Source organism: Telopea speciosissima, chromosome 7 (assembly GCF_018873765.1).
Source record: "Telopea speciosissima isolate NSW1024214 ecotype Mountain lineage chromosome 7, Tspe_v1, whole genome shotgun sequence".
Taxonomy (NCBI): domain Eukaryota; kingdom Viridiplantae; phylum Streptophyta; class Magnoliopsida; order Proteales; family Proteaceae; genus Telopea; species Telopea speciosissima.
Window position 1 is genome coordinate 57,310,779 of NC_057922.1, and position 121,896 is coordinate 57,432,674.

Consider the following 121,896-nt stretch of genomic DNA (forward strand, 5'->3'; position numbering starts at 1 on the left):
AATGGACTGGACATTTCCACAGGACTCAGATACAGACTCAGAGGCAGACTTAGATAGGATTATGCTAGAGCAGGTTACAACTTTAGACTCAACAATATGGAAATCTTCCATCATTCTTGCCCAATTCGCTATGGATCCTTGGAGAGGTTGTATAAGAAGATGTGGTGCCGATCTTTCTTCCTCTTCTTCAATGATCACCGTCACTTCGAATAGCTTGCCGATCCCTTGATCCCTTGTGACTTCCTTCTTGCTGGCTTGATCCAATTTCATGGCTATCCAGTCCACATCATCTCCGAAGAATATTTTGAGCCCTGGCAGACGTTTGCCCTGTTCTTGATCGAACCATGGTTCTTGATTTTCACAGTAAGGGAAGTCTTCTCCCTCTTTCACGAAGTACCCATTTAGAGTCTTGAAGTATGGCACACCATTTGCCGCACTATTCTTCTGTCCTGCGGCTTTCTTCCTTGGGTCCTTCAGGTTAAACCCTAATCCACATCGGTTGGCATTGTTTGGTATCTCTGGGAATGTTGGTATCCCCTGTTGGTTCTTTCCCAATCCCAGTCCAGAAAAATATTTCATCTTTTTCATGATCTTTACAGAGGCCTCGCTCCACATCGTCGGGAATTTCTCTAGACTCTGATGTTCTGTTGTAGAGGTAGTACAAATGTGGCCGATTTCAAACCCACCCAGCTGCACCTCCTGCGAGGATGAACCACCTACTTCAATGTTAGCTAAAGTGTGCACCATTTCTAGGTCTCCAAAGATGGTAATTACTTTCTGGTCATATATGAACTTCAGCTTTTGATGAAGACTTGATGCTAGGGCTCCTATTGAATGCAGCCATGGTCTTCCAAGCAACATATTGAAGGATGTTTGAATGTCGATGACTTAGAAGTCTATGGTAAAGCAGGTTGGTCCAATCTTGGCACTAATGGTAAGAATCCCAATTACCTCCCTCCTGAAATTATCGTATGCCCTGATGGTCTGACTCGATGACTTCATCTTGTCTAGAGATAAATCCATGCATCTGGCTGCTTTGAGGGGCATTACATTAAGGGTGGACCCATTGTCTATCAGAACCTGGGGGACCTGATTCTTGTTACATTCCACTGTAATGTAGAGTGCCTGGTTGTGATTCTTTCCTCCCGGGCCTCTTCTGAGAAAAAGAGTGATTGAATGGCATAAGTGGCCCCTACTATGTGAGATAATTCCTCAGGCCCCATTTCTATGGGCACTTGAAACTTGGTAAGAGCTTTCAAAATAGCTTCTCGGTGGGTTGGTGACGCCATTAATAATCCCCAGATTGAGATGTTAGCTTGGGCCTTCTTCAATTGGTCTAGTACTCGGTTTTTTAGCTCAACAACTGTCGTTGATTGGCTAGATCGATATTTTTCCACTGTCAACTCCTTATTCTTGAAGTTTCGGCCACTCCTGGTTTCCATAACCTCTGACTCTCTTGATGACCAACTAGACTGGGCAAAAGTCTCCATCTTCTTCGTCACTATCAGTGATGATAAGAGGACCCTTGGGACAAATTCGGATTTTACCTCCTTCATTAGAGAAGGCCACAATAGACTTCCGGGCCTGATTTAGGATTCCTGATAAGGTTTCTTGCTTTTCAGCAACCTGTTGGGTTGTATGAGATTCTTCTGGTATCAATTGGCTAATGGCATGAAAGGCTTCCGAAGCCGCTTGGTACATCTTTCTTGCTTCCGCCAATGACTTGTAGAAGTTGTGATCCTTCCTTTCCCCTTGAGAACCTGAGCTTTTGGAATTCTCTTCAGGGCTTGAGATGACTGGGTGGATGTTCCCTATTAGGTCATTAATTGTACCTTCCTTATTGACATGACACATATGGAAATCATCATGCGCTCTTGCCCACGCACTGTATTCTCTGTTGCCCTGATTTGGGGACAAAGGAGGAGTCCCACATAGGTCTTGTGCCAGAGCTAAAGTTAGCTTTAAAGAGTTCTCCAAATGATGGATTGCTTGAGGGAGTAACTACTGCTCTTTAACGGGTTCTAGATGTTAAAGCTCTTCTTGGTACTTATCATCCAAGACCACCATTCTCATAAGCATTTCATGGATCTTATCTACATCCCGATAGATCTTGTTTACCTAGAATGATAAAGCCCATGGTGCGGGTCCGCAGATGTTTTCATACTTTTCCAGATGCATCCTTGGTTGCCAAGGCTCCTCATCCTCTGTTTCTTCTTCCCCTTCGGACTCTTCATCATTGGATTCTTCTGATGCAGATTCTTGCTCACTTTCATCTTCTTCAGATGATTATTCTTCTTTTAACTGCTCTTCCCTTTCATCATCGTTGTCCATAGGAAAGATGCCTCTGGTGGGGTCACTCTGAAATTCCCCAAGACTGATATCACTGATTTATGCGTCCCATGTCTCACTTCTTTGAGGTGGGTCCGGATAGGAGAATGAATCAGAATACAGGGCCAGATCTTCAGGAGGGGTTCCAAACAGGTCCCGAGCCAAAGCATTGGCTAACCAAGTCATGTTTTTCAACTCATGGAGGGTCTGAGCAAGTACATCGCTCTGATTTGGCATCACCAAGCTCTCACAACATGCAGTGAAGTTACTACACACCAGATCTGGAAATAGAGAAGTAGCCTTATACAGGATCTCTTGAGTATTGGTGGAAACATCGAGTATATCTACGACCTGGTAGAAGGTACTCATGCTCCAAAGTTTGAAATCTTCTCTGGACACCGTCCAATTGCCTCTGGGGACCTCTGGAGTTGATATCTCCTCATCATCTTTGCTTTCATCCTCATCTAATGATATGGGTTGAATAAGGCTGGTAGGATCATTATTATCATCGCTTCCGATGTTATTTACCCAATCCATCGCTTCTACTCCTTCGTCCTCCCTCGTTGGACTTTGCTCGGCATACTCTATCCATCCTTCGTGGATTTCGTGGTCATCCACCTCATCTGAGCTATCGTCAGTATTCCCCCCTATATGGATAAGAGAGACTTCTTCTGTCAGAGCTTGACCAATAGCTAGTGCTGAGACTGCTTTAAGGGGCTAAGGTGTGACTTTGGTGATTTCATTCCCTTCTTCTTCTTCAGGAACCAGGTGACATATTTTGGATGAAGAGAAACCATACTTGCACAATGGTGTCATTGTCTCGAGACCTTCAAATCCATACTCCAAGAAATCTAACTTTTGAAGCAGGTTGATGGATGTTATACCTCTGCCTTGATCATATGGTTGCCCGCCTGTTTGGATATTCCCGTCACAATTGGTTCAGGCGCAGTAAATGCAAACCTGCATCCTTTCTGCCCGTGCTTATCGTGACTGCTTATCTCTTCCTAAATACCACGGGATGGGCTGGATCAATGTAGTGGGATCTTGGAATGGTGTCTCTTCCTCCAACACGTTTACTGACCCTGTAGATGACTCTGGAGAATAGATTCTCTTCACCGGTGGTTGCGAGATTTTCCATGCAGGTATCTGGTACTCTACCCAGGTGGCACCTTCTGACTTTGGATGATAGAAAGGGGAATTGGGCCGATCCACTTCCTGAGACATCTCTTGTTGAATCTGTGGTTCTTTTTCCTCCTTAAGTCTCTTGGTCAACATTACTATTCAGACGTGTGCCTTCATTAGTTTCCTCTTCCCGACTGGATGAATCAAAGTGGTAGGATCTGCTTGTTTGGCATCCTCTTGAAGCATGCTTACTCCATGGTTAGGCAAAGGATTTGTGGTGACATTTGGTGGCTGCTTCTTCTAAAGTTCAATTTTGCCCTCGTCAATCAAGTCCTGGATCGCATGCTTAAGAGATAGGCATCTATCCGTGTGATGGCCTTGTTGGTCGTGGTAATGACAGTATAGGTTGGGCTTATACCAGGTAGGTGGATTGTTCAAATCCACAAGCCTAGGAGGAACTAAATTGATCATTCCCTGCTTCTTGAGCTTAGTGAATAACAACAAGGGTGTCATTCCTTCAAAGTTAAAATTCCTCCTGGATGTTTCAGATTCATTTTGGATCACAAGAGGGGTGGATCCTGTGGCTACCACCTGAACTTCTGCCGCCTGGCTGCTTGTCCCTGCAGTATTTCCTCCTTTGGCTCTTGGGTTTTTCCTCGTCGAATAGCTTCCTGATGCTTCACGGGTCATACCCTGATTCTGCCTTTCTTTAAAGATCTTATCTTCGATCTTCTTCCCAATCGTCATAAGAGCATCAAATGTCTTGATATGTTGGTAGTATATCTTCTCACGGTACTCCCCATATAGATTTTCTAATAATATCTAGGTCTGCTCCTCCTCAATAGGGAGGTTCCACATTTTTGCGGCCTTCTCCCTGAACCGCATGATGTAGTTTGAGAAATCTTCACTTGGTTCTTGCCTCAAGGTTTCCAATTCTCTTCAAGTAATATCCATCTCAGTGTTGTATAAATATTGCTTAGTGAAGGCTTTAACCACAGAGGCCCATGACTGGGTTTGAGTGTGATCAAGCTGGGTTAACCACCTCAAAGCAGATCCGGCTAAAGAATACAAGAACGCCTATCCCATTTGGTTTTCAGAAAGTCCCCATGATCTAGCAATGGTGGCAAAAATCTTGAGATGAGCCCTAGGATCTGCCGATCCGTCGAACTTATCCAATTTCCATTTGAAATCTTCGGGGATTTTCCTTTCGAGAAAGAACACCAAGTCTTCTTCATCTTTTTCTTTGACTTTGCCCTTGACAACCACTTCCAACTCGGCTACTTTTTCTCCCATTTTCTTCTCCCTTTCAGTCTCAGGAGGGTCCATAGGGTGGTTATCTTTCCCTTCTTCTACTGGTATGATGATTGGAGTCTTGAGGGTTGCAAGGTTAGTTTTTCGGACTTCCTACTCTGTTAGTCCAGCTATGGATCCACCCTTAGATAGTTCATTGACCGACTGAACTAGTTATGCCATGAGTTACCGCATGTCGGCCATGTCTACTTGCAGCCTATCCACTCGATCTTCGACGTGACTTTTAGATAAGTGATCCTCCGGAGGATTCATGTTACTCACAAGTGATATCTCAGAAGATGAACTAGAAGAATGAGAAGGAATCAGGGATCTTGAGAAGAATGGTGGGCTGGCTCGAGTCAGCCTTCCACCGCGTCGGATCCAGATGGGCAAGGACGGAATTGTGCTTCTACGAAAAAGAGAAGAATAGTCTAGTTTAGGTCCTAAGAAGGAATAAATCTTATTCAACAATCCCCTTTTTTTTTTCTTATTTTAATTCCCCTTTTTTTTTGTTATTATTTTTTTGTATTTCATCATATTTTTTTTTATTTTTATGACATTTTTTTTTATTTGTTTGGCTCAAGTAATTGAAACCATCTTTAGAGTTCCGGTTGGGCTTCTCTGAATGCGGGCTTCAAATGCCGTCATTGCCCAAGCATGTTTGAACACAATAAAGAAAACAAACAAAAGAAAGATCCTAGTTACCGGGTTATTGACGATTATGTCTGGAGTCAAAATGAGATGCCCTTATTTTGAGGGACATGTAAGGTTCCATCATATGGAAGTGAGCTTCCATTCTTCTTCGAGGGACCATCACGGGACTATGGAATTCCTTACCTTCGGTGGCATCTCATGTCAAAGCCAGGTTAATCGTCAAATGACCCTAAAACTTGGTCTCTCTCTTACAGCTAACAAAGGTTAGTTTGTGTCGTACCCTAGTCATACATGGTCTATTTTCCTACATGATGCATGTAATGGGTAGGCTTTCATAAGACAGAACCAGGCCACCCTTAACAGAACCGATATACCTATCGCTCATGGTCGCGAATTGTAGGCACGTGGTTCTTTTGATATACCTGGAGAATAGGTCACACAAACTCAAAGTAATCGAGCTAGTGCCTTTTTTGAGTGGCAAAGCACTCCACAGCACTCTAGTGAATACCCTCGCTGGTGATTCTAAACTTGTATAGTAAATATCAAGGGTTGTAGCTTCGCCGCGAATTACCCATGACTACTCATGGGGTCCAACGACTAACTATGGGGGTAAGAGGGGTTCCCATGTAATGTATGTGTGCAAGAAAGTGGTATAGGAAGCGGCTATCATCCGATCTCAGAGTACTTAGTATGACGTGCCTCACCTCCCCGAGGGTAAAGGCACGACAGGGAGTACCCTCGCCGTTTGATTTCACTTCGAGCACTATGCATGATGTGGTTAGTACACACAGGGGTGAACCAAACAAACATATTATGGTATTTATTTTCGTATTTTGTTTTGAACATTTTTTCTTTTTTTTTTATTTTTTTTTTATTTTACATAAAAGTTTAGAGAGAACATTGTGTCATTTATTGATAGCACCTATTTAGAGAATTTGACCTCGAGTGGACATTTGTCAACCTACCTCTCCAGCGAAGTCGCCACTGTAAGTACCGTGGTCCTCCGGACGAGGGTTCCTCAGCCCTTATATATGGTGACATGAGTTTGAAATATAAATATATATATGGATATGGATAATATTGTCAATGTATTGTATTAATAAATAGGGGATTGGGATCATGCATTAAACTATGCTAATATAATGTGAAGTCGCCACCTAGGGTTAGGGCCTAGGACCCATTAAGTGTAGCCCTATCCGTTGTGAACGGGATCGGGCTACTTAACTCCATTTGATCTGACCAGAGGTTTGGGTAAGGGGTCAGGTTACGAGTGTGGGAAGGTGTTAGGCACCCACCACGCCCGGCCGAAGCCGGTCTCTCTGTATTAGATGCTACATAAGGACGAATGTTCTCTCTCTTTTATTACAGGGATGGGGGATATTATGAACTGCATTCAGATGCTATGAATCGAACTAAAAACATAATAAACTACATTACATATATGAAAAATACAGACTAAAACGATGGAATACAAAAGGACTACATCGTATCAACAAGAATACAGTTATTATACCTGTGAATATAGTTATTATACCTGTATGGTTGTATTCCCCTGGCTCAAGGGAGATAGATGAATGAACTGACGTCGATTCCTTTCTGGGCAGAGTAACGGCTCTTTCAAGTGATTTGGAGAGGAGTAAACAGACAGAATAATGTCTGTAATAAAAGGGTTTTGATTGTTAGCCGCACACTGACGGGATAACAATGCCTAAGAGCAAAAGCTCTCTATACTCAAAGGGATAATCGAAGGATATATCCGCAACCAAGAAAACTGCACTCACTCACACTTTTATGAGAGAAGGAGGAGAAATGAGGGTGAAAAGGGAGAAAAAGAGGGTAGGAATTACGTGGGGAGGGTCTCTCCACCCCAAAAATTCCTTGGAAAATGTGTGAGAGAACCCTCTTATTTATAGGGAGGGACCCCCTCTCTCTCCTGGCCAGATAAGTCCTCCACGGCGCCGTGGACAAAGATGGTAGGAATTACGTGGGGAGGGTCTCTCCACCCCAAAAATTTCTTGAAAAATGTGGGAGAGGACCCTCCTATTTATAGGGAGGGACCCCCTCTCTCTCCTGGCCAAATACGTCCTCCCGACGCCGACGCCGTGAGTGACGTCAGCAAGCTGATGTCACACCCCCTCATGGCACCATGAAAATCCGGTACACATCCCCACGGTGCCGTGGGAAGGCACCCACGGCGCCGTGGGGGCATAGTGCCATTTTTCCTTATTTTTTGGCCTAAAATGGGCCATTTTGTGTTCAGCATGGTTCTTGGTCTTATGGGTCAAGTATCTTGGGTCTAGAAAGAGGGAGAGTACGTCGTCCATCATCCATGTCCCGCTGTCATCATCGCCAATTAGGGGGTGATAAAAATCAGTGCCTACAGAGACCCTTTTGTAATCTTCCATTGGCCATTACCGAAATCAACATAATACCCTTCACCGTCCAACTTGCTTGTTGAGATGAGATTCTTCTTGAGTTCAAGAATGTGTTGTGTCTCTTGCAATCTCAAGTGGCCACCATTAGATAATTTTAATAAGATTGTTCTTTTACCTACAATCTTACACTCTTGTCCGTTTCCCACAATTGCATGTCCATAACCTTCAGGAACATAATCATGAAAATAATGTTTATGGAAAGTACAATGAGATGAAGTAGCATAATCTATTAACCAAACTTCAGATTTAACATCTACTGATACACACAAACACACATCACCATATACCTAATCAGTGGTAGACACCATGTTTGCTTCTTCATCAGTCACTTGCTTACCCTTTTCATCTTTGTTCTTCTCACCTCAACAGTCTTTCTTTATGTGTCTCATCTTCCCGCAATTCTAACATTTGCCTTTGATTTTTTCATCAGATTTTTCCTGCCTCTTCCTTTCGATTGTGATCTGCCTTTAGATTATGACTTTTTGCCATTGGAACCACTTCCTCTTTCTTTTGTATGCCCTTTGTTTCAACCGATAATATTGTCACACCCCTATTCTGAGCTTATGCCACTAGCATAGTCAAGAGGGTGATTGGGATGCACACGTCACCCCAAAACCTACCACGATCAACGACACAGTGTTCTGGTACATGATAATCACCCAAGGCCCACCCAATAATTCCATTGAGCAAAAAGGGAAAACAATTCCAATATTTGTCAGAGTCATAATAAGTGAAAGCATTGATTACATAAGCAGTTACAATATGTTCAGCCATCTAAGTGGTAATATAGTAGTAGTACTGACGTCAGCTGACCATGACATAACTACTCAAAACTATAATAAATTAATACAAAAAAGGTCTAGAACAGGCACAATGCCCTAAAAGAATCAAAAGTTAGGGAAGTATCCCTGAAAGTGTCAGTGCCCATAAGCACAGTCATCACAGGGGCAACCGTTGTCGTGTTCTTCTGACACGTACCCAGGTTCCTCTGTCCTGATACAATCATATTCTGTCAGCTGTACATCCATGCCGACTAAGTAACCGCCGCCTGCATCAAAATCTAAAAAGTTGTGTACACAGGGGGTTAACTCCACTGAGCAAGTGAGGGGAAAGGGAAGTGCATATACAATCACACACAGTCCATAATGCATGAAATGTTAAATTCATACTTTCCACCTAGCAAGCAATCTAAGTCATGGCATATGCTACTGTCATAACTTGGGAGACACTGAGGATTACTTATTCTATCACCCTAGTGAAACCTCAATTATCACATGGGACCTGCACCGATAGAAGCCATCATGACCACCCAGTGGCAGACCCCAGATAGCCATCACTACCCCTGTCCTGGCCTCTCCCACTTCCACAGACCACAGATGCTCAGACTATCCAACACCTAAACCCCTGTTGGCAAGGGTCGTAGCATAGGGAACAAACATCCTAACCGCAGTTACACTATATACAAGTCCTATCGTCCCGAGAGGTATTCCGAGTGCATTGACGTCCCATTTCATCTAGTACCCGGGTACCAGCACGGCACGACACATACAAACTAGGATGACAATCAAGAAATTATTATATTCATAAAAGTAACAGGGTTCTAGTACCAGCGTAACCGGCACTGTAACCCAATGTCACAACATAAAACATCATGCTCACATTTCATCAACTTATAATCTCAGGTTTCATATGCAAGATGCAACATGGCAAGGATAAATATAAACATGAAAATCAACATATAAATCTAGTTAATGCATTCCTATATATATATCAATCCCAAACATCACCCCAAAGCCCACTCACCGATTGCTTGTTTGTCCACCAGGGTTTTTGGAAAGGTTTGCTCTATGTCACGCACTTTCGTGTAGATTCCAAGGTCTGAGAATGTATGGAAATGGTTTTAGAAGTGTATAGGTGGATCCCATAAAAGATCCCAACAAATGAAGGTGACTTGGGCCAAGACAGCAGGAACGGAGCCAGATAGGTGAATCTGATCGTGGATCCGCCCTGTTCGGAAAATATATGGAACGGATTCACGGACGGATGCGGAACGTGAGTCCGCTCGTAGATCCATCCCAACCCTAAGACACGCCCGAGAATAACTTAAGGGTTCTGGGTTTCGAGCAGATTCATCTTAGGTGGGTCTGCTCGTAACTCCGCACAAGAGGGAAACCGTAATAGGCTAAACGGACTAACAAACAGATACATGATAGTGAGTCTGATCATTCGTCCGCTGCCCTTCCTTTAAACAGCTACAAAGAGCATCACTTCGAGCCCTTCATTCAAGGATCCATTAGGGTCTTGGGGTAGAGAAGATGAGCTCAGACCTTCGTTGGAGGTCCAATACACGAAGTCCAACAAAAATCACATAGGGTTTGATGGATTTGGATCTATCTCCAGGGTTCCTTCCAAACCTAAGCTAGGTTTTGAATGCTTGAACAACATAAGGTCCTTCAAAGGCCATAAATGCATTAAAGAGAGGAATAGAGGCTTCAAAGGGAGAAATTTATGAGGTTCCATGGATTCTCAAGAGAATCCCCAAGCTTGGAATCGATCACAAAGAAGTCTCCAAACTCGAAAATGGAAGAGAGGAAGAGGTAGGTGAGGCCATTACCTCAAGGTTGAACCAGTCGATGTCCTCCACTTGCACAGCCTCTCAAGCCCTTCTTCTCCAAGCCTTCAATGCTCCCTCAGTTCCACGATTTGGGTAGGTAGAGAAGTAATGAGGTTTGAGGGTTAAGTTTTGGTCGTAAAACTAATCTCCCTCCTAAGGTATGTTTGGCCTAGACCTTAATGAGCCAAAACTCATTAAAGGATTTACTTAGCCTATGGGTCCACCCAATGGCAACCTATAACCCAAGGAAAGACAACGATGAGGCCAACCTCGTCCAACAGACTAAACTAGGGTGCCCGAGGCATGGGGTGTAGGTCCCACACAAGAAAAATACACAAACCCAAAGACAACACGGACGGACTAAAGGACGGATGCAATGTCGATGAGTCTGCTCGTGCGTCCGCTGCTATTGTAAGGGCAGAAACACAAGGGAAAAGGACCGGGCTTTGGCCCACATTTCAAGGTCGACTAGAGTAAGGTACAGTATCATTTCAAAATTAAAATCTTACCCCTCGACCGTCACGACGTGTCCCTCGTGATCTCGAATAGCTTCCCGATCGCGTTACTAAGCTCGTCTCCAAAGGAGGTATCTAACTGCGGGGATACAAGGTAAGCCTTTCGGTACTCCTCACTTTGCAGACTCGTGCTAGGAGGATGATCGACGAAATCACCATCAACAAATCTTCCCCACTACTGATTAAGGAACCTCTCTTCTACAGGCAGGCCAGTGATGTGGTCAACGATCTTGTGGCTAGGTTTAACCACAAGCGAATACAGCTCACCAGCATACACGGTGGCAGAATCTACACGTCATGAGAGAGAAAACATTATTAAATAATAAATCCAGGCGTGGGTGTAACAAATATAGTACTAGATGAGACCTTTGTACTTTTCCTACGCATCTCATTACTCAGTATACAACTAACGATGTCATTGAATACCAAGGTTTTAGTCATAGTGTTACTCACTACCATGGCCAAGTTATTGAATTTTTATCCTCTCCTGTTACAGAATGGTGTTTGTTGGAAAACACATTCCTCCATAAACTAATTTTGATGATAACAAACATTAAGATTAATACTAATATTCCAATCTTTAAGCAAGCTTCATAGTCAGACATTGGAAGCATCAAGCATCCAGGAAAGACTTGATCAACGGAGCTCACAACAGAAGAGTTAAGGAAAAGAAGAAATTTGAAGATTGAGGAACATCTTCTAAAGGAAGCCAAGAATTAACAAGACAAAGACTCTCCAAGAAGATTCAAGTGCAATAGAACACATTTCACTACATGTGCATATCACATTGCATTCACATGTAAGAGACCCTAGGAGGAACTCATTCCCATGCCCTAGACTCAAGAAACATGGCCATTAAAATGTTAGACAAAAACCTATGAAGTCCTCAAGCAAACGGACCAAAAATCCCCTTGACAGACAATCAAAAAAATAGGATAATCGTCTGCTTCGACCTACTGGACTCTGCGGTCGACCTACAGTATATAAAAAAATACGCACTGTTTCCAGAGCCGTCGGTTGCAACCGACAGATCTATCGATCGGCCGACCGACACTTGTAGGTCGATCCATAGGTCGACGACAATCGACCTACACCCCAAACTTGGGCTTAACGGCTAGTTTTCAACGGCTAGTTTTTGATGGTCGACCCACAACTTTATAGGTCGACCACGATCTAAAAATATGACAGTTTTATATCCGTTGGAGAACAAACAAACTCCAACTTTTGGCTTTATAAAACACATCCAAACAAGGAACAAAATACATCTTTTTGATAGAAAAAGTGCATAGTACATTTGAGAAAGTACAAAAGTGAGAATTTGTCATTGAGCTAAATTATTCAATTCAAGCTCTTCAAAGAGATATTACCAAGCTCTTAACTCTCCACTCTCTCCAACTCATGCCATCAAGGAGAGTCATCTAGGAGACTCAAGGTGCATCACTCTCATTCATATCATTGAGCACCATCACTCAAAGGGTAAAAGTGTCACTACTCTTTGATAGGTATTTATACCAAACTTCTATTGTATTTACTTGTTTATGCTTTTGATTTGATAAAGCATTGTTGTATTAATCTAGACTGTACTTAGATTAGTACAAGGACCCTCTCATCCTTAAGAGATTGAAAGGATACTCTTGTCCTGGAACTAAGATTGTAAGGATCCTCTTATCCTGTTAAAAAGAGTTGTAAAGGTGTCATTTCCCCACCTATTGTATTGAAAGGGAAATACTAGTGGAATTCTCTCAAGGTTGAGAGGAGTGGATGTAGGCTAAGTTAGCCGAACCACTATAAATCTTGTGCCTCATTTACTTCTGCTTTTTATATTTAATATAAGTGTGCAACCAATCGAAAAAGAGGTAAAATCCACTAGTGGTAACCTATTCACCCCCCTCTAGGTTACCCAACAGTGTTGTACTGCATCGTGCGGCACTGCAGATGCCATATGGCACAGCAGGTCTCACATGGTGCACATGGCCTCTGCAGTCGCCGCACGATGCAATACAGCACCGTGCTGTAACAGGAGAGGATAACGATTCCAAGTTATTCCAACTTTCTGGCCGAGAACACAAAATAGAATATCCCTAAGTTTGTCATAAGAAATCACACTCACATATTGTAATCGACTAGTGACCATATTAAACTCATTTAAATGATTTTCAATCGAAACGTTTTCAGCCATCATCATATTGAACAATTTTTTTCATAAGAAAAACTTTATTAGAAGCATAAGGGTTTTAGCATAAGTTACCTAAGGCTGCCATGACTCCAACTGTTATACTCTCTTTGGAGATATTGAAAGCCACCTGCGACGTGAGAGATAATTTCACTATAGCCAAAGTTTTTTGTCTAAAATCTTCCATTTATTATCCTTCATCATGTCTGATTTTTTGCCTTCCAACGGTAGTTACAAATCCTTCTGATAAAGGAAGTCCTCCCATCTGCATCTTCCACCACTGAAAGTTCTGTCCATTGAACTTCTTGATCCTCACTTTGCCATCTTCTATCATTGCTCTCTCTCAAGCAAAAATCCTTTCAGATATGCTTCCTGAACCTCACTCTGATACCAGTTATTAGAAATTAACACCGTAGCAGAACAACGATTTGAAAAACAAAAACAAAAAAATGAGATCACACACACACACACAAAGAGTCACACACTCACAGATTTACTATTTTGATGATAAAATTATAAACTCTCACCCCTTGTATATAGTGTCTCGCTTTGTACAATATAGAGAAACCTTAATCCCTAAAAGTATAAAATTGCCCCCAGAATAAATGACAATCAAAAAGTTCAGATCAATGGCAAGGGAGACTACCAATATTGAGGAAGAATCACTAGTACTTATTGGATTAAGTTGAGATCAGACTTCACCAACAACACTAATAGTTAAACCAAGCGATTATGTTCACATGGTACTTGGCTAGTGAACAAGTTCTATGAATGTGTTTTTCATATCATTTACCTTAGCCAAGACAAACAAATATTTACTTAATGGGATAGTCTCTTAGGTTATGTTCGAATGTCAAGAAAAGAAAAGAAAAGAAAAAATGTAAAAAAAAAAATTGAATTTGAAAAGAGAGAGACACATAAATCAATCAATGCATCATCTTGATTTTTGTCTCATAATGTTGTTTCTTTTCTTGTTTGACATCCAAACATAGCCTTAAAGACGCTATATAAATTTAATATTTAGACAGTATATATGTCAAACTGCCTTTGACTTGTGCCAAGAAAATTTTACCATAAAAAAAATGACTTGTGTCATAAATTCAAGTTTTGGCCCAAACATTATATTAGTCAAGTTTGGTCAAAGTTTTGGATAGCCAAGGAAAATAACCAAGAGATTATGCCTCTTATAAATGAGCTTGGCTTTAGAACAAGATGATTAATCCAAAATGCTCTCCCCATCTATCCAATAGTCATCTATCCAATAGTTAAGAAATTGTTGTTTTAACTGTCTATTGTTTTCATTGCCGAAAAATCATTAAAGAAAAATTCCTTTAGACGGTAGAGGCGTATGATTGGTTCTCTAAGGATCTCTTTGGTATCATTTTTTTATTTTGTTTATGGCCTATTTAAAAAAAAAAAAAAAAGTCATTAACAAAAATCATTTTTGATAAAAAGTAAAAACTGTTTGTTAACTACTAGACATAAAAGAATATAGAATGAGAAACCGTTTAGTAACTACCTATGCATAAATAATTTTCATAACATTTTTTAAGTGGTAGGTGAAGAGATTCTCTCTTCATCCATCTTCTTTCCCAATTCCATTTCTTATGAGAAGTTCAATGTTTACAGTTTTGGGGTTCTACGCTGTCATCTCTGACCGACGGTGTCTTTGAGCTTGACTGATGAACCGCTTGAGAAGTCCTGCGATTTATCATTTCAGAACTCAGATAACACCCACATCCAAACGTAGAGGAACCTGCAACTAGGCGCAAAAACTTCACCTTCCGTGTTTTACATTTCCTTCTCTCAAGATGGGGGCAGAGTTCTCTCCTATTTCTCTCCTCCAATCCAGGTTCATAGCGAAATCAAACAAAATTTTCTTGTTTGCTTCCCCTCTCCAAGTGATCGAAGTAGAGTCACATCAAGCATAATAGATAGAGATGGGTCAGATTCGGTATGAAAATATTCGGTCCAGATTATGCTCTTTCTTGATTCTCTCTCAATCTTCTCATCTAGAAAAGAAGATACAGTTAGGGTTTCTGAATTTGTAGCATTGGATAATACTGTAATTTTGTCTCATTGTGGGTTTTTTGTTGGGTTTGCAGGCTTCATTTCCCATTATGTGATTCCAACTCATCTATGGCCGACGGCCTCTCCAAGTGATTTCTTCACCCACGTCGGAACTCGGAAGGTGGGTGTGGTTTGGTTCTGTGCAGGGTTTTTCATGTTTGGAAGGAGGAGGAAGAGGAGGGGGCTTTTCTAAAATAAAAAGCAAATGTCTACTTTACCCTCAATTTTTTAGCCTTATGAACACATGCTCATTAACTTGAGCGAAAAAAATGTTTTGGCCATAATCCATAATGAGTCTATTGTCATTTTGAGGGTGTTTTCATTTATTTTAAATAAAAACAAGTTCCAAAAGTGATACCAAACACATGAAAAAATGAAAAATTGTTAGAAAATAAAAATGAAAAATGATACCAAAAAAGCCCTAAATTAAATTTTCATATAACTCAAAAATAGAGGACTAATATTTTGTAAAATCCTTCTAAAAATTAGATTTCAACAAATAATATGATGTATTGACTGAAAAGTCTAATACATGGTGAGCCAATAAACTACAAAAATAAAATTTCAGAAATCTACTTTCTTGCAGCACTGTCCATATGAATATTAGGATAAAAAAACTGTGGAAGAAACTTTTTTTTTCTTCTAATAAAAGAATATGCATATCAGATTAACCATTTCATTTTTTGTGATGAAAAATAAAAGATTTTGGATATTTCAATCTAAATATCTATGTTTAATTGATTGAAAAGAAATGAAAATACTCTCATTGCCCATAACAATGTCCAATTAGATTATAAATTGAGCAATTACTATATGATGTGAGCAACACTGCTTTTCTTTGATAGAACTCTATTAATTGTCCAAAGTACCTAAGAAATAAAATAGAGAAGAATGATCTATCGGCTCACAGTTTGAGGAATTGGTATCGGCTCGGCCATTTCTTATCAGTATCTATGCAGACCGATGCTGATTCCTGACCAATCCATACCATAGATCGGTACGAAACAAAGGTAAAAATGTAAAAACATTTGATTTTTTGAAGAATACAGGGGTTAATCTGTCCAATCCAGATACGGACCGATCCGGATCGATATCGGTTGAGATTGATATAATACCGATTCCTAAAACCCCAGTCCGGGTTCGTGCAGTCTTTTAGTATTCAAATTCTTGGACGGGTCGATCATAGGTCTATATTCGGTTTAGCCAGGTTGAAGCAATCCGACCAAACCGGACTTCAATTCCTGAGATGGATAAATAGATAATCACTGAATTGAGAACAGATTTTATTATGAATTTAGTTTATGCAAGCCTCCCGGGAAGTGGGAACTCCCTGGCTTTTTCATTAGATCTACAAACCATTTCTCTGGATTTCAGCGCAGAGAAGTCTATCAAATAACTGGGAAGCATTTAACTCCAACTTATTTGATTGCTCACAACATTTTTGCAGGTAATTCGTTCTTCAATTCTTTTTCCTTTGACCAGTTCTTTGTTAACAATTCTTAAACTCTTAATGTAGATCTCTATCTGGTATTAGTTCACAACTCAATTCATGTTTTCTCTTATCCGACTTGGATTTCCTTGTTTTATTCTTTTATTGTCCTCTGATCTGCATTGCTAACGATTCCGATTCTCAGAAACTACTCTGTTTTTAATCAATTGGTAGATCGTCTGAATTGTTCAATTAATTGGACATAATGCTTTCGAATGAAAGCATTGGTTTGGTGCGTGGGAAACAAAATGAACTGAGTTGATCCTTTGTCTCCAAGTTCGCATGCAGTAATGCAATATCATTGGTTAATTCTGGACTTGGCCAAACTTGTTGATCCCGCTGATTTCAGATGCATATCTGTTAACGTTTTGAGCTGTTGCACGCCAACTGTTTGACGATATTATTTTAGCAGCTAAATAGTTCTGTCGTGTTGATGTCAGGATTTATTATAACAATGGCTAGGAGGAAGACAGGTTTGATTGCTTTATTTGATGTCGATGGAACACTTACTGCTCCAAGAAAGGTATGATTTTTTATGTTTGTTTTCTTTGTAAGCAGTCATGTGACTTGATCCATATGACAGATTGCAATTTAATTTTCTTCTGGATATCAATCACAATTAAGTATAACCTATATGCTGATCTTTGGATCTTGATGAGGGATCAAAACTACATATGATCTATCTCAGTTGTGTTCATGAACACGACTGAAATTCAACCCCTCCTGGCTTATACAGTCCAATTGTCTGAATACTGACTTGGGCTGGTGAATCAAACAGATGCAAAAATTGACCAGTTTTTTTTTATTGGTGTTAGTTACTAACTGGAACACTACCTATTAAAAGGGGGTGCAAAACCACCGTCTTTTCGTAACTGGTTTTTGCTACCTCATCATTTGGGCTAGGCCAAGCTGTTTTGAATAGTTTTGCCCATTTTTTTTATAAATGTACTGAATATTGGTTAATTTATCTCACTCACTCCCAGGTAGCGACTCCAAAGTTGTTAGATTTCATGCGGAAACTTCGGGAGGTACTCAATTGATATAATCTTTCATTCAAAAAGAATTACCATGATATAATGATTCCTTGTGCTGTATTTGGATTCTTTTTGTGAACATCATTGTTGAGTACATCCCATTCTCAAGTGCTAACAGCTTTCTTTTGATGGCAGGTTGTTACAGTTGGTGTTGTTGGAGGATCAGATCTTGTTAAGATATCAGAGCAGCTTGGCAAGACAGGTCAGAATACTAGGGCTTGGATTTTCATGTGTATGTAAATTATTGAGAAGGAATACAGAATATTAGAATATTTATTTTGGAACTCATATTTTCTTTAGATTTTTTTTTATTGGTTCTCATATTTTCCTACAACCAATTGAGTTTGGTTTCGCATTTAAAGCTTCATTTCCCATGTCAACACAAAGCAAAATTTTCACTGTTTTTTTACTTAAAAAGCTTTTGATTTTGTTTTTCTTTTACCCATTAACATTGCTTTCTGGAAGTATAAAATATGAAGTAACAAGCACTTTATCTTGTTTGTGTTGTTACTGTTACTATTACTTTTTAATTATTGTTAGATAACTAATGGGGAGAATGAATGTACCTCTAACAGAGGTGTGACCTATTGTTGCCTCTGTCAGCTTTGTTTGCCCCCCTTCTTTCTTTTTTTTTTGGAGGGAGGAGGAAGGTGTTGAGGGACATTCCTGTGGATTATGCACTATTACCATCTTATGCTGTCCCCCCCCCCCCCCCTCAAAAAAATCTTAGATATTAATTTCTCAAACCTTGTAAATGGTGACAAGAATTTTTGAATCAAGTGAAACCTCAAGTCAATAAAATATATGTATTACAGCTTTGGGAGGCTTTTGAAGGCCTGATCTCTTGCAGTACTTTATAAGATTTTAATTTGGAGAAAGAAAGAGGAAAGATTTCACCTCTTTGGACTGAAATTTCATAAATGTCCTCAGGGGAGAAGATTGGATGGCAAGTAAGTGTCTTATTATTTATCTTCGATGGATGAACAATACAGAATTTAGCTTCCTCATAACCATTTGTCAAATTTATGATTGAATCTAATCAAGCATCACTTGACACAAAATGGGAAATTTGCATTGAATATCTGTAAAAGAAAATAATGAACATAAATATATGAAGAGGGAAAAAAAAAGGGCGTACCCAGTGCACGAGGCTACCGCCACTGCAGGGTCTGGGGAGGGTCATAATGTATGAAGAGGAAAGATTGGAAATAAGGAGGGGCCCAAGTCATCCATATTTTGTTTACCACTGTCCAACTTTTACTTGAAATGTCATCTGATTCATAACACTTGAAATTTTGTTTTCAGAAACAGTTATAAGATTGGCATTTACCATAAACTAGCATGGCGCACTTTCCCTTTAATTCTTCTTCAATTATATGATTTATTGTTTTGATCAAATAGAACCGAGATTGAACTAGGGGTAGGATTCATTCAATTCATACCCTGAGATTTAGTTTTGCCAAGTCCTGTGACGTTTTCTCTACTTCACACAGTCAACATAGTTAAACTTAACTTCATAGCCTGTGGCATCCTTCTTTTTTTTGTGTGTGTGTGTGTGATAGTTCTTGACAGATCTTCAGATAAATACTTAACCATTGATGCTACTACCTTTTACATCTAAACCTTATGAATATATCTTGTAATGCAGTTATTTATTCTGATGAATCTCTTGCAGTTATTGATGACTATGATTATGTGTTTTCTGAAAATGGTCTTGTGGCTCACAAAGATGGGAAGCTTATTGGTAGTCAGGTACTGTATCCTAGTTAATAGCAAGAAATATTTGTAGTGAAGTTCTAAAGCTAGTTATCAGACTTATAAAACTGTTCTGCCAGACAATTTGCACAGTATGGAACTAATTTATATGGGAACCATGCCACATTTTCAACAGCATACCTTTGAAGCCTGCTTCATAAGTATAAATTACCCATACTCATGGAACATCTAAACCATTTGTGCTGATTGTGTGGCAGGATTTTATCCCATAATTAATTAAATGCTTAACCATCCTTTCTGGTGGAACTCTTCTGCAAGGCCTATCACATGTAAGTTTAACATGGCGTAGCACAGCTCCAGTCAGCAACTATGCAAAATGGATAAAAGTTGGATAGTGGGAACAAAAATTGGTGATGCAGTTTTAATTTTAGTTTTCTGGGTCCAGTTAATAATATTGATTCCTCTTGACTAAAGCTAGAATTCTTCATGATGCAACCTGCTTTCTTATGTATTTACTCCGAGAACTATCCTTGTAATTGGATTCCTTTTGTACTGCAGAGCTTAAAGTCATTCCTTGGAGAAGAAAAACTAAAGGTGAGGCCCTTGCTTTGCTTCCTGCAGGCAGACTTTTTACTATTTGTAAATGGAGGAAAAGGTACCCTCTTAGGGGAACAATAAGTGGGTATATGATGCATGCACGGTGTGGTGGGAAGAGAAAATAGAAAGATATAAAATAGGGGCATAGAGATAAGAGATAAATCAGGAAATTGATATAATTTGGCTTTATGGACAAAGCCATGACATCTTGGCTTAATTGAGGAAGCATGCCTCCTTTTTTAAGAGAAATTATAGAAATCCTTTTGTCATTCAATGTCTACCTTCCCTTCTTCTTTAGGCCTATTTATATGGCTTTCAAATAGTTACAAGTAGTTACATATAAATGGTTATCCACGTACATCACTACTAATGTAACCACCCATACAACTCCCCATTTAACTACGTCAACTACTAGACAACTACACTCAATAAATATACCCATTACCTGCATGATAGAATTCCCAACGTACACTTAAACAAAAAGAATGCATGCAACGCCATGCTTATAACAATCCATCCCCCTTAAAACTAGTCCTTGTGTCCAAAGACAAATAAAAGCCAGTGAGCCCGCGCTATCATGAAGAAGAAATCCATCAATTGAAAATTGCATTCGTGCTCTTTGCAGAAGGTGAAGCCCATGTGGACGGAGAAACTCCTTCGAGAACAACCCGTACGAGCTTCCACCACCATTGGCTCCACTTTGTCTGGCTCTGATACCACTTGATGCATGCACGGGTGAAGGGAAGAGATAAAATAGGGAAAAGGATAGAATATGGCTTATGGACGAAGTCATGAGGCCCATGATGTCTTGGCGTAATTGAGGAAGCTTGCCTCCTTCTCCAAGAGAAATTATAGGAATCCTTTTGTCATTCAAAGTCTACCTTCCCTTCCTCTTTAGGCCTATTTATATTGCTTTCAAATAGTTACAAGTAGTTACATATAACTGGTTAACCATGTACATCACTACTAAGTTAACCGCCTGGTCCGCCCATCCAACTCCCCATTTCCCCATTTAACTACGCTAACTACTAGATGACTACACCCATTAACTACACGATAGAATGCCCTACATACACTTAAACAACTGGCTTGCATGCAAAGCCATGCATGTAACAGTCTACAAATTGCACATTTGAACACTTGTTTAGGTGCAACCAATGAAAGTTAAAATGCAAAGATTGGCCCATCAATTGATCATGACCATCCAACCTACCATTCTCTTGACGTCACATAATCACAATCAATTCTGAGGAAAAATGTCAAACAGATGGTTCAGTCAACTGGTTGGGACACTAGGGATGTCCAAGATTCCATGAAGATGAATGATCTATTCGGTTGCATGTATACAATGTGCAGATATTCCTTGCGCAGGTAACTATTAGTGTCCCCTGAGAAGGTACCTAGATTCCTCTTTGTAACTGCAGTTCTGTGAATGATTGCAAACTTGTGCTTGAATTTATTGTCATCATCGTTTATTTTGATCAATGCAGGAATTCATTAATTTTACACTTCATTATATTGCAGACTTGGATATCCCAATAAAGAGGTTAGTGAAAATTGAAAAATCTTTCTTTGTGCAAGTCAAGTCAAGTTTAAAATAATATTTTCATTTTTGATTAACTTTTCCAGGGGAACATTCATTGAGTTTCGGAGTGGGATGCTTAATGTATCACCAATAGGGAGAAATTGCAGTCAAGAAGAGCGGGTTGAGTTTGAAAAGTATGACAAGGTATATACACCTTACATGATCCTCCTTTTTTTTCATTAGAAGAAATCTTGTCATCAGGTGATTGAATCCATACTTATGGACCATAATATATTCAGGTGCGCAGTATACGGTCAAAAATGGTTTCTGTGCTCAGAGAGAAGTTTGCTCACCTCAATCTGACATACTCCATTGGAGGACAGATAAGTTTCGATGTGAGTGAATGTTGATCTTGGTTCCTGCATCTGTGGTTCTTGAATAATTGATGGACATGGAAAGAAAATATGAACAATTTAATCAGAAAAGTTAATATGACAGGTATTCCCCAATGGATGGGACAAAACATTCTGCTTAAGATACCTTGATGATTTTCAGGAAATTCACTTCTTTGGGGACAAAACTTACGAGGTGAGACAAATATGACTATCTTTATTCTTGAGTTATGCACTTCTGGTTGAAGGTGTCATGATGTTTGCTTGTTCCCATTTCATTCTATTCATACTTTTCTGGTAACATTCTTTCAACTTAAGAACTTAAGTTATTTATTTGCTTTTGTTTATTTATTTTCGCAGGGAGGAAATGACTATGAAATTTATGAATCTGACCAAACAATGGGTCACACAGGTTAGCTCTCATATGAATCATCCTAATTGATATATTTTTTAATGTTTTCTCTTCCACATGAAGGGTAACATGGCCCTATGGACTTCCGAGTTTTCCTCTAATTGCTAGGCTTTTTCATATTCTGAAATGCTAGACCTAGAATTCTTACTTTCTGGAACACATATTTGTAGAACAATCTGTGCATGTATTTCTGTCTGGTAAAGGAGGTTTGAGTTGTCACAGGAATGATTTGAGTCAAGAATAACACGAACTTAGTCAAACGCGATTAATTTGCGCCACAGTTTATTTTGCCAGATTTATGGTTCTAAGCTGGCCAATGCCAACTTCCAACAATCACCATAATTTGAACAGACAGACAAACCTCCAACTATCAGTATGTCTTGAAACCCAATCATCTGCCCAGAAAACCTAAGAACATTGACTCTTACTTGAACCTACAAATTCTCTAGTTGGCATGTACAGAATCTCTCTCTCCTCCACAGTACCTTTGCTTCTTTGATTGTCAGAAGTTCCTTGGTGAGATATATAGTGAATGATCTACTTTCTTGTGCTTTGAAACTCAAATATTTCATTTTTGAATATTACTTATAAATCTAAGCAGGAATTGTTTTATAAAATGGGAAGTGCCTACTCAATCACTTTGCTTCTAAAATCGAATGCTACCATCAAATGCCTTCTTATTTTGCAAATGGAAGAAAAATTCAAGTAGATAAAAAAAACATACAATGATTATAACTATTAACTACTGTGGCCACATCATGTTTGTGAGATGAAACACCCAAAAGTGAAATATCAGGGCTAATCACTGTAGGAGTAGCTTCTCTTGAAGTGAATTTCATCATAAAAATGACCCGAGTGTACACTGTAATATTGAATTCCTGTAACTAGAGATTAGAATAATCAGTAGCCTACTGTTAAAACTTGAAAGTTGCATCTTTATTTTGGTTTTTTTACTCCTCATCCCCCCCCCCACCCCCCCAAAAAAAGAAAGAGTTTTGTGCGGAATTTAATTACATGGTTTTTATTTATTTATTTATTTTTTTGCAGTCACCAGTCCTGAGGACACGGTAGAGCAGTGTACAGCTCTTTTCCTTGCAGAACAAGTTGGAGATCTCTGAGCTAATGTGACTTTTCTGTGCTCAGTCCGTGTTTTTTTTTTTTTTTTGTTTGTTGAAAGTGTAATCACACAAACCACACACCAATCCCAAAAGGTTAATCGACTTTAAGGACCGTGGAATGGCGGATATATGTGCTTAGTCCGTGTTGTTACAATACTTGAACTGGTGAAACTGAAACCTATATCAATTTAAATCTGTATCAATTCAAAAACTTGTATCTCTATTATTTTAGCAGAGAAATTAGAAAAGGAAAATAAAATTGCAGCTTAGGCTCTCTTTGATATCATATTTCATTTTCATTTTGGCCTATTTTTAAAAAAAAAAATCATTACTAAAAACCATTTTGATCAAAAATGAAAAATTGTTTGGTAACTACTAAACATAATAGGTTGTAGAATAAAAAATAAGTTTGGTAACTACCTATGTGTAAATAATTTTTATTACATTTTTTAACAAATGGGTGAAGAAATTCTCTAATCACCTATCTTCTTTCCCAAATCAACTCTAAACAGTAAAATTGAAGAGAACCAGAGTTCCTAAATCAACATCACATGTTGCTTCAACGAAATCAACATCACATGTTCTTCTTCAACGACTGTGGTATGCCTAGGACATATTGGATCAATTATCTTCTTATTAATGGTCCACTGTTTGTCCCACACCATGAGATTGAGATTGAGATGGGTTCTAGTGGGTTGAAGGATCAGAGATGGGTAAAAGGGTTAGGAGGTAGGAGAGGGTCAAGGATAAAAGGGGGGCTTAAACCTACTTGAGCCGCGCAAGACTATTGGAACCCAACGACCACCACCACCGATCATAACCCTGAGTCCCTTGGGCGGAGCTGCTAGCTACCTAGGTCCTTCAGTCGCAACACCACGGAAAAGGGGGGGAATGTTAGCGAGAGAGACGTTGCCACTTTTCCTTCAGTCGCAACACCATGGAAATTCTATGTTTCAAAAAATGAACAAAATCAGAGTTCTCGTTGCAGGAAGAAGAAGGAAGAGGAGGGACTTGCCTTTCAATTTTAACGACCAAATGTCTATTTTACCCCTCATTTTGGGACTTAGGAGCACATGCTCATTAAAGAGCAAAAAATGAAGGAAAAAATGTTTTTGGTCATAATCCATAATAGACTCGTGAGTCTATTATCATTTTGGGAGTGTTTTTACTTATTTTAAATAAAAACAAGTTTAAAAAATGATACCAAACACATGAAAATTTGTCAGAAAATGAAAATGAAAAATGATACCAAAGAGAGCCTTAGTTTGTTTTTTGTTTTTTTTTTGTTTGTAAAGCACTTTATTTAGAAAACGTGAAAGCTCATGGCTGTAGGACACATAAATTCATTAGCAATGGATCGAAAATAGGCAACACCATCGTGCACATTACCAATAGGGCCTTCCTTGCCAAGGAGTCAGCACAATTGTTAATTTCCCTTGGATCAGAACAGAAGATACAACTTTCAAAACAAGAAGATAGATGTATAGCATCCTCCAAGATGGTACGCAAAGAGAGTGGTGAAGAGTGCAACCCTCCTTGCAAATATGAGATTATACTCTCGTTATTCGATTCAATAATAATCCGATCGTAACCTTCAGAAACTTCTTCAAGTAAAGAATGTTGAATTGCCAAAGCCTCACCCAAAGCAATATCACCAAAGTACGCTAGAATCAATACCACGTGAAGAGGATGACCAATACAGTCACAGCAGATTATTTCAATACCACATGCAAACTCATTTAAAGGTAAAGATGCATTACAATTTATTTTCACCTGGCCTATACTTGGCGTACTCTAAGATACTGAATTTGTTGAAGCAACAAGTAATGAAATCTGATGTGTATCAGAGGCAGTTTGGGATTTCATACAATCTCTAAAAAATCCAAGAGAGAAGATCGGATAACTTCTTGAGGAGTCCATCTACTTCACCCAAAAACATCAATACAATCTTTCCATAAAATCCAACATATGGAGGTACAATGTGAAACCACTTCCCATTTGGTCACCTTGTCCGAAGATGGTATAGAATGTCATGCTTGAATCCATTGGGACAAAGAGGGATCCTTACATGAGAACTTCCAAACCATACAGCCCGTGCAAAAGGACATTTAAGTAGAATATGAGAGATTCTCTTCACATTAACACAATAGTGGTATCCACTATCAATATTGACATAACGGTGTCGCACGGCATCGGCTGTGGTAACACCTGAAGCGTAAGATCTCCACAAAAAACGCTAAATCTTTGGTAAAGTAATTGAATACCAAATTTTCTTCCAAACACCAGATGGAATATTTGATCAATTAAGAACGAGTGCGAGAAGTAGATGCAGCTAAGAACCTACCATCAGTTTTTTGTGAAGAGAACATGTGATACGTATTTTTCACTGAAAAACACCAATTCTTTGAAGCCATCCATTCAAGCTTGTCAAAGTTTGGAAATAAAGGAAGTTGGATCTGTAATTTATTAACCACATCTGAAGGACAAATTAAAGTGTCTAGTAGATCTATATTCCACTTCATATTTTTATGGTCAATAAGATCACTCACCATATAAAAGGGGCAAAAATCAGGGCTTTGTCTTAGTACCTTATAGAATTTATTGGAAGGCACCCAATGATCTGTCCAAATGTCAACTGATTGCCAATCTCCAATACGCCAACATAATCCTTGGTTTAGCACCATGATCCTTTCTAAAATACGTCTCTAGCCCCAACTTGGAATATTACCTTCCTTCGCATTTAGTAAGGAACAATGCAGATAATAAATAGATTTTAAGAAACAAGCAAGCAAACCATTATTATCGGACCATGCATAAACACCAAGCAATCTTGGATAAGAGAGCACTATTATGTACAGAAGGATCACGGAAATCCAATCCACCTGACTCCTTCATTTGGCAAAATTGATCCCAAGAAATTCAATGCATCTTTGGTTTCCCATTTGTCTAACCCCAAAAGAAATTTGATACCACCTGCCTCAAATGATTATGATAGGAAACCGATAGTTTGACGTACGTACTAGCATAATTAGACATAAAAAAGACAATTGACCGTAGCAAAACCTGCTTTCCAGTGTGAGCGAGAAGCTTGGACTTCCATCCTTGAAGCTTGTTATCTACTTTACCACACTATTTTTTCCTTGGAAGGTATAAAAGTAACTTTGCCTAGATTTGGTTATAGTGGATGAATGCACATACCAAGGTTGGACTGTAATTGTGAATATATCCCCCACATGCCCAACTCCAAATTCAAGTTCTTGGTTTTAGTTCTCTAGTGGATAAGATTTTGATATCATTAATAAAAAAGTTTTAAATTTGGGGAAAAAGAATGTTGTTTGGTCACGTGGTTCTTGCGCCCAGACATAGGAGCATGCAAAATTATCATCCAACCCCTCCTTAAATAAAAAATATTATCTGTCTTGATACCCCCGTGCGGACTCTCATTGGCCACTGCACTAGTGCAAGGGCTACAATGCTACACGATCAAGCAGCGATCTCTTACCCTAAAATTTATTATGAGTACAGAGATCAATGACATGTTGAATGAGATTGCTGTTCTAGTAAGGCTCCATCTGTTTCCATGTAAAAAGGCATAAAAAAAACATCTTGTAAAATAGGATCATTCAATGACCAAGGGAGAAGATCAGGCGAATGAAGCCAAGAAGAAGAAGGGTGACCCTGGTTCCAAGCTTAGCTTCTTTTCTTTCAATCTCCCCCCCCCCCCCCCAAATCTCTGGGCCGTAGAAGATCTGAATCCCTCTTGCGTTTTCAGACGGCAACAACTACAATATATATATATATTCATCCCAAAAAAAAAACTACAATACATACGGCCTTAAGGGGGGAGGAGTGGCTCTCAATGCAAGGGCCATGAGAGTATATTTATGGTTAATGAAGAAAAAAAATAAAAATATTAATTCGTCGCCTGAGAGATTCGAACTCTCGCGGGGAAACCCCATGTACTTAGCAGGCACACGCCTTAACCACTCGGCCAAAGCGACTATTTATATTTAATAATACTTAAAAATAAATTATATCCTAAACTAATTTACGAAGGGAACATATAATTTAGTATGATCGGCGAATGATGGGTTTGCTTGGTTTTGTAACGATCCATGTTTGAATGAAATATCTTCAAAGATAGCAGGGAATTGCGTTGAGCTTTGAGACTAACAAGTGTGAGCTGACTAAGCCCATCACCACCCCCTACGCCCAGCTTTCCTACTTTTTAGAAAGCCAAGTCAAGAGTGGCTACCTGGATGGTTATGGATCGTCTGTGGTCTAGGGTTGAGTGATCATCATGCTGCGTTCAAATCAAAGGTTGTAACGTAGAATTAATACCAATCCAATAGTTAATAGATGGTGACAATTCAAAATTTTAAATTGTTGTTCAGAATTAAAAAAATGTCAGACCACTACCAACCATTGGATCGGCATTAATTCCATGTGGTGGCCTGTGAGTTGAGCATAGTACGATAGCCGCTCAACTCTAAGCCACAGAGGATCCAAATCCTTAACGTGAGACATACAAGGAGGCCACGCTCAAGGAACAAAATCCTCTGCAGTGCCCTAATCTTGCGATGCACTGCAGTGGGGGCTTGAGAACTCAACATGTAGAAGATGCGACATCAAATAGTGCCGAGCTCAAGAAGAAAGACAAAAAAAAAATTTCTAGCATCAAATTCACACCATTGGATGAAACTTCTTCCACGTGTTAAGCTCCCAGGATCGCACTATAATGCAACGCCAGATGCCCTCACTACAGAGGATTTTAATCCCACACTCAACCGGCTATGGCTCCGAATTAACCTCCGTTCAACTAGGATAGTTTGGTATGACGTCTCTGGTATTACCACAAACTTCTTCTACATATATATCATTGTTGGGACTTGCGAGTTGAACTTCCTAAATGGATGATGATGGAAGGAATTGGAATTTACGCATTCCAAAATTGATTCTAAAACGTTGATCTTTAGATTATTTTATTCTGTGTTTTGTATCTTTGGAATACTCTTTCTATAACAACGAGAAAAGTTCTCTCTTGGGGAGTGACTAAGAAAGAGGTAACTAGAGCAAAGTCCGGTGAATCTTCACGTATGTGAATGTACTTGAACAATTCATAGTCGTTTAGATGGAATATTCTCACAGATTGGATTCTATTTGAACGATTATAAATCGTTCACGTACGCTTACGTACATGAAAATTCCCCGCTCACCCAAGGGAGAGTGGTCAAGGTGGGAATGGGATAATGACCCAACATGTAGATCAATTGTTTATAACATAAGATGATGATGATGATGTTATATAAAAAGAAAGAAGCATCGAGTCATTGACCGCAATAATACGCTGTCTTCCATACCATTACACAACTTGCAATCAGTTTGAATGGGAATTTCAATTTTCAAGGACATTTGGGGCAAGCTACCGATGGGATGGAGAAATCTATGATTATTGAAGACAACTTTGTTGGCTTTCTATACGAAAAAAGAAAAATTTTGGGGGGTTCATCTTGCTGGAGAGGTGTTCTATGCGATGCAGATGTATTTAATTAAATTTTAGATTTTCAAGTTTGGTTTTGCTTGAGGAACTTGTCATGGAGGATGCGTCTCTTCTCTAATACAAAGTTATGGTCAAAAATATAAAATATTTGGACTATTCAACACCTTTTGCATTGCTTAGTTTTATAGGGAAAATGTTCCTACACCAGACTGAACCATCCATCTATCTAGAATTATTATTATTTTATTCTTATTATACGTAATTCATAATGCCCTCTGCATCTTTTTTATATCTATTCTAAGACACTCAAATGTAAGAAATTTTCAAGGTCATTTTATGGGCTTAATTAATTATTAGGCCCAATCTTTAGATGGGGATCTTAATACATGGGTTGGTTTAAACATGTCACCCGGTTTATAAAGATGAACTAATCTAACTCATTGTGGAAGTGAGTTTGGGTTTTAGGATACAATTATCAATATTAATAAGGAGGGTCCCTACAGTCACGATCATTCACTTTCTCTTTTCTCCCATAAGAAAAAGTATTCTCTTGGTGTGAAGAATGAGAGACTGTCGAAGATCCCTTCAAGACTTAATCCATCAAGGGCAACGATACAAGGATTATTCTATTGTTCTTCATCAACATAATAGGTGCAAAGTACATTAAATCTTCCCTCTATTTATCTTCATTAATGGTTGTGTTATAGGTTGATATGAGATATTATGGTTAGGATTTTTCATTGTTCAAACCTAAAGCGATCTGTTCAACCTAATTAATTCTAACATCAAATCCATAAGCAAAGGATTCTCCATACACCGTAACTGAAGGGAAGCTGCCACTCAATTTTTATGTTATGTTACTTCCGTTTCATTTTCATATTAGCGAGTTTTTTCCTTACAAAAAAAACACATGATTGTTATGATGCCGAAGTATAGTTTTTCATCAACGAGGAGGAAGGGTAGGAAATCAAAACGTCTTGTAAAGGAATTTTAATGAGGAGATAGAGTGTGGGATCCACAGGTTGGATATGAGTGGGCTTGTGCAAATATGTGCACAATGGCATAGTAATCTTATTCTCTTCATTTTATTAATAAAAAATAGGAGTGCTGTCTTTTGTGCCGCAGCGCAGGCTACGCCCAGATACATGGGGGTGAACGCAATGACCACCATGCCCCCCTGAGTGACAGGCCCATGTGTTTGGACGCAGCCTACGCTACGACACAGAGAACATTCTCCTTATAAAATATTCTCTTACGTTTCTCTCGTAAGAGAAAAGAACAAGATATTAAGCAAACTATTTCATTAGGCAAAAGTTTTCCTTCACGCTTAGAAAAGGAATTCTTTGGTGAGATCACCTCATGATTGGACTATACGATTATTGTCAACTCCAGCCCACAACCTATTGTTCATGGTCGCAAATGCAGAGATTGCATGGGCATATATGAATAGTCCAAAAATAGAAGGATGTATGAAAATACATAGGAGTGTAATTGATTGTATTAGGTCCTAAAATTTAACATGCGGCTAATCTAATCAACTTATTTATCCAATGATCGAAATTATCAATCATCTTACCCCGTGGCTACAATTGGTGGCCACCGAGATAAACTTATTAGGTCAACCCATCTTAATCAACTTTTGTGTAAATATAGGTTCAGTTAATTTCATTAGAAACTTCTTTTTTTTGTTTTTTTTTTGGGATGGGATTCCATTAGAAACTTGACCATCACCAGCTAGCACTATGACTACATCTTTCACATCTCAACCCCAATTAAATATAGGATTTTCTTATTGACACCCTTTACCACAATTCTGTTTTTCCAACAAAGATATTAAGTTACTATTATGACGACATACAGATGTTTTTAGGTAATAAAAAATAGAACCAAGTTTTTCTTCCTTCCAAGGTGAATAGGATCTCAATCACCGTGGGGCAGGAGAGGATAGAAAAAGATATCGAGAGGAGGCTTTCAAAACATACAAAAACCCTAGGATGGTGGGTGAACCATCCTTTATGCGTACAAAAAAACTTGATGCTAAAAATTATGTAAATTCAAAGATTTTGTACTCGGAATCCAAAATCGAAATCGATCCCAAAAACCCTAGAATCGACCCTCAAATTCGAAAACCAGATATATACTTGCAGAATCTTAATTACAGTGATTGTTTCAAACATTTGGGCCGAATCTCAATTCCTTGGACAATTAGTCCTCCTTTAAGGTGATGACCCTTAACTTCCTTCAAACTCATCTTCACCTCTCCTCCATCAACCCCATCATTGAAAAACTCCCCTAGCTCAACCTCCATCCATCCATCACTTCTTTCACGAGGAACATGCTCTTCTTCCTCTTTACCAACCCTTGATGACCTCAATACTTGAATTCGATGCAAAAAATAAAGCTGCTCTAATGACCGTTTCTGTTCATTACCAAAACGTAGGTGAGCTCTGCCTCTCTTCCATTGATTGCTACTGGTTTGGATTGATGTCTCAGATGGAAGTGTATCAAGCCCATAAGCACGTTCCGCAAATTTCACTATCAGATAAGCTGCATAATTCGTCTTGGGAGATAACATGGAAGCAGCGATCTTCCCCTGTATTTCTAACCACCAGATAGTCCGGAGCTCTGCCACTTCTAAGAAACTGTACATTTGAAACCAATTAAACAATCAAATTGTGAAATTAAGAACAAAATTGAATCTTAATGAAGGGAATTGGAGACAGAAAAGGATTTGAACCTTGATTGAGAATGCTGAGGTAGACATTTCCAACTCCAGTATAATGGATTGCTCCCCCAAGTAATCGAAAGTTCTCTTGCTAACAAAGTATAGCATTTCCTGCAAGTTGATTTCTCTAGCCAGAAAATCTGCCATTGACATCAATATATTTGATTACATTGGAGCCACAGTGGGGAGGAAATTAAGAACAGCAAAAACTGAAGTAGGAAAAAGTCTAGTTAGGGTTTTACCTTTTTGCCACCGTCGAGCAGAACTGGATTACAGAGATTGAAGTAGAGTTGTTTCTTAGAAGAAAATGGAATTGAAAATACAGATCTGGAGAGGATTTCTAGAAAATCAGAAGGTATAAACTTCTCCCACACAGAATCAGATTCCGAAGCTGATTGAAAGAAAGAAGAAACCAAAGCCAATCTACAAGCATCTCGAGGAGACGTCAATGATATAACGTAGGACAAACAATCTTCTGGCAATGAATCGAACTCCATTAGATCAGATCTTCAAACAGAACATAAAAAAACTTGAAAGAATGTTAATTACCTGATCGAGCTTTGTAATTTCTTGTGTTTCTTTCCATCAATCCACCGCTACTATTTGTATGTGATGGGAAGCTGATCTTGATGGAGGGAGTATGTCTGTGTTGCTTCCTATGGCAATCAAATGACGACATTTCTATAGAATTGATCAGAAAAAATGACGACATTTTATCGACGACCCGTGCACATCTTAGTTAGTCTCGGTTCGGACCATGGATTTAGTACACAGTATCGGTGTTACCACTGATATACGATACTGATACACGTCAATCCGATTCTTAAGTCAAAAAAAAAAAAAAAAAAATTCTTGAGAAAAACTATCTTGTATTGTATCTATCAATCAATCCATCCATATTAGTCAGATATTGATATCAGTCACAGTCGATGTCATGATCGATCAATACTGATAAAATCAGCTGATACGTCTGATTTGATACCGATAGATACCGATTCTTAAAACCATGCTCTGAATATCACCCTGATAATAATAATAAAAGGGGGAGTCTCACCGAAAATAAAAAGATGCCCACATTAGGCTTTGCATTTTGTTGCGCTACCTAAGTTAGGCTGTGCTAATTACTAAAAAAGGAAAAAAAAAATTTTAAACAGTTCACATTACCCTACACATGGCCTACACATGTATGGTTAGTTGGCTAGATTCTAGAATGGATCACAAACCAAATCTGAGTGCGAATTTTTGCTGGACCATCTATCTATCTATATGTGTACGCATTGCTTGCGGTTAGGCGATAACTTGTATTTTTGTTTCGGTATGTTAAGGGTAAGGGTCTAAAATTCGGGTTTCGATTAGGTTTCGATTAGTTAGAAATTGAGTTCGTTTCGGTTTCGATCATATCTTGATCGAAACCTGAGACTTTTTCTAGATTAATTTGGACCTTGGTTTCGCGGTCCAGAAGTTGTTTTTTTGCCCTGATTCTTGTTGTGTAACCTATTTTTGACATTTTAAACCTAATCCATGCATTAGTTTCACATAGAGAACACTAAAAATAATACTTGTGGTTTTAATCCAAGTTTGATATTGTATATTGTTCTTGGACCTGGTATCGAATAAGGTTTCACGAGAACATAATTTCTTCAATACGAACAAATCTAAGATTGCTTAAATTTGATTTATAATGAATGTGTTATGTTTTGGTCAAACTTAATTTGATGTGCGTGAATGCTATTTAAAATCGTTCTGAATGAAAATATATTTTTAAATATCAAAACCAGTGAATGTATCGCACTTTTGGTTTTTAACAATGTTTTATCATATTAAGATTTATGAAGTTTTTAACTTTCAGAAAACCTCAGCATTAGAAAGTTGAAAATTTCTCCTACCGCAAAAAATCCAGTTTTTGTTCTTAAACTGAGGGATTGACTTTTTATCCTTTTGGAATTTGATTTTTTTAACTATTTTTATTGGATTCAAATAGGGGGTATTTGTTTATTTATGAATAATATCTTAAGTAAATGAAATACCAATATAAAACATTTATGGTCGAAACATGTTGAAATCATCGAGTTCTGATCGTGGATTTTTTAAAATCACCCTTCAACTCGTCTCGAAAACCTACGAAACCGAGTTAACTCGATGGTTTCGATCGAGTTCTTCTTTCATGGTTGGGGATATCATGTCTTGTATTTCATCGCTTGGGCTTGTGGGATAATTTTGAAAGGTCGTTAAGAGGGAAGTGGGTATATGGATATGTCAGTAAATTGTTCCTATATGAGGTTACTATGATTTTGTCATGAGAATTCTCTATAATCCGAGAGGATGAGCGATTGTAATCCTATTCTCTATTGCTAGTGAAGAAGATTTCATCTCACTATGGGCATAAGCAAAATTCTCGAACCATGTAAATCTTTGCATTGGATGATTGTTTGTTGGAAATTTTTATTCATTTCTGCATCATTATAGATTTTAGTTTCTACACTATAAATACCTGTTGTTGTCGGAAAGTCTTCTAATAAAGTGTGCGATTTGCACAAATGGAAAAAGCACATAAGAGATCCAGAACGGACTCCGAGGAGGGATTCTCCGATGCCTAAGTCAGTCCGGTGAATAAATGAATTGTGTCAGAAAGAGGTACCAAGAGAGCAGTAAGTCAAAAAAAATCTCTTTACCTAGGTCTCCCCTTGAGTTTATTGTACCTGCATGGTTATCGAGGCGGTTGAAGGCTTCATCCTTCCAAGTTGTCAGTACGTGGTAGTGATGGTACGGTTCCCTTTCCTGATTTCACGGATATTTACACTGGTTCGTGCCTCAAGTCGGTTGTGTGGTCTTCAAAGGCACATGTTGTTTTTGCGTGTCACTCCGATTTGTTGACAAGTGGTCTTTTGGTACTCTTCCATGTGTCACTCTTTCATTGGTTGGTTATTTTCAAGCGTGTCAATATGTAAATCCTTTTGCTTCTAGAAATGTCCCTCAAGAGACTCTGAATAATAGTGCATGTGGACATGTATCCGTGCCGAACTCCATGAATGGTTCCTGAACATGGTTATCATGGGTCACTTTCCAACATGAACTCCATCAGATGATCAGAAACGTGCTTTCTTTTGTGTGTGTGTGTGTATGTTGTTATTGTCATAGTAGTTCCATAAACATGCTCCAACTAATTGTCAACTATTGAGTACACAAACAATTGGCAAATTTTCAAATTTATAAATTTGAATCGGTGGAATCATTTTAATTATTTGAATTAGAATCAACTGAATCGTTTTCAATTATGCCTGATCCTCTAAACCTTTTCTGAATTGATCATGAATGCATTTTAATCTTCATTTTTGTCATTTCATTCTTTTACTCATTAAAATAACAAAAAATATATATATATGAAACTTCCTCTTATAACTAGATGTACAAAATTTTTGAATGCCCCTTTACCAAAAAAACCAAAATTTTTGAATAATTCTTTTTTTTTTTTTTTAAATTGTTTCTCTTTCCTAATTCTATTTTTGAGGATCAGCCAATAATGACCGATTCCAATTTGATTCGAATGGATAAGTTCTTTATTGAAAATAGAATCAAATGTATCTAACATTTCTGTGTGTATTAAACTTGGAACAACCTAAAAATATCTTTAGGATGCTTATTGAGATCACATTTTACCCCACATTATTTTTACTTTTCCTACATTTATTGGTGTTGTATTCTTCTTCATTATCCCCAACATATGTGAAAATAAATGTATTTTTACAAATGCATCTTTTTCTGAAAACAGCCTTTTTGTTATGCAAGGGTAAGGCTGTGTACATTATAATCCTCCCAGACCCCGTAGTGGTAGGTGCCTCGTGCACTGGGTACACCCTTTACCTTTTTTTTTTTTTTTTATTTCTATGTGTAACTACACAAATATATATATAATTAATACTATTCCATTATTTATAATTATGATTGCCAAAAATTATTGTTTCCAGGCAAGAAATTAAAGTTAATATTTTTCATCCATGCAAATTAAGGGCCTCTTTGATATCATTTTTCATTTTATTTATGGCCTATTTAAAAAATTCATTAATAAAAATTATTTTTGATATAAAAATGAAAAACTATTTGGTAGCTACTAGACATAAAAGAAAATAGAATGGGAACCGTTTGATAACTACCTATGTGTAAATAATTTTCATAACATTTTTTAGGTGGTGAGTGAAGAGATTCTCTCTTCACCCATCTTCTTCCCCAAATCAGCTCTAGTAGAATTTCGGATTGTTATCATTGGATATAACTCCAGTAAATTTTGGACCCTCCACCATCTTTCTGACCGCTACGAACCACCTTCAAATCTCTTCATTTCTTCAGCATCGGATTCTCCAAAGCTTCACAAGCGAGAAGGAAAACCCTAACCAGCAATAACTTTAGCTTTGACGTTCTTCTGAGTTCTGATAGACTTGCTGGTGAAGTTTCTTAAGCATATATCCGTCAAATCACAACTCTGTAAAACCCTGTCTCAGCGTTGGCTCTCTGAGATAAAACTCAAAACCAGAAACCCACAACGAAAAGCTCGAAACAACAGCAGAACAATAGAGCCTTCAATAAGCGGACAACGACACAGCGTAGCTCGATCGATGAGGTTTCCCTCTACGATTCTTCAAAATGAAGCCAAAGACACAATTCAAAGAAGAATAGTAACCGATCCGAGCTTGAAACACGAGAAAAGTAGCACTTTGCAAAAGTGATACCAAACACATGAAAAAATAAAAAATGATACCAAAGAGGCCCTAACCTAGTTTAAAACTTTAAATAAGAAAAACCCTCGTGAGTTTTGTTTGGTGCAAAGACCCCCATGACTTCCCCCCACTCCTTGCATGTGAAGGGAAAAGGGGGAAAAAACCTTCATGACAATGCAACAAATTAAATTAGATGGTGTAATCTTCTTTTATTTGTCCCTTATCTTATTATCAAAATTTATTTAAAGAGTTAAAAATGTGCACCCTTGTTGAGAAAATCTTATTGTAACTTAGGTTGGTGAAACAACAAGGTTACAATTTCTATTTCACCAACCTTGCTTACAACAAGAATTTTTTAATAAAATAAAATTTAAAACTGAAATGCATGTTGTCTCATGCCAAGTAAGTGAGGCCCAAATTTCATTGACGGAAAGGCCCAACATCCCTTTCTCATTCCTAGCTCTTGGGTTCAACCGAACCCCTACTCTATAAAAACAAATAAGAAGAAAAAAGACTGAAAACTGAAACTTATGAAATAGACCATATAAGTACGGCCCTACCCCACCCCTTGAGTGTTGCACCCAAAAAAGAGAAGGGTAGGCGGATAAGGTCATTTTCTGACAGATGACCAATACATTGCAACCCTCTTCCTGTTTAACAATATCGATTGGCTGTTTGATATGTCAAGTGGTAGAATTTGGATTAGAAATTTTTCTTTTTTTCTATTGTTTTTTTTTTTAGATAAATAATCAAATAGTATAGGAGAAAGTTTCCCGTCAGCAATAATGAAAAAGACAATCTCCTCATCCACCATGATGTGACCTTATAATTGAACTCCTGGAGAGTTGGTATCATCATTAAACTACCATCAATATTGTACATTGTCGAAAGTTCCGTTTTCCAATCCAATCCAACGCTCAGATGTTGTGACTGAAGATTCTTTCTTCACCGTGGGTTAAGAAAAACTCAATCCAGTAATACATTTTTCGGCAAAAAGGATGAAGCTCTAGTAAGATATTTGTGGAATTCCATTACATCACCCCATTGTTGGGATCCGACTCCTCTCTAGGGAGCACAGCACCCAGGGAGTGCCTGGGGGCATCCAAGGGTTGGGCTGTGCTCCACACATCTCGGCACACACCTAGAGATGTGTGCGACACAGCCCAATGGCTGGATGCTCCCTGGACGTGCTGGGCTCCCTGGAGAGGAGCTCAATCCATTTTTGCTGCATAGCATGCCAACTAGGAAAATTTGAATCATTGAATGGAAAGAGGGCATCATTTCTTGATCATGTGTCAAATTTGTAACTAATTCAACCCTACAAAGGTCCCAAATTGATCAAAGTAGGGATGCACTTTTTTGGGGGTCTAAGGAGGGATGCAATTTGGATTTAAAAAAAATGAAAGCTAGTGTTGTGATGAAGCTCACAATGCCAGTTGAAGAGTAAGGTTTGAATCCTATTGTCATCATCTTTTCATCTGCATATTTGTTGTTTGAGAAAAAGAAGCCAATGAAAAGAATTTAATTTTCATTGGAATTTTGCTTGATGCTGGCATGTCTATTACTTTTAGTAGTGGTAGAGTAACATTGTCTGTTAACTCCTTTTATTTTGGATGTGCTTATAATTTGAATGGTATGTTTAGGTTGAGTTTAGCTAATGAGACAATAAACCAGGTTAACCATAATTCACTTGATCCCAAAATACTACATTGTAGGTTAGGACATGTGAACTATAGGAAAATGCTCAACCTAGCTAAAACTCATAATTTACCATTAGACACTTCAATTAGATTTAACAGATGTGAAGTGTGTGCTCAAACCAAAATAACTAGAAAACCGTTCAGACCGGTTTCTAGGAGCACTCAACTTCTTGAACTTATACATTCTGACATTTGTGACTTTAAAAGCTACACAACTAGAGGAGGTCGGAAGTATTTGATAACATTTATAGACGATTTTTCTAGATATTATCATTTATACCTGTTAAAATCTAAAGATGAAGCTTTTGAAAAATTTAAAATTTTCAAGAAAAGGGTAGAAAATCAGTTGAACTTGAAAATTAAAAGATTTAGAAGTGATAGGGAGGAGAATACAAATTGACAGAGTTCAAGGAATTCCGTGCCTCTGCAGCATAATCCTTGAAACTATCTGCTCCTTACTCACCTCAATCAAATGGCATAGCGAAAGAAAGAACAGGACGTTAACGAGAGATGTTAAACTCCATGTTATTGAACGGTGGTATGCCCTCTTACTATTGGGGAGAAGCAGTGTTGATCGCAAATCACATTCTAAATAGACTACCACATTCAAAACCGACTTCTACACCTTATGAACTATGGCATAATCATCCCTGTAGATATGACACTCTTAAGGTTTGGGGCTGTATAGCTTATGTTAGGATACAAGACCCTAGGAGACCTAAGGTGGGAACTAGAACAAACACTTGTGTATATCTAGGTTGTGCGGAAATGATCTTTGCAGACCGATTTTTGGATCTATCAACCAATGTGGTGATAGAATCTAGGGATGCTATATTCTTTGAGGATAAATTCCTTAGAGATAAAGGCCTCGACCTTGCCTGGTTTGGTCAAGTGGTTACGAGAATCACCTTTGGAATCGAACCAATTGTTTCTCGGCACTACTCCCACAATGCTCCTTAAATCAGAATCTAGAAGAGTATCTACTAGAGATCGAGTACCCAAGAATTTTGGTGAGGATTTTGTGACCTACCATTTAGAGGCTGATCCATCCACCTATAAGGAAGCGATGAGATCTAGGGACTCCCTGTTATGGAAAGAAGCCATTGATGAGGAAATGAGCTCTTTAATGCAGAATGAGACCTGGCACCTTGTTGATCTGCCTAGAGGGGCCAAGACAATAGGGTGTATGTGGGTACTGAAGAAGAAACTTAATCCGGATGGGTCTATAGCCAGGTACAAAGCACGATTAGTAGCTAAGGGCTATAAACAGGTGAGAGTGATAGATTATTTTGACATCTACTCCCCGGTCTGTCATTTGGCAACAATAAGGATTCTTCTTGCCATAGCATCTATTGAGCACTATGTTGTGCATCAAATGGATGTAAAAACGGCTTTCCTTAATGGAGATCTAACAGAAGAAATCTACATGAACCAACCTGAAGGGTTTGTCATGGAAGGTTATGAAAAAAGAGTTTGTAAATTAAACAAATCTCTCTATGGTCTTAAACAAGCACCTAAATTGTGGCATGAGAAGTTTGACAAGACAGTAAAGAGCCTTGGTTTTCAAACCAGCAACTTGGATAAGTGCCTTTATTTTTTGTCTGAGTCAAACAAGGTCGCGATTATTTGCTTGTATGTAGACGGCATGTTGATTCTAGGTTTTGATCTCTCTGTAGTGAGTGACATTAAAGAAACCCTGTCCAAAGAATTCGACATGAAAGATCTTGGTGTGGTAGACACCATTCTTGGAATGAGAGTAAGCTTCAGTGAGCAAGGGATCACCCTTCGTCAGACTCATTACATTGAGAAGCTACTTTCTAGTTGGGGATACAGTGATTGTAAACCGATTGAGACACCCTATGACTACAACAAACGGTTGAAACCTAACACAGGTGACACCATGAATCAGTTAGATTATTCTAAACTGATTGGTAGTCTCATGTATGTAATGAGTTGCACTAGGCCAGACATAGCCTTTACGGTAGGCATGCTGAGTCGTTTCACTAGTAATCCTGGAAAAGAGCATTGGGATGCCCTATCGAGGCTGATGAGATACCTTAAGGGTACTCAAGGTTATGCTTTATGTTATAATGGACATCCTCCAACTTTGGAAGGATATTCGATGCATCTTGGTGCTCGATTTGGGAGACAAGCAGATCCACCCGGTGGTTATGTATTTACACTAGGAGGAGCAGTGTAGCATGGAAATCCAAAAGACAGACTAGTATTGTTCTGTCATCTATGAAATTGAAACTTTATGCTCTAGCTTCTGCGGAGATGAAGCAGAGTGGATAAAGGATCCGATCATGGATATTCCATTGAGGAGTTTTAAGTTAAACTCTATATCTATATTCTGTGATAATCAAGCAACCAAGACGATTGTGAATAACTCACTCTTTAATGGTAAGAGGAGACACATCAAACAGGCTATGCTGAATTATAGAACAGAACAAGGGATTATCACTTTGATTGATGTGAGATCGAAGGATAATACGGCAGATGCCCTTATAAAGGGATTGAACAAAGATCGAGCATTCAAAACTACAGGGGAGATGGGGTTAAAGATCATTTAGTCAGGTCTTAACCTAACCCAATATTATTTTGAATTATTCGAATCTCATCTAGCCTTGGTAAGCATTCGGGACAGTTTACATGTTTCAGATAACTTAGTTAGGTTACTAAGTATGGGGGTTTGTGAAACCATTCCAAACTTGATGGTGTAGCAAATTTTCATGTGAAGTCTCCTTACTTTGTTATTCCACAAAGGAATATGAAAAATGTCTGATATGTTTCAATGATATTGTGCTAGTCTTTATGTCATTCCAAATTTGATGACATGTCTTTCATAGTATGGTGTACCATTCCAAATTTGATGATACAACATAAATGTATGACTGATATGACGAATACAGTATTCCAAATGGAAACATGGTATGGTCCTTATGATAGAGACTATATAGGATCGAGTTCTTGTAAAGAAACTTAATGATGATACTTATTGTTTTTTGATTTACCTTCAGCCATATATGAAATGTACTAAGTTCTTATTGTTGAACTAGATACTATTGTGCAAATGATTGAATTCATAATATCTTATGAAATTCATATTTGACAAATTACAGAGAATGGCGAAGATGGAGGAGAACGGTTGAATCTGGATCTCGATGAGGATGACTTACTTGATGAGTAAAGTCACATGGATTGCAAGGACTTTTCCTTTTGATTATTTCTTTTGGTTTAGCCACTTGCATGTGGAACTTCGGATTTATTGTTGGGTTTAATTTTGATCTAAAACCCTAGTTTTATTTCTTGAAGTTTACTTATTTCTTATTTGATTTATTGGATTATTGATATTCAATTTATATTGATTCAATTACTGATTGAACAATGGTTCCTATACATGTGTAATGGATATATGTAGAACATAGGAGGAGATTGTAAGGGTATTTATGTAATATCCCTTTATATGTTCTAATATAATCCTACTTGTATTAATGCCCAGGCTGTGAGGGGCAATCTAGTAATTAGCCCATCTGACCTAAACCCTAGTTTTCCTATATATACTAGCTGGAGGCAGCAGTCTGGGTATTCCAAACTAGATACTCAGGGTGTAATGCTTTAAGCAACCTTGTGCTTAAAACCCTAACCCTAACAGCCAGTGTACAAATTCCTTTACACGCCCTCTTACATTCCACCTTGGACCCCACTCTCTCTCCCGTCCTTGGTGGGAAACTGCACTTTGACATCATAGTAAGCAGGCTGGGCCCTGTTTGATTAAGCTCAAACAGGCTGGGCTTGGATTGAGATTCCCCAATCCAAGGTTGGGCCGGGCTGAGTACAAGACTAATCCAAACACAAAGATTGAATGCCGGGGGGGGATTTGATAGGGTAAAACTTCAAACCCAAATTCTTGTTGGGGTGGGCTTGAATTTGTTGTTCTAAACATGTATGTGTCCATCAGGAATGGGCATCTCATTTGTTCATATGCCTAATGTGCATAGTCTAGTTGGATCACTTTTTTTTTTTGGTGAAATAGTTGGATCCACTTATAATGTTATCGCCTTTTTCACAGAAAATTGGTCAAATATTTTAGGGAAGTAGTTTTTTGTTGGGAATATGACCTACGCCAACACTCTCATATGTTTATCTCTTTCCTCCTCAAAATAAGGGAGTAAAAGTGTCTTTTCATATGGGGATGAAAGAGATAGACTCATGGGTGTGTTGACGTAGGCCACACTCCCGGACAGAGTTCTTTTTCCCGATATTTTAATTGCTATGTCACTGTCCGACTATTGAACTTCGTTCCCAGTATTTAAAGTTGGGCCAAATGGTTGAATGGTTTGATCATTTGGACCAATTTGGGCCAGAATGGTTTGAGACATAAGGTTGTCAACTCAAGTGACCAAATGTTATTAAGATTTGACTTGTATCCAATTTGATTATTTAGGATATGAATAAATTCATATCTAATTTGATAAATATCCAATCACACAATTTTGACATAGACATACCCTTATGCAATATATAAACAAAATTATAAACAAGACGTAAAAATCATAAATTTATGTATAGAAACTATATAATTCACAAAGATTATGTACCTAAGTTTAATTTTAAGGGCATAATTTAGCATTTTGCTGAGCCTTTTTTCATCTTGATATAGGCATGAGCGTTTGCTTCTACACCCATTTTTTTTATGTTTTAATATATGATATTTGGAAATTTAAAATATAAAATAAAGATTCACTTAGGGGGTGTAATCAGGCTGGGTTGTGCCAGTTTTTCCTAGCCCAACCCTACGCCTTGTTAGCTCAACCAAAACCCAGCTAAGCCCATGGTTGGGCTGAGATAACGGAAACTAGGGTTTGCCCTATCGGGCTCAACCCCAGCCCAGCCTGCCCATATTGACCTTGGCAGCCCCAATTTTTGTCCTTTTAGGGCTAGTCAAGGCCAAACAACCCTCTTTTTTTGTTAATGTATGTGTGATAGTACTGTGTAATATAATTATATATTGGGCAAGAGATCAGTGCCTCGTCGTGTAGCCCTTGCACCATTGTAGGAGCCAATGAGAGCAAGCGCAAAGGCATATTCATGGATGTGATTTTTTATTCCATATGGGGTGGGGTGGTAATTTCAGGTGCTCATGTGTCTGTGAGCAGAAGCTACGAGACTAGACAACCTTCTTTTTTCCCTTATATATATTATAGGGAAAATTTCACGGACACCTCTTAAAAATATCCAATATTTCAGAAACGTACCATACTTGGTCAAAATGTCAGAGACACCCCCTATTTTATGAATTTATTTCAATTTAGTCCACTCCGTTTGTCTCTGCAGTTCTATTAACTCTTTTTAAATGGTAAAATTACCCTTACCACAGTGAAATCCCTATAATACCCTTAATGATGATTTAATGATGTTAGAAGTTATTTTTACAAAAAGACAATTTTGCCCTTGTTTTTATTCAACACTTTTTTTTTATTCCTTTTTTCTCCCCTTCTTCTCCTTCTGCTGTTTCTTCCTCCGCCGCCGCCACCACCCTCTCCAGTCTCCGCCTTTTCATCTCTTCGTTTACTGTTTTTTACTTGCTCGCTTGCTAGCAGACATTTCTCTTTCCATACTCTTCCCCCTCCATTCTTCTTTCTTCCACGATTTTGGCTTTTACAATCTCCATGAATCCTCACTTCTTCCCTTCCTCCTCCTCGTCCTCTTCTTCTTCTTATACAGTTATATAGATTGTGTCTGCCTCGATCGAACCACCTATGGACAGTTAAGAGTCAACCATTTAACCCCAAATGCTTGATTTTCATCCCACTTTATTTCAGGAATTTAAGGAACGGTAACTACATCATCTGACAGATTCTTTTTCGGGTTTATCTTTGCTTGTGTTGTGCTTCTAATTTGATAACTAAATTTTGAATCTTGCCTTCTTTTAGGCCCTTTTCTTGTTTTGGGTTTTGCCGTTTTGGTTTGCCGCTTACTCTGGGAAAGTGTAAGTGTTTAACTCTGTATTTCTAGAAATTGGTTTTTGGGACAGCCCTCGATTCTTTGGCTAGTGGGTCTTTCTTCTTTCCCTTAATCTTGGGTTTTAGGGGCCTCGAATCACTCTCTATCTCTCTCATGGTTTCTTCTTAGTTTTTAAATCAGATGCTTCTTCGAAGCTAGAGATTCAGCAACAGATCAAGATGAGCTCCGAACTCTAAATCTCAGACCCTTTTTTTGGAATCACTCTCTATCTCCTGCTTTCTTGATGAAAGAGAGAAACAGAAAGAGGAGGAGGAGGAGAGAGGTAGAACTTAGAAGAGGGTGATTACTCTACCAACCGCACCTTCAATATCCATTTCGCCCTTACCAGTTCAGCCACTTGGCCCACTTATTTTGAGAGTGATTACTCTCCAAAGTCCAGAATCCCCATTAATGGAGTTCTGGCTCGTCCTCATCCTCTCGTTCTACCTCTGTGCAGCCCTCAAACTATTAGTTGATCTAGTTTTTCACAACAAATCCAACCAAACAAATCTCTCTCTTCCACCAGGGCCTAATAAAGTAGCCTTAATCGGCAGTCTCCTCTGGCTTCAGGGACCATTGTCCTCACAAATTGAGCAATTCCTCAGCAACCTCCGCCACTAAGTATGGCCCCATCTTCACCCTCCAAATCGCCTCACGACCATCGATCTTCATCACAAGCCACTCCCTTGCCCATCAAGCACGGTGCTACCTTTGTCGACCGCCCACCAGCCATGGATCCCATTCGCATCATCAATAGCACCAACACAACATCAACTGCGCCCCCGATGGCCCTCTGTGGCTACTCATCCGTCGAATCTCACCTCTGAGATCCTCCACCCTTCTCCGGTTAAATCCTTTGCTCAAGTTCGCAAATGGGTCTTAGAGATAGTAACTGAACGGTTGAGACATCATGTTGAATCTGGGGAACCCGTGCGAGTGATGGATCATTTCCATTACAACATGTTTTGCTTGCTGGTACTCATGTGCTTGGGAGAAAAACTAGATGAGAAAATCATCAGAGAGATCGAAGAAATGCAGAGAACTCTTCTCGTCATGAGAGAGATAGGGAGGAGAAGAAGAAGAAAAAGCAGAGACCTTTGGTCAAACGAAGAAGCGCAAAATTGGGGAGGTTTCACAGAGATGACATCGGCCGTGGAGGGAGCATCGCGGAGCCGAAGCCATAGAGGGAAGAAGTTGAAATGACAGTTTTGTCCTTTTAATTAAATAAATAAGGGGTAAAATGGATATTTAGGGAAGAAGATGAAATGACAGTTTTGTCCTTTTATTTAAATAACTAAGGGGTAAAATGGATATTTCACCTTTGGGTACTAACTGTGCTTAACGTTTGGGACATCTGTGACATTTTGACCAAGTATGGTAAGTTTGATACTGGATGCTGTTAGGGGGTGTCTGTGAAATTTTCCCTATATTATATTGTGATATGTACCGGAGCTTCAACCAAAAGAAAAAAAAAAAAAAAAAAAAAAAAAAAAAAAAAAAAAGAAAAGAAGAAGAAGATATATATAGGATTGGCCTGGACTGGGCTTAATCCAAGGCCTTAGCCAAGCCCAACCAGCCTCCAACTCGTGCCCGAAAATCTCAACCCTGGCCCAGGCATCAACCCAAGCTCTGTCAAGCTCAGGGTGGCCTTGGAAGTTTGGCCCTATTGGTACATGCTTCAGAGTTTACTTGTAGCTATAGTAGAAAAGTAATTGGTTTGAGTTCAGGTTGTATTTGCAATTTCATAAATTCTACTATTCTTAGTTCTTTATTGTTGGGAGAGGGTAGTATTGGATTTTAATCCTCTCCAATGCCTAAAGTCGTGCAATGCGACAGTGTTAGGTGGAGATGTCGAAACCTAGCAGCTCGGACATTCAACGGTCTGAGCTCAACATAAGTCAATGAGCTTAGACCATTGGATGTCTGAACTAGTCTGTTGAATTATCGACAAACCTTCATTGTTGCCAACAATGATTTGATCAATGCTGCAGTAAGGAGAACTTAAAGCAAGATTAATTAGTGATATCTGCAGTTAAATGATCATTAGATTTAGAATCAAGATGTCAAGGTAAGTAGGATAATGGAGAAGAAACAATACCAAGAAAAGTGTGATTAAAACGTTGTGGACACTGAGAAGCAAAATGTCCACTGTTGTTGCAAATATGGCAACTAAGGCGAGGCTGATTTGTGAATGAGGATGAAGATGGTTTGTCACCCAAAATACCTTCCTGAAAGTTATGCGTGTTGTTGTACTAATAATTTGGATGATAGCCTTGATTCTGATTCGGATGGCCATTGCCAGAGTGCTGAGAGTTTTGATATTGTCCAGCTCCATTATAACGAGAGTAAATATTCCGATTAAAGTATCCTCGACGAGAGTTCTGAAAACGATTGTCGCGTGATCAATTACCACAAGTACGATTTGATGAAGCAGAGGCCACATTAACAGTAGTAAAATTAGCAGATCCATTAGGAGAAATTGACCACATAAAACTTTCATGGCTTAACAGTAAGCCTGAGAGTTCAACGAATGAGATTGGCTCTGCACGAAGAGGTATTGAAGTTGCAAAATCTCTGTAGTTAGGTCCAAGGCCACTAATAGCGGTTAGAACAAGATCCTCATCATGAAAGCGTTGACCAATGGCAGCAAGAGTATCAACAATCAAGCGAATGTTAAGGAGGTAGTTAGTAATGGAGTCAGATCCTCACTGAATGCGAGAGAGACGAGCTTTCAGATCGAGAACTTGAGTGTGAGAAGACAGAGCAAAGACACTTGCAAGAGTCATCTAGGTAGCATGCATAGTAGTAGCACTTACAACATGTAAAATGGCATTCTCAGAGAGGGAAGAAATGATCCAACTAAGAATTAGTTGACCTTGGCGGTCCCATAAGATTGCAACTAAAATTATAGCAGTCATAGGATCGATCAGCGATGGCCATAGGAAAGATCCATCAACGTATCCAAGCAAATTATGATCGCAAAGCAGCAGAACAAATTGTGCTTGCCAGAGCATGTAGTTCGTAGAGGTGAGTTTGAGTTGGACGAAAATGTGCTGCTACACTAGTAGCAAGAATGTTCCTGCTATAAGGCTGGCAGCCAAGGAAATGGGATCTTAAAGGGTATTTTAGAAATTACAAAAACCTAGAAGGGTATTTGTGAACCCAAAGGGGAAGTGAATTATTCCATTTCCTTGGTTGCTAGCCTTGTAGCAGGAACATTCAGCAAATTTTTTTCCTAGTTTGAGGGACAACTATGGAGAAACATTTGGAGCAATCAACAACGATTGTGGAGAGGTGTCGGAAACCGAACTCATTTCAACAGGGGATGACGCCATGAACGGATAAAGATTAAAGAAAAAGAAGAAAAATGAAATTCATTGGAGTAGAAAGGCTTTGATGCCAAGATGAAGTGATATCTTCGTTAAAGTTAGAACCAATACAAATGTTACAGATATATGCATTGAGCTATGTGGCTAAAGGAATCCTAACAAAACGATAACAGACCAATTGTTACACATGATTAGGGGTGTCAATAAAGCCCGGCTGGCCCGAACCCGCCCGAACCCGCCCTGAGCCCGGCCCGGGCCCGACCCTGATTTTTTGACCCTGAGGGCGGGTTTGGGTTTAGTTATAGTCTGACCCTGGCAGGGTCGGGTCGGGTCAGGGTTTAGATCCTCGGCCTAGCCCGGCCCGGCCCGACCCGACCCTGTATTAATTATAGGTATAAGTATTTTCTTGACAAAAAAAAAAACAGAAGAGAATTGTACAGAGATAACTACTAGCTTTGTCATCATCATGAAGTGGGAACCCATAAAAAGAGTAGATCATCTACTATTTTGATCAGGACCATAAAAAGAGTCACTGACATGATTGTTATTTAGTTGTAGCCCCTATAAGCTTCCATGCCTATTGAGGGGACACAGTTACAATTGTAGAGAGAGAGCTTATACACACGCCATTTTTTTCAACATATTTATTAGTTGTCCCATAGGTTGAGATCCTATGTTACAAAAACATGGTCTAATGAGACACGTGGACGGTGCCATAAATCAAGACCAACCCGACCCGGCCCGACCCTGGCAGGGTCGGGTCAGGGTTGAGAGTTTCTTGACCCTGACAGGGTCGGGTCAGGGTCAGGGTCAGGGTTAAGGCCTCTAGGGTCGGGTCAGGGTTTAGGCAGGCCCGGCCCAACCTGACCCATTGACACCCCTACACATGATCACTTACAACAAATGACCTAAGGAGGGGATCTAGATCCTTTACTTCCGCCTGCCCGGTATTATTGTGCGCCCCACACACAACAAGGTAGAAAATACTGTATTACCCCCGCTTGGGCAAGACACTCGGGCAAGGATAAGGCGGTGTTTTTACCGCCTTGCTGTGTCTGGGATGCACACGATAGTATCGGCAGGCGGAAGTACAGGATCTCGATTCCCTAAGGAGGTGTATCCTTAAAACACTAAAATCCTTAACGCTTTGGGAAGAAGATTAATTTGGGCGTGGGTAAGCTGTCAGAAAAAAATATTTATTAATTTCCAAAAACACCCCTTACCGTTTAAACTAAAGTTAAGGATTCAGAAATTTAAATTTGAATTTACATTTTTAGCCTCAAAAGTAGAATCCTTCCCTCCTCAGTCCTCAGTAACCCTAGCGAGTCTCACACGCTAACCCTAGCGAGTTAAACCTTGAATATAAAGGCATCTCTTAACGTTTTTCTAGTTCTGCAACTGCGAGGGAGGCACAGGGAGGGTCTGATTGGCGCGATGGTGTCGTTGAAGCTTCAGAAGCGGCTCTCCGCCAGTGTTCTCAAGTGCGGGAGAGGGAAGGTCTGGCTCGACCCCAATGAGGTCAATGAAATTTCTATGGCCAATTCAAGTATGGATCTCTTCCCTTACCTTCTATCTCATCTGTTCATTTCTTAATTCTATTGGTTCACTAACATCTCGAGTCACCTAACATAGTTTTTTATTTGATTACCGTGACGAACTTTATCTTGAGATAGCCCAAATCAGTTTTTCCTTGCGATTTCATTAAAATAGTAGTTTAGTTAGTTTCTGCTAGATCGAGGCACAAACAAATGGTGTGCTACTCTGTTGTTAATTTAGTTGTCATTAGTGCCTCTATGCGAATCGATGGCTGACGCCGGGAACCGATATTGGATCAGAACACAACTAGCGACTAAGATTTGTATATTTGCTTCTATCTTTGTATTTATTTTCCAGTTTTAAATCAACAATTTTCTTTTGCAAATGCTTGAAGCTTTATTATTAGTTTTCTATCAATAGATTCAGAATTTCTTCAAGAGTATCCCTGTGATGCTATCGTTCATCTCTTGACCAAGCTCTTTTATAAGCCGGTTCAAATAACACTGAAATGATGCCTATACAGAATAACGACGGTTGGGTGTTTCTATTATTGTCTATTGATTGGTTTATTTTATTATTCAAAGTCTTGTTTTTTATTAGGGTAGTAAATTTTTTTGTTCAAGATGTCCGCTGTTGCTAAACTAAGTTCATTATCGTCATGGGAGATTGGTGGGCAGAGAATCTGGATGAACTTCAAACCATAGGAAGCTGTGGTAGCAGTTAGCACAGTTTTACTGATTCTGATTGTTGAAAATTTGGACGGCGTCTGATAAAGAATTGGAGCCTCTTGTGACAAATTGAAATTGGAATTGGATGGGACTAGTATTGTAGTTCTCTCTTCTTCAACTCGTTTGCTTATAAACTGTATTCCTCTTTGATGATGGAATCCTTAATGAATGGAAAATGCGCCATGGAAACATGGATGTATTTACTAAACTTACCCAGCTCTATGCAATGTCTCTTGGGTTGCTTCTGATTTTCTTCCTTGTTTATTTATTTTTGCTGTAACCTTGCCTTCCTACTGGATGACAGAGCCACATATTCTTAATGTTGGAATAATGCCCATGTTGTTTTGAGTTTCTTTTTAACTGATTGTCAACTGCAGGGCAAAACATAAGAAAGTTGGTGAAGGATGGCTTCATTATCAGGAAGCCAACCAAGATCCACTCTCGCTCACGTGCACGCCGGATGAAAGAGGCCAAGAGAAAGGGACGACACTCTGGTTATGGTATGTTTCGCAATGTGAATCACAGATACTAATTTTTTTAATTCAAAATTTGGATTGTTCTTGAAAGACCTACGTTTGTAGATACAAGTGATGTGCTTTACAGCCATCTGTCTCTGTTTTCTCAATGAGAAGCGCTGTGAATTGGTGGCCAGTTCCTTTAGGTGGAACTGCTGACAATGTGATGAAGAGGGGTAAAAAGAAGTTCAAGTTAAAATGACATTTGTATTGGTTTTTTAAACTGTCATATGACCTTTTTGTCACCCAAGCCAAAAAATCATATTTATTAGCAGCCTCTTCTAACGTAACTGTTACTCCATTGGTTTTATGCTCGGTGTCAACTGTGTTGTCTAAGACTGTTGTCTGCAATGTTTGTAGGTAAACGAAAGGGTACACGGGAGGCAAGGTTGCCAACAAAGATTCTCTGGATGAGGAGGATGCGTGTGCTGAGGCGCTTGCTCCGCAAGTACAGGGAAGCAAAGAAGATTGACAAGCATATGTATCATGACATGTACATGAAGGTGAAGGGTAATGTCTTCAAGAACAAGCGTGTGTTAATGGAGAGCATCCACAAGTCAAAAGCTGAGAAAGCAAGAGAGAAGACATTATCTGACCAATTTGAGGCCAAAAGGGCCAAGAACAAGGCAAGCAGGGAAAGGAAATTTGCTAGAAGGGAGGAGCGTTTGGCTCAGGTAATAGAAGTTCCAAGAAAGCCTCTATTTTAAATTGTATGAGCTGCTCGGAGTTCCACAATACTGACGGTTATATGTATAGAGAGCATAAGAGTGATTTGAGTTTCTCATTACTTGTGTACAGGGACCTGTAGAGCGAGCTCCACCAGCACCTGCACCTCAAGCAACTGAGTGAGTTTTTTGGGGCTTGGACCTTCTTGCTCTTTTACTGAAATTTGTGAACTGTCTATGCAAGTTAGAAGTAACTGTTCTGCTTTTCCTTTGCTTGTAGGGGAGGTGCCAAGAAAACAAAGAAATGAGAAATTCCGGTGGCCAAGGATAGATGACTTGGGTTTATAGGAATTTCTTTTGTCATGCTATTAATAGGCTTCTGGTGCATATTTTTTTCGCAAAATTTTCACCTTTCCACCCTTTTCTTTTTGTTCATTATATATTCTGGGGAAAAGGCAAAAGGCTTAAAACAATTTCATATCTTGGAACCTAATTCAGTTGTAGTTTCTCAGTTTTGTATCCTGGTTTTGTTAGTGAGTTTTGATTGTGGTGAATGAACAAACTATGAGTTTACTATGTTTAGCAAGATTAAGAATTCAAATTGCATTCACATGTGGCTGTACCATGGCAGCCACGGCTGCCTTGCAGCATAGTTTGACTTTGGAGACGACCAAGTATCGAGATTGCAGAGATCTAATTTGATGAACAATATTGGAGCTGCACTGCCCCTGTTTTTTTTTTTCCATTAATGTTCCATTTACTCTCACCAATCTTGAAATAGGTTCTTGCTCGGTGGTTTAGTGGGAAGAAGGTGAGAATGATCTGCTGGGCTTCAGCAGGTTATTTTTTTTTCAAATTTTTATTACAAGAAGAGGCAAACAATATTTTGTTATGCTCTGATTCAAACTGAGATTTTATAACAGGCTCCCTCAACCCTATTTTAAACATTAATCTCGATGAGATGAAATTTAATCAGTTGGATCTTGATGCATTCTTAAACTATTTTGAAATGGTGATACCAATTTTCTTATTTGCAATTTAATAAAAAAGTTTTCTGATCTGTGAGAAATTCATGTGTGAACGGAATGGGATGTCAGGAAAATAACAGGATTGCACAAAATTAGGTGTGTTCTGACAAAACTATTAACTTCTTGTAGTTAACAAAAAGGGAAATTTACATATATCTCTCCTGTACTTTGCCCTAATTATACGTTCTTCTCTTTGATTTTTCCACCTTACATACGATTCCCTTGTAGTTTTTCAAAAATTATTAATTCCTCCTTTGCAGTTAGCATAAGTTAGCATCCGTCTGTTAGGTGCTGATGTGGCATAGTTAGATTTTTCATAATCCCTAAACTAACCTTGGGTTCTTGTTAGATGACCTTTTTACCCTTCTTCTTCATTTTCCTCCTTCTCTACATTGCGATGGTCAATGGTCAACGGTCAAGCCCCGACGGCAACACCGACTACCATACCACCAACTACTCCGGTCACGTCAGTTTCATCACCACTCGCTGTTGCTACCACGCCAACCACGTCTAAAACCCCATCCCCAGTAGCAACACCAAGAACGACACCACCGACGGTAGTTTTAGCTCTACCAGTGCAAGCTCCCAAGGCAGCTCCACCAACATCGACGGTTCCAGCTTCAGTTGGAGGGATTCATTGTTGAATGAAAAAAAGGGAACAACATAATTACAATTCGGTGATAGAAAACCACCCATTTAGCCAATTTGCAAAATTTTCAATTTCAATTCCAAGTTCCAACCTCGCCCTTGGATGAGTCAAGTTAGATTACAGCCTGCATCACAGTGTGATTATAATTGGCTGGGTTTTCTTTGAGAAGAACAAGAAACAACAGAAGCAGCTCGAGAAACCCAAAATTCATACAAAAATGGATTTGAAGATGAATATAGTCTATTCGTTGCTGCTACTGCTGTAAGATATTGGGTTTTGTTTGATCAGAAAAACAAAAATCGGACTAGGTCTCAAGTAAATCTTGGGAAATCCAATTTTGAGCTTCACCCGAGAGCCCTAGAACTTTTAAGAGATTCAAGGGGTCCAAAACAGAGGCAACGAATGCTACGGAGACGTCTGTCTTGTGTGGAATCGTTTCATCTCAAGATTAAGAAGCTTCATCCCATTGGCATCTTCCAATGATGTAATGGAAGAGATAAAAGTTGCAGAAACAACAGAATTCAATAGATTTTTTTTTTATCACATATTCAAGTTAGAAAGAGGAATTTCGGAGATCAGTTTTCTCATAGAGTTTAATGGCAATAGAGTACCCATTTTTGTTCAAGAGCAGGGCATTGGAAAGGGAGAACAACCCATCTCCCACTACATTCAGAGGTTTTGCTCATTAGGAAACCAATCCAAACCCTAACCCTCCTCCCAACCCAGCTCTTGTGTCAGTGGTGAAGAAGAAGAGGAATCTTCCAGGAACTCCAGGTGAGCTATAGCTAGCTATGCCCTTTTGCTTCTTTTTCTCTTTTTTGGGGGGTGGAGATCAGAACCTCCAGCTTCATTGGCGAGGGCACAACCTGCCATGGAAGCTCCGACAAAGGAGGAGCAAGGCGGTTCAAAAGATCTAACAACAGAGCAGAAACGATAGGAGCTATCCTCATTCTTTTTCTTTTTTCTGGATGGGTTTTGGGGTTGGGGGTTTTGGTGTTTAGGGTTTTCTATGGTTTTCGATCTTCCACCTTGTTGGTATATACCAAGGTGAACAATCAATCTTCCACTCGATCTATTATCAAATCCAAGTTTGATTCTTCTATTTCACCCCTTAAGTTTTTCTGATTGTAATTTACTAACATTTAATTGAAACATAATCTGCAAATAGAGGGGTCAACATTTAGTGTGTGAATTTAAAGTTTTAGGGAATAAGAGTCCGAGGAGGAGGAGGAGGAGGCGGCGGCAGTGGTGGCGGTGGTGGTGCTGGTGGTGGCTGCGGTGGAGGAGAAAAGAAATGGGTGTTTTAAGGTTGAAGATGATGAAAAGGGTATCATTGTAATTCTACTTGTGGTGTTTTAGAACAAGGGTAATATTGTCTTTTCAAATCATTAATTAACAGTACTCTAACACCGTCAGCCATATGAGGTCAAAATGTAAGGTGAGAAAACCAAGGGGAGGAACATATAATTAGGGCAAAGTACAAGAGAGGTATATGTAATTTTCCCTAACAAAAATTTTCTGATCAACTTGGCTTTGTGTTGTTCTTCTCCTTCTTTTGTGTTGAAATTCCACTGTTTGTCAGTGGGCTCACAAGTGGAGATTGTTTTCTGGCTTTTGTCTCTCATAACGGAGTACAAGGAAGGTGGAGTGCTCGTATACTTTGCAAGCCTGAACTCCTATTTTTAAGTAGTCTTTGCCCAAGAGCCACTGCTACCATCAAGCAGCTACTCATTAGGAGAGGTAGCTGTAGTTAACCACTCCTTAGCAACTTCTTAGGGTGATGTGGCATTTGGGTCACATCAGTCAACATTTTAACCTCAAGATGAAGGGCGATTGCCATCGCTATCTTGCAAAGTTTAGGTCTGATGCGGAGTGCAGAGAGGCTGTCGAGAGGAACCTCGTTGCTTGTAAGTTAGTCAGGGGTAAGGTGAGGGTTGCAGGGAAGGGAGGGGTAGGAAGGCAAGGGCAGGATAAGAGGTAAAAATGTCAAATAATGTATGTGAGTGATAGAGGGAGAGGCATGGGTAGTTTTGTAAACCTAAATTCAATGTTGTATAATTTTGTCAAGTAAAACATACGATGGGTAGTTTTGTAAAGGAAAACTCAAAAGTCAGTAATCCTGTAATTTTTCCTGTCACTTTATGAAAGCACCAAGGCCTCATGTGAGACTTTAGCTTTATAACTTGGAACACCATTGGCCTGTTTAACGCTTAAGCAGAAGCGTTGTGTGCGCTAGGTGCGTGAGTTTAGTCCCACATCAAGTGTGTGTGTGTGCAGTGTGTGTTATGTATATCCGCTATTCCACGGTCCTTAAAGTCAATTAACCTTTTGGGATTGGTGTGTGATTACACTTCCATCAAAAATTAAAAACCTCTTAGGCTGAAAGGAACATAAATAGACATGCAAAATGCCCCATTCTTTGAGGTCTTCTTTGTGTGATGGAAAAAAGTATGTGTGTGTGTTGGGGGGGGGGTACTTCGAAGGTTAACTTTCAAGGGAAAGAAAATGTTACCAGGTCGTGTGTGGTGCGTGGCTCCTGTGCCCAGACAGGGCCTTGTGAAATGACCGTTGCACTCTCATGGAAAGGTGGAAATTCCTGGGGGTACGACGATCATTTTGTTTGGCCCTATGTCTGAGTATAGGGAATGAGCACCGCAAGTGGCTAAATAGTTATCGAACTCCCAACTTTCGAAAACCAAAGTTTTTTGTTTATATGAGGATGTTAAATGCTAAAGTGTTAGAGCTGGATAAAGTAAAGAAATCATATTAGAGCTGAATTGGATAAATGGAAAAACTAGGGATGATAAAAGTAAGGAATGATCATATTAGAGCTGGTTTGGGAATAGCCCTGATACGTGATAAGCTATGAGAAAATCGTTTGAGGTGGCCTAGCCATGTTCAACGGAAGCCTTTGAATGCTCTAGTTTGGAGGAGTGATTTGATTCAGATTAAAGGAACTAAAAGAGCTAGGAGCAGACTTAAAATGACTTTAGGGGAAGAGGTGAGGAAAGACACACATAGTTTAGGGCTTGTTTCAAATATGAGGATAGATCTTTTTGGAGGGCAATGATCTATGTAGGAAACCCCATTTATCTGAGTTTCTATTGATTTGCTAGGATGTCTCTTTCATTTAACTTTCATTGGTCATTTTCTATTTTTCATTTTTCATCTCATTCCCTATCTCCTTATTTATTTATTTTTTTTTTTACTTTGTTTTTGTTTGGAATCATGTAGTTGACCTAGGGATGTAAACGGATCGAATTCGGTCGGATAGTGGCATTATCATATTCGTATCCGATTATATTCGGATAATATCCTATCGGTTTTCGGACGAATTCGGATAATTTTCAGATAGTGATTTTTTGAATACAGGTTCTCCTAAATGAATATGAATACAGATCGAATATGATTTTTCGACTATCCGTTGATATATTTACCCTTTTTATGATGAGGGTTAGGGTTGAGACTTGAGAGTTCAGTAACTACCATTTCTCCTACTCTTCTTAGTCTTTTATTCTCTTACGTTTTTTACTTTTGATTTTTTAATAGATATGTAATTCCATGTATCACATTGCATAAAATAATATATATAAACCAATAGCAAATTTAGAAAAAGAATCACATTATCTTAACTTATAAATTTATAAAAATAAGAAAACAAAATCCAATAAGATAACTTAAAAGGATAGACAAACATAGAGTTATATTTCAGATATTTTATTAATGTCAGACTGCTCAACGAATCGGATAATAATCGATCGGATAGGGGGATTATCATATTCGTATCCGATTAGTTTTGGACGGATTCGGATACTCCTAAACGGATACGAATGCGGATCGAATACGGATTTACGAATATCCATTTACATCCTTAAGTTGACCCCATTAAGGTGAGATAAAGGCTGAGTTTGTTATTGTTTTTTTGTCTATTTATGTGACAAGAGAATTATTACATCACACCCTTCTTTAAAGTCTTAACACATTTGTGAGTCTAATGACTTTTACGGGCTGTACATTTAATAGACAAAATGACTCAAAATACTTTTGTAAGGTGATCCAACATGAAAGGTTTAAAAATCAGGATTAGAATTGGAATCTGTCAGATTTTTTTTTGTACAAATGCCCCCAATCGTCCCCAATGAGGGGATGGGGGAATTTTATTCATATTATGCGTGGATTACACATGGGGGGATGGACATAACTCTCAAATCCATGGATCTAAATTGGGCCAAACTGTCCTAAACGTCCTTGATAGTGCCCTCGAATATGTCAGAATCGATCGGCCGGTATTGCATTATAGATGGTACCTTAGAAAAACTATACAGAGTCCGATTCCAAGCAGCTTAAATTAGATTGTACTTGGCCATTTCAATTCAAACAGACCGATTTGTCTAATTCGCTTTCGTTTTCTAAAATCTTGATCTCGCCATTGCTTCCATCTAGGGATGTAAATAGATAACCAAAAATCCAAATTCGATCAACATCTGTATCTGTTTAGGGACATCCGTATTCGTTTAGAGATATTCAGAAAATTCGAATACTCCGATAATAATCTAATCGGAAAAAAATTGAATACTTAATAATAAAAAATTAAATAATTAATTATCTTAAGGGTTTTTGAAGATTCAACAGGTTCTAGAATATGAAAAAAAATGAATCATGACCTAAGAGATATGGATTGAGAATGAATTGTAGGTCGGGGTTACATAAGGCAGAGATGTAAACGGATGATCAAAAATCCAAATTTGATCCACATCCGAATCCGTTTAGAGGTATCCGTATTCGAACATAGAATATCCAGATCTGATCACATCCGAGTATCCGAGCGAATCCGATGTGTTTACATCGTTCCATCCTTCTCTGCAGTATAAGCTTTAGAAAAAAAAAAAAAAAGAGAGTTTCTGAAATAACAAAACATTCGACAGTGATCCACAAAATTCCCATCGGCTACCGTAACGGTCAACGACAGACAAGCTCTAATGTCAAATTTACCCCTGCCTACATACGTGGCTTCCGTTTCTCTTGTATTTTGGGATACTAATCGGGAAATTGAGATGACTGATGAGAATGAGATAACAGATGAGAATCGTGAGGAAGTGACCGTTTTGTTCGGCTTTGGCGCCTTCGGGACTTGGGAGGCTCGAGGCTAAGACTGATTGACACTCTCTCACCAAATCTGTTCTCGAATCTTACCGAAGAAAACCACCATTGAAGTAGTTTGATCGAACTCAGTCCTCATTCTCTCCATTTCATTTCGAAGTATTCGGAGTCATAATTCATCTGCCAATCCTTCAATGGTATCGAAACTGATTTCTCAGTCCAATGTTTCCGTGTTTTCCTCTTCCTGCTACCCTTCGCCGGTCGCTACGGCTTCCGCATCGCACCTTAGATTCAAAGCCCGCAACAAAGTACCCTTCTTTGGGGTTACTCCGTCGAGGATGCAGTTCGACCAAACCCTGGCACGAGTAGTGTCTAGAAGGTTGTTCCTTCCTTCGGTGTCAGGGATCTGGAATGCTTTGACGGGTGGCAGCGTCGCTCGTGAGGCAATGCTTGCCATCCGACGAGGAATGCAGCTCTTTAGACAGGTAAACTTCTGAATCCTGTTATTCTGCTCCAATTGTAGTTACTTCGTGTGAAGAGCTTTTTACGCTTCTGGTTCTTCCCTTTGATCCGAAGGGTAATGTTCCCGAGTCGTTAATGGAGTTCGATAGAGCAATCGAACTGGATCCTCGACAGAAGGCATGTAGGTTTCTGTCTCCGATTTTATGTACTCGAGATATTCATCTATGCAATTTATGGATGATGCAAATTCTGTCTTGCCTGTTTCCAGATCTTTGGCAGAGAGGACTGTCCTTGTATTATCTGGATAAGTACGTTTTAATCCCTTTATCGTCTTCATCCCTTTATTGATACTGATTATTTTGCATTCGTTTGATCTATAGTTTGAATTTTTGATACAAAAATGAAAAGATTAAACTGGATATTCGATAGGTTTGAAGATGGAGCAGAGCAGTTTCGGTTAGATGTTGCACAAAATCCAAATGACACAGAGGAGTCAATATGGTGTTTCCTGTGTGAAGCCCAATTATATGGAGTGGATGAAGCAAGGAGTCGAGTCCTGGAGGCAAGTCAGTGGTTATTGGGTACTGCTGTACTGCTTATTCTCATATCCTATTGAAGTAAAGTTCATTACATTTGTTTAAAATGCATGCTCTCATACTTTTTAAGTACTGTTTATGTTAAATTTTTGGATGAATTTTAAATTATTTCTTTTAAGATATGGACTACTTTGACATGTCCAACAATAAGAAACTAATGTCTATAAAGTGAACCTACTCTTTCCAACTAACTAGGTGCGCAAGTCAGTGTTGCTTCATCTTTATATTCTATATATCCAATTAATTTTCCTACTAAATTTGGTTATGTATTTCCAAATAATGCAAATGAATTGGCTTAGTGCTTTTATTAAGTAGGGTCTACATTTAGAAGAAATACAGATTTCTTTGGAAGAATGTGATATCCAGAATTGTAATAACTATAGAAGCATAAAGCTAATGAGTCACGCTATGAAACTTTGGGAGAAGGTTATTGAAGCCCGTTTGAGAAGAGAGACTCATATCTTAGTGAACCAGTTTAGCTTTATGCCAGGTAGATCCTCAACATAAGGTATCTACTTATTGAGGAGGCTCATGGAAAGGTATCGATATAGCAAGAAGGATCTCCATATGGTCTTCATTGACCTAGAAAAATCCTATGACCGATTCCCTAGAGATCTAATCCAGCATATTCTGGTGAAGAGAGGAGTGTTGAGTAAATATGTGCCGGTAATTAAAGATATGTATGAGGGCGTGGTGACTAGTGTCAGATCTGTAGGAGGTCAGGGTAAGGAATTCCCCATTACGATTGGGTTACATCAGGGATCAACCTTAAGCCCTTATCTATTTGTGCTTATCATGGACTAACTAACCAAGGGCAGTCAAGATGAGGTCCTGTGGTGTATGCTCTTCGCCGATGATATCGTTCTGGTGGATGATGCAAAAGAGGGGATTAACGCTAAGTTAGAGCTATAGAGAGCAACCTTGGAAACAAGAGGCCTTAAGGTTAGTAGAACGAAGACAGAGTATATGATGCGTAATTTTAGTCACAATATGATGGTTACTGATATGGTGCGAATTGATGAGAGAGAGATACTGCAAAGTAACTATTTGAGATATCTGGGGTCTATCATAAATAAAGAAGGTGACATAGAGGATGATGTTTCTCAGAGAATTAAAGTGGGATGGATGAAATGAAGAGGTGCGTCCGGAGTGTTATGTGACCGACGTATTCCATTAAAGCTAAGGAAAGTTCTATAGAACTATTGTTTGACCGGCCATGATGTATGGGGTAGAATGTTGGGGCTGTTAAGAAGTGCCATATTGATAAGCTTTGTGTAACAGAGATGAGGATGTTAAGATGAATGTGTGGAAAAACAAGAAAGGATAGAGTATGGAATGAACAGATTAGATCGGACCTGAGGTAGCCCCGATCAATGACAAACTACGAGAGAGTCGTTTAAGGTGGTATGGTCATATTCAACGGAGGCCGAGGGACACCCCAGTAAAGAGGAGTGATATGATTCCGATTGAAGAAGCTAAAAGAGCTAGGGGTAGACCTAAAATGACCATAGGAGAAGTGTGAGGAAGGACATGCATAGGCTAGGGCTTGTCCCAAGTATGACCTCAGACAGAGCCTATTGGAGGGCAAGGATCCATGTTGCAGACCCCATTTAGCTGTGATTCTCTTGACGGGCTGGGCTATGCCTATTTCCTCTTACTATCTTTCTTCTTTTATCGTTCATTTTTCTATTTATTTCCCATCTTTTAGTTGTTTGTCCTTATATATATATATATATATATATATATATATATATAGTTAGAACTTTGTTTTCCCTACTTTGTTTTTCTTGGATCCATGTAGCCGACCCCATTAAGTTGGGATAAGGCTGAGTTTGTTGTTGTTGTTGTACAGATTTCTTTTGATATCCAGTGGGAGATGTTAATGTAAGCATTCTAATCAACTAGAAAATTGCCAGGTTGGCCGAGATCAACGGCCTGTCATGCGTGAAGCCTATAACTTATTCAAAGATGGCAATGATCCGGAAAAGGTAGGGCTTGACATTTATTATGTATAGTTATGTTTCCTCATGTTTGAAATAGTTAATTTATCTCCTTTGACTTCCCAATACATGCTCCAATATCAAAATAATTGTAAAGAATCCAAATACATGCTCATGTATTTTCCGCCGTTCTATGTCACCTGAAATATTCTATTAATTAAGTTTGTTCATCTTTTATCTTTTCTCTCTAGGTAGGTATGCATTTATCATTCATTTCTAGGATGTATGTGTACAATTTTGATATGCTTAAGGATTTAAGGCTTAATTAATTACTGCCATTGCTTCCCTTTTCAAGAATATTCTTGAAACCTGTATGAAGTAGTTAATTCCATTGAAATGGATTTACACAGTAGCATGTTGATGTAAGGAAATGACCGAAAATTATAGGATACTAGAAGGAAATGTTCAATCTCAAAAGAAGAAGAAGTTAGCTTTGGATCCCAGAAAATGAATGCTGCAAAGTGAAACAAAAGAAATCTATCCAAAAAAAAAGTGTAACCCAAGTGATGAAAAAATGCTCCATTGTCCCGATTTGGATAACATCCACATTCTCCACGGGCGCACTGTCATGGTAGGCTATTTTTTTTTCCGTTTGGTCTTGACAGCCCTTCAGATTGTCCCCTCTGTGTAGAAAATCATGGGAAACCTGAGTGCTTTCCTGAGAGAGCTTTATGAGTTAGCCTAATGGTAGTCATTTCTCTGCTTTCATGTTGTTCTATGTCTAGTTCTACAATGTTGTATGAAAATGAGGATTAGAATGTATATGTTGTGTTTCTTTGGAAAATGTACCAGTGCCTTAAAGCTTGTTTCTGTAACAGTCATTGCTAAGTAAGGGTCATCAAGTATCCTGATCTAGAAGATCAACTCCTGAGGTTAACATTGTAAGTTGATTGGTCTGCGTTAGAATGTTTTGCATCGATGAAGTCTGGTCATAAGCGCTTGATTGATCAATTTAACGAGCTCTGATGTTTTCTGCAACTTTTGAAATTTGTTAAACTTATCTTGAGATCCAGTCTGTTATTTAAGCAAATGCCACGGATGAAATAAAAAATAAGTAATAATAATAATAATAATTAAAATAAGCTAGATGACCTAAAAATAAAATTAAAATACACTAAGCAAATTTTTTTTTGTAGTTTATAAGCAATATATGAAAGAAAACTGTAGCTTTATGATCTAGGTGGCTGGATATTTGTCTTTGGATTTATTTCCAACTCTCAAACTTTCATCTAATCATGATATGTTTTTGTCCTGTACAGCTTGTTTCTGCCTTTTTGGTTGCACAGGAGCATGAGTATTTCTATGCTTCTTTATATGCTGGGCTTTATTACGAATCTCAGGTTTGTTATACTTCATTGGCTTTCATCTGGGCCCTGTTAAATGTTCAACCTTTTCCCACGCCTGTTTGAATGTTTAGACTATATCTTAAAAAGAGAGAGAGAGAAAAAGAAAACAAAAGAAATAATATTTGTAGAATTATATCACACTGGAGCAGTAGCATGACTTAGTGATTATTTTTTCTTTCAACCAATTATAATTTCAGTTTTGTGAGATGCTTTATGGAGACCAGTTTGAAAACCCAGAACAAGGGAATTGTTTTACCTGCGTTGTGTATTTAAGGTTCTCTCTATCACTCCATCATTTGTTGTTGTGATGGTGGGTGTTGGCCAAAACCAGGATTGCTGTCACATAGGTTTACTGCTGCTATTGTTGTTATGCAAAATCTGGGTCCTTGTTGCTGTACTGGAGGCTGCTTTGCTGTTGCCTTTTGAAATCAAGGCTCAGTGCCACAAGACCATAGAATAGGTTCTGAATGCTCTGCAAAGAGTAGGGGCATAGAATACTGATGCCTACATCTGAAAATTTTGATTTGATCATCAAAATGCTCCCAACCATTTTTTCAATTTTGGGAAAACTAATGGTTGAGCATTTCCATATCCAGCCCAAATTTGGTCCATCATCAAAATACTATCGCGCTGAGTATATTGTATAATAAAATCAGACTTTTAATTTACAATTCTAAAAATGCTGTTAGCATGAGCCATTACTAATGGTATTTTGAGGATAGCATTATGCATACGTCGATAATCAGAATATTTTCCATCACGATAATAAAAACACAAGGTAGCATTGCGGATGCATTACTACTATTTAACACTTTCATGGTTTACCTTAGCAGAAGAATTCAAATGCAGCGAAACGTTATCTTCTTGCTGCATGTCAGTCCCCTTATGGGCTAAGGTTAGAATTCAAGAATCTATCCGTTTCTCTTGGTAATGCCTGTCCATATATTCCTAGTTATGCAATCATGCATCACCATCTTTTTTGAATCTAGTTAGTTACCATTCTTTGTTACAGGTCTGATGATTATATGGCTTCTCTTGCAAAGGTTCACTGTCTTTGTCGAAATTGGATCCCCAATTGACCAAAACATCCAGTACTGCACAAACTGATAAGATGTTGATCCTTGCCACAGATTTCAATTACCTAACTGTGTATATGATTATGTCAAGAACTAGTTTGCATGTTCGATCAAGTATTGAACTTATGGGAATCTTATATGAATGTATTATATCTGTTTTTCATTCTATCTAATAATGTAGTATCTTCCTAGTTCCTACATTCTTTGCACTGGCTTTTCAAGTGATAGAACAGTGGGAAATGTTCATGCAAGCATGAGAAAAATGGAGAAGAAAGCTGTATGACTATTGATTGCTTTTCATTTCCATAATATTTTTGCAATTGCTCTAACTTCTGTTTCGGAAACATGCCAATGGGGGATGTTTTGTAAATTCTCTTGTGCCTTTCAGAAATTGGAATTGTTTTCCTATTTCTGGGTAAATCACATAGGATAAAATGTCTTTCCCTTCGAATAACTAAACCACATGTGCCCGTGCACCCCTAGCATAGGCCTTCTTGGTAGTTATACTGGACATACTTTACGTAGATTGTATGGGTCTAGAAAGCCAAAATGAGATTATGAAATTCATATATTCCTTTTGGTCTGTCAGAATTACATATCCAATGCAGTAAATTTTGGGGTTTTGGCCATTGGCAAAATCCTACCAAATAATAGAAAATAAAGATAACTAAAAAGGGTATGAATTGGTTGGTTCGGGCCAAACTACTTTTACAAATCATACTTCAGTAATGGAAGGAGGAAAAGAAAAAAGATGGGAGGGATTATGAGTTTGTCAGGTCATGTAGTGAGAAACTATGAGGAGAGAGTCCAATTCTGGATGATTGGATAAGAGGATCAAATGGAGATGCAAACCTGGACCAAGCTCTGAACTGGTCTGAGATTTATCACATTAATTAACTCTAAAAATCGGGTTCCTTGATGGGTTAGGGACAAGAGCTGCTTCGCTGACCCACCCACCGTTTATGTCATTTGATGGTTCCAAAGATTTCCCATTAATTGAACTTCCTATGATGCAAATGAAGTGGTGAGAGCCATGCATAAATAGAGTGAGATCAAGCAGACCAGCAGATAGTGGATGGTATATTTCTCTTTCATTGATAGAGTAAGTTGGACTTACTCTTTAAGAGGTTCCATGCATGTTTGGAAAGCCAAAAGCCATGGTTCACTCTAGATCCACTGTGGCAATGAGGTTGGTTTTTGGTCAAATAGTAAACAACTGGACAACTATAAATAGACAATATTCAGTTACTGACAACCTGGATCAAGGTTCTTACATTTTAAAAACTAAGACAAACGGTTTTATGAACTATCCCATTAATAGAGTATTTATAGGTGATCCACTTTGTTGCACCATATGGATTGGTGATGTGGTAATGATGATAGTTGGATTTTGAGAATGGTTTGGATTATCCACTTGCCAAATTCAATTTATAAAATCAACAATAAACTCAGCCTTATCCTAACTAAATGGGGTCGACTACATAGATCCAAACAAAACAAAGTAAGGAAAACAGAGTTCTAACAAAAAAGGGAAAGAAAGTATGGGAAAGAGATGAGAAAAAAAATTTAGAGAAATGAAAGATAGTAAGGGGAAAGAGGCAAAACCCAATACGTCAGGAGATTCTTAGCTAAAGTCAATTATTTATCCTTCCATTTATTGTCATACACTCATGGTTTTGAGGAATCAGAATTGAATAATCAATTCAAAATCAATCAATACCATTTTCTAGGGCTTAGGCCAATTCTATTTGATTTCTAACCATTCCAAACCGTGACATACGAGTAGGAGACCTTTGGATCTACTTCTTTACACCATTCCAACCTCCTATGTAACTCAAATACCTTACCTTGCGATGGTCACATATTAACAAATGAAATTTTCTTAGTGACACGTCAAATAATTTGTAACCTTATGTTTTTTGGCTTTTTAGTATAATACTATTTTTTTCAATAAAGGCAATTTTCACATTGAAATCTTTTGAATTTTAACAATAATATAATGATATGTAACAATTAAATAATTTCAGAAAACTCTTTAATACGTTTAATTTAAATTTTTTTATAAATAAAATAAAAAATAATTAAGAAAGTGTCAAATTCTAATTACACGATAGATAGATGATTCAACACTCCTTTAATAATAATAATAAAAACATCTTCTTATCGGTACAAATAGGTGGGCTATCCATGTATATCTTATCCCGATCGAGGATTGGTAAACCCGAAAAAACCAGAAAAGCTTCTGGAATGAGAGACCAGACCGCTTGACGTGGTTTCTGAAACAAATGCTTAAACAGTATCATACGACGAAATCGGGAATTCTGCTTCTCTCTCTCTCTCTCTCTCTCTCAAACTGTAACTTTATGTAAAATAAACATCGTCGGCTCTCAACCGGTCGTGGAAGGATATGCCAAACCAGTTGGGTGGTAAGTCTCTCCAAATCACAATCGCAGCGGTGGAATTTTCAAATTTCAGATCGGACAAACATATAGAAGAAGACATTAATGGCGGCATCGGAGCAATTCATGTCGGGAGGTGGACCCGTCTACGTTCAAATGCAATCGGAACCATCTTCGATGATTGCTCGCTCCCACTCTTCACGTCATGGTGCCGATCAGAGTTGGATTTTCGAAGAATTGCCTAAGGCCACCATTGTCTCTGTCTCTAGACCTGATGCCGGTGATATAAGTCCCATACTTCTCTCCTACAACATCGAATTCCAGTATAAACAGGCATGGCTCCGGTTTCTTTTTCTATGAATTTTACTATTGATTTGAAATCTGTGTTTCTACTGGAAATTCTAAACAACAATGGTCAGTGAGTTTAGTTCGCCAAGTATTGATCGTAAGTTCTTTGGATTTCGAATTACGTGTCTCAGTGTCCTACATATGGCTCGAGCTATTATGATGAATTCAATACATTTTTAATTTGTTTCTATTTTGGATCTCTCTGCGCTTTTTATTATGTATGACTGTATTCCTGAGTAATACGCGTAGATTCAATTTGGTTTCCATTTTTACTCCCTCCACCCCTTTGCTGCACGTAAGAAACTCTTTCTATAATTTAGAGCTGCAATTCTACAAAGTTTAGATCCTTAGCTCGTCTTAAAAATAAGCACAACTGAACTCAATTAAGCCTTTTCATCGAACTAATTCAGGTGTGGTGAACGACCTTGTCTCTTTATCTATTTCTATATCTTCGATTAAATCAACGATAGGATTCTATCGTACTGGCTAACTGGGCTTTTTGTAGTTGAGTTATTCATTTATTTACAGGAGTACACACTGATAAGGTTGTTGCTGGTACTTTATCACCTTACATAGGCTGGATATTGGGCTGCTTAATCAGTAGTCTCTAATTTCTTGAGCTTCTTCTTAGGTATTGGAAATATGAATGCTAACTTTCAATCTTAGGCTATCCTGAAATTCCTTAAAACCTTCAACTAAACCTTTCTAGGTGACCTCCCCAGAATGCTCATAACTTGAGAGGTTCAAGCCATCCAGGCCCAGTGCTTTTTTCCCCTTTCAACTTATTCACTCCTGACCATTTTTTCTCCTCTTCGGAAAAGCCCTTTAGGATGTTGCTCTGATATCCTATAGTCTTTGGATGCCCAAGATAATCCAATGCAGCTCCTTCCCTACCATCTAATTGATATAATTTCTTGAAGAACTCCAATTATGCAATCCAACTTGATTCTCCTTCCAAAATAGATCATCCCTCACCCTTATTCTGCCAATATGATTGATTTTCTTCAGACATCTTTTAGGTTCTGGAAAAACTTAGCATTTTCCCATGTTTAAACTAATTTTTGGGAGATTGTGTTATCTCCAATGTATTTCTTTTAGGGGATGACTTTTGCCATTATCAGCTTTAAAGATTTTCCTTAGCAGTGACCTTACTTTTGGAGTGAAGTTTCCGGCTGGTTTTGCAGCTTCTTCTTTCTGCCACTAACATTTGCAATTCTTTCGAAGCTCAACTTTTTAAACTTTATAAGTTTCCATGAAAGAGCTTTTAATATTACCGAGAACCTCTATCCTTATCAATCATTTAACTAACTACCACCACACCATCTAGAATCAACACAGTGAACTCCCTGATTGGAGCCACATTTGTTCAAACCTAAATGGCCCAGCACTCTTTGGCTAACCTATGGAAGAGTATAGGTCTTTGATAAAAAGTTTCCTCTTAACACTTCTTTAGTATAATGATTGGGGAGCATCTCAACCTTCAAAAGATGTTGATTCTTCTTTAGAAGGTTCATATTCCGTTCAAGCGTCTGCACAATTTTTTGTGTGTTCCAAATCATTATATTGATTATTTTTCAAAGGCCGAAGCTCATCAATTTAGAGTGATTTTTGCATTATTTTAAGTTAAATATCAACAGTATGAATGTCTTGAAAATTTGACCTGTTTCTGAGAGGATTATGACCAATTTATGGAGAGGGTGTGAAGCTATAGTGGGCTTTATATTTTCAAGAATTCTAATTTTATTAGGAGTTTAATTTAAATCTTCCATTAAATTGCTAGTTTTATTTGTTGGAAAAGATGTTCAGCACCAAGGAAGTATTTAAATTTATAATTGAAGTTAATTATATCTTTGAGTCTTTGGTGCGCTGCCCTAATGGTTGGTGCCCTTGAGTTCTACTGCTAGTTGGTTCTTGCACAAAACTAGTTGGGTTTTAGCTAAACTAGGATATCTCCATTCTCTTCTTCTTACTTTTCATTGCCTCCATTGTTCTCACAACAGAAAGGATTCATTACCATGAAACTAATTGTTTATTTCTCTGTATCAGTTCAAATGGCGCTTACTGAAGAAGGCTTCACAAGTTATGTATTTACATTTTGCACTCAAGAAACGTGCATTTATTGAGGAATTTCATGAGAAACAAGAGCAGGTTTGTCAATTGTTCTGATGACTGTCTCCCTTCACAAGTCAGCTATTAGCAATGTCATGGTTACTAGCCCTGACGTTGTTGAAGCTTAAGAATGTTCTTAATTCTTTTAAATGTATTTTTAGGAAGATTTGGGTTTTTAATGTACCACTTATCCAAACTTTAAATGAAAGGTTAAAGAATGGCTTCAAAACCTTGGGATAGGAGATCATACAGGAGTTGTTCAAGATGATGATGAGGCCGATGATGAGGCTGTTCCATTACACCATGATGAAAGTGTTAAAAATTGGTGAGACAACCGATTTTGCATCACTTATTTAGTTGGATTCTATGCACCTACCTTTTGTGCTGTTATTCTTGTATATCTTACGTGTTGGCTTTTTTGCAGGGATGTTCCATCCATTGCGGCTTTGCCGATCATTCGTCCTGCACTAGGAAGGCAGCAGTCTATTTCAGACAGAGCAAAGGTAGCAATGCAAGGTTATTTGAATCATTTTCTGGGGAACATGGATATCGCCAACTCCCGAGAGGTATGGGTGGAAATTTTCACCTTGGATTATGGAGCCAAGTTTCTTTCATTTGCTCCTAAACGTTTTTCATCCTTTTAACTTCATGGTCATGTTCTTTATATGTTTTCTGAGAAATTGGATATAGGTTTTCAGCATTTTTTGGTCTTATATTGATTTCAGGTTCCTTTTAGTCATTGGCTGAAACTTTATTTGTTTATTTCTGTATTCATCATTTTTTTAACTGGTGAATCAAGGTGATATTGGTAACTTTCTTAAAGCCAGCCACACCAACCACATCTGTAGGCTTGGTTTGGTTATGGGGGATAGGATGAAAGGCAATGGTCAGCTAGTTGTCGGCGAGCATTTCTGCCTTCTTTTTGTGTGTGTTTGTGTAAGTCTTGTGACAGTAATAGAACTTGGCATCAGTACCTGGACATACGAAAGAGAGAATAGAAGAGAGAAGTCACAGAGAAGAAGAGAAGATGAGAGGAGAGAAGACCACCCACGGTTTGAGAGAGGAGCAGAATACCTCAAACCGTGGGTGGGGGCTTTACGTATGTTGACATAGAAATAAGAATTTACAATGTAGGACTGGGTCCACAACTAAAGGCAACTTCTTAAGTGTACTTTACACTTAAGGACAAAAATAAGAAAAAACTATTACAATTATGCCCCTACAGAACTGACATTACTTAACACTCCCCTCAAGCTGTTAGAGTTTATGTATTGAGGGTACTGTGGGAACTAGTTTATTTACTTATTGTCTTAAATTGTATGTCTTTTTTTACCTTTCACCTCCCTAGGGACCTAGGGAGTTGTATGTAATTCCATATATTATGTTAGTGAAATAATATAGGTTTGGTAGAGAATATTCTCTGAACACACAACATTCTACCATCATTTCTCTCCTTCTCCTTCAACCTTCTACTCTCATCTCTCTTATTGTCATCTTGTCTTCTTGTTCTCTTACAATCTTTAACTTCCAACTTGGTATTAGAGCTTACACTGTTGGTTTGAGAGTCATGTTACAAGCTTTCCCCTTTTTCTTCCTCTCTTTAGAATCCTAGGTTACAAAGGGGTTCCAAGGAAGGGACTATTATGTGAAATATTTGAAGAAATCTTGAGAGGAGCATGAATGAAGACCATGGAGACACCAAGAGAAGATCCCATTTGAAGAAATAGGCACTTGGAGCTCAAATCAAGCAAAACCAGCCAAGTACCAAGTTACTGCCAGCTTTTTGGTGGATTCTCTCTCTCTCTCATCCGGCTAGTATTGGAGCTAGAGTTGGACCCTTTTGGATTGCCCTAGGGTATATGTCAATCCCCCATGGTCTTGTTCCATGATATTAAGAGTTGTTGCTTAACAAGTCATTTTTCTCTTGGAATATATGGTACCGCCAGTCCCTTTTTTTCCCTGTTTTGCCTGTGATGTGGGTATGTGATGCTTCCAGCTGTTTTGTGTTGGTGATGTATGCTGTTTGAGCTCCTCAAGTTGTTGTGTGATGAAGCTATACCTTGAAGGATGTGGTTGAGTTGAATTTCTTTAATTTGTAACTTTTTTTTTGGCTTGTTGAACTTTGTTTCTGAGTGCTGGGAAGAATTTTTTGGGTTGAGAGTATACTCCCCATTTGACTTTGGGTGTTACCCCTACTGTGTTAGTATATTTCTTCATCATGTTTGGGATTAGTGGATCGACAGAAGTTGCTTCGAGTAGTGCTTCTCCTACTCAGATGGTTTTTGAGAACCCAAATACCCAGATTTCAGTTGTGAAGTTGGACAATACCAACTACTTGGACTAGGTACATTTTGCGAGGCTTTCCCTACGGAGTAGGGGAAAGCTAGGGTATGTTACAAGTACCATACAAGCCCCCAATCCAAATGACCCGATGTATCCAAAATGGAAGATTGAGAATTCTACTGTTATGACTTGGCTAATCTTCTCTATGAAGCCCGAGAGTGGGAGGAGATTTATTAGGAAGGAAACTGCCATGGATATTTGGGAGAGACCGGATCATGTCCTCGTACAAGTACCGTCCAAAGCCCTCTAGGGCCACTCACATGGAATCCACTCCTGTTCCTAGAGGACCTTGGACGCTACTTGTACAAGGACATGATCTGCGCTCTATTTGGGATAGTGTTTCCAAAACTTTTAACCGAGTAGGTGACTCGGTTAAGTTTTATCAACTTCTCTAGAAGATCATTACAATAAAGATGTTGATATTGGTGTGGTGGCGGCAGAGGCCAAGGGCCACTTTGTGGAGATGACAGAGATAGACTCAGATGTAACTGTTGGGAAACTTGGGCACACTAGAGAGGTGTTGGGTACTTCATGGCCGTCCTCCTAGTATACGTGGTGGATCTACTGGTATGCGCAGTGGCCGTAGAGGGGGGAGCTAGAGCACATTCTGTGATGACTAAGACTGATACAATGGAGTACCCATGATGTAAGACTGGAATACCAGTCCCAAAAAACCACAAAATCCAAACATGAATAGAATCAGAATTAGAAAATTAGGGTTTATGATCAAACCAACCAAGTGATGATCATTATACTTGGATCGAGTGTAGATAACAGTAGGGGGAAGCTTGTCTCCAAAGTTGATTCAATTCTGATGGTCTGATGTAGAGATATCAAAGGATTCCCAAAATAGAAGGTTTGAGGAAACCTTCCAAACTCTGTTCTGGGCTTCCAGCAGTAGCCGAGTGTCAAACTTGGTGATTGGAGTCTGGCCTGGAACTTTGAGTCAATTCTGATGATTAGAATTGAAGATGGAAGGGTGAGAATGAAAATAGAAAATATGGAATTTATGGAAGTTTCAGGTAGTGAGATGGGGGGGAAGGGGTAACTCGAGTGGAGGTAATGGAGAGGGGAATCTGAGTTTCAAAACCCAGCAAGTGTTGGTGATATCTGAAGGTGATATGAAATTAGAAGGTGCAATAAGAGGAATTGCAGGGATGCAGCAAAGCTCCACTTGATGGATCTCCAGCAGCAGCAATCACAGGGGTGAAAGGATGTCTCAGTCTTGGAGCTTGTTCACCAGCAACAGCAGCAGTAGCTTGTGGCAACAGCAACAGCAATCGGATGACTTCTGGGCAAAGGAATAATCACCAGCAGCCTTTGCTCGATGGAGGTAGCAGTAGCAGCCTTTGGGGTCAATAGAGGATGGATTCAGATCTTCAGATTGTATTTTAATTAGTTGTTGCAGTCACAGGTAGTAGCAGCAGCAGTGGAGATCGAGCAGGGGTAGGGAAGAAGAGAAGGTAGAAGAAGTGGGGGTAGGGGGGAATGGTCCTCTCACCCTGGGTCTCTCAGCCACAGCTATCTCTGCTGTTGCAGCATAGGGAAACACCCATACTCGATGGCTAAGTTGGCCTGCAGGTTTTTTTGTCTAAAAATTTTGACTTTTCATTAAGATCTGATGCCTTTTAATAGGCAAGCTTACAATAGGAGCTTCCCAAAAATAAAAGCCAATTTAAAATAGAAACTCAGTAAATTAGAAACTACTAAATCCCAAGGGAAATTAACTAAATCTACTTGGCTTTATAATTCAGCCACAAAATAGAAACTAAAACAAATTAGAAACTAATAAATATGGAAAAGTGCACTCTGATCCAGCTGACTGGTCAAAGAAAAATCCTAGCAAAATCGTGGAGCATCTTTGACTAGTCAAGGGGGATCTTTAACCAAATCGTGGGGCATCTCAGATTTCTGCTTGGCTGGCTCGAGTTGGTCCTGGTGGGCTGGCTCGAACTGGTCCATCTCTGGCCCAAAGAGGGGCCTGTCCTTCGTCATATCGTTGGGGTTGGGAGCATATTGACCAACGATATGGGTTATGTGAGAATATCGACCGATATGGCCTCCATGGTGCCGCCATGGATGCCATACCACGATATATGGCCTTATCGGGCGATATCCTTGTTTCGTTGTATAAAACTTAAGTTTTTAATAATTAATTTTGTTAACCATTTAAAAGATAATGTCTTTTCCTTAATGTGTATTGGAAGTGTAATTTTTCAAGTTACACTTGCAATACACATTAACATAAAAAGAGTAAAGCAATACACTATACCCTAACTCCCTTGGGAGAAATAGAAATCGCCAAGAGAGAGTGAGAGACAGAGGAGAGAGTCATGAGATAGAGAGAGATGCAGTTCTGGCAACTCTCGGCCTTCAGGAGAGATTTCTTCACTTCTTCGAACCCCTCCGGCAACCTCTTCAAGCAGGTAAGTAAGTGTTTATTTTTTTTTATTTGGTGGTTCTTCTACTTCTTCTTCTCCTTCCAGTCCTCCGGCAACTCTCTCCTTCAGTTCTTCTTCTCCTTTTCAGTTCTTCTCACTTTTCCTTCAGTTCTTCTCACTTCTTCATCTTCTTCACTTCTGGCAACTCTCTTCTTCAGTTCTTCTACTTCTTCGTCTTGCCTTGCAGTTGCAGGCTTGCACACAGTCACAGACCTCTCGGGTTTTTTTTCTTTTTTCTTCTTCTTGCCTTGTAGTTGCAGGCTTGCACACAGTCACAGACCTCTCGTTTTTTTTTCCTTCTTTTTTCTTCTTCTTGCCTTGCAGTTGCAGGCTTGCACAGTCACAGAGAAGGGTTTTTTTTTTTTTCTTTTTTCTTCTTCTTGCCTTGCACACAGCCACACAGCCACACACAGAGACAGAGGGAGAGAGTCAAGAGACAGAGAGAGGGGGGGGGGGAGGGATTTATTACAGCCAGTAGTCCACCACACACACACACACACACACAGAGCCAGAGAGGGAGAGAGCAATTTTTTTTGTTTGGTAAATCAACATCAACAGCAGCGAGCACATATTCACAACAGCAAATTTTTTTTTTGTTTAGATGGGCTTTGATTAGGTTTATTCACTGATTTCACTCAATATAAATTATGTTCTTGTAATTGTTTTTTTGTTTTGTTACTTTTGTAGTCACTTTCATATCGAATGGATATTACACTTTTATGAATTAAACCATAATAGATTAGTAGTACACTTTCATGTTGATTTTTTATGTTATAGGCATGGTTTAAAGTATCGACTGATACGATACGATACGATACGGACTGATTCGTATCGGTACCAATACGATATATACCAATACGTCTCTTTTAAAAAAAAATGAACTGTCTTGAATTGTATCGAAATGTATCGGCCGATACAAGCCAATAAGATATGAGACGACTAATACGTATTGATACCATCGATACGTCCAGTTAATGGTTTTGTGGGTGGTTTAATATGTATCGATACGTATCAACCGATACAACTCAATACATACCAATACATTACTGTTGCGCACCGATACAACCGATACATACCGATACTTTCTATAAAAAAGCCATTTTCACTCACAGACTCGATACAACTCCTAATCTAACGAAAAAATCAAGGAAAACTCTCAACCACGAGCCTAAAATCTTGCATTTAATCTTGTTTTTTCACACTTTTAGACTAAAAAACGAATCAATGAGTGCTACAACATCATCCTTTGCATCATCTGATACTCTTTATTGCTATAGATGATTACAACATGTACGAAACCTCATCTTTTATAACAATTTCAATTTAATGCACTTGTTTTGTCATACATTATTCACCATTTTAGTGTTTATGCATGACACTTGTTATATATTGCTTATTTATATTGTTTTCTGTTCCAAAAGTGTATTTCCATGTGTATCTTGACCATTTCTATGCGTATCTGTATTGTTCGCTATGTATCTCCGATACGATATGATACGTCTCTTAAAATCACCCGACCGATACAATATCCGATACCAATACTTTAAACCTTGGTTATAGGGTATATATTATAGCATACTAAATGGCATTAAAAATAGAGGAAATGAAAAATTAAACATGATCGCCATGGCATTGCCATGGCGGGTGACTTGTCGACATATCGATTAGACACCCCTCCACCGACTTGGATCACCGTGACGACGTGACAATTATGATCTCTTATTCTGGCCAGAATCTGCATCAACCCACCTAGCATATAGGCCAATTCCGGCTCCCTTACCAGAGAGGATATTGCAGCATTCCGTAGGGTCATGCTACAGCTGGGTAGCTCACCTTCTACACATATAGTGCCAAATTCCTCAGCTTCTGCTTTGCAGGTCTCCACATCTGCTCCCCCCCACAGCCCCATCTTAGGTCATTGATTTTGGTGCCACTGACCACATAACTAGTATGTCTCACTATTATGATTCCTACTCTATTTGTTCTGGTAGGGATAAGGTCAGGGTGGCTAATGGCTCCCTTTCCTCCATTTCTGGTAAGGGCAGTATTCTTGTTACCTCTTCCATTTCCCGCGACTCTGTTCTTCATGTCCCTAACTTTGCCACTAATCTTTTATCTGTTAGTCACTTAACTAAATCCTTGAATTGTTGTGTCACTTTTTCCCCTTCTCACAGTCTTTTTTCAAGATTTGGTGACGAAGAGAATTATTGGCAGTGGATGTGTAGAGAAAGGGCTCTACCTTCTTGAACCTCGACCACAACTCAGACTTATGTGTGTGTACGTAGTGATAGCAGTTCTGTGGATTCTGTGATGCTTTGGCATCAACGCCTTGGCCATCCCTCTTTTGTTGTTATGAGGAAATAGTTACCTCATTTATTTTCTTCTTCCCATGTCTTTCAATGTGAACTATGTATGTTTGCCAAACATTGTTGTTCGTCTTATCCCTATTATTGTAATAGATCTACTATTCCTTTTCATATTGTGCATACTGATGTTTAGAGACCCTCTCCTACTAGCTCTTTATTTGTCTATTGCTACTTTGTTTCATTTGTTGATGATTATTCCCACACTATTTGGACTGTTCTGACGAAACATAAGAGTGATGTATTAAAGGCATTCAAAAATATTTATCAGATGATTCATACTCGGTTTCAAACTAAAATCAAAATTGTTCATTCTGATAAGAGGGGGGGGGGGGGAGAGTACATGTATGGTGGCCTCCAAAACTTTTTTACTTGGACTGTTTTGATGAAACATTTTTTATTTCAGGTGTGTTCCCAAAATTTTTTTGTCTGATGCACTTCATACTGATACTTTTTAAATCTACCACATGCCTACAAAACTCCTTGGTTCCAAAACTCCTTTGGAAACCTTGTCTCTTCAGGTTTCTGCTTTCTCCCTTCCTCCCAAGGTCTTTGGGTGTGTTTGTTATGTTCCTGTTAACAAATTCTCTCAGACTAGACTTGACCCCAAGGCTCTCAAATGCTTCTTTCTTGGGTATTCCTCCACTACCAAAGGCTACAAGTGCTACCATCCTTCTTCCCGCAGGCAATTCTTCTCCAAAGATGTCACCTTCCTTGAATCTGTGCCTTTCTTTGCTTCTCATCAGCATCCCAAGGGGAGACTAGTAGGAGTGAAAAGCCTGCTAATGATATTCCCTTCCTTTCTCCCCTACCTATTTCTCCTTTTATGCTTGACATTGGGAAACACAAAGAGGTAGATGTAGATGTTGATATTGGTGATCATTTAGGCGGTGGTTCTAGTAATAAGAAGGAGCTATAATTGTGTACAAAAGAAAGAAAAAGAAAAAGAAGACTTGCCAAGAGTCCTCTTTGGATCCCCATCCTGAGATCCATCCTCCTCAATTAGGTGACATCCCTTCTCTTCCTTTTGATTTAGACCTTCCTATTGCTGTTAGAAAGGGAAAGAGAATTTGCACTAATCCTATAGCCCAATTTGTTTCCTATGATGCTCTCTCCTACATATGTTGCTTTTACTGTTGCCCTCTCTTCTGTTTCCATTCCCAAGAATGTCACTGTGGCAATGTCTGGTCCAAAGGCGAAGCAAGCCTTGTCTGAGGAAATGATGGCAATTGAGAAGAACTGTACTTAGAAATTGATGGATCTTCCTAGGGGAAGAGTTCCAGTTGGATGCAAATGGGTTTACGTAATCAAGAACCGGTCAGATGGTGTAGTTGAGAGGTACAAGGCAAGGTTGGTGGCTAAAGGGTACAATCAAGTATATAGGATTGACTATCAGGAGACATTTGCTCCTGTGGCTAAGCATAATTCTATAAGGGTTATCTTATCATTGACATAAAATAGAGATTGACCAGTATATCAGTTAGATGTGAAGAATGTCTTCCTCCATGGTGACTTGGAAAAAGACATGTACATGCAAACTCCACCCAGCTTCAAGCTCCCTTTAACCCTTTAGCTGAAGGGAAAGTGTCTTCTCAAGAAGGTACTATGCGGTCTCAAATAGTCCCCAAAGGCGTGGTTTGAGCAGTTCAGGCAGGCTATTCTAAAGAATGAGTATTCCTAGAGTCAAGCTGACCACACCTTATTTACTAGGCGAGGTAATGACACCATTATAGCCCTAATTGTCTATGTTGATGACATTGTAGTGACTAGAGATGGCCGGGCTGGATAGCTAGGATGAAGTCCTATTTGGCCCAATAGTTTGAAATCAAAGATCTGGGACCCTTGAAGTATTTCTTAGGAATTGAAGTGTCCAGGTCCAAGAAGGGAATAAATATATGTCAAAGAAATTTTGTGCTGGACCTGTTAAAAGAAATAGGGATGTTGGGTTGCAAACCTGCAAATTCTCCTATTGAGCAAAATCACAAGCTAGGAGAAGACTGCGGTCCTCTCCTTGTTGATGCAGGAAAATACCTGAGACTAGTGGGGAAGCTTATCTACTTGTCTTTGACTCGCCCAGACATCACTTATGCTGTGGGAGTGGTGAGCCAGTTAATGCATGCCCCCAAGAGTGGACATTTGGATGTTGTATACCGCATTCTTAGATACTTGAAGTTCACCCCAGGGAAAGGACTATTGAATGCCAGGTATAACCATTTGAGGATAGAAGGCTACACTGATTGTGATTGGGCTGGTTTAGTTTCTGACAGACGATCTACATCTGGTTATTGTACATTTGTAGGTGGTAACCTGGTTACATTGAGGAGTAAAAAACAGCCGGGTGTAGCACGATCAAGTGTAGAGGCAGAATTTAGAGCCATGGCTCATGGAGTATGCAAACTTCTATAGTTGAGAAGGCTAGTCCAAGAGTTGGGTTTGATGCTAAGGCACCCATGCATTTCTATTGTGATAACAAGGCTGCTATTAACATAGGTCACAATCCTGTGCAACATGACCGAACGAAGCATATAGAGGTGGATAAACACTTCATCAAAGAGAAGATTGACTTTGGCTACATATGAACTTGTAGAAAACCTAGGACCTGTAACCAGTAACCTTAGAGAGAGAAGAGAAGAGAGAAAAGAGAGAATGAGAGAATAATTGTTTATATTAATTGATAGGTAAGCCCCTCTATTTATAATAGAGGGGAAAGTTACAAGAGACTAAAATAGGCGATGTGGGACTAAAACCCACATAGCCGACTTACACTTAATAACATAAAAAATAAACTAACCCCAAAGGGACCAGAATACCCCAATGGTATTCTGGATTACATATTCCAACACTCCCCCTCAAGCTGGATTGTACAAATAAAAGAAGAAGGAAAATCCAGCTTGAACTAAATAAAAAAGAACTCCATAATAATGCTAACACTCCTCCTCAAGTTGGCGCATACAAAGTACTAATGCCCAACTTGAACAAAATGGGAAAAAAACTAAGTTGCAGCAGAATCCAGTTTGACATATGAATGCAGCTCCCAAATAAACCTTCAAAAACTTGAAAAAATAGACCTTCAAAACTTGGACAGACATGATCAGCAAACTGGGACTGGAATATCTTCCAAAAAAGGTAGCTTTCAACGATCTTCAATAGCTATACAGTGATGAATCTCAGATTGTCATAATGACATAGAATCTTGAAGTGAAATAACTAGAGCAGCAAGCACCGGAGACAAACTGAATCAAGCAGCGGAAAAAAACTGTATCAACCCAACTGAAAGTCCTCAAATAGGCAACAACCAAATATCTTCAATACTCTTCAATACTTCAATCTCCCCCTTACGGCAAACTCAACCCAATAACAAAGGATACCCAATAGCAATGGTGGAAAACACTGATCTTCTATGTTTTGCGCCAATGTTCCTGCAAGTTCTGCGTTCTGCAATGTCTGCAGGTGTACTGTACATAATCCCCCCCTCACGTGTAGTACACGTGGACATAACAGAGATGATGTAAGAGATAGGGCAAAAACATAATATTCCAGATTTTTCCAAGAGGTGCTAAGGGTAATGGAAAAGGAAGAAATGGCAAATTAGAAAATACAATGAACTTCCAAAGGGGTTATGGGTATATGCCAAAGGTATGTTTTGGGATATGAAGGGAATTAGAATTATTGAAAGGGAACGGTGTTGGAAAAAAGGATGGCATGACTGTAATTTGGTGGAAATCCACTTTTAAATACAATCCAAGTCAAAGGGCAAACTGGTAATAAACCAGAATTTTCAAGGGTCAATTGGGTAGTCAAATAGGAGTGTATTAAAAAGGTAATGGCAGTTCCGTAAATAACCAGAATTTTGCAAGGGTCAATTGGGTAGTCAAATAGGGGAATGTATTAAAAGGTAATGGCAGTTCCGTAAATAACCAGAATTTTGCAAGGGGCCCTTGGTAAATAAGAAAGTGATGGGTCATGTAGGGAATTAGATTTATTGGTTGGGGAATGGCAGAATTGCAATTAAATTGAAATCCAATTATAAACCCAACTAGGCAAAAGGGTAAACTGGCAAGGTATGATAAAATATGGACAAGGGATGGATTAGAGGAGTAGGGAGGGGTATTAATGGAAACTCCAAATAAAGCTAACCAAGATGAAGAGAAATCGTGGGAAGAAGGTCTTCTTCAACCTCACGACACAAACAAGGGCAGAGAAAGTCACGGAACCAGACCTGGTTCGAAGGGAATATCACAGCAAATAGGGCCTTTTTCAACCTGAAATCTTGGGTAAGACTTCGTAATCTGTAGGCCTCACCGCTACCGTGAGAGAAGGAAGCATAGTCACCTTCAACTTTTGGCCACATCCGAAACCAGACTCGACTTCGAAGAAGAGAATTTTCTCACCTTTGATCTGTTCGATCCTAAATTTCACGCAAGGCTTCGTAACATGTAGGCCTCTCAAGATCACCCAAGGACAGTCCCTGATTTTAGGTATTATGCCGACAAAGTGTGGCTGAAACAAGTTAGGGCGGTAATCTGAGAACCAGACCTGATTTGGTTTCGATTCTCACTGTAGGAGCATTAACAGGAGCCAAGATTCTAGAGTTTCAGTTGCGGCAACTCCATTCAGCAATAAAAGAAATATCCAAAGCAAGCCCTTCAACCTCCAGATGAAAGGATAAACAACAGCAATCGATTTCCGCAATAACCAGAAATCAGCAGCAGGATTCTTCAACTAGAAATCCAGATCAGTAGCAGCCACGGACTCCAACGAACAATTCTTCAAACCAGAAAAGGCCAACAAACAACGGTGGAAGAAAAAAATAGAAATCGAAGAGATGCAGGCACCATCGATTTCAGCTTTTGAAGATAAATAATCGCAGCAGTGGCACACCAAGAACCCTTAACACTGCAGAAATTTTTCAGAATTGGAAACCGCAAGCCTTCAATGTATAACCACACGATTTCCAAATAAATGAATAAACAAGGATGAAACGAGCAGCAAACCCTAGTTCTTCTTTTCTTTCTATAAACTAGGGTTTCTCCATAAATCGGAGAACCTTGAAACGACTCTCAAAACTGCAAATTTTTAGAGAGAATCAGTCACTGATTACAATAGCTCTGATACCATGTAGAAAACCTAGGACCTGTAACCAGTAACCTTAGAGAGAGAAGAGAAGAGAGAAAAGAGAGAATGAGAGAATAATTGCTTATATTAATTGATAGGTAAGCCCCTCTATTTATAATAGAGAGGAAAGTTACAAGAGACTAAAATAGGCGATGTGGGACTAAAACCCACATAGCCGACTTACACTTAATAACATAAAAAATAAACTAACCCCAAAGGGACCAAAATACCCCAACGGTATTCTGGATTACATATTCCAACAGAACTCCTTTTGTACGGACTGGTGATCCGTTGGCAGATAAAGAGCTCATTCATCATCAGTTCAGTACCCTATTGTGCAAGTTGGGAATATATGACATTTATTCCCCAGCTTGAGGGGGAGTGTGAGAGTTCATGTATTAAGGGTACTTTGGGAACTAGTTTATTTACTTATTGTCTTAGATTGTATTTGTCCTTTTTTAGTTTTCACGTCCTTAGGGAGTTGTATGTAATTCCATATATAACTGATTAGAACCCTAAAACACCAGAAACGAGAGTGAAGATGAAGGAGAGAAGAGGGGACTGTCTAGAGAGAATTAATCGAGCTAACAGTCCCCCCACTATGCCTTTATTTATATAGAATCAGAATACAAAGAAAGAACTTCTAATCCTACTAGGACTCTAGCAGTCACAAAATAGAAACATAGTTACAATCATAGTACTATATCTCGCGATATATCGGTATCTCAGCCTACCGAGATATCCGAAATATCCGAGATATCATGAATATTCGAAATATTGCATTTTTTCTGCAATATTTCGGGGTCCATCTCGGGGTATTTGGCCATATTTAGGCACGAAACTTCATGGACAGCCTTATTTAAGCTTAATAAACACATTTAAACCATAAAATTGTAAAAATGTGAATTCAAATTGGTGTTTTGGGCTTGCACCCTTGATTGACATACGGTCGCCGACCTTAATGTATAAATAGTTAAATACACATAGATTAATGAAATCACAACTTAAGTTACAAATTACAAGTGCTAAGCTGCTAATAGTAGTTCTTGTGCCTCCTGGATCAATCCCACTCATGCCTCATGGAGTCGACGTCCATTGCTCTTTGTTTGAATGACATATGTGGACCACGGTATAGAATCGGAGAAGAAAGCGAGTGTAGTCATCCACAAGTGTCACGTAAATGGAATCATCACGATCTGTAGGTAACCTATCCTAGGATATAAACTAGGGTTACCAATCGATCCGATCCGTGAAGAAGATGATCCACCGTGATATGATGTTGGCGCGCGCAAGAGGCGATGGCATTGGCTGCATGTATGGTGGTGAGGTTGGTATCTAGGTCCGCTAGGGTATGCAAAGATGTTATCTACAAAAGATGATCCAAGTATGTCCCGGGCTGGGACCGTAGTCATAGTCCCCTACCCCACTAAATCGCCATATGATGATGATCCATATCCATATCCACCGTAAGGTTGTGATGCACCATAATCCGATGCCAATGGAGTGGCATGTGCGTCAAAAGATGGGGCACGCCAATGTCCAATCGGTCCTCCCTCCCTATCACCCATACTCAAACCACCAACAGAGCTAGATAGGTTATCAATGTCCATTTGATCGAGTTGCAATCTGTGTTTGTCGACCCTACGCTTCTGTTGTATGTATGTAGGGGCCTCTCGAGGGTGGGGGTGCGGGGCACGTGCTCCGTGGTCCGTATCTTGTGTGGCATGATCAAGTCGTGTCTCTCCGGTGAATCGGAGTGGGCTCTACAGTGCCGAATCCCGGGCCTCCTGGCCTACACATAACGCCTCGCATGCCGTCATATTCTTCACCAAAGATCACCACCACCAACATCACCACCACCAAGATCACCATCACCACCACCAAAGATCGATCACCATCATCACCATCATCATCATTTGAGGACTTAGAGGCCAGTCTTCATCCTCGAAGAAGCATTGCACTGATGGGCTTTGGAATGGTATGGGTGAGGCTTCCTTACATGTATGTCGACCTCGTCGGCCCATATACTCGTCCACATCGGCACCAATCTCGGAAGCTATCATGGGGTCGGGCCTACCTCCCCTCCTCATCCAACCACTGGCTCACCTCTATCCTCACCCAATCCACAATAGGGTCCTCATCGTGCGAGTCGACTTGAAAGATGTCGGCTAGATCAATGGTGCCCCTCTGTCCCTCATGTCCCATGCGTATGTGTTGCGTTTCAGCCTCAAGTTGTAGTGCACATACACCATGTCGGATAAGCGTTGAGACCCCATCTGTTGCGCCTCTTGGAGTGGATGAGTGCAAAGGTACTCCAGTTCCTCTCACTGACCAGGATGCGAACATGTTTGGCAAGGACTTTAATTGCTATTCTTCTTAAGTTTTCAGCCGATTCCCATACAACACCCACCATTCAGTTGCATTACAAGTTTACAACAAAAAGACATGTGTCAAATGTTGTTTCAACTTTCAACTTTCAAATTTCAATACATATGTAATTTAAAACTTAAAAGAATTACCAGCATCACCACGTGCTCTGCATATCGCAGCCTCGGTTCCAAAACTTCCCAATGCATCCCTAAATACCTTGATCTATACCCATGTGGAAAATTAGTAAGTACTTCTTCACTACTTATTTGAAAGCATCAATAAGTTGAGTTTCCAAATGAACTCACTTCATTGTTGCAAATTGCTTAGTAGCGCACCATCCGCTCCAACTTCTTCACTACTTGTTTCACAAAGATCAATAAGTTGAGTTTCCAACCCAAGCCTATTGTTATATTGATACTTAGGGTTGAAGTAGTATGCTGAAATATGACATATAGAATAGAGGTATTGTCAAATGCATAGGTAATTAGTAAATAATAATACTATGAATTAGTAAACATAAAACAAATTTACTTCACCAAATTTATGCGGTGGATGCATAAGTTGATTCTCCCAATGAGCATTTATGATATCTAAGAAGTGTTTGCTCTGCGAGGACCCACACTATAGACACTATCTTTCATCAAGTCTATTAAGATATAGGACTGGCATGGTTGGGCCCTTCAGAGCGGAGTCGACAACATGTAGAACTTGAATTCGGCTCTAAAACTTTCACCACTTTGCTTAGTTTGGTCAGAAGTCCTCGGATGACATCGTTGTTTGTGCTTCCCTCCCATTTGCGGTCTTGGAACCCTTCCATTGAAACCACTCCTCGAAGCAAACATGCTTCTCGGCCGGCCTTCTTTGTCTCAATGCTTTTGAGGGCAATGTAGTTGGTGGCAAATCTTGTGATGCCAGGCCTAACCAAGTCACCCCCACATTTTTCCCTCGATAGATTGAGTGCATAGGAGTGGTTGTATACAAAGTTGGTGACTTGTCTTGCACTTTCAACCAGTCTTCACCAACTTTAACTTTCCCATATCTTTTAGCATTAAGTCAATGCAATGGGCTGCACAAGGAGTCCAGGAAGAGCCGGTACTTATTATTGTTCATCATCTTCTCACCGCCCCTTGAAGTTACTTCCATTGTCAGTTACAATCTGGACAACATTCTCAATACCCACATCTTTTTCCACTACTTCCTTTAACAATCAGTAAATATATTTTGCATCCTTTATCTCTTTGGATGCATCCACGCATTTGAGGAACACTGTCCTCCCATCACAATAAATCATGAAATTGATGATGGACTTTCTTTAGCAGGCCCATCCATCCATCGCCATTATAGTCACCCCATATGTCTCCCACATATTCTTCATCTCACTAATGTACTCATCAATCTCACTCTTTTGTTGAGGTAGATAAACATTCATTACCTCATATGGGGTGGGGCCCTTGAATCTGGGCCAGCCCGCAATGGTATCTATCATGGTATCATAATGGGGGCCTTGTGCGATGTTTCTTCCGGGATGGTATGGTATAGCATCCACTTAGCTATTGATTCTTTAACCAATCCCTTCATCCCCTTCCATGCTCCTTTGATTCTGGTTGATGCTTCCTTTCTTCTTATGCAATTTAGGATCGGATGTTGATGGTGGTACTGCATGGTAGAGGTGTTGGGGTTGCCCTCACACTTTGTGATCTTTTAAAAGGATTCAAAGTTTTAGGACCTCCAGAATCGCCCGCTCCTCCACTACCCCCTACTCTTTGTCTCTGCGATCATCTTGAAAACTTCCTCTACTCCTGAAACAGTCCGCCTAAAATCCCTAGCCTCCTCTTGCTGTTTGTATGTCATCGAGTGCACGCAATGTCATCATCGGAGGAGGAGGAGGAGTCATCATCATCATTGTATTGTCTTCCTCCTCCCATCGAACTCCTCACTGTATCCTCAAAGTTGTTCTCTTATCCTTTGCTTGTCGCCTTCCTCTTCTTTCTTCCCCTCAAACTATCACCAATCTCCCTGGCTACTTGATAGGGGACCATATGGCAACCTACAACATCTTTAGATCCTCCGATCGGATGTTGTTTAAGTCTCTGGACCCACCTCCCATAAATTGCATGTGACAATAATTACATATAGATTTTCTCTTATCCCCATCAATGGGAGTACCATGTAACCATGCAATGTCACCCCTATTTGGCTGGTTGGTCTCTCTTGTTCCCTCTGTTCTCTTTGTTCGTCGCCCCCTTTGTTGACTACTTTCCCCACCTTTTGCTTGCCCCTCGCACGTTGTCTATCACGATCCGCCATAATGATACTTGTTTTTGCAATGTAAGTAACACAAATAATTAAAAAACTTAATGTAGATGCACTTCAATTGACACTTTTAGATTACTAATACGCTTGTATAGTTATTTAATATTTTTCCCCTAACCCTTATATTTTTCACAAAATTAAAACCAATTTTTTATATATAATGTTAATATAAGTATTGACCTAACACAACAAAACTATGAATTAGTAAACATAATATACATGTAATGCATCTCAAAACATATAGAAATAACTTTCATATTTTTTCATTATTTTTTAAACTTAAAACTCATATTTTTCCTTATTTATTTCTGTTTTTTAATTTTTTATATATTTTTCTTAATTTTCGAAAATTAAAAGAATTATTTAAGAGCAGAAAAATAAATCCGACTTTGTGAAGCCGTAGATCGGCCATTGGTGTCTAACATATATTTAATTCATTACCATCTAAGTCATATTACCCCTAATTATTTCCTATTTTAGTTGTAGGAAAATGAATTTTTAAAACCAGAAAAAAATAAAAAAATACATATGGGAAAAAATTTCGACACCGTGAGGCTGTAGATCGGCCTCCGGTGTCTAACATATATTAATATCATCAACATCCAACAACATTTGTACAAAGTTTTTTAAAAAAATAGTTTTAGAGAAATATAATTTACCTTAAATAATGAAATTAGGCTTGGATGATGAGCTTAGATGACCCTCCGACGTCTTCCCGGCGACAAGGAGCTTCAATGAGGCTTGGAAGGGAGGAAGAAGAGAGAAAATTTCATTTTCAGCAGCTCTCGGTCGAAATATCGACCAAGAGCTGCGAAATATGAAATTTATAAGGATTTTGAATGTGACACTATTGTCACTTTACAATATCTCGCGATATATCGTGATATCTCGCGATATATCGTGAGTTCCACGATATATCGTCGAAATATCTCGATATATCGACGAGTTATTGTACTTTTATTTCGACCTTGTTTCGTATCTCGGTCATGTCGAGATTCACGAAATATCGCGATATATCGCCGATATTTCGCGAGATTTTATACCATGGTTACAATAGGAGATCAGACTAGTACTAGGACTAAGCTAACCATAGACTAACTAGGACTGACTTAATTACAAATAGAAAAGGAAACACATAGGAGGGAATCTCGATTAGAATGAGACTATTCTAATCGAGATACCCTATTAACCCTATATGCTCGATACACTTTAACACCATATATTATGTTAGTGAAGTAATATAGGTGTGGTAGAGAACATTCTCTAACACACAACATTCTATCATCATTTCTCTCCTTCTCTTCTTCTTCTTCTCCTTCAACCTTCTACTCTCATCTCTCTTGTTGTTCTCTTACAATCTTTGACTTCCAACTAATTGAAGCACTGAGGAGATCAACTGCAGGCAACCGGCATAGGACAAGAATATGGCTTTCCACCCCTCTAATTTTTTTCTGCACCAGGTCTAAGATTAGAGCACAATCCACATGATGTAGATCCCATGACTGGCCAGCATTACCAAAGGAAGAAAAAGAAGAACCAAGCATCTGGCCCATCAAACCAGCAGCTTCTAATGGACCAGAACTGGACCGGCTCGAGCCAGCCCATCAAACCTTCTAGAAGACTCAAGATACCCCACGATTTTGACAAAGATGCTGGTCTTTGACCAGTCAAACTCCTAGCTGCCTAGTTTCTATTTTGGTGTCCTTCCTTTTTTGTTTAAAAGGCTGAAGTCTATAAAGCCTTCGTACTTTTTATATTCAGTTAGTTTCTATTTTAGAAAGTTCCTATTTTTTTACTTTCTATTTTGTAAGCTTGCCTAAGCTATTAATAGGGCCCCTATTGTAAGGAAGGATCACAATTGAATAATAGAATTTTCAAGCCATGCTTGCCATCGGTTATGGGTGAACATTCCCTGTTCAACAGCTGAGATAGCTGTGGGTGAGAGACCCAGGACTGAGAAAGTCCAACCCCCACCCACCTCTATCTCTAGCTCTCTTTCTTCTCTGAATTTTTTGTTCTTTGCTGCTGCTATTTGAAGACCTCTGCTCCATTGAGATCAACTGCTGCAAGCCCCTGTTGCCGTGAAGTAGAACTCCATCTGGCTGCAGAAGATCTTCTCTCAAAACCTGTTTGGGTTCACTCGAACCCTGGTTGAAACCTGGGTTTTCCTCTGCAGAACTAGAGTCTCTGTTGATGCCTATTCTGAGATCTACTCTCTGCATGGTTTTAGGGTTTTGTGCTACCCTTAGAAAAGACCACTTGATCTCTGTGTGGCTCCCTTTTACCTGCTCCTATTGCTGCTTCTGCAACCTCTCACTCGAGCAAGGTTTAGGGCCCCTGTATGATCTGCTGCTGCTTCTACTTTGAATCCCCTGTGAACAACGAAGGTTCTCCGTATCACAGCTTTTGTTTTGAGCCTTCTATTTGTTGCTGCTACTTCTGAAACCCTACTGTGATTAATCTAAGTTCACTTCCTGTACAAGTATTATGCTCAGATTTGTTTGATTGTTTCCTTCTATGAGTTCTATCTAGATCTGAGTTTCTTAACCTGAGTTCATTGGAGTTTGAAGCTTATTTTTGGGACTGTTACTTTCAATCAACAGTCTTACATTACCACCAAAGGTAACCTCCCTGAAATAAGAGGCACACCAAGATACCTAATAGGTAATTTGGTTTCAGAGAAACCCGTTAATTCCAAAAGTTACAGTTTGCTAGTTTGAGTAAGGCCCCCTAAAATGGAAGGACTTGGCCTTATTGAGATGTAGCCTAGAGTAGGTAGCAAACTCTTCTAAAGCCTCCAAACTAGCGGTAATTGATTCACAGATGGCCTCCACAAAGATCATTAGGTCATCCGCAAAAATAAGATGAAAGAGATGTAACGCCCTGCACCGTGGTACCAACTGAATACGACTCTACACTTCCAGCTTCCTCATCAATCCCGAGAAGCCTTCCATTGCAATAGTAAAGAGATAAGGCGAGATGGGGTCCCCTTGCCGAATACCTCTTCTACCAAAGAAAAATCCCACAGGGCTTCCATTAATAAGAATTGAAAAGCATGGGGAGTTTACCCAAGCTTTCACTCAACCAATAAAACTTTAGGGAACCCCATCCTTTCTATTACTCCAAACAAAAATTTCCGGCTCAAGGAGTCAACGCCTTGTGAATATCAATACCCTGAACAAAATCATGACACACCAATATTTTATCAGCAATAGAACGTCCCTTTATGAAAGTTGATTGAGTATCACTCACCACATCTCCAATAACTTGCTGTTATCTGTTTGTGAGAATCTTTGTAATGATTGTATAGATCAGGTTACACAAAGCAATAGGACGATGCCCAGCAAAAGAAGATACATCCCCAGTCTTAGGGATAAGACTAATGAAGGTAGCATTAATGGAATGAGGCATGGTCTAATTATTAAAAAACCACTTAACTGCATCAGTTAAGTCTCCACCTACCAGCTCCCAGGAATGCTTAAAGGAATGAGCTCCGAAACCATCAGGCCCTAGAGCTTTATGATCTTTTAAAAAAAACACAACCCCTTTGATTTCCTCAGCTGCCACATTCACTTCCAAAGCAGTTTGTTGGTCCAAAGATAGAACCTTGTCAATAGGAACATTAGGAGGACAAAACCCCTCATCAACATAATTCAACCCAAACAAGTTTTTGTAAAAGGAAATCGCTTCCTCCTTGATGAGACTTGGCTTTTCAACAATCACCCCTCTTAATCTCAAGAATATGGTTTCGATTTTGACAACAATTCACAGCTTTGTGGAAGAAGCTATTGTTACCATCACCTAACTCCAACCATTTTACTTGAGATTTTTCCTTCAAAATTTTCTCCTCTACTTGTAAGGCATTCCACAATTTATTTTTCACATTTCTCTCCAAGAGAACAAGAGAAGTATCATCTGGGGAAGAAGATAAGCTTAATTGAACATGCTGCAACTCCAACTCCGCTTCTTTGACAGCAAGAAAAGCATCACCAAACTTGCTTTTATTCCAGAGCTACAATTTGGAAGAAGACTGAAGTAAAGGGTTCTGATTCAATCTAATAGGTAAGTTCAAACTCTTCAAACCACCTCATCATATTCCAAGTGAGCAGTCCAAGCATAAAAAACCAAAATGGTTTTGTACCAAAAATTTTTGTTCTCCAAGACTGAAATATTGATAGGACTATGACCAGAATGCCTGGGCACAAAAAATTAGCTTCTGAGAATTTCATAATGTCCATCCAAAGATGGACTAGAACCCTATCCAACTTACAGGAAATTCTATCCGAACCAGCCTAACCATTATTCCAAGTATAAAATTCGCCTTTCCACTTTAAATCCATTAATTTGGCATAAAAAAATACAATTATTAAAATCATCTACTGCAGAGTGACGAATGGGGTCCCCTCCTAGTTTCTCCCGTTGATGCCTCACTACATTGAAATCTCCTACTAGGACCCAAGGGTAATTCATGCGATGAAAAATGTCCACCATATCCCTCTAGAGCTCCCTTCTCCCTTCTATACTATTTAAAACATACACTGTTGTACAATAAAACATCATAGAACTCCCCAAAACACTTGCTTTAGAGTAGTGACCAAAACAGTTACTTGTATATTTATTTGTTTACATTAGTTCTTTAGTAATGATTCTGAATAATACGAAGGGAACAAAGCTCTGTGTTGTAGCATATGGGTTGCTTAGTATTTCTAGCTCTCCCTGAATTTATGCTTGCATATTTTTTTTGGTCACTACTCTACTTTTTGCCTGTCGATTGTAATAAACAGCTCTTACCGTAGGTTTGCAAGTTTCTGGAGGTTTCAAAGTTATCATTTTCACCGGAGTATGGGTCCAAGCTGAAAGAAGGTTATGTAATGGTGAAACATCTACCAAAAATTCCAAAGGACAATGATGATTCTAGATGTTGTGCATGCCACTGGTTTAGTTGTTGCAATGACAATTGGCAGAAGGTAATACAATCTTGTTCCTCTGAACAAAGGCTTTCTATTTCCCCCTGTGGCAATGGCTATATTTTGCTGTCTTGTTTGCATGCAGTGGGCAGCCAGCCACTTTTTGTTTCTAATTATTATTTGTTAGCAGCATTATTTTTTGTGGGAGGGGTCTGCTAATAATATGTTGCTTTTGTGCCTGAGAACACAACTATATTTATAGCTAATAAATTCGTCTTAGTATTAATCAGTTATCCTGAAAGAAGTTCATGTCAGCCATTCAGTCAGTCCATTAGTTTAAGGCATTCTTGTTATTTTTTACTCCAGTATAAATAATTAAGCTTATTGAATCATTGACACAGGATACGATTTTTGCATTATTCTATGTTATTCTCTTCTCTTCTGTTCTCTGCATTGAAATGAGAACCCTAGGTTTTAAATTCCAACCTGGTGCTAGAGTGGGATTAAGATGGAAATTGATCCTAGCAGCAGATAGGCTGATCAAGAGTTGTTTCCAAGTGGGAATTGGTTATGCTGGGTCTGATATCTGCAATCACAGATGCTGGTAAACAACAATAGACTATCCTTGGGTTTAGCAGAAAGGTTTCTTGGTATATGATACTTAGCCTGGTTTTGATGATCATAAGCACTTCTCCTTTTGCCTTCTTTCCTGTTATGAAATTTTCTTCCATTTGAAAATTCTTCTACATCAGTTATTTCCCTTTTTTGTTTTTTTTGCATGTACAGCTATTGTGCTTGTCCCTTTAGAACTGCAATGTTATGATTGTCTATCTGACAAACTTACAATTTCCATCTTGTTCTATGGCGTATTTTATTAGAAAATATATAGCCACAGTTGAACACTTCAGCGATATATGAGTCTTTTCATTCTTTAAACAGTTGTAACCAGCTTGTGTTTCTTGTCCTTTAAAAATTTATTGTTTGCAGTGCCGATGATCAATCGGCCTATCACCATTCTTACAATTACAAGGGTAATGGACAGATACCTGTTAAGAAATGCTATGTTTTAGTCATGCTTATTTGTTCCATTGACCATTTGGGTAGCAGAGCTTGAAGTTAATCACTTGTTTGTGATTAAATAGTTCTCATTGTACTGAATTACTGCATGTAGGTGTGGGCTGTATTGAAACCTGGGTTCCTGGCCTTGCTAGAGGATCCTTTTGATACAAAACTTTTGGACATAATTGTTTTTGATGTATTGCCATCATCAGATGGAAATGGGGAAAGTCGGGTATCATTAGCAGAAGAGATAAAGGAACGTAATCCTCTGCGTTATGCATATAAGGTATGGTTGTTATTAGATTTTTTGAGTTGTATTCTGTTGCCTCCGGCTAGAAAGAGTTCACTTTGATTTCATATGACTTCAGGGTTATCCTTTTTACTATATGTAATCTTCTCTCTAGGTAACACTGGGCTCTTGACCATTAATTACAAGTTCTTTTCTTAAGTTGATATAGTCATTTGGTATCCATATTTCATTGTAATTGAAACAACAATTATTTTTTTAATGATGGAATACTTAATTGTTGTTATTTTGTTCTGGGTTGCATTGCAAAGAGAAAAATAAAGAATGAATTTGATCAAAGAGTATAAATGGTTTGTCAAAATTGAATGGAGGGAAGTTACACAAAAGGAAAACCAAAAAGTAAAATGAAAGAAAATGGAAGTATAGTGAATACCGTGCCACCGGGAAAGTATAACTCCACCTCTTAGCCATGGTGAATGTGATGACCACCAGCTCTTTCCTCCCTCCACCTTCAATAACAAACTGAGACTTCAACTTCATGTAACACCCAGGCACAACCCAAGGCTAATGCAATGCCCACAACAGAACTTCTCTTCACTATGTCTAACTGGACATAGCTCCAACATGGAAGCACTGATGCAGCAATGGAGCACACCTCTGAAAAGAGAAAGAAGAAATTGATTTCCACACTTATTTATGGATAGGTGAGCCAACCCCCAAGTAGTTGAGACAAGGTTAATGAATTTGGTTAAGAATGAATATTACCAGTTAGGGGAAAGGCTAGAAGAATTATTGAGAAGACACTGCTGTACAAAATCGCAAGAGGATTTAACCCCCAAAAGGGAGGGGGGAAGAATCAATAAAATGGTTGTACTTTGCCATTCCATTTGTTCCAAAAAGTATATAAATAAACTCCTTGAGCAAAAAATGTTAAAAAAAGAGGGGAGGGGGGAATATGTTTCTCTATATCAATCTTCGCTTCATGCAAGCTAGAGATTTCATTTTATATACCAATTAATTATTGAACTTGATATACTTTTGCAAAATGTAATTATACAATAGTATTTAGTACATGCATAATTCATCGTACAGAAACCTACAGTCCTCAGTCTATCAAGAAAAGCATTACTACTGAATTACTGAACGTGCTATAGTCCTCTTAAGTTAAATTGTATGGTTTTTTATATAATATATGAATATTACATCAATGAAGAAAATTACAGTTCTCAATCTAGTTAACAAAAAAAGCTGCAGTAAATATGAACAAGCCAGAAATAATTTTACCCTTCTTATTTCTCCTGCTGCTAATGACAATGACCTAATTCTCTCTACAAAATTATCCAAAAAGATCCTGGTTGGATTTATAAACATTTACAATTCATGCTTAAAAGGATCAAACAAGGTATAGTTTGGCTTCATAGTGAATGAAAATTTACCAACAAATTGGACATATACAAGTATGAATTTTTTTCCCCCTTAATTGAAGGACTTTTTTCTTGGAGTTTGCTATTGCATAGCTCATTCCTTGTAATCTCTCTCTGGAAGTCAAACAGCCAAACTCTGAAATAATTTGATCCCAATAATATGAAGAAAATGACTGAGGATCTTGTGGATGAAAGAATACATAGAAAGTAAGGCAAACGAAGGAACTGTCACAAAACAAAAGCTCTTGTGGTTGAACCATATGAGAAATTCAACAAGAAGATAGATTAAAAAAATTGTCACTGGGGGATTGTTTGTGCAAGCTTGCATTTCCAAGCATTACAGAAACCACAGTGGTCTTCTCTTCTACAAATCTACAAACCCACCACCAGGGATTAAAATCCTCTGCAATTCCTTCATCTTGCGGGGCCTTGCAGTTCGGGCCTCAGAGCTTGACACTTGGAAGATGCTTCATCCAACGGTGCAAGTTTGATTGACCCGGACTGCAAGGCACCACAAAATTAAGGCACTGCAGAGGATTTTTTTCTCACCACCAGTGCAATTACTTGATTGCCAACACGGCATTCAACTACACACAAAGCACTTTTTTTAAGGCTCTGTTTGTTTCCAGGTAAAAACAGTTTAAAATTAATATTCTCTGGTAAAATCAATACACAAATGTAGGATTCTACTGGAAAATTTTCCTTTTACATGGTTTTTACCTGGACACAAACAACAACAACAAACACAGCCAATCCCAACTTAATGGGGTCGGCTGCATGGATCCAAACAAACAGAATAGAGAAAACATAGATATACGCAAAAACAAAACAAAAACAAAAAAAAGATTGGAGAAGAGGGATGGGGAAAGAGATGAGAAAAGACAAAGAAAATGACAAATGGAAGATTGCAAATAAATAGAAAGATGAAAGCTAGTAAGAGGTAAAAGGCACAGCCCAACATGTTCAGGATAATCTCAGCTAAATGGGGACTGCGACATGGATCCTTGCCCTCCAATAGGCTCTGTCCGAGGTCATACTTGGGACCAGACCTAGACTATGCATGTCCTTCCTTACCACTTCTCCTATAGTCATTTAGGTCTCCCCGAAGCTCTTTTGGCTCCTTCAATCTGAATCATATCACTCCTCCTTACTGGGACTTCCCTAGGTCTCCTTTGAATGTGACCATACCACCTTAAGCGATTCTCTCGGAGCTTGTCATTGATTGGTGCAACTCCCAAGTCCGCTCTTATATGTTCATTCCGTACTTTATCCTTCCTTGTTTTTCCACACATCCACCGTAACATCCTCATCTCTGCTACACAAAGTTTATCAATATGACACTTCTTAACTGCCCAACATTCTGCCCCGTACATCATGGCCGGGCGAACAACAATCCTATAGAACTTTCCTTTTAAGTTTTAGAGGAATACGTCGGTCACACAGCACTCCGAACGCACCTCTCCACTTTATCCACCCCACTTTAATTCTCTATGAAACATCATCCTCTATGTCACCTTCTTTATTTATGATTGATCCCAGGTATCTGAAATAGCCACTTTGTGGTATCTCTCTTTCCTCAATTCGCACCATCTCAGTATCCATCGAGGTGTGACTAAAATTACACATCATATACTCCGTACTCGTTCTACCAATCTTAAAACCTCTTGCTCCAAAGTTGACCTCCACAACTCTAACTTAGAGTTAATCCCTTCTTTTGTCTCATCCACCAAAACAATATCATCAGCAAAGAGCATACACCATGGGACCTCGTCTTGAATGTTTTTTATTATATCATCCATGATAAGCTCAAAGAGGTAAGGGCCTAAGGCTGAGCCCTGATATAATCCAATCGTAATTGGGAATTCCTTGCCCCTACCTCTCACAGATCTCACTCTAGTCACCACACCCTCATACATCTCTTTAATGACATCCACATATTTACTTGACACCCCCCTCTTCACTAGAACATTTTGGATTATATCTCTAGGGACTCGGACATAGGCTTTTTCTAAGTCAATGAAGACCATATGTAGGTCCTTCTTGCTATCTCTATATCTTTCCATAAGCCTCTTCAATAAGTAGATAGCTTCTGTCGTGGATCTACTTGGCATAAAGCTAAATTGGTTCATCGAGATAAGAGTCTTTCTTCTCAATCGGGCTTCACTCACCTTCTCCCAAAGTTTCATTGTGTGACTCATTAGCTTTATGCTTCTGTAGTTATTGCAGCTTTGAATATCACCTTTATTTTTGTAGACCGGGAATACAATGCTTCTCTTCCATTCATCTGGCATCTTCCTGGTGTTCATAATCCTGTTAAACAACTTCGTTAGCCAATAAACCCCACTCCCTCCTAATGATTTTCACACTTCTATTGGGATCTCATCAGGGCCTGTTGTCTTACCTAGTTTCATCTTTCTTAGGGCTTCTTTAACTTCTGCCAAAATATTCTCATGGCTAGAATGTGATGAAACTGCCTATTCCGTCTTAGACTTATAGAATTTTATCGAAACTATGACTTTACAAGAGAAATTAGTGTAAGATGAGGATGTTGAAATGGATCAATGGTAAAACTAGAAAAGATAAAATAAGGAATGGACACATTAGATGTAATTTAGGTGTATCTTCAATAAATGATGGGGTAAAGTACACGTACCCCCCTGTAATGCACCCAATATTCCTTGTACCCCCCTAAGCTTCTAATAAGTCCACGTACCACCCCTCAATATTCCACATACCACCCCTGCTTTACCCCCCTAATGCCATTTAAGTCCACACCAAGTGTTAAATGCTAAAAAATGACCAAACTACCCTTTCTTCTATCTTTTCTAAAATTTGAAAAGACCTAATTACCCTGACCTATTTGCTAAAATTTGAAAAGACCAAAATACCCTCATCTTCCCCAAATCATCTCCTTTTATATACCCAATACTACCACCACCACTACTACTACCACCGCCGCCACCACCACCACCCACCATGAACACCATCGCCACCGTGAAGCCCCACCTCCAACTCCTCCATCTTTACCAAGAATAATCAGTGGATGACTGTGCTCCACAAATTTTGAAATAACCCATTTTCCAGAATTTAGTTTCTTTGCGGCCATAATTGCCTTGCAACCTACCCTCGTGGTTGCCTGTGGCTTCGATCCGGCCTTATTATGCTTATCAGCTACTTGAAAACCATCTTTGTTACACACAAATTCCCGAGCAATAACAGCACGGGCACGCCTGGAGCGACCAAGTCTGCTCCACCGGATGACAAATCCAACGCGATCAGCATATGCAGAATAGAAGGCATGCACAGTGTTCAGAATCAAACTCCATACCCACTCTTGGTTCATTTGGGTCCCCTTCACTTGCAACTAATCCCCTACCTGAGGTACTCTCAGTGCTCTTACCAACCTCCTCAGCCTGGTGAACCTCCCCTTCAACAGAACTTTCAATTGTTTCGTTGTCTGGATCCGCTGGAACTTCCATATCTACGAGATTAATCAACTCTTTCCTATTAAGGCCAAAACCCACTGCAACGTCACAGTTTATGCTGTTATCTTCCATACCCACAAATTATTTCTACAAATTAGAACGATCCATTGTGAACTGTTGGTTTACTAAAAAGAATAATTATTTATGGAGAATTTCAACAGCATCCCATCTCCGCATTTCAATGTTCAAAGCAGAAGTTAACCCTGAAAGCCCCAACATACATAGAAATAAGTTCAAGAAACAATAATAAACATACAAACCAGATGCAATAACGAATAATTTAAAAAAAACATCACCAAAAATAATTCTATTGTCATCAATGATGTTTAATGGCGGAAGGGTTTCGAATACAAATTTCAGTTCCATCTTCGTTTGCAAGAAAGGGGAAAAAAAAAACTATAATTCTTAAAAGGTGAAAAGCATTACAGGATTTGTCTACGGTCCTAGGCCAATCCAGATTCGAAAGATTAAGAACGTCGATGGAGGGAAAGGGAAACAAAAAATTGATCCGCCATTAACGGCCTTAGCTCCGGGGGAGAGAAAAATTGGTAGAGGTGGAGGAGGAATAGGCAAGGGAGGGGGACTCGGTGGTGGAATTGGTAAATGTGGAGGAGTTGGAGGTGGTGCTGGAGGTGGGGTTTCACGGTGGTGATGGTGTGTTAATGGTGGTGGTGGTAGTATTGGGTATGTAAAAGAAGATGATGATTTGGGGACGATGAGGGCATTTTGGTCTTTACAAATTTTAGCAAATAGATCAGGGCAATTAGGTCTTTTCAAATTTTAGAAAAGATAGAAGAAAGGGTAGTTTGGTCATTTTTTAGCATTTAATGTTAGGTGTGGACTTAAATGGCATTAAGGGGGTAAAGCAGGGGTGGTACATGGAATATTGAGGGGTGGTACGTGGACTTATCAGAAGCTTAGGGGGGTACGAGGAATATTGGGTGCATTACAGGGGGGTACGTTTACTTTACCCTAAATGATGAGAGAAAGTCATTTCAGGTGGAATGGGCATGTATGACAAAGATCTTTGAATGCACCGATAAGGAGGAGTGATATGATTCAGTTTGGAGGAGCTAAAAGAGCAACTAGCCCAAAATGACTTTCGGAGAAGTGGAGAAGAAAGATATGCATGGATTAGGGTTGAGAACGAGCATAGCCACAAACAGAGTTGAATGAAAAAACGGGTTCCTTATAGGGGACCCTATTTAGTTGGGATAATGTAAAATCTTTCTTCTATTTTCTCTTCTTACTATTTTCACATCTTTCTCTTGGAAACACTGGGGCATGTATAGCAAGTACCAAGTAGCCAACTTTGTTTATTTGCTTTTACCTAATTCACCCATACTGAAAATAAAATCCTTCCAGCAAGAGAGAAAAAGAAAAGAAAAGAGAGGTGATTGTAACTTGTAACCATGATAAGACTCCAAAACAGTGGTCTCCAAATGCTAAACATAAAACATGATTTAATTAATAGATGGATGCAAATGTACTTATGGAAACACAGTATTCTGACTCTACTGTCTAACCAACATTTGGACATTTCAAAAGGTCTCTTGTGGGAACCGCACCGTAAAGATAAGATCTGGAAGTACTGTTAAAGTTAGAGACTGGGTAGCCGCCATTAATGATGCCGTATCAAAGCCTCCTGAGGGCTGGTGTCATCCTCACCGCTTTGGTTCTTTTGCTCCGCCAAGAGGTTTAACTGAAGATGGAAGCCAGGCTCAGTGGTTTGTAGATGGGCAGGCTGCATTTGAAGCAATTGCTTCAGCAATTGAGGAAGCAAAATCAGAGGTCTGTCTCCAGTGCTGGAACATAAGCAAATTCTATTTTAGTTGAAATTCATTTCCTTACATACAATTTAATTTTAAGAAATGCTGAATGGGCTAAAAGTTCCATGCAGATATTCATTACTGGCTGGTGGGTGTGTCCAGAACTGTATCTAAGGCGTCCATTTCATGATCATGGGTCCTCTCGGCTAGAAGTTCTACTCGAAGGAAAAGCAAAGCAAGGAGTTCAGGTGCTCATTTTTCTTTCCCTGTCCATCATTTGTTGTTTACTCTGACCACATTGCTAATATGTGCATATGATGTAACATGCAGTTATACATAGTTGACTAAGATGGTTGGTTTCAGAAAGAATTTTGATATTATAATAGTATTTGGTTGCATAGTAGACTGGTAGTTATCACCTTCCACAGCCTAAATATGTCTGATGCTTAACAGGTCCCCCCCCCCCCCCAAACAAAAAAAAAGAGAAGAAACTTGTTGTTTGGGGAAATATGACTCATGTCTATGAGACACCAGCCAGGCTTTATTTATAAAATTATAATAGAGAAAGATGAGGTACAAGTACAATAATGCCCCTAGGGAAAATACTAAAGAAACCCCAAGGACAATTCTAACCTTATACCCATATTACGACACTCCCCCTCAATTTGGTGCATAGATGTCACACATGCCCAACTTGCATATAACACGATGGAAAACAGAACTACTAAGACCTTTGGTAAACACATAAGGCAATTGTCCAAACATAACAAAAGGAACACAAATAAGACCCAAGTCCAGCTTTTCCTTGATGAAGTGACGATCAATCTCCACATGCTTCGTCCAATCGTGTTGAACTGGATTATGAGCAATACTAATGGCTGATTTGCTATCACAACATAGCATCAGAGGAAGAGTAATAGGAACAGCCAGATCCATTAGGAGACTTTTGAGCCACAAAAGTTTACAAATACCATGGTCAATAGCCCCAAACTCTGCTTCAGTGCTGGATCAAGCTACAACAGCTTGCTTCTTGCTTCTCCAAATAACCAAGTTTCCCCCTTCGAACGTACCATAGCCAGATGTAGACCTGCGGTCATCAGGAAAACCAGCCCAATTTGCATTTGTGAAAGCTTTGACTCGTAACCTCGTCCTGGAACTGACTTCAGATAATGAAGAATACAAAATACAGCTTCCATATGAGAGGAGTATGGATTATGCAAAAACTGGCTTACCAGACTAACGACATGAGCAATGTTTGGCCGAGTGAGAGAGGTAAATAGTCTTCCAACCAGCCTCTGGTATCGTCCTTTATCCACTGTTCACCATCTTTGCTCACAAGATGGGTATTGGCATCAATAGGAGTATTTGCAGGCTAGCACCCCAATATAGCAGTCTCTGAGAGAACATCAAGGATATATTTGTGTTGGGATAGGAAAATTCCTCTGGTAGATCGAGTAACTTCAATGCCAAGAAAATAACAAAGCTTACCTTAATTTCAAATTCCTAGCCCAGATATTCCTTGAGACGAGAAATTTCAGCGGTATCATCTCCTGTGTCGACAATATCATCAACATATACAATGAGGAGTGTAATCTTACCACCAAATTGCTTAATGAATAATGTGTGATCAGCATTGCTTTGGGTGTAGCCAAAAGACACCATAGCCTTGTGAAATCTTCCAAACTAAGTACGGGGAGACTGTTTCAACCCATACAAAGCACGTTTCAGTTTACACACCTTTCCCTGAGTTTGTAACATGCAAACCTGGGGGAATCTCCATATAAACCTCTTCTTCAAGTTTACCGTGAGGAAATGCATTCTTGACATCAAGAAGTTGTAGTTCCCTTCCCAGATTTATTGCACAAGGAAGGTAATGTAGTCCTAGATTGATAGGAGACCAACTAGAAGCCAATAACCAGGATCTGCTATGAGCAAGTAATTCGGCTAGGTCAAAATAGGTGATTTTGGTCAAATTAGGGTTAGGGTTTATTGGGGATTAGGGTTTGATGGTATGGTTAGGCTTAGATGATGTAGGGGAGTCTTGCAGTGAAGGTCTCCTAAGTTTTAACAAGTCTAAGGTCACTGGACAGAATCAGCAGCAGGTTTGGAGTCTAGGGCTAGGTTTTGTGAAAGAGTAAAGAGTGGGGTTATTAGGGTTTGGATGTTTAGAGGATTAGAAGAAGAATGGCTAGGGTTTGGGATGATTTAAACTTATTGTTGTTGAAGTAGTACTTGCACAACAGCTTGTTTGAATGAAGGATCCTTGAAAATCAGAACTTGAACAGTGATGAAGAACAAAGAGAGCAAACAAACCACCCGGGCTTCCCACCGCAAGGCGTTAATTGGATTGAACACCGATTCCTTCAAACGAACCACCCGGGCTTCCCACCGCAAGGCGTTAATTGGATTGAACATCAATTCCTTCAAACGAACCACCCGGGCTTCACACCGCAAGGTGTCGATCGGATCAAACTCCAATCCCACCAGCCTTGATCAAACACAAAACAAAAACCTTCAATGAAGAAGAAGAGCAGCCAAAAAGCCTTTCATTAATCAAAATTCGTGTCCAATGCTAGTTGAGTTTTAGGTTAGGGCTGTTAGTAAGATAAGGAGAAGAGGTTGAAGAGGTAAGAGAAACAAAGAAGAAGAAGAAGATGAGGTATTTCGGTTGTAAGTGTTGTGTGTGAAATTATTCTCTCCACAATCCATACCTTTATTACTCCAATAACAACTCTAAACAAATTACATCCAACCTCCCTAGGGAGGTAAAAGGTAAAAAGAAGAAAAAGAAAAAATTACATAATAAGGGAACTAGATAAGGTTCAGTTCCTAAAGTATCCCTAGAACATAAATTGTAATAACTCTAACACTCCCCCTCAAGCTGGAGAATAACTGTCATGCATTCCCAGCTTGCATAGGAGAGTACCACACTGAAGAGTGGTAAGTGCCTTGGTGAAGATGTCTGCCAGTTGATCACCAATCTTCACAAAAGGAGTACAAATGCAGCCAAAGTCTATCTTCTCCTTTATGAAGTATTGATCAACTTCAATGGGCTTGGTTATGTCATGTTGTACTGGATTGTGGGCAATACTGATGGCAGCCTTGTTGTCACAGTAGAGTCTCAGCGTTAAACCCCAATTCCTGAACTAGTTTTTTCAACCATATGAGCTTACACACTCCATGAGCCATAGCTCTAAACTCTGCCTCTGCACTGGATCCGGCTACAATAGGTTGTTTTTTGCTTCTCCATGTAACCAAATTACCTCCCAAAAAGGTACAATAGTCGGAAGTAGATCTCCTGTCTGTAATGGATCCAGCCCAATCTGCATCAGTAAAACCTTCCACTCTCAAGTAGTCATGCCTGGCATACAACAGCCCTTTCCCTGGAGAGGACTTCAAATATCTGAGAATGCGGTACACAACATCTAAGTGGTCACTCTTGGGGGCATGCATAAATTGACTCACTACTTCCACTGCATAGGAAATATCTGGGCGTATCATAGAAAGGTAGATAAGCTTCCCAACGAGCCTCTGGTACTTTTCCGCATCAACAAGAGAGGGACCACAATCTTCTCCTAGTTTATGGTTCTTCTCAATAGGAGAGTTTGCTGGTTTGCAGCCTAACATCCCTGTCTCTGTCAATAAATCCAGAACAAACTTCCGTTGACAAATGTTGATCCCTCTCTTGGACCTTGATACTTCAATTCCCAAGAAGTACTTCAAGGGACCCAAATCTTTGATTTCAAACTGTTGAGCCAAGTAGATCTTCAATTTATCTATCTCAGTTGTATCATCTCCAGTGACCACAATATCATCAACATAAACAATAAGCGCTGTGATGGTACCATTGCCTCACTTGGTAAAGAGAGAGTGGTCAGTTTGGCTCTGGGAATATCAATTCTTCAGAATGGCTTGCCGGAAGTGCTCAAACCATGCCTTTGGTGACTGTTTGAGACCATATAGCGCCTTCTTGAGAAGACACTTTCCCTTCAGCTGAAGGTATGTTGAAACCTGGTGGAGTTTGCATGTACACTTCCTCTTCCAAATCACCATGAAGGAAGGCATTCTTGACATCTTGTTGATATAATGGCCAATCTTTATTGGCAGCCAATGATAAAAGAACTCTTATAGAGTTATGCTTAGCCACAGGAGCAAATGTCTCTTGATAGTCAATTCCATAGACTTGATTGTACCCCTTGGCCACCAACCTTGCTTTGTATCTCTCAACCTTGCCATCAGATTTATACTTGATTATGTAGACCCATCTACATCCAACTGGGACACGTCTGCTGGGAAGACCCACCAATTGCCAAGTACCATTCTTTTCAAGAGCCATCATCTCCTCAGACATAGCTTGTCTCCACTTTGGGTCATACATAGCATCAGTAACATTCCTGGGAATAGAAGTAGTAGAGAGAGCAACAATAAAGGCAAGACTTGTAGGAGAAAGAGCATCATAGGAAACAAACTGTGCTATAGGATTAGTACAATCTCTTTTCCATTTTCTAACAGCAATAGGAAGGTCTAAATCAGATGGAAGAGAAGGGATGTCACCTAATTGAGGAGAATGAATCTCAAGGTGTGGATCTGGATCCAAAGAGGACTCTTGGCAGGTCTTCTTTCCTTTACTTTGCAAGCTTTCACCTTTTTTATACTTAAGGTGGTAATCCTTCTCCTTCTCATTAGTTATTACCAGAACTACTTTCCACCAATTTAGTATTCCCACCTGATTGATCATCATTATCAGCCACATCCACAGTCATGTGTTTCCCAATGTCAAGCATAAAAGGAGAGATAGGGAGAGTAGGATGAAGAAAATCAGCAGCCTGTTCACTTCCACAATTCTCCCCTTGAAGAGGATGCTCAAAAAGGGCAAAGAAAGGGATAGATTCAAGAAAGGTGACATCTTTGGAGAGAAGACACCGACGAGAAGAAGAATGATAACACTTATATCCTTTGAAAGTAGAAAAATACCCAAGAAAGAGACACTTGAGAGCTTTGGGATCAAGTTTAGTACGATGGGGTTTGTTGACATGCACATAACAAACACAGCCAAAGACTTTACGAGAAAGAGAGAAAGCAGAAACCTGTGGAGACAGGGTTTCTAAGGGAGATTTGGAGTTAAGGAGTTTGGTAGACATGCGATTTATGAGAAAAGAAGCAATGAGAAGAGCTTCATACCAGAAGGTCTTAGGAACATGCATGCCAAAGAGAAGACTCCGAGTGACCTCCAATAAATGGCAATTTTTCCTCTCAGCTACCCCAGTTTGTTGGGGTATACCAACACACGCTAGCTAATGGATAATGCCATTGTCAGTAAAAAAGGTTTAGAGGCCACCAAACACATACTCTCCCCCTTTATCAGAACGAACAATTTTGATTCGAGTATCAAACTGAGTTATAAGAATCATCTAATAAAAATTCTTAAATGCATCACAGACATCACTTTTATGCTTCAAAAGAACAGCCCAAGTAGCACGAGAAAAATCATTAACAAATTTTACAAAGTAACGATAACCAAATAAAGAGGTAGTTGGGGAAGGTCCCCAAACATCAGTATACACAATATGAAAAGGAGAAGCAGATCTATTCCCATGATATGGATAAGATGAACGACAGTGTTTGGCAAACATACATGGTTCACATTGAAAAACATGAGAAGAAGCAATGGAAGAAAATAAGTGAGGTAATTATGTCCTCATTACAACAGAAGATGGGTGGCCAAAACGACGATGCCATAACATAACAGACTCCACAAAACTACTATCATTACGTCCACACACATAGGACTGAGCTGTGTGCAGAAAAGGGTAAAAAAGGTAAAGGCCTTGCTCCTCACGACCACTACCAATAATTCTCTTCATCACAAAATCCTGAAAAAGACAGTGAGAGGGAAAAAAGTGACACAACGTTCAGAGGTTTAGTCAAATGACTCACAGATAAAAGGTTAAGGGCAAGGTTCCGTACATGAAGAACAGAAGTGAGAGAAATGGAAGGTGTAACAAGCATGTTGCCTTTACCAGAGATGGAGGAAAGGGAGCCATCAGCTACCCTAACCTTGTCCTTACCAGAACAAATGGTATAAGAATCATGATAATGGGACGTACCAGTCATGTGGTCAGTGGCAGCAAAGTCGATGACCCAAGACTGGACTGTAGTAGGAGTTGAAGTAGAGACCTGCAAAGCTGAGGATGACGAGGAGCTGGTCACTGTGGGAGTAGGAGATGTGCTCAGCTGTGACATGACTCGGTGAAATACTGCATCTGCCAAAGTAGAGTCATCCTGTGTAGTATCTGTCTCAGTCATAACAGAGTGTGCTCCTCGGGCTCCCCCTCTACGGCCACCACGAGCACCACCCTGTGTACCAGGAGGACGACCATGTAGAGTCCAACACCTATCCTTAGTATGCCCAGATCTCCCATAATGATCACATTTAAACCTGTCTTTGCTACTAGCACCATTTGTCTCTACTGCTCTGTCTTCCCCATAGTTAGGCCCTTAACCTCTACCACCTCCATGGGTGTCACGGAAGGAACTAGAATGGAGAGTTGACCTCTCAAGAGATGATGCTGGAGCTGGTTTCATAGTAACACGCCGAGTCTCCTTACTCTATAAGTCGCTAACACACCTCATCAAGGGATGGAAGAGGGGACCTGCCTAAGATCTGGAGCCTGATTGGTTCATAATCAGGCTTCAGGCCACCAAGTAAAGTAAAGATTCGCTCCTTTTCAAGGGTGCGATGCACCTTTGCTTCATCCTCTGGATTGGTCAATTGAAGATCCTTGTAGTGGTCATACTCCTCCAGAAGACTGATATAAGCATTGTAGTACTCATAGATGGTCTTATCACCCTGCCTCATCGAATTAATTTTTTGGTGGAGCTGATAGAGTCACCTACCCTGTCAAAGGTCTAGGAGACACTATCCCAAATTGCCGTGGCAATTTCTTTTCTCATAAACCTTCTCCCAATCTCGGGCTTCATGGAGAAGATGAGCCATGTCATAACTGTGGAATTTTCTGTCTCCCATTTCTCATAGGCAGGAGAACCAGGCTCTGGGGCTTTAATAGCACCTGTAATGTATCCAAGTTTCCCTTTGCTCCTAAGGGAAAGCTTCACTGAATGGGACCAATCCAGGTAATTGGTGTTGTCAAGCTTCACAATGGAGATCTGTGAATGTGGGTTCTCATAAACAACTTGAGAGGCTGTTGGAGTAGGCTGTGAATCAGCCGAACCAAGCCCAGAGGTCTCCAAATCAGCCATTTTGTAAAGGAAATGGCACTTGGCCATAAACTAGGGTATCAAACCAAGTGGGGAGTACACGCTCAACCTAAAAAAGAACCCAACACAAGATTCAGATTTCAGCAAGGAAGAACAAACAGGAACAATCTTGAAAACACTTCACCATAAAACTCTCCAAGGAGTAACACCAACTTTAAACAAATCCAAAGACCTCACAAAGGCTGTTCATAAGCATTTCACAACCAAGGAAGCAGCAAAGTGCAGCTCAAATGCAAGAAAAACAGGAACTATACACTCTCGGCTTTACCTTGGCAGTGCATAGGTTCCCACGAAAAAGGGTTAGGCTCATATAGCTTCTTCAATCAGCAAGGGGGGACATAGTCAGCATAATAGGTATCCTTGGGCAATTCTAATGGACCAAACCAAGACCCAAACACATGGTGAGAGAGAAGAGGAGAGAACCTGCAACTTAAATCTGGCGGAAATCCTGGCAGCAGCTGGGTGAGATCCAAAAACTTCAACAAAGCTTCGAAGCAGCTCAGGTAATGTCTTCAATCATCTAAACAGGCTAGAATGAACCTATTCCATACTCTTTCAACAAAGCTTTACATAGGAATCTCCTCCTTGAAATTCTTTGTGACCTAGGATTCCAAAGAGAAGAGAAAAAAATGGGAACAAAGAGCTGAACATGACTCTCAAAACTGAAGCTCTGATACCAAGTTGAGTTTTAGGTTAGGGCTGTTAGTAAGATATGGAGAAGAGGTTGAAGAGGTAAGAGAAACAAAGAAGAAGAAGAAGAAGAGGTATTTCGGTTGTAATTGTTGTGTGTGACATTATTCTCTCCACACCTATATTACTCCAATAACAACTCTAAACAAATTACATCCAACCTCCCTAGGGAGGTAAAAGGTAAAAAGAAGAAAAGGAAGAAATTACATAATAAGGGAACTAGATAAGGTCCAGTTCCTAAAGTACCTCTAGAACATGAATTCTAATAACTCTAACAGGCCTCTCTTACAAACTTATATAGAAGACTCAAAAATAGACTTAGACACTAAAAAGAAAGGCCTAACCCTATCCTTAACTAATAAGGTAACCTAAATTGACTAAGAAAGTAAAATAATAAAGAAAACAGACTCAAAATAGATCTCTAACTATACTAATGAAGCAAATTCCGTTTTCCTACTTTCTACCCATATTTTAGGCTCATTAAATTGGCCAATTACAAGAAAAACCCATGGGATCAAAGTCCCAGTACATATATGACCCAACCCAAAACTTATTTTCAATAAAATAAACCCTTTAGGTGACTTATCTACACTAATTCTCTTCTGCTTGAAAAAAATTCGTCCTCGAATTTTGCAATATGGAGGAATCAACTTTGTGTGGTGAACATCTGTCTTCAAACCATAATAGTACTCAGACAGCTCGTGGGTGTTAAGAATGTAATCTTCAAGGCATGAAACTTTCTCTTCAAAGAACTCTGGTGGCATGACGAACTCTATGTGCTCAACTTCGAAATCAGCAGTCATGTCCATGGGGTCTTCTACAGTTGTGTCGTCAACCTTCTCTACTTGAAACTCTTGAATGTACGCCTCGACATTCAAAGCATCAAAGACTGACTCTTCTACGACGACAAAAATTGCTGGAACTTCAACATTAACCTCATAGATGTCAATGTTATCATCTAAGGTGTCTTCACACTCTTCTCCTTCAAGGGCAGCATCAACAGACCAATCATCATCAAGTTGTGGTTCACACACCAACATCTCCGGAATGGACTCAATGGTTGTGATCACTGAGTCTGCCTTCCCTCTTTGCGGGCAGAATTTTGCATAGTGACCATCATCTAACTATGGAGTAAATCTTTTTGCATTACCCTGCTAAGACATCGTATTTATTTGTTGCTTCATCAACTTCATCTCATCAGTTAAACCTTTGACCATATCAGCCAGTTGTTGAAGAGGGATTTGGTCACTTGTACTTGGTGTACCCATAGCTCTAATACCAAATAATGTCGTTCTAGATTGGTAGGAGACCAACTAGAAGCCAAGAACCAGGATCTGCTATGAACATGTAGTTCGGCTAGGCCAAAATAGGTGATTTTGGTCAAATTAGGGTTTGGGTTTGATGGTATGGTTAGGCTTAGATGATATAGGAGAGTCTTCTAGTGAAGGTTTGGTTAAGTTTTAACAAGTCTAAGGTCAATCGACAGAATCAGCAGCAGGTTTGGAGTCTAGGGTTAGGTTTTGTGAAAGAGAAAAGAGTAGGGTTATTAGGGTTTGGATGTTTAGAGGATTAGAAGAAGAATGACTAGGGTTTGGGATGATTCAAACTTACTGTTGTTGAAGTAGTACTTGCACAACAGCCTGTTTGAATGAAGGATCCTTGAAAATCAGAACTTGAACAGTGTTAAAGAACAAAGAGAGCTTGAATGAACCACCCGGGCTTCACACCGCAAGGTATTGATTGGATCAAACACTAATCCCACCAACCATGATCAAACACAAGACAAAAATCTTCAATGGAGAAGAAGAGCAGCCAAAAAGCTTTTTATTAATCAAAATTCGTGTCCAATGCTGGCCTCTCTTGCAAACTTATATAGAATACTCAAAAATAGATTTAGACACTAAAAAGGCAAGGCCTAACCCTATCCTTAACTAATAAGGTAATCTAAATTGACTAAGAAAGTGAAATAATAACAAAAACAGACTCAAAATCGGACTCTAACTAAACTAATGAAGCAAATCCCGTTTTCCTACTTTCTAACATATTTTAGGTTCATTAAACTGGTTAATTACAAGGGAAACCCATGGGATCAATGTCCCAACACATATATGACCTAACCTAAAGCTTATTTTCAATAAAATAAACCCTTTAGGTGACTTATCTACATCAAAAGGATGACACGAATAGTGTTCATCTTTGCAACTGGGGCAAAGGTCTCCTAATAGTCTACCCCATAAGTCTGGGTAAATCCCTTGGCAACAAACCTGGCTTTAAAGCGATCTGCTATGCCATCAGCTTTTTGCTTCACTGTGAAAACCCACTTGCAACTAACAGTCTTCTTTTGAGGAGGAAGATTAACTAAATCCCAAGTATCATTTTTTTCCCAGTGCCTGCATTTCTTAAACCATGACTGCCTTCCACCGTGGGTCTGTAAGAGCTTCCTGCCAATTCTGAAGAATAGAAACAGAAGACAAAGAAGACACAAAAGTATGATAGAAAGGAGAACGTGAACTATAGAAACAACTTGAGATATGGGATGTTGAGTACAAGACCATTTACCTTTGCGGACAGCAATAGGTAATCCAGAGATGGGTCAAGAGAAGGATCAATGGCACTAGAGGGAAGAATATTACCAGGAGCACGTGAAGCCAGCGGAATTGAAGTCGAACCTGGATCAAGAGAGGCCGATTGGCTAGGTAGAGTAGGTAGCATGGTGGTAGTGGTATCTGTCTGCTGTTTACGAGATCTCACATAAATATGCAAATCTGGTCCTAGTGGTATGGTAGCATTCTCCCCCTGAATGATGTCATGTACAATATCTGGCAATGATGGAGGCATGTTCAGTGATGATTAGAGAGGTGGCACATCTTCCCAAGTAGTAGAAATCTCCCCTTGAAGAGTTGCCATAGGGTAATAGGCCGCAGATTCATGAAAAAAACACATCCATAGTGACAAACAGGAGCCAAAAAGTGCACCGAAGGCCACAAGGATCAAGCTTACCTTAAGGAAGATGATTGTGGGCATAGCAAACGCAACCAAAAACCTTAGGAGGAACAGTAAAGGAAGAAGACCCTTGAAGAACATCAAGCATTGAACGGAAGGCAAGGACCCGAGAGGGCATCCGGTTGATAAGATAGGTAGTAGTCAGAACTGCATCACTCTAGAACTGAGGCGAAACGTGCATCTCAAATAACAAGGAACGGGCAACTTCCAAAACATGACGGTTCTTACGTTCAGCCAAACCATTTTTGGGCAGGTGTGTCAACACAACTAGTCTGATGTAGAATAATGTGAGTTGCAAGGTATGATTGGAAGGAGTCATCCGTATATTCCCGACCATTATCGCTGCGAAGGACCTGAATCTTAGCATTGAATTGTGTTTGAACCATGCAGTGGAAGAGCTGAAAGCAGTAAAAAACCTCATTTTTATTCTTCATCAGATAGATCCAAGTTGTGCGGAAATGGCAATCAATGAACGTTACAAACCAGCGGTAACCAAAGATGGAAACACAACGGGTAGGACCCCATACATTAGAGTGAATTAAAGTAAAAGAAGTGACACTTTTATTATTTAAACTGGGGTAAACATATTGAGTTTGTTTGGTAAAACACAATCCTCACAAAAAGAATCACTCGAATTACATTGCTGAAATAAAGAAGGAAAAACCCTAGCTAAAGTCCCCATAGGGGAATAACCTAAACGCCTGGGCTAATGTAGTAACTCATATAAAGCAGGGGAAGAGGAATCTGTCTGATGAGCCTGTCCAGAAGTAGTAAAGACTAAAGAGAGATCATAATCAAGCAGATACAAACCACCTTGCACTCTACAACAGCCAATCGTTCTCCCTATCACCAAGTCCTGAAAAAACACAATGAGAAGGATAGAAGCTGACTTTACAATTCAAATTGGCAGTGATACTACTAATGGATAAAATATTAGTAGAAAAATTAGGGACATGTAAAACTGAAGATAATGATAAAGAAAAGGGGAACGGCGAATGGAACCCTTCCCATAAACAGAGGAAAAGGAACATCAGCAACCCAAACCCTATCTTTACCAGAACAGGGAGTATACTGACAAAATAAACTTAATCAGCCATTTATATGGTCAGTGGCACCAGAGTCAATAATTCAAGGATGGGACATAACTGATGCACAATGATCAATGAATGGGACACCTGAACAGGCAAGATCGGTGTAAGAAGTCAATGGTAGCAGCAGAACTGACAGAAGGCTGTGACGGTTCCAGCTTGGTCATCAGATGCCGAAGTGTAAGCAAATCATCCTGAGAAAGAGAAGAACCAGCACTATTAGGTGTAGTGGCATATGCCTCTGTGATGCGCATGGGACTGATTGGAACGACCTTTACCACAGCCCCACCCGGTAGAGTTGGCAGAGTGTCCATGAAGCTTCCAACAAAATTCTTTGCTATGATGCTCCTTACCACAATAGTCACTTTTGACAGGTTCCTTATCAGAAGGAGGAGAATGATCACCTGTACGAGTAAGACCACCGCGGGATTGTGACCCAGTACCAGAATAGAGAGCCGAGCACTCTTGAGTGAACTGTTGGGGCTGTAGCTTAGCAGTGCAACGGCTTTCCTCCAATTGAATCAGGGAGTAGGATTGTTCCAAAGAAGGAAAGGGATCACGACTCAGAACTTGAGCATGAACCTGATCATACTCAATGTTAAGATCAGACAAAAAATCATAAACCTGGAGCTTACTCTCACGTTTCTTATAGTTGGTTGCATCAGTTGAACAGGTAGCCTGAAACTCTTCATAAAAGTCTAACTCCTGCCAAAGACTACATAATTCAGAATAATACTGTGACAAATTGAGGTCCTTCTGCTTCATCTCATGGATTTTCTTGCGCAACTCATAGACTTTGACATCATTCCCTACCTGAGAATAGGTATCCTGGTCAGCTTTCTAAATTTTAGCAGCAATATCAAGAAGAAGATAACCCTGAGCAATATGAGGCTGAACAGAGTTGATGAGAAACGGCATTACCAATGAATTATCTGAACTCCACTTCTTCTGAGTAGAACCAGTAGTAGTAGGCTTTTCTGTCTCTCCGGTGAGATACCCAGAATAACCATGGGAATCAATAGATAAGTAGCATGAACGAGACCACATCAAATAATTACTCCCATCCAGTTTGATGGAGTTCACAGGGAATAAGGAAAATCACCACGACTCATCCCTTCAATTCCAGTTGATGCAATTAGACATCGTTACCAGTCCAAGAAGTACTCCAGGTAAGGAAGAGAGTCACCAACAAGGATCACACTCAGAAGAGAGGATAAAATAACTACCATAGTCATGTAGAGAAATATTATTCAGGGATTGGTCCCTATGTAGAATTATCAAATAATAATCAGGGAGTGGCCTTGTGAATATTGGTATAAAAAACTACCACAATCATGTAGATAAATAATAATCATGGATTCAGGGATTGGTCCTTGTGTAGAATCATCAAATAATAATCAGAGAGTGGCCCTGTGAAGATCCGGCAGGTCAGGGATGAATGCCCTGAGAAGAATCGACAACCACAGAAAGCAGGGATTGGTCCCTGTGAAGATCTCAAGAAGTCTTTCAGATCATGAGATCAAGAACTTAGATTGTATAGGACCTGAGAGACATCAATGAAGCAAGGATAAGGACCCTCGGTGGTCTAGAGAAGCTCCACCGAGTGCTGCAATGCAAAGTGGGGGCGGTAGTTGCTGAAACCAAGAAGAAGAGAGTGAGACGCAGTAGGTGTGAAAATCGAGAGAAAGAAAAGAAAGGGTGAACTGAAACCGAGAAGAAAAGAAAGAGAGAGAGAGAGAGAGAGAGAGACGGTAGGCGTGAAAATCGAGAGAAAGAGAAGAGAGGGTGAACAGAGAGAGAGAGAGGCATATGATATCAGGGTTTGGATCCCATGCTCTGATACCCTCTTGTTTGGAGAAATCTATGAGACACCAGCCAGGCTTAATTTATAATAGAGAAAGATGAGGTACAAGTACAATAGTGCCCATAGGGCAAACACTAAAAAAACCCTAAGGACAATTCTACCCCTATACCCATATTACAACAAAAAAGTTTTACATCTTTTTGCGGATAATTTGTCATTTTTATAGATTTCCAAGCCTTCGGTAATGCTCAACTGTTCGCAGAATTTCTGTTGTGGATTGATTTGGATTTTATTTTACCGTAACCCAATTGATGTGTGCAGATCTACATTCTTCTCTACAAAGAAGTTGCTCTTGCCTTGAAAATCAACAGTGTTTATAGTAAACGAAGGCTTCTTAATATTCATGAGAATGTGAGGGTACTCCGTTATCCAGACCATTTCTCAACTGGTGTTTATCTATGGTATGCAATTCAAATGTGAAACTAGTTGAAATTTTTATAAAGATTGCAATTAGGAGTTCCATTGTTGTTTGGTTAATCGGTGCTTTCTATTAATTTGGATTGTTGCAGATGCTGATGAACGTTTCTGGTTCCGTATAGGTCCCACCATGAAAAACTTGTTATTGTTGACTACCGGATTTGCTTCATTGGGGGACTAGATCTGTGCTTTGGCCGTTATGACACAATTGAACACAAAGTGGGTGATTACCCTTCTCAGATATGGCCTGGAAAGGACTATTACAACCCAAGGTAGATTTCTATCTTCCCACAAAGAGCTGACATAACATTTAAGCAGGCAATGGTCTGGAGAGGGAGAAAGAAATGTGCCTATTCACTTTGAGACCTATACAAATACACCTGTAGGTTTATCATCATTTAGGATATTGAACATAATTCCTGGAAATAACCACAAGAAATTTCTAGCCTACTCGATGTCTATGTAGTAGTCATTTATTAAATAAATCTACCTATTTATTTGTTGTAAATGTTATTATGTTAGGGAATCTGAGCCAAATTCTTGGGAAGATACAATGAAAGATGAGCTAGATCGTTGCAAATATCCTCGCATGCCATGGCATGATGTCCACTGTGCTCTTTGGGGACCCCCTTGCCGTGATGTGGCAAGGCACTTTGTTCAGCGCTGGAACTATGCAAAGGTTAACCATTTGTTGCTTATGTTGCAGTTTACTTGTCAATAAATTTAATTTCTCTTTGGGATTATAATCATTTATGCATTCTTCCAGAGAAACAAAGCTCCAAATGAACAAGCAATTCCACTACTTATGCCTCAGCACCACATGGTTATTCCACATTACATGGGAAGAACCAAAAAAATAGAGACTGAAAGTATGACAGTGGAGGACAAATCTAAAGGCATCAGAAGGCAAGATTCCTTCTCCTCCCGATCATCATTACAAGACATCCCATTGCTTTTGCCTCAAGAGTCAGATGCTGCCAATGGAAACCCAAAGTTAAATGGCTTGGACATGACACAGAGTCTCCTTGATCAGTCAAGCAGGGTCAGTCAAAGTCTTACATTCTCTTTATGGAAGTCTAAGGTTGAACCCTCAGTTCCAGAGATGCAGATGAAAGGCTTTGTTGATGATCTCGATTTCATGGATCTTCAGAGGAAAACAACTGTGGATGTAGTTGCACAATCTGATGTTCTTAAAATGGATAAAGAATGGTGGGAAACACAAGAGCGCGGTGATCAGGTTGCTTCTGCTGATGAAGCCGGACAAGTTGGCCCCCGAGTCACATGCTGTTGCCAGGTTTGCTACAGATCCAGAAATCCACTTTGAATACTTTAATTTTTTACCTAGCTGATAATTTTTCGTTTTCAATAATATTTTTATGTTGGTTCCCTTTAGGCTCTTAGTTACCAGTGGTTTATATGAAATGATGAACTATTCCCCCACGAGGATTTAATTTTTCATTATTTCAATTCAAGCTAATCTGCCACTTTAATGTCCTCTGATGTACAGATTATTAGAAGTGTTGGACAATGGTCTGCCGGTACTAGTCAAACTGAATCGAGTATTCACAATGCTTATTGCTCTCTTATTGAGAAAGCCGAGTACTTCATCTACATTGAGGTACTAACTCTTTCAAAAGTACAGTATTTTCTTAAATCAGCAGTGGAACCTTTCTACCGTTTCCTGTACCGGTTAATTGTCAATATAGAAGTTTCAATTTACTGTTTGCATTACTAATAAGCTATTATGTTCATTGGCCACTTGTTCCCAGAATCAATTTTTTATATCAGGTCTCTCAGGGGATGAAATAATACGGAACCGAGTCTTGGAAGCACTATACAGGCGTATATTGCGAGCATACAAAGAGAAGAAGTGCTTCAGAGTTATTATTGTCATACCGCTTTTACCTGGTTTCGAGGTACTAATACTTGGTCACTCCCAAATTTAAATTCAAACATTTTTTTCTTAGTGGGTGGGCAAGTGGGTGTTGGTTCGTGATGGAGCTGGGTTATGTACCAAGGTCTCGGCTATCAATACTCAATTCTTTGTTTCCTGTTGTGATTATCAAATTAAACAGGGTGGTCTGGATGATGGTGGTGCAGCATCTGTGAGAGCAATTATGCATTGGCAATATCGAACCATTTGCAGGGGTCAAGATTCAATATTGCATAAGCTTTATGATCTACTTGGTCCTAGAACACATGATTACATACATTTCTACGGTCTAAGAGCTTATGGCAGACTTTTTGATGGTGGACCTATTGCCACCAGTCAGGTAAGGTTCTTAGGTGCCTTGCATGAGATTTATCTCCTTTGCAACTTTTGCATATGATTCAGATAGCGACATGATGACAAGATCTCCAGTTTGGAATGCACTAATACTTCTCTGTGTTATATTCGTATTGTTGCTGACAGGTGTATGTGCATAGCAAGATTATGATTATTGATGATCATATTGCTTTGATTGGATCAGCTAATATAAATGATAGGAGTTTGCTTGGATCAAGAGACTCTGAGGTATAATAATATGTATTAACTTTAAGTTTATTTTGGATTATGTTTGTTCATAACGTGATTTCAGTCAAAGTTTAAGAATTTTGGTTACTCTGTAAATTGGAGATATAATTTCTTAGATAATTGACTTAATTAGAAAAAAAGAAAATAAAGCTAAAAATCAATGAAGTTCTGTAAGTTGAAAATGTGAGCTTTGATCATCATGGGAACTACTAGAGTAATTCCAGTGACTACCTACAAACAGAAGAAATTGGTCTTTGCAGCTAGGCTGAGTTCTTGATCAATCCAGAGATGGAGCTAACTAATTTCTTGACTTTTAGTTGTCTAGTCCTTCATCTTCTATTTTGTGATGATAAAATGTCTGTCTTAATATCTTGTAGATCCCCCACTTATGGTAACACGAGATTACTTACAAACTAGGGTGGTAACACGTGGCCCAGCCTGGCCTGCTTTTGGTGTATTTTTATCTGCTGCATTTCCTGTCCGCTCCATTTCCCCAAGTTCCTCTAATAGAGGGGGGTGGACCCCACCTGGGCAGTGTGTTCGGGCAGGGGTAGAGTGGTCATTTCCACCACCCTCTATTAGAGGAACTTGGGGAAATGGAGCTGATAAAGGTCCACTTTTGGTGGGCTTGGGCCTGAGGTTCAAATTTTAAGGCCGCCCGAAGCCCAATATCCACTTTAAATGTATATTATACTGTATATGTATTGAGTGCATATGTATTTACATGTATGTATAGGTGTATTCTACTCTTTAGATGGGTGTAAGATATTTTTATCTACATATGCTATTGAGAGCATCCCAATGCACGAGGCTCCCACAACTGCAGGATCTGGGAGGGGCAAATTTATGCAGCCTTACACCCTGCTTTGCAGGAGAGGCTGTTTCCTAGTTTTGAACCCGCAACCATAGGTTGCATATGCTATTATATCACATATTTTCAGTTTAATGTAAGGTGTTACAGTGTGTAGAATATTTTACTCTTATTTGTGCGATGAGTGAGATTTAAATCTTTACTATGTAATCTTTTAAAGACTCCATATATCATAATAAGGAGACCTTGATAGACCCAGAGCCTAGCCTGGCCTGTCCCAGTCCGTATTCTAGGTGGGCCTAGGCCTGGACCTGGAACGAAGTCCCCAGTGAATTGTCACCCCTAGAATTTATATCCATGCTAGCTCCTTCCCCAATATTCTGTTGGGCCATTGGGGCACTACAAAGGATCTGAACTTACGAGGCAAGGGGGCAATCCTTGGCAGGGCCATATTGCACTAGGGATCAGTGCATCCATTCCAACTGGGGGCACTCCTAGAGACTAAAAAGCAGGATTTCCACCTTAAAAATTGTTGTGGTGCAAACACCAACAGTGTTTGGTGTGTTGCTCATTGGCTAGGTTAAGTTTCTAAGGAAACAGAAGGATCTGCTGCCAGTAGGTTTCATTGCCTGCTCTTTATAAGGTTTCTTCCTTGCTTTGTTCAACATAATTATCCCTGTTGACTATCTGAGTACTCCATTATCATTCTGTCATGTGGATCTTGCTGTTTCAGATTGCTGTACTGATCGAAGATAAAGAATTTGTTGACTCATCTATGTTTGCGAAGCCTTGGAAAGCCGGAAAGTTTGCTTTCAGTCTTCGCCTCTCATTATGGTCTGAACACCTCGGTCTTCGTGCAGGAGAGGCAAGTAAAAATAATCTAAAACATTTTATTTAATTTTAACCTTAAAAGAACATTATTTGTTGTGTGCTACTAGATATCATTTGCAGAGTATCTGCTCTCTCCTTCCCTGCCCATTGAAGTGAGTTTCATCCATATCACCCCAATGATGCTTTAGAATCCTATTATTGGGTTGTTGAAGGATGAGGCAGTGACACATTGACAAAAATGACAATTTAGTGGATCCACTGGTTAGTAATTAGTGCTCCTTATTCTTTCCCGTAAATAAATGACCCAGTCCTACTGGATAGCATTTGAGAGTATTTTTGGCTTTCCACCTACTTTCTGTTGATGCCAGTGTATCTATATCACCCTGAAGGTGCTTTACAACCCATTAGCAGGTTGTAGATATATAGGGGAGAGATGCATGATAGAAATGATACAGTTTCGGTGATCCAATGGGCTAATGATATGTTTTTTTTTTTTTTTTTTTTCTTAACCCGAATATTACCTGGGACCGGGCTGGCCCCTACGGTTTTATTAAAAACTAATAAAGTAATAAAGAATACAGGGGGGGACATACCGCCTTACCCCAGCCCATCACAAATAGAGTACTCACCACTCGAAAAATAACTATCCCTCCCCTACAAAGAAAGAAAGAAGAAAATTAATTCCTTAAAACTGGTAATCCAGCTTCGTCTTCCTGAAGAATGGCCTGTAGCGGACCCAAAGGGATGCTACCAGGCTGAAATCTGGTCGATGCCTCAGTATCACAAGAATGATTGGCCAACCAGTCCGCTGCTCTATTGCTTTCCCGATAGGCAAAGGAAACATAGGCCCTGGTGTGTACCATCAAGTCTTGAATCTCCTTGAAAAGATACCATCCTCTCCACAAACTACACCTCTTCGAATTAACCACTTTGACAGTAGCCTCAGAGTCACAATTGACCACCACATCCAAAATTCCCATCTCCTGGCACACCTTAAGCCCATCCCTTAATGCCCTCAACTCCGCCATGGAATTAGTGCACGGGCCATAAAAGTTAGAGAAAGCAGTCAGAATCTCCCCTTGCCGGTTTCTGATAATCCCTCCCCCACCGCCCAAGCCCGGGTTTCCACGACAAGCACCATCCACATTCAGTTTAAAAGAGATAAACGGGGGGCACCAATACACCGGAATTGGTCGCTTCCGCCTAGGAACAGGTGGAATCAAGCCAAGACACTGTAAAATGAGACCATCTCTGGCAGAACCCTGATTGCCTATCTTGGGCGGATAGTGAAGCTCCCTCACCCAGGATTTGATGCATTCTATAATGCTGCTAGCTGTCCTCTTCTTCTCCCCATGTCTCCTATTGTTCCTTTCCTTCCACAGCTCCCAGATGACCAAAGATGGCAAAATCCCTGTAACATAGGCACTAAGGCATTGGCCGCCTGCCAACCCCTGCCAAAGTAGAACCCTACTTCTTGCATCTTGGGTAGTGGGTAAGGCAATGTCGAAAATTCGTGAAAAATAGCGCCACACTCTAGTCATCGTTCCTCCTGCAACAAGGCAATGGTCGGTCGTCTCCCTTTGAGGGTTCCCACAACAGACACATTTGGATGCCAAAGGGATGCCTAACGACATCAATGAGTCATCAGTTGGAATCTTCCCATTCAACAGCTGCCATGAGAAGAAACCCACTTTCACTGGTAAAGCTTGATTCCAAATCCACTCCGCATATGGCTCCGCTACTGCCCCATCTCGCACTTCCTGCCAAACCGCCTTGGTAGAGAACCAACCGTTGCTTGACAAGGTCCAGACCAACACATCCTCTCTGTCTGATAGGAAAAAAACATCTGCCGAGATGCTCTCTCTAATGGCATCAGAGTTTATACTGTCTAGCACCTCCTGCCTCCAGACCCCTGCCTCCCCAATAGCATCCTTCACCCGTAGCTCCAAATCCACCACTAGCCCGTTATCCACTGTATCAATGAGCGGCCCGTTCCCCGACCAGTTATCTAGCCAAAAGAAAATGTCCCCAGCTCATAGTAGCCATCTGGAATTGTGCAACAAAATATCTTTGTGCTCCAAGGTGTTCTGCCATGACCTGGACCCCGTCCCGGCCACCTCAGATAGTGTTATATGCTGGTTTTTTAAGAACCTTGCCTTAAAGAAATCACTCCAAAGTGACCGCTCCGTTAGGACTCTCCACAGACCTTTAAGCCTGAGAGAAAGGCCTACCTCCTCCAGCAGTCTTCCCCAAAGGAAATCAGCAAAAACACCATAAATTCGCCAAGTAACCGTTTTAGGTGGCGACAGAGTAGCAAGAACATGTATAGGGATCGAGGATAGCACATGCTTTAATAGAGTGATTCTACCTCCTGTGGACAGCAACCTTCCTTGCCAGCCTGCTACTTTGCATCTAATTTTATCACCAGTCCATCAAACAGGCAAATTTTTAGTCTTCCCGAGTGGAGCGATGCACCCAAGTAAGTGATTGGGAGAGCCTTCCTTGGGAAACCTGTGATTTCCCCCACTAGGCGGACCCTGGCCGGGGAAGCCAAACCACTCAAAACAAAACCACTCTTCTGCCTATTTACAAGCTGACCTGAGTATCCTTCGTATCTTCTGAGGAACCCCATGATCTGCTTGAGGGAACCCTTCAGCGCCCTGGTGAAAATAATTGTGTCGTCTGCAAACAAGCAATGAGAAACCCCTGGGTAGACCCTTGAGAGCTTGTAGAAATCAGCATACCCCTCCGAAAACAAATTCTTTATGCCCCTGCTTAGAACCTCTTCAGCTATAATGAAAAGGGCCGGTGAAAGAGGGTCTCCTTGCCTCACCCCTCTAGAAGACTTGAAAAAGCCAGATTGCTTACCCCCTATCACTGTTGAGAACCAGCAATTCACCAACATTTTCTTAACTAGGCTGATCCAAGCATCACAAAAACCAAACCTGGTGAGCACCTGCCGAAGGAAATACCCATTCTAACCGGTCATAGGCCTTAGCCATGTCTAGCTTCAGTATGACATTGCCCCCCCTAGTTTTTCTGTTGATATCCTGGGTTATCTCTTGGACAATGGAGATAGAATCATGAATGTTTCTGCCCTGCACAAACGCCCCCTGTTCTTCCGCTATGATAGAAGGAAGGATTCCTGCTAGCCTGGTTGCAAAGATCTTTGCAATAATCTTATAGGCAAAACTGCAGAGACTAATGGGACGAAGATCAGACATTACCTCGAGATTCTCCTTTTTGGGAATGAGCACTAGGTTGGCGGAAGTGAAGCTCCGGGGCAACTCTCCACTAGTAAAAATGTCCTGGACCGCCGCCCCAACATGGGCTAATAATATGTTAAATAATGTAAAATTTATCTTTTGTGTTCATTTTTTCAGGTCAGTCGAATTAGTGACCCTGTGGTTGATGCAACGTACAAAGATATTTGGATGGCTACTGCAAAGGTGAGTCAAAATTTGGGTGTTGCATGACGACTTAATATGTGGTTGAAAACCATTTTCGTATTTCTGGGATTTAGCAAAATAAATCAATTTGAAAGTTGAATATTGTGTGGTGGTTAGATTTATTGTTAAGATAGATAGCTGCTGGTATTTTTCCTTTCTCAAAAAAGATGGCCTAAATTCCATCAAAGATGAGACAATGATGTTGTTTTGATGAATTGTACAGTGATGGCCAATAACTGTTTTTAGCTTCTGCATGAAGATTGATTACATTGGACTTTCTGCAAAGATGTTCTTGTACAGAATCTTGGGGGGGGGGGGGGGAGGGGGAATTTTCCTTCACCAAAGGCCTACCTATAGAGTGCTATATGTCATATACTTAGTCATCAATCTGGATCTTCATGTGTCAAAAGTCAAGACTACCCTTTGGTTTACCTGATCTGGTCCTTAGGGTCTAAGTTGGGTGTCCCTTTACATGGCCAAAACAATTAATAGGCCTGGGGTTAAAATATTATCCATCAACCTCTATGGATGGACCACGGTAAATTCCAATGATTGGTGCTGTTGTAGCAACATGATTTTCTGGTTCTTGTGGCCTTCAGGGATGCATAGTTGTGGTACTCTCTTCATCATGGATGAAGAGGGTTTTTTTGTTTTGAAGTATGCTTTTGTTTCTCAACATACATCCACCCCCTCATGGTCATCCAGGCAGAGAACAAACCTTTCAGTTCTCTCTGACTTAGATCCTTGAATCATATTTTTCACAAACAGCATCTTACTTTTCAATTGTCAATGTGATTCTTCATCTTTTATTTCTTTTCTTATGTTAATCCTGTATCATTTGAGTGCATTTCCTTCCCAAATGCCAATTGACAATGAAGATTTTCTTTGGCAGACAAATACTATGATCTACCAAGATGTTTTCGCATGCGTCCCTAATGATCTTATTCATTCCAGGTGTGTCTCATTGCCAATATGTTCTCTTCTTTTTGTTTTCAAATTGCATGATTCCCATGCTATTGTTAATGTAATACTCCATGTGCAGAGTTGCTATCAGGCAAAGCATGGCCTACTGGAAGGAAAGGTTAGTGTATACTACAATTGATTTAGGTATAGCTCCTGAGAAGCTAGAATCCTATCAGTACGGAGATATTAAGGCTACAGATCCCATGCAGAGATTAGAGTCAGTAAGGGGACACCTTGTTTCTTTTCCCTTAGATTTCATGTGTCAAGAAGATTTGAGACCAGTGTTCAATGAGAGTGAGTATTATGCATCCCCTCAAGTCTTCCATTAAAGCTTGGTTTTCTTGAGGGACTTTAGAATGTTGTCTGTAGAACATCCAATCCACTCATTAAAATGGGTCATCAGTGTAATTGCCTATTTATTTTATAGAAAATCAAAAGAACAGAAAGAAAGGTCATGAAATCATGACAGAAGTAATAACCATTCTTGATTAATGAAATCCGTCACAATTTACCATAGTTGCAAACATGGACTCGATGCTTCCATCTCTACATAATAGGGGATGGCACACCTGTCTTATTGTAAGTATTGAAAGTGCCTTAAAATTGTTTCCAGACTTGCAAAAGAAATCCAAAAATGCCATAACAGTGAACGGCATTCTTGTAATTTTTTGAGTTTAAATTCACATTTAAAATAGTGGGAGAGAATTCTCTGAGCAAGCGACACACCAATTATATAGACAGAATGCATGGATGTAAATGGATCGAATACGAATTGGATGTGATTTGATCTGGTATCCTCTGACTGGATTGGGATACATATATCCCTAAACTCTGATACAGATGTGAAATTTTTTTTATGAAAAAAAAATAACATTATCTAAACAGAAACATATGTACATCACGAGAAACAGTCATGTTCGATTTTCTAGGCTTGTTTGCCTAGCTAAATTATCAGCTATCAACACCATTTTCCTATCCTTTTTAACAAAACCTATTGCTTGAAAAAATTGATTAGTTGATATATATATATATATATATATCATACAAAAGATTAAAAAGATCCCAATGCCAATACCGTCGCCCACCCCCCTCGGACCAAGAAATTAAGACCTTACAATATGATTAAAAAAAAATGACA

The 121,896-nt window shown here is 39.4% G+C and overlaps 5 protein-coding genes, 1 long non-coding RNA gene and 1 other non-coding gene across 8 annotated transcripts; 4 read left to right on the top strand and 3 right to left on the bottom strand.

The window, feature by feature from the left end:
• Positions 1-15,797: 15,797 nt before the first annotated feature.
• Positions 15,798-32,299, bottom strand: LOC122666778 (F-box protein PP2-B10-like). Its single transcript, XM_043862847.1, has 4 exons — positions 31,952-32,299; positions 31,722-31,849; positions 31,160-31,626; positions 15,798-15,830 (listed from the first exon to the last, which is right to left on the bottom strand). The coding sequence occupies exons 1-4, from the start codon at positions 32,204-32,206 to the stop codon at positions 15,805-15,807; spliced, it is 876 nt and encodes a 291-aa protein (XP_043718782.1). The 5' UTR covers positions 32,207-32,299; the 3' UTR covers positions 15,798-15,804.
• LOC122666779 (phosphomannomutase-like) lies at positions 17,063-23,678 on the top strand. The gene is made up of 12 exons (XM_043862848.1): positions 17,063-17,213; positions 17,674-17,718; positions 17,860-17,926; positions 19,400-19,476; positions 19,999-20,034; positions 21,528-21,583; positions 21,667-21,766; positions 21,862-21,957; positions 22,061-22,150; positions 22,315-22,366; positions 23,414-23,511; positions 23,628-23,678. Exons 1-11 carry the CDS (start codon positions 17,124-17,126, stop codon positions 23,482-23,484), a joined length of 780 nt encoding a protein of 259 aa, XP_043718783.1. The 5' UTR covers positions 17,063-17,123; the 3' UTR covers positions 23,485-23,511; positions 23,628-23,678.
• TRNAS-GCU lies at positions 27,404-27,485 on the bottom strand. Its single transcript has one exon. It is a non-coding gene; the product is annotated as a tRNA-Ser (tRNA).
• A 16,521-nt stretch (positions 32,300-48,820) lies between the features above and the next one.
• LOC122670129 (60S ribosomal protein L19-2-like) lies at positions 48,821-51,236 on the top strand. Its single transcript, XM_043867098.1, has 5 exons — positions 48,821-49,002; positions 50,098-50,220; positions 50,596-50,909; positions 51,034-51,080; positions 51,181-51,236. The coding sequence occupies exons 1-5, from the start codon at positions 48,891-48,893 to the stop codon at positions 51,206-51,208; spliced, it is 624 nt and encodes a 207-aa protein (XP_043723033.1). The 5' UTR covers positions 48,821-48,890; the 3' UTR covers positions 51,209-51,236.
• Positions 51,237-57,751: 6,515 nt separating this feature from the next.
• Positions 57,752-63,453, top strand: LOC122670128 (lipoprotein NlpI). Of its 2 annotated transcripts, XM_043867096.1 has the most exons (8): positions 57,760-58,162; positions 58,254-58,320; positions 58,408-58,447; positions 58,569-58,701; positions 60,652-60,723; positions 61,995-62,075; positions 62,915-62,976; positions 63,094-63,453. In XM_043867096.1, exons 1-8 carry the CDS (start codon positions 57,872-57,874, stop codon positions 63,158-63,160), a joined length of 813 nt encoding a protein of 270 aa, XP_043723031.1. In that variant the 5' UTR covers positions 57,760-57,871; the 3' UTR covers positions 63,161-63,453. The 2 variants fall into 2 exon arrangements, with proteins under 2 accessions (XP_043723032.1, XP_043723031.1); XM_043867097.1 differs by lacking the exon at positions 60,652-60,723 and having other exon boundaries at positions 57,752-58,162.
• Positions 63,454-65,385: 1,932 nt separating this feature from the next.
• On the top strand, positions 65,386-121,228 carry LOC122670127 (phospholipase D zeta 1-like). Its single transcript, XM_043867095.1, has 20 exons — positions 65,386-65,889; positions 67,951-68,052; positions 68,223-68,338; positions 68,438-68,579; positions 89,755-89,925; positions 91,037-91,210; positions 97,629-97,871; positions 97,981-98,097; positions 112,034-112,173; positions 112,312-112,461; positions 112,712-112,868; positions 112,956-113,483; positions 113,697-113,807; positions 113,959-114,105; positions 114,265-114,462; positions 114,603-114,704; positions 116,249-116,380; positions 119,730-119,795; positions 120,688-120,749; positions 120,838-121,228. Exons 1-20 carry the CDS (start codon positions 65,662-65,664, stop codon positions 121,085-121,087), a joined length of 3,336 nt encoding a protein of 1,111 aa, XP_043723030.1. The 5' UTR covers positions 65,386-65,661; the 3' UTR covers positions 121,088-121,228.
• Positions 69,592-86,311, bottom strand: LOC122670130. Its single transcript, XR_006334130.1, has 3 exons — positions 86,227-86,311; positions 72,085-72,092; positions 69,592-69,603 (listed from the first exon to the last, which is right to left on the bottom strand). It is a non-coding gene; the product is annotated as an uncharacterized LOC122670130 (long non-coding RNA).
• Positions 121,229-121,896: the final 668 nt, after the last annotated feature.

Coding starts and splice junctions, on each gene's coding strand:
- LOC122666779 (XM_043862848.1), top strand. CDS start 17,124: ATGTCAGGATTTATTATAACAATGGCTAGGAGGAAGACAGGTTTGATT. Junction 17,927..19,399: donor AGAGCAGCTTGGCAAGACAG/GTCAGAATACTA, acceptor AATCTCTTGCAG/TTATTGATGACTATGATTAT. Junction 22,151..22,314: donor TTGGGGACAAAACTTACGAG/GTGAGACAAATA, acceptor TTATTTTCGCAG/GGAGGAAATGACTATGAAAT.
- LOC122666778 (XM_043862847.1), bottom strand. CDS start 32,206: ATGGAGTTCGATTCATTGCCAGAAGATTGTTTGTCCTACGTTATATCA. Junction 31,850..31,951: donor TGCTCGACGGTGGCAAAAAG/GTAAAACCCTAA, acceptor TGTCAATGGCAG/ATTTTCTGGCTAGAGAAATC. Junction 31,627..31,721: donor CCTCAGCATTCTCAATCAAG/GTTCAAATCCTT, acceptor TCAAATGTACAG/TTTCTTAGAAGTGGCAGAGC.
- LOC122670129 (XM_043867098.1), top strand. CDS start 48,891: ATGGTGTCGTTGAAGCTTCAGAAGCGGCTCTCCGCCAGTGTTCTCAAG. Junction 49,003..50,097: donor AATTTCTATGGCCAATTCAA/GTATGGATCTCT, acceptor TGTCAACTGCAG/GGCAAAACATAAGAAAGTTG. Junction 50,221..50,595: donor GGGACGACACTCTGGTTATG/GTATGTTTCGCA, acceptor CAATGTTTGTAG/GTAAACGAAAGGGTACACGG.
- LOC122670128 (XM_043867096.1), top strand. CDS start 57,872: ATGGTATCGAAACTGATTTCTCAGTCCAATGTTTCCGTGTTTTCCTCT. Junction 58,448..58,568: donor TCCTTGTATTATCTGGATAA/GTACGTTTTAAT, acceptor GATATTCGATAG/GTTTGAAGATGGAGCAGAGC. Junction 62,076..62,914: donor GGCTTTATTACGAATCTCAG/GTTTGTTATACT, acceptor TTACCTTAGCAG/AAGAATTCAAATGCAGCGAA.
- LOC122670127 (XM_043867095.1), top strand. CDS start 65,662: ATGGCGGCATCGGAGCAATTCATGTCGGGAGGTGGACCCGTCTACGTT. Junction 112,869..112,955: donor AGCGCTGGAACTATGCAAAG/GTTAACCATTTG, acceptor GCATTCTTCCAG/AGAAACAAAGCTCCAAATGA. Junction 114,106..114,264: donor CGCTTTTACCTGGTTTCGAG/GTACTAATACTT, acceptor CAAATTAAACAG/GGTGGTCTGGATGATGGTGG.